We start from the raw sequence: 106396 nt of genomic DNA, 5'->3' as shown, positions 1-106396 counted from the left end.
CTCTCAGTTGAATAAGTAATTAGGATTACAGGATTACAGATGTGAACCACCAGTGCCCAGCTTGTTCTTTTTGTTTTTTTTTTCAGAGAGCATTTCAATATGAAGGTTAGACTAGTTTTAATCTCAGGGTCCTCTGTCTTTGCCTCCTGTGTGCTGAAATTACAGGTGAGTTGCACCATATCTAGCTTCAGGGATTTTTAGCATGCATTGGGATTATTCTTCAAATAATGAAATACTTAAATGGTCATTCCAAGAATTAATATCTCATATCATACATCTGAGCTACATGTCTATATAGGCATATCTTCATATATTAAGTAGGGTAAAATGCATGATCTATATCACATTAACCTTTTATATATACTATTTAACCTAAACATTACATGTCAAGGTAAAATACATATTTTGATTTTTTGTAGCACATTGATCCAAACATAAACATTAATTTTCCCTAAATACAAAGTGAAAACAAGTCCATTTATGAGAAATCCAGAAACCCCAAAGACCTTCAAGTAAATGAGTTATCTTCCAATAAAATGAAACCACCTAAAAACTTGTAAACATCCTTATACAGGCAGCCAAGAGGGTCTGTAGTAAAACTACAACTCTGTCATGAATCAAAATCAAAGAGTGTGCTATGTCATTGAGTCATCACTCACACTGTGACAATTTCCAGACAGTGACAAGGTCTCAGAGAAAAGGGGAGGTGCGGGAACCAGGCATGAAACCAAGTGGTAGAAAGGCAGGGGCAAACTTTTCCCCAGTCTCTGTCCCCATGACTCAAGAGAGAAGCACAAGATAGATGGCTGTTCAAAATTAACTTTTAACAGAACTTGGAAACACAGCTGTTGTTTTCTTTTCCAGTTATATTTTTGTCTTTTTTTTTTTTTTTTTTTTTTTTGCCAGTCCTGGGGCTTGGACTCAGGGCCTGAGCACTGTCCCTGGCTTCTTTTTGCTCAAGTCTAGCACTCTACCTCATGAGCCACAGCGCCACTTCCAGCTTTTTCATTTATGTGGTGCTGAGAAATCGAACCCAGGGCTTCATGCATGCTAAGCAAGCACTCTACCACTAAGCCACATTCTCAGCCCCTCTTCTCCAGTTATGATCCCGTGAAGGTGGCACACTGCATTTCTATATTACCTAACTTGTGTTTGAGGAAAAGGATGGTCTTGGAAAAGGAAAAGACTAGGAACCTTCAGTGTTATTGTAGGCTATGACCTGTACTTCATTTACCAGCTAGAGAGAGTTGTTATGAAAAAATGAACATGAGGGCTGGGAATATGGCCTAGTGGCAAGAGTGCTTGCCTCCTATACATGAAGCCCTGGGTTCGATTCCTCAGCACCACATATATAGGAAATGGCCAGAAGTGGCGCTGGGGCTCAAGTGGCAGAGTGCTAGCCTTGAGCAAAAAGAAGCTCAAGGACAGTGCTCAGGCCCTGAGTCCAAGCCCCAGGACTGGCCAAAAAAAAAAAAAATGAACATGACCACATCATGGACCCATGAAAACACCAACCACAAATAAGCTATTCACAGACACTGTGTATGTCCTGGGTTTCCTGAATCCTCCTTGGATTTCTTTTTCTTTTTCTGCCAGTCCTGGGACTTGAACTCAGGGCCTGAGCACTGTCCCTGGCTTCTTTTTGCTCAAGGTTAGCTCTCTATCACTTGAGCCATAGTGCTACTCCAGCATTTTCTGTTTGTGTGGTGCTGAGGAATTGAACCCAGGGCTTCATGCATGCTAGGCAAGCACTCTACCGCTAAGCCTCATTCCCAGCTGTTGAATTTCTTTAGTAAATCACTTTAGACTTTCAGTGTACTGAAATTTTTTCATAATTGTGTGCATCTGTGTGATTGGTCCAATACTGGGGCTTGAACCCAAGGCCTTGTGCTCTTGTTTTTTCACTCAAGGCTAGTGCTTTACCACATGAACCATAACTCCTCTTCTAGCTTTTTGTTGGTTAACTGGAAATAAAGGTCTCTGGATTTTTGTCTGTTTGGGATGGCTTTGAACCTTAATCCTTAGATCTAAGCCAACTGAGTAGTTGAGATTACAAATAGGAACCACATGTGCCCAGCTGTGTTCTGGAATTGTGTGTTTTATTACAGCAGACAAAACATTGTATGTTAGATAATAAGGAAAGAACTTCAAAGCTACCTGGTAACTACTATGCCTCTGTTGTTCCTTTTGCCTGACATTCTGTCCGGGATACCACAGAACTACCCAAGAATGGTTCTGAATGTGCAGCCAGGCTGGCTGGCTTTACAAATGCTTTACCTGGTCTAACAGTAGACTCAGGGACAAAGGGTGCATGATTGTCCCCTTCAGTCACAAAGTTCCCTGCAGACATATTTTACTGGTGGCAGGTCATTACAATAACAGTATCCTGGAGGGAGGTCATCGTTGCTTTTTGTTTTATAGATGGATAATTGAGACCTCAGGCAAAGAGAGAACTTGCTGAAGGTCACATTAACAGCAGAACCCAGAGAAGAAACTAGATTTCTTGATTTCTAATCCAACATCACTCCTAGCATGTGAGACTAATTCTGATCAGTAGCAAGAATAGCAATGTGATAATGTGAACTACTTAAAGATAATTTTAAAAATTATGATCTTAAAAAAGATAATGTGCTTTGACAACAAATAAGAAAAATAAGTAAATAAAAAGCAAAAAAAAAAGATGGCGTGAGAAATCTAACATCATCTCTAATACTTTAGCTATGATCTGTGGATCTCTTATAGTGTATTACATACAATCTTTTTTGAACCCCATCTAATAAAGCCCTTATTATGCTAGTGCTATAATCTTCGGAAGTTGAATATTTCTGCACTCTCAAAACACAAGAAATGGCACAGCCCAATGCTGCTACTAATGTTACCATCTCCACATATCTGTTTAGTGGTGATGGAAAGCCCAAATCTACCTGTAGCAGTCATTGGAGCCAACTTACTCTTTTACATGACTTTTTTATGAGCTGTGTTGTGAAATCCAGTCTCCTGACTGGAGTTTAATGTCTTTATTTCCCTTTGCAGAGACTACCACATGAAGAAGACTCTAATGAAGGATCACATGACCAACTCTGGCCTGTCAGATCACATAATCAAATCAGTGCCTTTGGAATGCCATGTGAAATGGCTTAAAGGAGAAGGGGAAAACAACACATCAACTATCTCTATTTTCCCCTTTCTATTCAATAGCTGAACACCATAGACATGAGCCACATGAATAAACATCTCACCAATGTAACAATAAGGAAGAAAGAAAAGAGAAACAAGGCATGGATGGAAACTGGAAGAAACAAGGCACATGTAAACATACTGATAACGTTTACTGCCTGGTCTCTTTCCTTACTCTGACTGACTCCTGTAAGTGTACAACTCTTATGATACTTGTTCAGAAAAAGTTGCACAAATCCAGTCTCTGTCTCTTCTGTTTTGCCTGCTCCTAGAACTAGAGGGAAAATGAAGCTGGCTTCTGTTGAGGGAAAGGGCAAGGCCTCCAGGGCTGGGGTATCACCCAGTTTCTTTCTCACTCCCCGGAAGGATGGAGAATTGGAAAAAGCTTGGAGCCCAGGGCTAGGAGACTTGGGTATCATCTCTGCTTCTTCTACTGCTCCTGTGTCATCATGGAAATGGATTCACATTTTAAAGCCACTTTTCTTTCCTTTAAAAATGGCAAGCAAGAGCCAGGTATGGTGGCTCACATATGTAACCCTAGCTACTCCAATTAGTCACACACACACACACACACACACACACACACACACACACACACACACACACACAAAGCCAGAAGTAGAGCTGTGGCTCAAGTAGTAGAGTTCTTGCCTTGAGCCAAAAAGCTCAGAGACAACACCAAGTGCAAGTCCCAAGACTGGTACACGCATGTGCATGCACACGTGTGCACACACACACAAGCACACTAGGTGTTGCAGTACACTCCTGTAGCCTTAATACTCTAGAAATTGAGAGGAAAAAGATCTGAAGCTCAGAAGTCCAAGACTAGGCTATGAGACCCTCATGTCAATAAAATAAATGTAAAACCAAGCACAAACACAAGCACACACACAAGAAAACACACAGAAGCACACACAGAAGAAAACAAAGGAAACAAAAACAAAAGGCTATTAAAATGAATCTCTTTTGCTACTGTCTTCATTAGTTTATTGGAGAGCTCTCCTTTGATATGCTCTATCTCTAAAGCATCCATTTGTGAAAAGTGGTTCAGCAGAGTAGAAGCACTGTCTTCGACTCTGGAAAAGCCTGGCAAGCTATCTTTGAATACTGGAAAATCCTGGCACCATTACATTGCAACACCAACCACTGTCTTTTCCTAAAGTACTATGAAACACTGAAAATAAATCAGCAACATACAGTCACATTGTTTCAAGGGTTTTCCCCAAGAATCTCATGATTATCTTAAATCTAGTTATTTCTTAGCAAACAGGTTACGAAAAAAGCAACTAAGACTAATGACCATCCCACAAAGTTTCTTATATAAATTAATAATTCAACAGAAGCTTCTGTAGTAATCACCTTTCATTGCCATCTGATATTTACACAATGCTTTCATTTCCCTGGCCCACCACACAAAATAGATGCTAAGTCACAATTCACAATGTAATAGTCTGTTCTGACTTTTTTCACAGTATAGACGATATCACTTTGCTTTGAATAGTTGGCCCATTATATAAAACATCTCTGGCCTACAGAGGAGAAATCTGCACAGTGATTAGAAAAGCTGGGAGAACCACTATTAGATCACAACTGTTCTCCATGCTTCCCTTCTTTACTAGAAATGAACCAACAAACACTTTTTCTCTTCTCTTCCTTTTTGCCAGAACTGAGGTTTGAATTCTAGGCTTCCTTCTTGTTTGGCAAATACCGTACCACTGGATCCATACCCAAAGCCTCCTTTTGCCTTAGTTGTTGTTGTTGTTGGATTTCATCTCCTCTTTTTTCCCTAGGCTGGCCTTGGAATTACAATCTTCCCACCTTCACTGAGTAGCTGGGATTATGAAAGTGAGCCACTGTGTCTGGCTCACCTAACGACCTTCTCATCTCTCCCTATATGTTGAAATGCTGTGGAAAGTGACTTAGACTCATTCACTCAGCAAACCCTGGTGCTGCCATGCTGATGCCACAAAGTGACCATGTCAAAGATGAACAATCATAAGATCCCAGAACAGCCCCTCTCAGCTCTGGCAATTCTAGCTTTGTGGCCAATGACCCTTAGCCTGGGTTTCCTCGCTTATCAAATGGGAATAAAATTAGAGCCATTTCACAAGTTACTGTGGGTGATAAATGAGATTCTCCCTGCATAATGTCCTGTACACAGCAAGAGCTCAGGAAATAACACCTACTTTATGATGATAAGACAAAGCACAATTGTCACTTATCTTTCAAGGAAGTTGTTAGAATTAGGTTAGCAGCCTTTTTCTTGAATAAGAATAGAAACTAGGTCTCATATTTCTTCAATATATTATAATGCCCAGCAAATGCATTGAGAATAGTAGATATTTGGGACATATTTGCATATGAAAAAACCCCACCAACAACAAACACTGTAACTACTAGCAAAGACTATTAGAAATTTCCCAGATAAAAGGATATTGTTTAAGGTAATCCCTGGCTTTCCTTTCAAGGAACTTTGTCTATTTATATGTAGATAGTAGAACCGTGATAAGACTACAATTATAAAAATGAGAAGTAATATTAGAGAGCACAACACAGGTGAACTAATATAAAAATAAGCATGGTACTGAGAGATGATTTGCAACACTTACTGTTCTATGAAGATTCTTCTTCCTTAAAAGTTCTACCTGTGCAAGCCTGGTGCTGGTGGCTCATTCCTGTAATCCTAGCTACTCAGGAGATTGAGATACAGAGGACTAAACTCTATCTCCAACTAAGTAGCAAACTGTCTAGAGGTGTGACTTAAGTGGGACCGCCCAAGCCACGCAAGCTCAAGAAATCCCCAGCAAAAAGGAAAAAAAAAAATTCTATGCTTTAGAAGCATTTTTTTCATACTAAAATTTATTCTAAGAATAAATACTGAGATTGAAAGCTGGAAATTTCCCATCCTGTCTAACCAGGATGACATTCAAGAACCATGACACATAATCAAGAGCCTATAGCAAACTCTTCCAAGGCCCATTGTGCTAGCTAAGGAACAGCGAAGGACTCAACATTTCACACTGAAATGGGGAAGAAAGTGTCAGCTCTTTGCCATAAAGGTCATCTCAGTTATGCGCTGGCATTGTACCACACTTTACTGATGAAGAATAAAAATCTAAGGTTCATTGGCTTCTGTGGAGCTGGATATAATATTAAAATCCAGCAATACAAACCAAAGGAACAACTCTGTAACTCATTCTCTGTGTGCACAACTTTCTATATGTGTAAAACAGAAATATTGGTAACCCCTTCACTATGTTTATAAAGAGTTTTATAGGGTAACAATAAAAACTCAATGGTCAAGTATGTGGTCAGTGTTCAACGACGAGTCTCATTCATATAGAGAACATACAATGCATTTATAACAACTACCAGAGTTAAAAGAAACAAGGAAGGAAGGAAAGAAAGAAAGAAAACTGACTCACTTTGCCCTATTCTATAAGGGGCCTTAACTCAGGCCTTGCACTTTCATTTAGCTTTTTCTCTCAAAGCTGGTGCTCTACCAATTGAGCGACAGCTACACTTCTGGCTTTGGGCTGGTTACCTGGAGATAAGAGTCAGACTTTTCTTCCTGGGGTTGACTTGCATCCTCAGATCTCAGCCTCCGGAGTAACTAGAATTACAGATATGAACCAGTGGCCTGCCTTCATTTGCCACCCCCCTTCCACCCCGCATCCTTTTTTTTTTTAAAGATTTACCAAGGAAAATCTTTATGTTTGAAAGTTACTATTTGCAAAACCCGAATCAAATTGCACCAACACAGGCGCCCTTGCAAAGCGCAAGAGGCCCTCAAGGTGGTAAGAAGGGCCTCACATTTCACATCTGAGAAAGAAACTGGGTCTGGTAACTGGCGTGGTCACAGGCCCTGCTAGTAACTGGCCCTGCCACAGGAAGGGCTGTCTGGCGGGACAGCACACCCTCATCCACGACAAAGGAAGATCTCCCAGTGTCTTAGCACACAGCAGATTCGTTGTCAAGCAAGGAACAATACCTGTGGGCCTTGACCAAAGTCTCGACCCCGAAGGGGTCCCTTGGCTCTGTCCACGTGCCAACCCTTTCCCTCTCGATCATCCACAGTTCAGCTCCGCGTCCCAGTGAACTCCAGGGAAGCTCAATCTCAGCGCCCCTCCTCTCCATCCAATCCATCAGGACTGTGAGGAGGAGAAGCCCCCATTCCAGCTATGGGGCTCAGCTCGTGTTCGGGATTCCCAGCTCCCGCCGCCCACCTGAACCACCGGTAAACTCACCGCGCGTCGCCTGCCTGCCCATGAGCTCGGATTCTCCAGCCCACGGGGACCGCACCGGGTCCCGATGCTCTGGGCCACACGTGCGTGGCCCTGTGCTCACCCGCGCTCGCCGCCAAGCACGGAGTAGTGAGTGCACCGGAAGGCAGGTGCGTGGGGCCAGGGCGAATCGCAGCGTCCGGACAGCGGTTACCCTGACCGGTGACCCGTGACCATGACCGCAGCCGCCAAGAACCGGGCTTCCCCAACAGCGTCCGGACGCAGCTCCGCCCGCGCCCGCGGTGGTCCCGGCTCCCCACAGCCAGCGTCCCCTCGGGACCGGCGGGGGTTTTGCCACCTGGGAGCGGGGCCCGTGTCGCTGTGTGCCAGGCAGTCCTCTCTCTCCTCACGCCACCCGAGTGCAGACTGACTCACCAAGAGATCCGAGAGTCCAAGATACAGGCAGGATAAAGTCATCTTCTCCCTCTGCCACATAGAAGTGGTACTTTTGTCCCTGAGCCGGAGCTTCCTCTAAGCCCTGGACCACAGCACCTACCACTCCTAGTCGCCCAAGCAGCAGTGAGGGACCATCCACCTACCTGGGCAGGAACTGCCAGAACCTTCCTTAAACGTGCCATCTAAGAGGCGAGAAAGAAATAAACCCCTAAAGGGTGCGTTGACAGAAGTGCGGTTCTGAGAGAAAGGGCAAAGACAGCCCCGATGCAGGTGCTATCCAGTGAGAAACAAAAAGAACCCCCACAGAAACTATGACACACTGCTGCTTCATCACTTGGGATCTTTTCCATTTCAATTTATTCATTTTAAGGTTCTTTTTAGACTAATACAGATCTGTGTTTATGATCGAGCATTCTTTTGCTTTCAAAAAAGGAGAAAGGGAAATTTAAGCAAAATAACATATTTTTTCGATGTTAACGGAGTCTGATAATCCGGATAGCTTTTGTATTTCACTCAGTGTCATCCTTAATGACCTGTTGACAAAGCAGCATTAAAAAAAAAAAAAAACCCACCTCCACCCCAAGTATTCTTCAGGCCCGGGGATGGGAAGTCTGGATTGGCTGAGGGTGCTTAGGTACAGGGCACACGCACGTGCAAGAAGGGAATTTTATCACTATACTGCCCAGGCAGTATAGATCTGCCTTTATATCTCTCCTACAATCCTCAATGTACATATGTGAAGATGGAACTAAATACATTGAGGGGATGGGTACGATTGGGGGAGATGAGGGAGAATAATGGAAGATGCGTTGTACTTAAACTGACATGTTGAATTGAAGCCCTCTGTACAACTACTGAAAGAGAATAAAAAATACAAATTGAACAAAGATCTCTCTCAAATTTGGTGATGTTAAATGTGAAAAATGGACATAAATGATTTGTCAGTAGATTGTTTTTTGAGACAGAAGTATTATGGTTTATGGGCTTTAGAAATTTATTTATGTGAATGCTTTGTTACAAATGAATCTTTTTCAGTTGTAGAATTGTAATACTGCTTTGTCACAAGGTGGTACCTAATTGTGAAAATCATTTGTAACAATTAGGTATCATCTTGTTACAAATGTTTTCTTGTTAAGAAAGTTATCTTAGTTTAATATGAGTTATTAGAAATATTTTTGTAAAAACAAATATCCAAGCTTTCTGAACTTCTCAGTAATTATATATATTTCTCAGGAATATATTGCTCAATACTCAAAAGGTTTTTCCACAGTAAAAAAAAAAACCCAAACCTACAGGTAATTTTGAATTTTGTCCCTTCAATGTTAACCCCAAGTGAGAAAATACTATGAAGATGTTTTAAGACAAACATTTCAAGATCTTGCCATTATGGTGTGTGTGTGTGTGTGTGTGTGTGTGTGTGTGTGTGTGTGTGTGTGTCTTGGGATTTGAACTCAGGGCCTGAGCGTTGTTCCTGAGCCTCTGTGTGCTTAAGGCTAGTGCTTTACCACTCCAGTCACAGCACCACTTCTGGTTTTTCTGAGTAGTTTGTTGGGGTCTCATGGACTTTTCTGTCCAGGCTGGCTTCAAACCATGATCCTCAGATTTCAGCCTCCTGAGTAGCTAGGTGTGAGCCTGTATGGTATAGTTTTGATAGTAAAAATTAAGTAAATTTGTCACCTACACAAACATACTTTTTAAAAAGTTGGAATCTATTTACTTTCAATCTCTTATTTTTTGCCAGATTCTATTATATTTAATAGAAAACACATTTATTAAATAATCAAAACAAGGGGAAAGAAATGCAAAAACTGTGCAAGTTCATTGGAAGAACACCTGCCAATTACAATAGTACAATGACAGTTATATCATCTAGAGTTAAGTGAAATACAATGTATTGTAACAAATGTTCTTAAATAGCACTCAAATTTCACTGTAACTATTGAGCTGATTTTTTGTTAACTTACTGACTTTGGGTTGGGTAGACAGCAGCGTAACAAGCATGCATTGATTTGTTTTGAGAATTCTCAGAGTAGAGGATAGTTTCATAGACCTCTCAAAATCCAATTGTCTGAGCACTTAAATAAATGTTATGCCTATTTATTTATAAAATATAAACATGCAGCAGCGTCTCCTTTGTTTGAAAAGAAAACTGATTGATACCAAGTATAAGATGATGGCAGTGCATGTTAGTATCAAGGTTGTGTAATTTATGAATTAGATTTAAAAATACTTTGTAGTGAGGATAAAGGCTTTCATTTTGTTTACATCTTTATTGACATATATTGAAACAATTGAACCTATTTTGAGGATATGGTTTTAAAAATCCTTTATATATTTTTTTCTGAAGAACTGTACAATTTAATGTGTTGAAATACCACTGTTCTATTAACCAGTAACTCAGCATCTTATCACATTACAAAGTCAAAGTCTGTCACAAGGTCATCTTCAAAAGCACTTGGAGCTTTTTCTCTGGGGAACAAGGACTGGAGTGTTATTGTGAAACAAACATAACAAGTTATGAAAACACAATGATACAAGTAATGTTGATAGTCTTCCCTAGATTTCTTTTCCATATTCAAGCAAACTACAAGATGAGCGATTTCGCATAGTTATAAAACGATCACCATGTTCTAAGTCCAACAATATACCATTCAACTTAGGAATTGTATGAAAACTTACACTAACGATTATTGACAACAATGTTTTCTAACTTTGCATGGTCCCCAGAATATAAGCTCCAAGCACACAATTCCACCTCATTCATTTTGGTCAACCAAAGCTAGAGAGGTTGAATCTTCAAAATTTTCAACTGAGTTAAAAAGTAGTTGGAGAACTATGCATAATTTTTCTTAGCAAATCAATAATCTTTCCAGCTGTAGAGACTTTGATATTATCCACCATCCATTTTATTCTCCCTCTTCTTACTTGTAATATCTAGGGAGTTTCAGTAGTAGAGACATGGGTATCATCTCCATGGGTGTGAAGGATTGCCTGTGTAGTAATTAGAGAAAAAATCTTGCTTCTGTGCTTCCTGAAGAGCAAGCCTTAGACGGTGGAGAAGAGCTGGAGAAGCAAGACTCTAACACAAAATGTCAGCCTCTGATTTTGCAGGTGATTAAGAGTCTTATGTCTCTGGGTCTCAGCCTTCTCTGTACAGAGAGATGCACTTGCAATTCAAAAGCTCAATTAAGCGAATAACCACAGGGACAGTGACAAAGTCTTTTCTAGGAAATATGAGTTCAGTTTCCATTTCTGGTATGTTTCTATTCCTTTAAATGTCTATTTTGGTTCATTGTTGACACTAAGCATCTTGAAAAGACTTCATCATACTGTTCTTTGAGTAACTGAAATGTACTCTGTTTGAAATATCACTTAGGGTAAATAGTAAGAGGTGTTTGCCAGTACAGAAATTTGGGGCATTAGAGGAATACTGCTACTAATTAAGCTACTAATTAACAAGATTTTAACATACTTTTAATCTTGTACTTACAATGAGGAGACTCTGATTTAAGATTGGCAGTTCATCTTTGCTGTCTCATTTTGAACAAATATTCCTTTTTACAATTTTCACTGACAGGAGTTTCATTCATCATTCCAAAGTGGAAACATACAGGATAGAAATCAATTTATTAAAAAGAAGAAAAAAAGAAAAAAAATCAATTTATTTCCTAAATATATTGGTAGTGTCATGTTTTGAAGAGCTTTATACATAAAAGTGGAATGCGGGATCCTCAGATTCTAGTAAATCCCAAAGATTCTTAAAATGCAAACCTGTAACTTCTCCTCAACAGACATTCATCTGGCATAGACACTGTGGGGATAAACAAAATGTGGGAATTCCATGTCTTAAAGAGACATGGGCTCTGATACTTATGCCTGTAATCCTAGCTCCTCATGAGGCTGACATGTGAGGATTGCCATTTGAAGCCAGCTCAGGTAGAAAGTCCCTGAGACTTTTATAACCAATAAACTACTCAGAATAAGCCAGAAGTGGTGCTGTGGCTCAAGTGGTACAGCACTAGCTTTCAACCAAGAAGCTCAGGGACAGCCCCTAGGCTCTTTCTTTTTTCTTATTTATTGTCAAAGTGATGTACAGAGAGGTTACAGTTTCATACTTTAGGCATTGGATACATTTCTTGTACTGTTTGTTACCTCTCCCGCCCCCTCCCCCTTTCCCTCTCCCCCCATGAGTTGTTCAGTTGGTGTTCACCAAATGGTTTTGCAAGTATTGCTTTTAGAGTCATTTGTCTTTTTATCCTTTGTCTCTCAATTTTGATATTCCCTTTCACTTTCCTAGTTATAATGCCAGCATATACAGTATCCAGTGTACTCAGATGAGATACAGTGATAGTGTGGATACAACCACAGGAAGGGCATACAAGAGGATCAACAATAGAAGCTAGGATTACGCATGGCATGTTGAAAGTGATTACAACAGTGATATATCACTCATTTCCATAACATGGAGTTCATTTCACTTAGCATTATCTTATGCATTCATAGGGGCATAGCTATTAGGGTCTTGTGATCCTCTGCTGTGACTAGCCTAAACCTGTGCTAATTATTGCCTATGAGGGAGACCATAGAGTCCATGTTTCTTTAGGTCTGGCTCACTTCACTTAGTATAATTTTTTTCCAAGTTCTTCCATTTCCTTACGAATGGAGCAATGCCATTCTTTCTGATAGAGGCATAAAATTCCATTTTGTATATGTACCACATTTTCCTGATCCATTTGTCTACTGAGGGGCATCTGGGTTGGTTCCATATTTTAGCTATGACAAATTGTGCTGCGATGAACATTGTTGTGCTGGTGGCTTTAGCCCCAAAAGTGGGGCTTCTGGGTCATAGGGGAGCTCTATGTTTAGCCTTCTGAGGAATCTCCATACTGCTTTCCAGCAGAGCTTCTGCAGGGCAAAGGATATAGCTCGCAAGATAAACAGAAAGCCCACAGATTGGGAAAAGATCTTTACTGGCCATACAACAGACAAAGGCCTCATATCTAAAATATATACAGCACTAAAAAAAATTAAATTCCTCCAAAACAAAACTGCAAAGAACCAATAGCCCCCTCAACAAGTGGGGTAAAGACCTAAAAAGAGACTTCTCTGATGAGGAAATGAGAATGGCCAAGAGACATATGAAAAAGTGCTCTACATCACTGGCCATAAAAGAAATGCAAATCAAAACAACATTGAGATTCCATCTCACTCCAGTAAGAATGTCCTTTACCAAGAAAATTAACAATAATAAATGTTGGAGGGGATGTGGCCAATAGGGATCCCTACTTCATTGTTGGTGGGAATGTAAACTGGTTCAGCCCCTAGGCTCTTTTCAAGCTCCAGGACCAGCAAGAGAGACAGAAAGACAAACATACATGCGTGTGTGTGCGCACACACACACACACACACACACACAGAGAAAGGGAGGGGGAGAGAGGGAGAGAGGAAGAGTGGGAGAGAGAGAGAGAGAGGTATTGTCAAGAAGTCTGAGGTGGCTAGAGGCCTAGCTAAGTGAAAAAAAAAAAGGCTAGAAGAGTAAACAGAAAGTGAAACATATTTAAAACATGGTGGACACTCGGTCCTGCGACACATAAACTTGATTCACAAATTGGCACTGCTATTCTTGGCTATTCTTAAGTGTAGACATAAGAGTTACAGGATTCCTGGTTGCCACCGCATGGTGCTAGTTACTTGTTCCTCAGCAGCAAAACTTTGGTACATTCTTACAAACTGTATTCAAAGTTTTGCTTTGTTTTGTTTTTCCTTTTTGAACCAACCATTTTTGACAGTGTAGGCACATGGAGCATTCTGGAATGTGACATTAACCATCTTTTCTTTCTTATATTCTCCAAATAGTCCTCTACATGGATTCCTGGAAAGTACTCTAATTTCCCAAGTGAGATGACTGTCTGGTCATGAATCCAGCTCAGAGGCAAGCTTTTTAAGCAATGACTGGTAGTGAGGGCTTATTGGGACATGTCTAGGTGTACAATGTTTCAACTAAAAACCCTCATGACTTGCCACCCAATCCTACATTCACTCAGCAAGTAGTAAGGTAGAACCAGGATGCTGTAGCTTCTGCTTTGAAAAAGAAAAAAATGTAAGACCACAGAAGTCACTGACCCAAGCATACCAATGACAGGGGTGTGTGCTAGCCAGTTGGGTTTGTTGTTGTTGTTGTTGTTGAGAAGCTGAGGATCCAACCCAACACCTCACAGGTTTACCACTGAGCCATACTCTCAGCCACACAGTACAGTGTTTGAGCGGCCCCCAGGTGCTGTGCTAAAACCCAGGCAGGAAGCAGCTCAATTAAGTGTCCTCTACACATCACACTCTACAGGGGAGCATTGACTTTTACAAGGCAAGCACTCTTGCCACTAGGCCATATTCCCAGCCCGAGCACTGACTTTTAATAATTTCTCCTCCCTACCTCATATCTTCCTCACATAACTGTTTTATGAGAATCTTTCCACGTATGTCTTTATGCATGTATAGATATTTAAAAAACCACAGTATTTTTTTTTTGCTGGACACTGGTGGCTTATGCCTATAATTCTAGCTATTCAGGAGACTGAGATTTGAGGATTACAGTTCAAAGCTAGCTTGGGAAGGAGCGATCATGAGACTCTTATCTCCAAATAGCAAGAGAAAAGCTGGAAGCAGAGCTGTGGCTCAAGTGGTAGAGCATCAGCCTTGAGCAAAAAAGCTTAAGGGAGTACCCAGGCTCTGAATTCAAGCCCCAGAACTGGTACAAATGAACAAAACAACAACAAAACCGAGTATTTTTCTGTATCTAAATGGAAAGGAAAATGTAAGTATTTTTTTCCTTATTTATTGTCAACGTGATGTGCAGAGAGGTTACAGGTTCATACTTTAGGCATTGGGTACATTTCTTGTACTGTTTGTTACCTCCTCCCTCATTCCTCCCTCCCCCCTCCTCCTTTCCCTCTCCTCCCATAAGTTGTTCAGTTGGTTTACACCAAATGGTTTTGCAAGTATTGCTTTTGGAGTCATTTGTCTTTTTATCCTTTGTCTCTCAATTTTGATATTCCCTTTCGCTTTCCTAGTTATAATGCCAGCATATACAGTATCCAGTGTACTCAGATGAGATACAGTGATAGTGTGGATACAACCACAGGAAGGGCATACAAGAGGATCAACAATAGAAGCTAGGGTTTCACATGGCATGTTGAAAGTGATTACAACAGTGATATATCACTCATTTCCATAACATGGAGTTCATTTCACTTAGCATTATCTTATGCATTCATAGGGGCATAGCTATTAGGGTCTTGTGATCCTCTGCTGTGACTAGCCTAAACCTGTGCTAATTATTGCCTATGAGGGAGACCATAGAGTCCATGTTTCTTTAGGTCTGGCTCACTTCACTTAGTATAATTTTTTTTCCAAGTTCTTCCATTTCCTTACGAATGGAGCAATGCCATTCTTTCTGATAGAGGCATAAAATTCCATTTTGTATATGTACCACATTTTCCTGATCCATTTGTCTACTGAGGGGCATCTGGGTTGGTTCCATATTTTAGCTATGACAAATTGTGCTGCGATGAACATTGTTGTGCTGGTGGCTTTAGTGCATTCTTGTTTGTGGTCATTTGGGTAGATGCCCAAAAGTGGGGCTTCTGGGTCATAGGGGAGCTCTATGTTTAGCCTTCTGAGGAATCTCCATACCACTTTCCAGAGTGGCTGAACCAGTTTACATTCCCACCAACAATGAAGTAGGGTTCCCTTTTGGCCACATCCCCTCCAACATTTATTTTGTTAGTTTTCTTGGTAAGGGATATTCTTACTGGGGTGAGGTGGAATCTCAATGTTGTTTTGATTTGCATTTCTTTTATGGCCAGTGATGTAGAGCACTTTTTCATATGTCTCTTGGCCATTCTCATTTCCTCATCAGAGAAGTTTCTTTTTAAGTCTTTACCCCACTTGTTGAGGGGGCTGTTGCTTCTTTGCAGTTTTGTTTTGGAGGAATTTAATTTTTTTAGTTCTGCATACATTTTAGATATGAGGCCTTTTTCCATTGTATGGCCAGTAAAGATCTTTTCCCAATCTGTGGGCTTTCTGTTTATCTTGCAAGCTATATCCTTTGCCCTCCAGAAGATCTTCAGTTTGATGCAGTCCCATTTATCCATCCTTTCCTTGATTTGTAGCATTTCTGGGTCTTTGTTAAGGAAGTTCCATCCTGTACCAAGGAGCCCAAGTGTTTCTCCTACTCCTTCTTTTAGTGTTTTCAGGGTATCTGTTTTGATTTTGAGGTCTTTGATCCATTTGGTGCGGGTGATATAAGGATCTAGTTTTAGTTTGTTGCAGGTGTTGAGCCATTTTTGCCAGCACCAGTAAGTATTCTATATATAAACAGCCATTCTAGCTATACATGACATAAGCTTCACTTGATAACTTATATATGAAATCCATTAATTTCTTTAACAGTTACAGCAGTTACAGTGTTCTATGGTATTGTGTAATTTAATGGTTTTCTAGCTTTCTTTTTCTTTTTTTTTGCCAGTCCTGGAGCTTGGACTCAGGGCCTGAGCACTGTCCCTGGCTTCTTTTTGCTCAAGGCTAGCACTCTACCACTTGAGCCACAGCCCCACTTCTGGCCATTTTCTATATATGTGGTGCTGGGGAATCGAACCCAGGGCTTCATGTATACATTGCAAGCGCTCTTGCCACTAGGCCATATTCCCAGCCAGCTTTCATTTGTTTTTGAGGGGAAATCAGTGTTAACTTTTTTCTCCTGAATATGATTTTTCTTTTTCTTTTCCTTTTGATGCCTTCAATATCTCCTTATCAGCGTTTTTCAACTATCCCACACCCCTTGGTTTGTCTTCTTTGCTGTTTATTCTGCTTGGTGTTTTTTGAGTTCCTTGAAGCTGTGGTTTTGTAGTATTTGAAAAATTTTAGGGGAAAATTCAGATGTTTCCTTAATTGTTTTCTTATGTTCCTCTTCTAGATTCCATTTGCACAACTTCAGAGTGTTTGATAGTATTTTACATATCACTGGTGCTCTGTTCACTGCTTCTCAGTCTTCTTTTTTCTTCTCTGCTTTTCTCTCAGGTTTGAAGTTTTTGATTGCCTTTCCCCCCCGACAGTATCAAATCTGTTAAAATCATCCAGTCGTGTGTGTGTGTGTGTGTGTGTGTGTGTGTGAGTGTGTGTGTGAAATCAAGGATTAGGCTCATGGCTAGGCAAGCACTCTACCAATTTCTAACTCAAGTAACACTTGAGAATTGAACATCCTTCTGTACCTCTCTTGAGCATGACTGCAGGTATATCTCTCAGGTGTGGATGCAGAAATACAAATGTTAGGTTGTAAGTGATGCACACACTTGATTGCACTAATTATGCCAAAATATCCGGCAACAGCTGATATGTGAGGATAACTGTTTTTCTTTCCATCCTTTCCAGAATTTTGTATCATTCAGCTATATGTATTTTCTAATGCTCTACAGCAAAATACTGCAAACTTAGTGGCTAAAAGTAATACAAACTTTACAGTCCTATAAATCAAAAGTCCAAAATGAGTTTTATCTAGCTAGAATAAATATGTTAGCAGTGATTCATCTTGGAAAGTCTAGGAGAGAATCTATCTTTGCTCTTTCCAGCTTCTACAGCACAAGTGTGTGACTTGGTTCATGGCTCCTTTCCATCTTCAAAGACAACCACGGTCAGAATCCTTACTTGACATCATTCTAACAGCTTTCCTCTGTCCCCTCGTTCACATAACACGGGGCCTGCCTGTGTGGTCTCTCTGTCTTAGAGTCAATTGATTAGCAACCTTAATTCCATCTTCAGCCTTATTTCTCATTTCGACGTTACTCAACATATTCACAAGTTCTTGAAGTTAGAAAATAGACATATCTGAGGGACATTTTTGTGGCTACCACAACAACTTTCCAATTTTTTTTTCCAAATTGTAAACTCAGTGTAACTAAGATATACAAAGAACTCCTGAGAACAACTGAGGAATGTACTGCACAGATATACAATGGATGATAATTCATCAATAAAGAAGAATGAGACTATTTTGTTTGCAGGAAAATAAATAGGACTGGATATTATCATGTTGAATATACCACGCTGAGAAAGACAAATAGAACATGGTTTTTATTAAAATGTGAGCTATAGACCTAAAGATGATGGTGAAGATGATGATGATGTTAATAATGATAATGAGATATGAATATAAAAGGGGGACTTTCTTGGGGGAGTGTTAAAATAAACATGAATGGGAAGGATAAAGTACCAGGAGTACAAGGATCACATAGACACACATATGAAAATATCATAATGAAATCAGCAAACACTGTTTGAAAAAGGCAAGGAGAAAGGGGGATAATTAAGGAAATACAATAGAGAGGTCAACTTTGCATTTAGGAAAATATCACAATGAAACTCCCTTGTACTATTAATGTGTCCTACTAAATTCTTTTTCAAAATGCCACCTTGGCATAAAGGTATTTGGGGCTAAACAGCCTTAAAAAGCCCCATATGGAAGGCCCCTCCCTGTTCCAGAAGGAAAGTAGCTTCCTTATCATCAAAGGTGGGAAGATGAAACAAAGAGAATTCTACAAACAGGCTTGGTCAAGATCATCCGTTTTCCCCTACCGTCTTCACACTGGGAATGACTTAGCTACAATTGGTTCTTTTTTTTTTTTCTTCATCTGAATATAAGACAATTGGATAATGCCATTTCCTTTTAGTCTTCATTTCTGTATAAAGCACTAAATTGTCATAAAATTGCATTTATAGAAGTTGTGCATTTCTCTCTGCTTACCTGTCTTGTGTTAGTCCAATTCTTAAGGTAGATGTAAGATTTTGTGTTTCCTATTAATGGTATGCTAAGTAATGGGGTAGAATGTATGTGGGTCAGATTATGAAGGACCCATTCTCACCAGTCATTTCTAAGGAGCCCTGAAAGTTCCAGCTCCCTATCCCACTAGTGACAACGTGTTAAATGACTGCTATGTGTCACAAGCATTATAAAGTGCCCATGAGAAAGTGACAATGAGACACATAAAAGAGCAATCATCAATAGAGTTTAATTTCTGTAAACACACACACACACACACACACACACACACACACACACACCACACATCCAGCTTGTGAAATAAGAAGCAGATCGAGGATGCTGTGGGTATTTTTCCACCATATCAGCATATACAAGTCAATTGCAGCTGCTAATGGAGGTACAATCAACTCAATATGTAATTATGTATTGATGTTTCCTTCTAGAATGTAACTTCCTGAGGCAGTTCACAAAATCAACAATCCTAAGAATGGAACTACTGTTTTCCCATCAGGAATATGTGCCCTACCTCCAAACAAAGTGGGCCATCCCTCCCATAGTGTTCTTTGTCTCTTTGTTGTTGTTTTGTTGCCAGTCCTGGGGCTTGACCTCAGGGCCTGAGCACTGTCCCTGGCTTCTTTTTGCTCAAGGCTAGCACTCTACCACTTGAACCACTGTGCCACTTCTGGCTTTTTTTATATATGTGGTGCTGAGGAATCGAATCCAGGGCTTCATGTGCACTTTACTACTAGGTCATATTCCCAGCCCTTCTTTGTCTCTTTGAAGAGTAGCTTATGTACCACTGTCTCAAGAAAATGATTGACCAAGCCTTTTTCTTTAGTACATTGGCACAGCATTTTTTTTCCTGTATTCCAAACAGAATACTTAGCTTCATTTGTCTCTGACTACACTTGGAAGTACTCCATGCCAAGTATAAAGAATTTCTTACTATGTATTTGAATTGCTTTTCAGTTAAGTCTCCACATGCCCATTCTATCTTACATTAGCGCTGGAAGGGCTTTGAGCAATTCTTTTGCTGATGGCTTTGTTACTGTAGATCTCTGTTATGAGTTACTATCTCTGTCTTTTTCAGAGACAAAACCTCTCTGAGATATAGCCAAAGTGTACTGTTAGTTTTTAATTGCTGTGACCAATACTTCAGTTTAAAAAACTGAAGGAGGAAGAAGTATTTAAAATATTTAAAGGACAATGTATTATATATTTCCAAAATACAATAGTGGGACAGACACAAAGTAAGCCTTCTCAGTCTGAAAAGGAAGAGTGGGGACACACACAGGACAGATGGGTCCAGGATCAAAACCCAGAAGGCCACACTTTAAATGCTACAGCTTCATGTCTGGCAATCAGGCATATGGTGGCTTGATGTAAGCTACAAGGGACTTGGACAGCCTCACTTCTATGGCCTGGCCAGTGAAGCCTCTCTCTTCTACATGACTCTGTTCCCTGCATGCTTTTCCTCAGCAGAAGTTTCACACACATTCTCCCATCTTCTATTTTGGGGTCTCCATTGCAACCTCTGCTTCCAAATCATAGGCTTGTGTGTCACCTTTTCTGGGGCTCCTTAAAGGAAATCTGGCCCCGATAACTCAGATTTTCCTTTGAAATCTAGGTGGAAGCCTCCAAAACTCTGTAATGATCTTGCATCCTGCACACATGCAGAACCATCATTTGTGGCTGGGAGCAAGGATAGGCTACCAGCAGGAACAGAAGTCTGGCCCCTTTGGAACATGGCTATAGTACTGAGTACTGAGGTGGCTGACAGACACAATAAATGAGTTCTGTCTGGAGGAACAATTTTCTTGGAGTCTTTGTGTGTGTGAGCAGAGTGCTGTAATATTGCTTTCTGAAGAGAAAGTCTTCCAAATGAGTTTACACTTTTATACCCCAGAGCTTGTGCTGGTTTGTCCAATTCAAGACATTTGTGCTCTTAGTAGGCTCACACATACTAGGCAGATAGGCTCTATTGCTTAAGCCATATCTCTACACTCAGGTCCTTTTATTTTAGTTATTATTTTCTTTTAGACAAGGCTATGTTTTTGCATGGGGCTAGCCTTGTACCACAATGATCCTACCTATAACCCCCTTATAACTGGAGCCACAGGCATTCATTCTTAGCATGCTTGGACCATTTGGCTCCTTTTTAATGGAAGCAATCTATTTAGCAGCCGCATCTTCCTTGATGCTAGGCTTTAAATGTGTTTCTTTTGTGCTAAATTACAAATGTTTCAAGTCTTTCTGCTCTGCTTTTTGCTCTCAATTCTCACTATAACTCTGGCTAAAAGTGGCTCACAATATCGGTACAACAACATGAATGTTGGGTAGCCTGGAAATCTGGGCCAGATTAATTAGTTCATCACCTTTAAACTTGACCTCATAAAAGTCTTACGACATGGAAAAAATTCTTGCCTAGAATATAATGTGTGGGGCCCGCCTGCCCGGATGCCTTGCATCATTAAGAGCCTGTTTTCCCAGCCCTGGGGCCCTGTAGCTGTTAGCCCCGCCTGCCTTCCGGGTCTGGAACCAGAAGGGCGGTTCTAACTGGCCCCGCCTCCCAGCCTTGGGACCACGTGTAGCCAAGATGGGGTGGCTGGTGGTGAACTCAGAGGCGGTCCTGTGGGCCGTGATGTAGACTTAGGCTGCCCCTTAGGGTGGTCTCTCAGCCCTCCACCCTTGACGGACAGCTCAGGCCGCCTCTCATAGTCCCCGGCTAGGTGCGCTTCACCCCTCCCCTTCCTGCTGCTCTCTGAGCCTTAAAAGTGTGATTCCTCCCTAATTAAACAGATTGCTTGAACTTTCTCCCGGTGGTCTGATTGTCTCCCGCCAAAGGGGGCCTGGGTACAGGCGGTTCGCCGACTCTTCACCTTTTCTTGGCTTGCCCGTTGGGGTGTGCTCCCCGCCTCTCCCGCTGACCAGGAGAGCGCTGGGGGCGAAGGACCCTGACATAATGTACATGGCCTCTCGTCCAGTCTCAAATAGGGCCCTTGTTGTCATCTCATGAACACAGTCTTTATTATCTACCTTCCACTCAGTCTGTTTTTCTGACTTCCCCACCAGAACTGCCCATTGGGCTCTGCTTATACCATTTGTAGCATTTTATTCTCTTTTCTCCCCTCTCTTTCTTCCTTTTTCCTCCTTCCTCTCTTCCTTCCTTCCTTCATTGTTTCAATCTCCTCTCTCTATATATGTATATGTTTATGTATCTATGTTTCTATCTAGCTAGCTATCCATCTATGTATGTATGTTTCTCTCCTTACTAGGGTTTGAATGCAGGATCTTGAATGTACCTCTGGCACATTCTAAGCATATTCAAGATCTTTCCTTCAAACCTTTTCAAACGTCTTCCTGAGCCACATGGTCAGATAGTCAAAGTAACAGCCCAAGGTACCAATTGTTTGTTTTAGGCAGTTTTTCAGTACTGTGATAAATACTTGAGAGAAATAGTTTAAAATAGGAAGAATCCCTTTGACTCATGGTTCCCGAAGTTTTGGTTCATAGTTGGCTGCCTATGTTGTCTCTGGGCCATGGTATGGCAGAAAATCATTGCTAAAGGCCATTGGAGGGAACAAAGTTGCTTGTCTCTTGGTGGCTAGGGGAAGGAGGGAGAGAGAGAGAGACAGACAGACACAGAAAGGGAAACAAAGACGGAGAGAAAGAGTCAGAGAAAGAGAGAGGAAGGAAAGATCTGGGGACAGGTATATTATTCTAGTGTAGATTCCCAGGGCTCATCCAGGTAGACCCAGCTCCTAGGGTTTCGACTACTTCACAAAGTAGTGTTACCATTTGTGGCCCAAGCCTTTGACACTTAAGTCACTGGGGAATATTTCATAGTCAGATCCTAACACCTACCCAAACCCTCTTTATTTTTCTTCCTTGCTCAGAGGTACGCTTTAAGATAATGTTGGTATATATCATCCAAGGTAAATTTGTGTATCTTTGTGATATATATTTTACTTTCTAAAAATTTCCATAAATGGAGTTACGTTAAGTATATTGTTTTAAGCAGGGTGCTGGTGGCTCAAGCCTATAATCAGCTACACAAAAGGCTAAGGTCAGAGGGTCACAGTTCAAAGGCATCCTGGGAAGGAAAGTTCATGAGGCTCTTGAATCCAACTGACCACAAGAAAAGTGGAAGTAGTGCTGTGGCTCGAAGTGGTAGACTGTTAGCCTTGAGCAAAAGAGCTCAGGGACAGCACCCAGGCCCCAAATTCAAGCCCCACAACTGATTTCTCCCCCACAAAAATATATATACTTCATATGTACATATATATTGTTTTGTGGTATTTTTTTTGCTCAGTTTCTCTTTTGTGGGCTTATCTATATGATACATGTGACAAGCTTCCTTATGATTATTAGAACATGCAAATTGCTATTTAGTGAAGAATTGCTGTTACAGGGAAAAAGTCATCCACTGTAAATAACACCTCTACTCTAACAGAAATAAGAACTAGTTATTCTGAGCTAAATGTGAGTGCTCATGGCTCAGGGACATGATTTGAGTGACCATGAAAACATGTTCGCCTGTGGAAGAGACACATGACATTTTATAGTCACAGAGCAAAACAAAGTCACTTTCCAAATTCACAGATGGGAGCAGCAAGTTGACAGACTACTACAAGTGGAGAAATCCCTTCTATAGTTTTAGAGGTTATAGCATTCCTAGCTTTAGGGTTGGTAGAGGTTAGAAGCCTGCTAAGCTTAGTGATACATCCCAAGATGTTTATATGATGGTCACCAGGGGTTGGAAGATCACAAAAGTTAAGGCAAATGACTTCTAAATGACCTGACATAGATCAAGGTCGTTTTGATTCTGGACCTATCCATAATTACAATGCTCTATGCAGCAAGGTCAGATAGTTGGATTTTTCATGTAGATGTAGCTTCTTTAGTGAACTTTGGTTTGCAGTTGAAACTATCCAATGTAGAGGAATGGATAATTTGAAGTTTATTTCTATAACAGAATACTAATCCACAGTTCAAAAAGTTCTAAAGGGCTGGGGATATAGCCTAGCGGCAAGAGTGCCTGCCTCGAATACACGAGGCCCTAGGTTCGATTCCCCAGCACCACATATACAGAAAACGGCCAGAAGCGGCGCTGTGGCTCAAGCGGCAGAGTGCTAGCCTTGAGCAGGAAGAAGCCAGGGACAGTGCTCAGGCCCTGAGTCCAAGGCCCAGGACTGGCAAAAAAAAAAAAATTAAAAAAAAAAAAAAAGTTCTAAAGTTTATGATGGGAAAGAGATGTGGTTCAAAGAGGTTATATGAAAGAACAAAAGCCACCAATGGATGGCTGAAAATCTGAACCTAAAACCAGGACTCTCAGGCCTGAGCCTCATGTTCTTGCTGAAATCATTTCTATATTTCGAAATCGTTTACTTTTCCAAAACAAACATGAAAACATATGAAGAGTGCATATATACATGCGTACATATATACATATATATCTACATATAGGTATCAGAGTGCCTTTTTTTCTGATGTTTGAACTCAGCGTCTGGGCACTGTCTCTGAGCTTTTTTTTTTTTTTTTAACTTTTTCTTTATTGTCAAAGGGTAGTACAGAGGGGTTACGGATTCATATGTAAGGCAGTGAGTACATTTCTTGTTCAACTTGTTACTTCCTCCCTCATTTTACTCCCACCCCCTGTCTCTGAGCTTTTGTGCTCAAGGCTAGTGCTGTACCACTTTGAACTACAGCTCCATTTATTTCTAGCTTTTTAGTAGTTAACTGGAGATTCTCACAGAGTTTCCTGTCTGGGCTGGCTTTGAACTGTGATCCTCATATTTCAACCTCCTGAGTAGCTAGGATTACAGACATGAGCCATTGACATCCAGTCAGACTACCTATTTTTAAACACTTGTCATGTTTGTTTTCTTATCTGTCTATTTAATTTTTTCCCAAATCCTCCAACAAAAACTGCTTGTATATAATATGGCCTTTTAACTGTGACATTCAGTGTGTTTTCATGTTATAAAAGATTTCATGCTTTAAAAAATTCACAGCATAGGTAAAAAGTGAAGGACAGGGCTGGGGATATAGCCTAGTGGCAAGAGTGCCTGCCTCGGATACACGAGGCCCTAGGTTCGATTCCCCAGCACCACATATACAGAAAATGGCCAGAAGCGGCGCTGTGGCTCAAGTGGCAGAGTGCTAGCCTTGAGCAGGAAGAAGCCAGGGACAGTGCTCAGGCCCTGAGTCCAAGGCCCAGGACTGGCCAAAAAAAAAAAAAAAAAAAAGTGAAGGACAATTAATATCAACACATTTCTTTTTATGATGTACGATATTAAGAATTTTGTTGACTATTACAAAAGTACTCTTGGGAGAAAATTTGCCACCAAACTTGCCTTAGCATAGGATACAGTCCAGGATCAGGGGTTGTGTTGGCCTAGTATTAGGTTATGTATTATGACTGAATCTGAATATATGTCAAAGGTTTGTACTTTGCATAATTCTTCCAGCTTGCATACCTAGACACAGACTCACACAGACACACACAGACACACACAGATACACACAGACACACACCCACACCTGCTGACTTTTATAACTCTTTGGTTACTGCTACACTTTTGATGCTGTACTAAGAAGCAGCCACCTGATTTGCGCGACAATTTGCACAACAACAACCCCACCCTGAGGACTTCCCAGCCCAATGAATCAGGCACATGGAAGGTATTTGGAAGGGGGCCTATGTTCTCAAGCCCCACTCTTCCAACTACAAGAAAGATGACGGGCTGGGGATATAGCCTAGTGGCAAGAGTGCCTGCCTCGGATACACGAGGCCCTAGGTTCGATTCCCCAGCACCACATATACAGAAAATGGCCAGAAGCGGCGCTGTGGCTCAAGTGGCAGAGTGCTATGCTAGCCTTGAGCGGGAAGAAGCCAGGGACAGTGCTCAGGCCCGGAGTCCAAGGCCCAGGACTGGCCAAAAAAAAAAAAAAAAAAAAAAAGATAGATGATGCACTCAAGAGGCCTCATTGCTCTGGTTCAGTTTTCTTGTCTGTAAAATGGTGGAGATAACCTACCTTGAGCATTAGGAAGATTAAATTTAATAATGTATCGGAGGAGAACAGTGGGAAGTCACAGAACCTTTTTATGCAGTCTTATTTTCTTCATTTGTGCACTGAGATTTCATTTCTGTCAAGCGAATGTGCTAATGGTTATGATACCTCACACCCATTAAGCCTAGTCACAGCAGAAGAAGTGGGAGCTGACATGCAAGTCATTTTTTCCGTAGTCATCTTGTTTCTGTGCACACACAACGCTTTCTTTTTTACATGCTACACCACATCAAACTTGGTACCGTGCAAAGGATTTTTGCTTATGTAGTCAAAAGAAAGGAAATTTGCATCACTTTTCTTGAACAAAAAAAGTATGGTTAGCCAGACTTTTGTTCACATTCTGAAACTCAATCATGAACATTAAAGGGTTTTTTTTTTTTTACCCTCTTAGATACCATGCAATGTAATGTAATGTAATGGCTTTATCCAGGAAAACTGCTGAGTCTTCACAGATGACAATTGTAATCATTTGTTGTAATTATTTATAAAAGTAAATGTATTAGAACTTTTATTTTGACTTTGAAATAGACACGACAATGAGTTGATTGTGGGATCTAATGACTCATCACAGGTTTTTTGTTTGTTTTGTAATTTAGCTTATGGTGTTTTCTTCAAGTTGAATTTCTGTTTTTTTAATTTTTGGTTTTCTAAGTCTTTCATCTGCCATTGCAAAGGAGTTGAAGAATGGAGGAGTGGTCAGGTCAGACTGAGTTAGAACCTGGAACACTTTTCTAGGAATAACTTCAAATACTTCTGTAGACAGTAGTCCCTGCTTAGTTTCAGGTAAACTAAGACAAAACAAATATTCTAAGGAGATTCATCAGGAGAATGGAGATTATATTCTAGTTGAGATTGTCAACTATAAATAATAAGCCCAAATCTATGTAGCAAAAGAAAATCACCTGACAAAGGTTTCTCATGAACCCTTAGCTGTGCATGTGATTGAATTTCATTGATAAAATGCATCTGGGGATCGATCTCATTTTTCTTTTTGCTCTCTTTTGTTTATGTATTTATTCTTCTTGCTGTCTGACTGCATATGATCTCCATCTCTCTTTTATCCTGGCCACAGGGATAAAATAATACTAAGACAGCTGAACTAGGTATCTGACATTCTGTCACTGGAGATCTGTCTCCGACCTAATACTAAAATTCCCATGGAGAGACTTTGATTAGTCCAGACTGCGCTACCAATTGTTCTTTCCAGAAGCTTGTTCTGAGAAGGTCTTTGATTGATCTAGCATGGAGCAGGTGGGTACTTCAGGCCAATCAACTGCCTAGCTAGCTAATTAAACAAGCTGAAAGAACTCATGGGTAGGAATAAGGGAGCGGTCCCTAGGAAAAGGGCAATAGGTGGGACTACAATAAATGATGGCTGTATGATTGGAAATATGTCCATCCAGTCATATATTGAATCCCCAAACTCCATTGTGAGCCAGTGTGGAGAAAGGGCCTTTAGAGAAAGATTTGATACTAAGCAAGGTAAGAGTGAGGCCCTGATCTGACAGGGCACTGGTGGTGACTTCAGCCTATAATTGTGGCTACTCAGGAGGCTGAGATCTGGAAGGTCATGATTTGAAGCTAGCCCAGGCAGAACAGTTCAACAGACTCTGTCTCCAAAATAATCAACAAAAAACAGATGGAAATGTGGCTCAAGTAGTAGAGTACTAGCTGAGCATGCAAGTCAAGTAAGTGTGAGGCTCTAAGTTAGAACCCTGGGACTGCACAGAAAGAAAAAAGGGATAAGACATCAGTTCTCTCTATGTTTCTGTCTCTGCCTCTCTTCCTGTCTTTCTGACAGAAGGTTATATAAATATATAATAATAAATATATAATAAGATGAGTATTAGGTGGGTGCCAATGGCTCATGCTTGTAATCCTAGGTACTCAGGAGGCTGAGATCTGAAGGTGGTGGTTTGAAGCCACCCTGGGCAGAAAAGTCTCTGTGAGTCTCTTATCTCCAACCACTCAAAACCAGGAAGTAGAGCCGTGGATCACAGTGATAGAGTGCTAGCCTGGAGCAGAAGAGCTCAGGGGACAGCAACCAGGCCCTGAATTCAAACTCCACAACCCATGATGACAACAATGATGATGAAGAAGGAAAAGGAGGAGGAGGAACAGGGAAGAAGGAAGAAAAAGAGGAGGAGGAGGAGGAGGAGGAGGAGGAGGAGGAGGAGGAGGAGGAGGAGGAGGAGGAGGAGGAGGAGGAGGAGGAGGAGGAGGAGGAGGAGGAGGAGGAAGAGAGGATTATCTACAAGTCAGAAAAAGAAGCTCTCCAGACATCAACTGTTCAGTCACTTTAATCTTTCACTTCCAACCTTACAATTCAGCTTCAGAATTAAAAAACAGAAGGCATTCTTGGTTTAAACCACCCTATCTGTGATATGACAACCTGAGCTGACAATACGACCATTCTCTGAAAGTATGCTTCCGGGTTTCCCAGCGTTTCCATGAGCAATAGCTCAAATACAAATGGCAAGACCTTCACCAACAGTGACTTGAAAACATCATTCTCAACCAGACATGGTGGCTTTGCCCACATAGTGACAGTAGTAGTCCTAGCTACTCAGGGGGCTGAGGCAGGAGGATCAATTGAGCCCCCAGGAGATTAAGACTAGCTTTGGTAACATAGCAAACATAGCAGTATAGAAAAAAAGAACAAAATGAAAGGCCAAATGCCCCAAGACATTAGTTTCAGATCAAAGAAATAGAGGTCAATGATCCAGGGCAACTCTTTAAATCATCAGGTATATGAGCTCCTTTGGTTTTCTGTTTCACTGTCCACACTGCATGACTGCTAACTTCCAACACTCATCATGCCTAATTCCCAGTCAGAAAGGAGGAGGCAGGAAAAAGACAGGAGGAAATAATTTATTTGTTAGTCTCCTCTTTAAAAAAAATCCTGGCAATTTCTGATAGCTTCTATACACAGGGCACTGGCTAGAACTCAATCTCAAGGCCACACTTTGCTGCAAAGGAGTCTGGGAAATGCAGCTTTTCACTGGGTACATTGCTGCCATCAGTTATAGAGGGGCTCTGTTAGTAAGTAACAATATGAAAATGGTCACTGAACAGACAACTTGGCAGATACTGCCACCATTACCATGAGCCAGACACTGTGGTAAATGCTGGTAATAAGATGAGAGTGGCATGTAAATAAACAGATAGCTGTAGCCAAAGAAAGTGCCAGATGGAGGAGAGGGTTCAGGGCCAAGCAGAATGATTAGCCTGGCAGAGGAGAGGCAGCATCTTCAGTTCTATGGAAGGAAGGAAAGAAGGTGGATCAGAGGAAGTTTGTAACATGGGCTGCTGATGAGGTGAGCAGGCTCTCATTGGTTGTCATCTATGTTCCCTGTAAGAAGAGTTAATAAAAGGATTGGGGGTAACATAAGCAAAAAGCTCTTTCTTTTTCTCACAAAAAGGAACAATGAACCTGGTAGTTGTCAACCCCAATAGTGTATAAAATGCCCTTTAAAAACTTCTTTTTTTATTGCACTGGTACTGGTCTGGAACTCACATTCTTGCCCTGCTTTCTTGATCACTGCTGGTGCTTTATCACTTGAGTCATGCCTTCATCTAGAATTTTACCAGTTGATTGAAGATGGGGTATCACAGACTTTTCTTCCCTGGCTTGCTTTGACTGCCATTATCCAGGTCTCAGCCTCTTGACTTCCCCTTAAAAATAATTTAATATTGAAATAGACTGAGCTTCAACAGCTTGGCTTTATATTGGCCTGTCTATCTGTCTGGCCCTCCCCTCTGTTTCCTCTAGCCTATGTCCAAGGGATGGAATAAATAATGATTGTGTTTCTGCCAGCACCGTACCTTATCCTAGGAGCTTGCCCTTGACCTCCAGAAACTCTTTTCTGTCGCTCCATGTCCTCTCAGGCTGTCTCTGGGGTTAGAGAATCTTAGAATTGGAAGGAATCATAAGGATTTTCTAGCTAGAGTTGTTTCCATCAGAGTTCATTAACACCAGCCTTAGGTTGTTATTGCTTTTCCCTCTGACCTCCTTTCATCTTTTTATCCTCCTCAAAACACTTGCACACTGACTCTTGTACAGGCACCATGCTCTGAGGCTGTGCTTCTGATCTCCAGCCACTGATATCCCACCATCCACCCCAGCCTTGAGTCTGGGACATAGCCGGCTCTCCTGGAGACTGGGCCACACCTCCTCCTTTACCTAGAAAGCAGGAAGGTTGGTTGACCCCAGGCTCAGTGTGGAAGCAGATGAGGGCCCTGGGTTGGGGGGAAGGAAAACAAAGTTCACTTCAGTGGAAGATTCATTTCTTTCCCCCTCATTCTGCCAATTGCTTTCCCTTTTGGTCTGATTGCAAAGAACAATATTGGTTTACGCTTATATCCTTCAAAAGTTACATAATTGTGTGGTAAGACAATTTTTTATAGTAACTATAACTGAATTGACAGATGTCCACTTAACTGATCACTTATATTTGATAAAATAAAGAGGACATTTATTTAAAAATAGTTTTTGTGGTTTCTTTTTCTTTTCTTTTTTGGCTATTCTGGAGTTTGGCATTCAAAGCCCTATGCTTGCTTGGAGGCATTTTATCACTTGGTACAGGTTCCATGCTGTTTTGACTTTACTCATTTTTTTGAAGATCTTATATTTAACCCAAGGCTGATCTGGTCTTCCCTTCTCCTTCTGTGTAGCTGGCATGATAGGAGCATAGCAGTACACTCAGCATGTATTGTATTAAAATGGAGTCTTGTGAACTTTTGCCTACATAAGCCTTGAACTGTTGTTCTCCCAATTCTTGTCTCCTGAGTAGCTAGGATTCCTGGTATGGCACCATTGTGTCTGCCCTATTGGATTATTTATTTATTTAATTTATTATCTTTAGTTGTACAAAGTGGTTATTATCTTTAGTTGTAAAAAGGAGTTGTCGGGGGCTGGGGATATGGCCTAGTGGCAAGAGTGCTTGCCTCGTATACATGAGGCCCTGGGTTCAATTCCCCAGCACCACATATACAGAAAATGGCCAGAAGTGGCGCTGTGGCTCAAGTGGCAGAGTGCTAGCTAGCCTTGAGCAAAAAGGAAGCCAGGGACAGTGCTCAGGCCTTGAGTCCAAGCCCAGGACTGGCAAAAGAAAAAAAAAAAAAGGAGTTGCCATTTAGCAAAGCAGTTTATGAATACAATGTCTCTTGATCAAAGTCACCTTTTTCAACATTCTCACCCATCCTTCCTCTACCCATGCCTTCTCTTATTCTTCTTAATTTAGTGGGATACATATTGAATTCTTGACCACATTCTCCCCTTCTTCCTTAACTGTTTACAAAGAGAGATAATTTAAACATTCGAGCAGGATGAGACCCACTGATCCACTTCCAAGCAGTTAATCTGGTGTGAGTTGTAACCAAACTCTGGACTAGGAGTTTGGGACTCAGTCTGTCCCCGGAATACCCTGCATAATTCAATATGCCATTCAGAAAATGAACAGATCAGATCAAAACAAAATAGTACATTTGTAATAAACAAAAATACTTTGGGTTATTCTTTCTTGACCATTTCAAGTAAAATTACATGTAATTTAGGGCTTGGGAGTACAGCTTGGTAGTAGGGCTCATGTTTAACATGCACAAAGGCTGAATTCAATCCCTGCTCCCCCCCCAAAAAAATCTCCTGTAGTTTATAATTGAAGCAATCTATTTATTAATATCAAACCTCATATTAACTATGAGGATGTTTGGTCTTCTAGATTTCAAGTGCTTTTTTTTTTTTTAGTAAGATAATATCCTGGAAGATGATCACACCTGTTTGTTTGCTCATTTTCTTTCACATGACAGCATTTGTCGACTCCTGATTACTAGTCAGAGCTGCCTAATTAGTGTGGCAGCTAGAAATATTTCTTCCCAAAGAAAACAGGAATATTGTTTGCACACCAAGGTGTGATTAACTCTGCCATATGAATCTATTTGAAGAAAGACTTTCAGTCAAAAGCAAAAAGAAAGAGGAGAACTGAAAATGACCACAGTGTTGGAATAATCAAAGAAAAGAAAACTGAAAAAACAAGAAAGAAAAATGCATAAGTTCACATTATAGCATTGCTTGGAGATCAATTAGCCAGTCAAAATTTAGGGGGAAATCACAACAATGCTGATCTAACAGTGTAGTTAGGAAAGATGGAGAAGGTCTGGCATCTCGTAGAATACTGTCTTCCTGCTCCTAGGAGGCAGACAGAATTAATAGGGCTGCTATCTAGTGTTCATCCATTCTGTCAACAACTATTTAGTGGATAGCTACTTCTATGCCAGGCTCTATTCAAAACATTGAAGTGAACTGGCAGACCCAAATCATGAGAAGCCATTATTTTGGCCTGATCCCTACCAGACCAGTCCAAAATGGAGTCACTTATGCTAAAGGCCATGTTTTCAAATGGAACAGACTTGTAAAGTCTGCTGAGTCTTCATTAGCCCTTCCAAAAGGCACCTGAGGTTCACCAACCAGGGTTGGTCCTGTTGTCCTATTTGCTTCTTTTTTTTTTTTTTTTTTTTTGGCCAGTCCTTGGAATTGGACTCAGGTCCTGAGCACTGTCCCTGGCTTCTTTTTGCTCAAGGTTAGCACTCTACCACTTGAGCCACAGTGCCACTTCTGGCCATTTTCTATATATGTGGTGCTGGGGAATTGAACCCAGGGCTTCATGTATACGAGGCAAGCACTCTTGGCACTGAGCCATATTCCCAGCCCCCTATTTCCTTCTTAGTACATTGCAGAATCCATTGTTCAGGGACTGCTCAGCAGAAACATGCATTTTTGTAGCCCTGGGGCTGCCCTAATTCCTGAATCATAAGTAAAAGGCACGTTGATCTGAAAACACATTTGTTGTCACTTATTTGACAGAATAAAGACAATATAATCTTTGCCTTTCTGTGCCATGTGTCATGGTAGATGAAATGAATAGTTGAATAAGGTATGTAGTAGGCTTAGTATTAGATAATGGTGGATGCTTTGAAGAAAGGAAAAGCTTGGAGGAATAGGAAAGAGGGGATGAGGATGTTTGTAATTTTAGATACGGTGGCCAGGAAAGGCCTGAGTAGGGTAGCAATGGTTATGACTGTAGTTTTTGTTCTAAAAAGCAGATATAAAGAGGAAAGTATTTCAGGAGAGGACAATACAAGCAAACTGTCTGATGTACATATAAGGTGGTCAGAGGATCCGGAGCTGCAATTATGGGGAGGACAATGGGACAGAGACTGGTAAACCAGATAGGGTCACCAGAGAAGCCATTGGAAGGTTTTGAACAGCATCATCTATTGATGGATCTTTTGGTCAATTTTGTTAATGAATTTATTTATTTGTAGTGTTGGGGTGAGTGTCAAGCATGCCAGGCAAGCATTTTATCACTTGAGCCACATCTCTTGTATTTTATATTTGTTGTAGGGTCTTGTTAACTTTCTGTCAGGTTGGCCTTGAACTCACAAACCTTTGCCATCCAAATAGCTGGGATTACAGTCATGCACTACCACTGTCCAGATTGATCAATTTATTGCAAATTGATATGTGGAGATTCGGGGTTTTTTTTGGGGGGGGGTGCATAATTCAAACAGGAAATGGTAGTGTTTGTACTAGGGTGGTTGAGTTCACGTGGTAAAAGGTGAACCAATTTCTGGGTATGTTTTGAGGGTGGGTTGGATAGATTTGAGAAGTGGAAGAAAAAAATTGCCAAGATTGTTTTTAACACGTGGACAAGTGACAATGCTGTTTATGGAGGTGGAGTTGAAGGAGGTCAGGAGGTGAAAACACGCTCCGGTGCCTGGATGACTTTGCACTTGGGAAGCGTGGGTGCAGGCAGGGGCGTCTCACAGCTTCCTTATCAGCTGAGGAACAGAGGAGCCAAGAGACACCACACCCTGTGACCCTGTCACAGGCAGTCACCTCCTCATCTCAGAGCTGTTCCCAGACTATTTTTATTACCTAAGAAGCTTCTAATCTGCATAACAAGACCATTTTTTATTAACTGTAAAATTCCTCCTCATCCCCTAACTTGGGTTGCTGTCATCTCCAGAAACAACAAACCTTATTCCTTTATGTGCCTCCAGATGATGTATAAACTTCAATCATTGGACACGTTGATTCTCCCAGCTTGTGAGACTCCCATGGGTACACATGTAATAAGATGTTTATTTTCTGAATTTGTCTTTTATCAATCTAATTCATAGCCAGACAGAAAACCTTGCAGAGGGAAAGCCTTTGTTGTTGTTCTGCCTTGGAGACATCTGTAAGAAGAGACGTTTGGGTCTCACAGGCCTCTATGGTATGCACATGGAAATGTCAAGGAGGCAGTTGAATGTATGTGCTGAGAACTCAGGGTAGAGATGGGGTAAACCATTTTTATAACATAGTTACTGTGTAAAGCCACCAGAATTAACAATGTTACCAAGAAAGAAACTGAGGCCTGGGCTGTTTCACTGACAGTGATTGGCTCTGTTTCAGTGATAGGGAGATGAAGAGAAGCCATAAAAGAAGCCTGAGAGGAGCGAGAAAGGGGTCACAGCATGCAGGATCCTTAGAGTGAAGAGTATTTGAAGGACTAAGTCTGCAACAGGGTGATACCTTCTCCATCCAGGCACACCTCCACCTGCATGCTTTTCCAGAGAGCAGAACACTCCCATGATTATCGAACATCATACACTAGATATGTGCTAAGACTGGCATTCAAAAGCTGTGTCCTCAATGCAGGCTCTTCAGGGGAAAGGCAAACAAACTAAAAAACAATCCACTTATTTGCAGTGTCAATTATGATTTTTTTTTTTTTTTGGCCAGTCCTGGGGCTTGGACTCAGGGCCTGAGCACTGTCCCTGGCTTCTTTTTACTCTAGGCTAGCACTCTGCCACTTGAGCCACAGGGCCACTTCTGGCCGTTTTCTATATATGTGGTGCTGGGGAATTGAACCCAGGGCTTCATGTATATGAGGCAAGCACTCTTGCCACTAGGCCATATTCCCAGCCAGTCAATTATGATTTTTTAACAGACAAGAATTTGAGAGTCCTTTTAAAAATTGTTCTTCTGGGGCTCAAGGGCAACCCTCAAGGTCACAACAATAGGAATAAACTGGGATTAAAATTGAGGGTCACCCATGGGCAGTGACATGCATAAATACTGAAAGGGATGCACCATGCTTTTCACTCATGTATATGCACTGCAGACCAGAAAGGGTTCCCGCCCTCACTTGTGGGTGCCTGTGCCCACTGCTGTCTATTCCTCTCATTTTCTCACCAGAGATTGGGCTTGACTGGTCCTGAATGTCATGTAAATAAAATCACACAGGATGTGCACCCTCCCCCCAACTAAAGCAATCAACCCAAACCACATTCTTTTACTTAGCACTGGTGTCTCATGCCTGTAATTCTATAGCTACTCAGGAGGCTAAGATCTGGGAATTGAGGTTCAAAGCCAGCCAGAATCAAGTATTTCTGTTTTGTGTTTGCCAGTCCTGGGCTTGAATTCAGGGCCTGGGCACCATCCCTGAGCTTCTTTTGTTCAAGACTAGCACTCTACCATTTGAGACTCAGCACCACTTCTGGCTTTTTCTGTTTATGTGGTACTGAGGAATCAAACCCAGGGCTTCATGCATACAAGGCAAGCATTCTACCAGTAAGCCACATACTCAGCCCAATTTCTAGGTTTTGTTTTTCATGTTAGAATTGCTTTTCTTTAGATCTCTGGGTTCAGCAAGCTCCTTCCCGCTACCATACAAGGTGGCTTATGATGCATCTGTCCAATTAAATGGAATCTCCAAAATGACAAATTGAACAGATCATGTAATGAGGAGGGAAGAAGGAAAATAACTCTAAAATTTCTTGGCATCTGATGGTTTCATAAAATCCTAATCTTCAATTAGTGAGCTACAAATGATTTCTGAGTTTAGCAAGAAAGATAAAATAAATCTTCCACACCAAATCCCAAAGTATAAGCAGTGCTAAACTTTTCTTAAATTCATATAATAGTTGGGGACAATTATAGTAACTATTATTATAGGAGTAGCAAATTTTCCCTATTTACTATGAACTCCTGAACATATTTAAACAAAAGATCAGGAGTAGAAGTGAAATTCAGATATGTTGCTGTTTAACAAATCAGGACAAAATCACCTTAAACTTCCTAAAGATGTGGGCTTTTAGCATTTCCTCCCCCATTTGTTGGCATTTGCCTAATATGTATTGCACATTCCACCAGAGCTGTCTTCCCTACATAATTTTGTTTCATCCTCTCAACAAATGGCCAGAGGAAAAGATTAATGTGACTGTATTAAGCATGAAGAAATCAGATTCTCAGTAGATCAAGGAGATGCTAGAAGCCACACAGCCAGGAGCTGGGAGCGTCATTCTAATCAGATCTGTTGGCTTCCTACAATCTTTCCCATTGTTTGATGGATCTGCTAAGTATTCTTGCCTGCAAACTGTATTTTCACTGGGCATGATGGCTTGCACCTGTGGTCCAAGCAACTCAGAGATGGGGACAGGAAGTTTACTTGGGCTAAGGAGTTCCAGGGTAGCCTGGGGAAAACTGAGACTCTTGTCTCAAAACAAAAACAAAAAACTGGATTAACAGCTACTCTGGAGCCCAAGAGAACCAGACCTAAGGTAATGACCAGCCAGGCCACACCTATAACTGGGATTCTTAAACCAACCATGCCTTTGTCTGTGCTTCTAATTCTTCCTCTGTTTAATGCTCATGTCTGTACCCTCGCGGTGGCTGATGATCTGGAGGACCATGTTCCCATAGCATCATGCCACCCTATCATCTCCTTTCTCTGCAATATTTGTTTTTCCTAATAAACTTTTCTATCACTTTTGTTGGCAGACTGAATATTTGTTTTTTTTTTCCTTTTATAGAACAATAATTTAATGACCTGCATTTTTCCTTATAAGAATAAAAGGTGACAGTGTATGTTTCAAAACTGGAAATCAGATAGACAAAAATCACATTTATTTCAAGAACTCAAAGTGCAAATACACGACACCAGTTCACAAATGTTCAGGTTCTAGCTTTATTTTTTTTTTAATTTAAAAAAAATTTTTATTTTTTCAAAGAAAACCGGCAATAGCCAATTGGAAACCTATGCTTCAACTCCAATTTGTTCTTTAAATTTAGAAGTGACTTACTGATTTAATATTTTAAACAAACTCCCCTTTTTCCCCTTTAGATGTTTACCATCTACTCGTGGTGAATCCTTCCAAGGAGATTGCTCCAGCGTATTATCTCCAGGTCCTCACTTTGCTCCTTTTACCAAAAAATGCAAAACACATGGGCTGGGAATATGGCCTAGTGGCAAGAGTGCTTGCCTCGTATACATGAGGCCCTGGGTTCGATTCCTCAGCACCACATATACAGAAAATGGCCAGAAGTGGCGCTGTGGCTCAAGTGGCAGAGTGCTAGCCTTGAGCAAAAAGAAGCCAGGGACATTGCTCAGGCCCTGAGTTCACGGCCTAAGACTGGCCAAAAACAAAACAAAACAAAACAAAAATGCAAAACACAATTCCATTGTGCATCTTAAGGGCTCCAATCATCAAAAATAGGAAAAAACAACAACTTTGGAATAGCCAATTAAGTTGAATAAAGAAAAAATCCACACAAATGCGGTTTGGTTGGGGCAGGAATCCACTCCTTTGTTCCTGGTAATCTGATCCTGCTCCATGAATCCTTGTTATTCATCCTCCCTATCCTATCCACATTATGATTTGAATCCAATGATCCAGCTCCAAGGACTGGGATCCAGTGAGCCCTCTCCAATCCAAACCTTTATAACCAGCAAAACCAAAAAGAGGAGGCAAAATGTTAGGTACTGTAATCAAAAAAGGTTTCTGGGGAATGATGAGTTATGTCTGTCATCATAGCTCTATGTTTTAATGAAAACCTGATATACAAAAATGAAAGGATAAATAGCAGAAAAGCGCCTCAATTACAAAAAAAAAAAAAAATTCAAGTCTTTGAAAAACCTTTGGCTAAAATATTTCATTTTCACCAAGTCAGAAATCTTGAATTTATAGATGCTGGTGGCACATTACACTTGAAAATGATTCTCCATTGAGAGGATCACCCTAGCTGTCATTCGGTCAGTTCCATATAGAGTGGAAGGTTTTGGTATTGGTTATTCCTGACCTCACAGCTCCAATCCTCCACTGTATTGGTTGATGTGGTTTAACTCATGATATTTTTGTTTTAGGCAAATTGTAAAAATGTTTGAAGTCAAATACAAGGCCAGTATCATTACTGCCAGTTTTCTGAAATCACCAGATTTAAGGACTAATGCCAACTTCTGGCAGTTTTGGGGGGAAAGAGTGAGTAATACGTTTTCCATTGCTTCAAACCTTTTCCTAAGGTTAGTAGCATGGCCTTTAAAACTCCCTCACGAAAACTGTGCTCAAAGGCACTCCTACACATACAGAACTCCGCGAAGAAGTAGGAAAAGCCCCAGGAAGAAGGTTGTTAATGTTCCCTGTCGCTTAGCAGCCAAGACACATGCTTATTTCTGGTCTCCAAAAGCAAGATTAGCTACTAGCTTCAATTCAGGGGAATGTGTGTCTTTGGGAAGGCTTGAGAAAAGAGTCCATCTTTTTCCTAGACTTCATCTTTTCATTATAGGTGTTAAACTGAGCGTCGGTTCCCAAGAGCGAATCCCACCAGGTAAACGTGGATGCGTAATTTCCAACGAAGTTCCTGTGGTGGAAATCGTGGTGGTGGGCGCCGGTGTAGAAGGGGATGAGGTGGAGGGGATTGAGAGGAATATCATAGCCACTGTGCACATCAATGGTTTCTATCAAACGCATGGTCACCCACAGCCACAGGAGAATCACATGATTACACAGCAGCACGATTCCAAGGAAGAAGCCAGTTCCGAGAATCTGCGTTTCCAGGGGGTGTACGTACTCGGCCTCCATGCCGAACGGAGCCTGAAATTCATGATAAACTTTATGAATGTATTTGTATATACTTCTGTGGTGTAGGAACCTGTGCAGGAAATAATGCCAGGTGTCTTCAGTGACGGCACAGACAAAGCACCTTGTCAAGATTATATACCATCTTGGCATTTCTTGCCAACTATAAGGAATGTTGAAGTATTCTGTAAAATAATAAGTTCCACAAATCAGAGGCAGTTGGATACAAAAGTGGTTAAAGATGATTACTTTGAGCATTTACATTGGTCTTGGAAGGTTTCTGGTTTGTCCTTTTGAATTTTGTACTTTCTCATGAAAGGTAAAAACCGAAATAAAAATCCAGGCAAAGAGAACAGGAAATAAAGGATTTCATGAACTATCAGAGGCCCCCATGTAGCAATCTGGAACTTGGTGTAATTATCCAGCATGTAATCCCATGCACTTTTAAAGGAGGCTTACAGAGGATTCTCGAGCAACATCAAATCCGTGAACTCCATAGCCAAGGCCGCAGAGCCAAAGACCGTGACACTGGCATTGGCCAACATGCTTCAAGTCTCCGAGGGGGCCTTAGGCTCTGCACAGACCCGATACCAACTCAGCCACGGTCACCCACCACGAGCCTGACTTAATATTTGTCTCAAGGAATTGTCTCAGGATCAAGGACCAAGGTAGATTACTGTGCTGACTTCCCAGTATCATATACACATACACATAGACATTTACATATGGAGAGATATCAAGAAAAAATTCTTGCTAAGCAATGACTCTATGATTAAGCTGTAAAATCACACAAGATAAAAAACAAATAGGCCAGAAAATAATTATTTGGAGTATAGAGAATAGAAAAATTATAAATAAAGCATTCCTCCAAACATCTAAGCCAATATACCCTGCAACTTTATAGAAAAAAATGGCCAAAATAAGAGGACAGAGATGGATAAAAATAACACAAAATAATAAGAATCATTTAAGAACATATTCAATTTCTCTTTAAAAAAATTGAAACAACAAATGCAGCAATGGTAATCACTGGACCACTGGACACTATGTTGAAAATGAACTCTACAACTATGGGTGAGGATGGGAGGAAAAAACTAGGAGAGAGAGAAGGGAGGGGTGACATTGTCCAAAAAGTAATGTACTCATTACCTGACCTATATCATTGTAATCCCTCTGTACATCACCTTTATAAGAATAAAACAATTAAAAATTTAAAAATGGAAACAAGTATCCACCAGACTAACAAGTATTATAAACACTGATAATATTGACAAAGTCTTTTTGGAATAATTGATAGTATTTACCAACACACTACATGATTTTACTACTTGACCAGGAATTTTCATATTAAGGCATCTCTTCTCTCTCTTTCCCTCTCTATATATAGCTAATATAATATATCCTAGTCTATCACATTAAATTATAGTGCAATTATTGTTATATAATATATAATATCCATGCTATGTTTTATAATTATTACATGTTCTATATATACATAGATATACATGAAGATTTATTACAGAAGTGAGGTGTACTAATGAAAAATTAATTGATTAGGTAAGTACATAATAATACACCTATTTCACAGAATACTATGCAACTGTTCAAAAGCATATGACCTTTGACTATTTCTAAGACACAGTGTTAGGAGAAAATAGTAATATTTTATAGTCTATTATAGTATTTTATAAAGCTATCTTTTGGACTTTTAAATAGAAAAAACAGAACACCCCCAACTTGCTGAGAGTCAGAGCCTTTGGTGATAGGTGGGGTGAGTGAAGGAAGGAGCAGGTTGGTGCTGTCATTCTTCACTCCATTCACATTTTTATGTTAGTCTAATTTTTAAAAATATATTTTCATGAAGTACTGTTAAAAATAAAAACATGCTTTCTCTTTAGTTTACCATTGCATTCTTTCTTGTGCTCATTTACTGCAATTCTCAGGCAGGATGTGACCAGAAAGAAAACGACAAGGTTTATTGACTTCCGTATCTCACAGTTGGGTTCCAGCGCTTGAGTATTTGTGATTTCCTTCCTGTGCTCTGACAAAGTCACTAATTTTAGGTTTGCCTTTATGGTTAGAAACAGTGTTTTGTTTGTTTTGAAGTTTTGAAATAACGATCTTGGGAAAGAAGTATTTCTCCAACAGTGCTGCTTAGATTATATTCTTCCCCACCCCATACAACTAGGTGACAGTGCTCTATGCCAAGTAAAAACAATCCATTGAAGATTAAGTTCTTACTTTCTTGGTGAATGCTAATTATAAGGATTAGATAATAACTTGGGTTCCTCAACAGAGCATGAAGGAAATGCATCTTCAGAAAAACTGATGGAATTTTTAGGAATAAAAGGTGAAGCTAGGCACTGCGGCTCATGCACATAATCCTAGATACTCAGGAGACTGAGATATGAAGATCTCAGATTTGAAGCTATCCCAGGCAGGAAAGTCCACGAGACTCTTCTTTCCAATTAACCATCAAAAGGCTTGAAGTGGAATTGTGGTTTAAATGGCAGACCACCAGCAAAATAGCCAAACAAGAGTTTGAATCCCTGAGTTCAAGTACCATTATGGGCACACATGCACACAAAAATGTAGAGTAGCTATCCTAAATTGACAAGTGGAATTAGCAAAATGCATGAGTGGGCCCTAAAATTAAACATTAATTGAGATGTAATGATGTAATTTTAGCAGCAGGAAAGAGATCTAATAACATTCTATTAGAGTTCTTTGTCGTTTTACTTTAAGTACAGCATCCACAAAGGTTATTTACAGTCTGTTCCATGAATCAAGAATCCAATTATTTTATATTGGTTTCATACTTTTACCCAAGAGAAATCCATAAATTATTTATTATTTTAAGTCAATAGTGTCTGCCAAGTAGATAACAATTCACATTAAAACATAGCCTCCAATAATTGGTATAATTACTTCATAAAGAGATAAACAGCAGTGGGATTGGACAACCTCTGGGCTTATAAAATCTAATTATGTTCACAACATAGTATTTCATTCTTACTGATCTCAGAAAGAACATAAAGTTGAACAAAGCCCTGTGATACAATGTCTGTGATACAATAATTGAGAGAAGCAAATTAACCATTTGTGTATGTGCTGCCTCTGTTAATAGCCTTTAATAGGAAGTCCATTTCACCAAGTCATTCAGCATGCAGGGAAATTGTGGGAATTTTGTTCTCCATAGCCTGTGTGGGCAGGGTGAATACTGAGGTTCAATCCTGAGGCACAGACTTCAGTACCCTGAATTGCCCAGGATGGGAGAGAGCTACCCAGCCCAGCCTCTTCAGGTTGTTTTAGAGGCAGCTACAGAGCAGAGAGAGGAAGAGAGGCCAACACATCATCTCCAGCCAGTTTTAATGCAAGATATGTGCTTATCTGCTTTACATTTCAAGATTCAACTTGTTACATTTGGGGAAATGGAGCTAATTGCAAAGATTTATTTATTTTTAATCTCTGCTCTATGCCACAGTCATGTGCTGTCCCTTTGTGAAAAAAGAAGACACTAAAAAATATCAGACAAGAGCCTAGAGAATGCACCAGGAATGCCTAACAATAATCAGTTTCACCAGGAGCCACATTTTGAAATTCAGAAGCTTTCCTTTATCTTCTGTGTCATTCCTAACACTGGCCAAAGAACATCCTAATTCAAACAAAGCTATCTTTAGCACACAGGCAAATACACTTCAGAAATCCTCCCATCCCCAAACTCTACTCCACGTGTTCCTTCCTGTTGTTTCTATGTTTGAAAGGGGAGTAAAGGGGGAGAAAGGTTTTGGGACAGAGGAAGCTGGATATTCCTCATCTGCTTTGAGGCTGGTCAGATGATGGTTCTCCATCTTCTTTCAGTATTAACTTGCTTCCTTGTTTGTATTTCTCTCCCCTTCCTCTTTCCCACTGGGACCTTGAGAGATTGTTTCTTTCTTTCTCTTCCTTCTTCTGCATAGCCCACACCAAAAAAGGAGGGCATGCCCAGTTAGGATTGAGTGACTTAAAGAAAGAAAAAGTTAATAGTAGGCACAAGAACAAGATGGAAAGATGAGAGGAAATATATTTGCTCCCTGGATCTACAGAAAATTCTGGCTGAAGGTGGCACAAATGGGAGGTGAGATGGCTAAGGGCAAATTATACAGGAGGGGAGAATAAGACTTTTGTGCAGAAGGGACTCATGGAGCAAGCTGCTTTTTCCCTTCCTGGCTCCTTCCTGACATTCAGATGGCAATATCGTTGTCACTTCCAGGGAGAGATCCCTCCTGAACATCCATTATTGTACTGTGGCCACCTCCTTGCTCTCTCCCACACTATACCATCTTAGTTCTCCACACCATGCTTATTATTACCTGTGTTTTCCTTTAGTTTTTCTCCTTTCCATTCCCTACCAACAGCCCATCTCCACTAAAATGCAAGTTTTTGAGGACGCTGACACATCCTGTTTGTCTCCTGGCCTTACTGGTTTGTTAACATCCCCACCCCTTCAAGTGCCTTGCACATAAGAGTGGTATCGATAATTGAATGAATCCTTGTTAAATGAAAGACCTCCAGACAGAAAACCCTTACATCTTTGCAAGGTTGCATAGTGATAAAGCAATAAAGCATTTGAAAATTTCCCCAAGAATTGAGGCAGTGGCAAGTACCTTGCCCACACTGCAGACATTGGCTCAACTTCTGGTCCATTAGGACCCAAAGGGCCAATAGGAATGGAATCAAAAGCATCTTTTGTTTGGTGAGGGGTGATGGGCTTGGAAAGCACCTTACAATGAGAACATAGGCGGGGGGGGGGGGGGGGGGGCTGACAGGGAGCAAGAGGAAGTTCTCAAGGAGATACTCACTACACTGAAAGCATTTGCAGAAGATCAAATAATGCTGTCACCTTTTAGCTGGGCAGAAGCTTTTTAGTTGTGGGCTACATTACAATTATATTCTTTACACGTTACTGATTGTCTTCCTCAGGTTGCCAAATAGCACTGATGAGTCTTAAGTTTTATTATTTTGGTCTCAAATACTTCTTACCTTTGCTACATTATGATTCTCTCTTTATAGGGAAAAATAGTGCAAATACATTCCATGATTTATATATCAGAATATTTAGCATGGATAACTCACTAAGTGACATAAAATGTGCTCTTAAATATGCGATCCATAACAAGTACATATGTAAACAGGGTAAACAATAATATTTCACACCAGGGTGAGCTTTTTTTTTTTTTTCTTCTGGTTCTAGGGCTTTACCTCAGAGCCTGGCCTCTGTCCCTAAGCTTCTCTGTGCTCAAGGTTAGTGTTCTATCACTTGAACCATAGTGCCATTCCTGGCTTTTTCTGAGTAGTTTATTGGAGATAGCCTCACAGACTTTCCTGCCCAGGCTGGATTTTAAGCCCAGTCCTCAGATCTCAGCCTTCCGAGTAGCTAGGATTACAGTTGTGAGCCACCAGCGCCTGGCTGGGTGAGTTTTTTGTTTGTTTTATATACTGTGAATAGTAATGGTCTATTTGGAACAGAATGTTGTGAGAGGATGATTTCAAAAATAACAAAGCATACAGTGATCAAGTTGTGATGTCTGCAGGAGATGTAGAATATGGGGCAATGGCAAATGTGGCAAGAGTTTGCCCTTTCAGATTTTAGCAATATCTTTCTGATATACCATATATAATTAATTTAAAATATAAACAAGTTGTATGTTGTTGAGATAATGGATTCTGTGATCATACTAATGAATTCTTCACCGTGCAAGTAATATACTAACTATGCCATAGGAGAAAGGAACTTCCAAGCTCCACACCAATTGTTTTATACTTTTGAAGTTTGAAATACACCGAGGAAAGTAAAATCTTTAATCTTTTTTGTTTTGTTTTTTTTCCCCATCCTGGGGCTTCAACTCAAGGCCTGAGCACTGTCCCTGGTTTCTTTTTGCTCAAGGCTAGCACTCAACCACTTGAGCCACAGCGCCACTTCTGACTTTTTCTATATATGTGGTGCTGAGGAATTGAACCCAGGGCTTTATGTATATAAGGTGAGCACTTTACCACTAGGCCATATTCCCAGCCCCCAAACCTTTAATATTTAAAGTATTTTAAATGATCAAACATAAATTAATCTCACTTTTCCTTTTGCAAGCAAATATTAATGCTGTGTGCGCGCATGTGTGTGTGTGCTTAGCTTTTTTTCTTCAAAGCTGGCACTCTACCACTTAAGCTACATCTCTACTTTCAGCTTTTAGCTGTTTCAGTGGTGATAGGAGTTTCATGGCCTTTTCTTTCTGAGCTAGCGTCAAACTATGATCCCCAGGTTTCATCATCCTAAAGCTATGATTTACAGGTGCCTCCAGCACCTGACCAAATATTACTGTGTTTTTTTTTAAGTATTTATTTCACTACCATCAATTTTGTCTTATTTGTCCTTTCTCTTTACAGACAGCTATTCTGGACCTTGTAAGGAAGTATGCAGAGGAAATGATTGATATTTTAAAAATACACTAGTTAGTTTTTTGTTTTGTTTTGTTTTTGGCCAGTCCTGGGGCTTGGACTCAGGGCCTGAGCACTGTCCCTGGCTTCTTTTTGCTCAAGGCTAGCACTCTGCCACTTGAGCCACAGCGCCACTTCTGGCCATTTTCTGTATATGTGGTGCTGGGGAATCGAACCCAGGGCCTCATGTATATGAGGCAGGCACTCTTTCCACTAGGCCATATCCCCAGCCTACTAGTTAGTTTTACTCAGGAGGCTGAGAACTGAGAATCACAGTTCCAAATCTCAGCTTAAGCAGGAAAGATTGTAAGACTCTTATCTCAAATTAACTAGCAAAAAAACCCCTAAAGTAGAGCTGTGGTTCAAGTGGTAGTGTGCTAGCCATAAGCAAAAAAGCTCAGGGACAGTGCCCAGGCCCAGAGGTCAAGCCCCAGGACTAATTATGTGCCCCCCCTCCAAATAAAAGACAACCAAAAATGGATTTTTAATTATGCTGGTGTGTGTGTGTGCATGTGTGTTTGTGCATGTGTGTGTGTGTATGTGTGTCCCAGAAGCATGTTCTACCTTGGGACTTGTAAGGCAGAAGTACTGTTTTAACAAAGGGATGATCCAGGTTCTGATGTCCGGCAGTGATCTGTGATTGATGATGACCACACAGCTTTATTTTCTCAGAAGTGACATCATATTGAAATGCCTTTCCAAAATATTTTGTGGAAAATAAGAGCTGATGGAGGGCAGCTCCTCATTCATGATGCCTAAACAGGAGACAAATTCATCAGGTAGTAGGGTCTGTTCTGGAATAGTTTCACTGGGTGAGTCATTTTCCAAAAACCTGCTGTCTTCTTCCTCTGTTGCATCTTGATTGGAAAGGAGGCTCAGTTCTTCCAGAATTAGTGTGTTGCTTAGGGGAATCACAGTTGAGACTGGAAAGGCAAAGGGAAGATATTCTTTTGACCTGCTGTTCTTTTCCAGTTCTACGGAATCAACTGGTAGCTTGGGGCCTGAAGAATCTATATCATGGTTGCTGAAGTGGTTTCCCCCTGGGGATAAATGTGAAGCCTGGGGTTTGTATCCAGTGTTGGGATCAGGAATATATTCAACGATCGGGCTTGGGACTAGAGGCAGGTGTTGCAAGCAGTCTCTTTTCTCCAGAGCTTCTGTCTCCTTTTTCTTTTTGTCATCTGTGCATTTGGGGTCTAGAAGACAGATTTCTCTAATCTCTGAAATTACAGGATCAACATGAAGGATTTGCTCCATGGCATAATTATTCACACATTCACTTTTTTCCTAAGGGGAGAGAAAAACGGGACATTGTTTCATTTTACAAAAGCTATCTAAAGAATCCAATAGGGTAATTGAAAAAACACTGGAATTATCTCCCCCATTCTCTGTTCCCTCTCTCTTTTCTCACATTATTTATCTTCCCAAATGATTTCCTCCTTTTGTCTTTTGTTAATTTACTGGCTTCCAAATCTTTTTTAAATTCTCGCAAGTGGAGATTGAAGGAAAAGCATAATAAAAAATAAGCACATTTCCTGATTTAAAAGTTTTAAAGAGAAAGAAGAATCTTGCATATTAACCTGAATACAATTTTACAGGCTTTTAATTATTGAACTTTACAGTATCTGGAATTTTCTTTTTTTGGGTGGCGGGAATGAGAATTGAACTCAGGGCCTCATTTGGACAGTTGGGGGGAGGATGAACTACCACTTCAGCCTTGAAATTTTTGGTTAACATTACAGAGCCTTACAACAGAAACTACTTTGTGGCTGGAATAGAAAAAGGGGAAGAGGTTTCTATTTTGTTTACAAATTGAAAGCAAGGTTGTGATGCACTTTTTGTGCTGAAACTCTAGAGGAGGACGACTGCACAATTCAGATATGTCTGTGATGGTCAGGAGGGTGTGAAGGTTTAACCTATTGGCTTTTCTGTGTAAAATTGGACTTGAGGCCTTCTAGCTGATGGCTAGCCTCACAGACCAAATAACTTCCAGCTATAGCCACCTAGTTATACAAATAAATATATATAGAGAGAGAAAAGATAGATGTGAGCTAGCTAGCTGATATTTCTACTTTCATTATTAGACTTCATGAATTCTTGGTACCTATTGCTACTCAGTCTTTTTCTTTTCTTTTTGATACAGGGCCTTGATATATGCACCAGGCTGGCTTTCAAGTTGAAATCCTCCTGCCTTATATCTTCTGAGTGCTCTTTTGTTTGATGGCATTTACTCACCTGTAGCATTTTCACAACATTGCTGTTTTCCAGATTAGGTATATCTTCATGAAGCCACTTTGGTATTAGCAGTAAAATTTTTCTCTTAATTCTAAAAATACAGAAATAATACATAAGAAAGATTTTATGTTAGGTGGTGCAGTCAACCCTGAAAGATTAGTTAGTTAAGTAGAGTGGAATGAATAATAAAAATTGTACTACCTGATTCAAGGGCTGAGATTTCTGTTTCTTACTAAAATAAGTCAGAAGGAGCATTTGCAAATCTACATTCCACCCTACACTCGGAAAGGTGTGAAAAGTTCAGCCATGTTAAATATGGCAACCTACTATGAGCAGAAGACACAAAAGGGGAAAGGTTGAAAAAATTATGGGATATTTTGTTTCCAAGGAAACAAAGGACTAGATATTGAAGAAGATACTCTTATATAATCACACCCTGTCTTTCAAGCTCCCTTCATTCTGAATTTTTCCAAATAGGGTTGTGATGGTAGTAATGCCTCCACAGTTTATGTGGATGGCAGAGGAGGCTGGGAAACTTAGCTCGTGGGAAACTTGCTGGACTGGGCTTACTATGGATCACTATAGTGAGATGACAAAGAGAGAACTATATACACCCCACTTCCTCCCTCACAGCTATTCCTTGCTGCTGCCATGTGTGGGGATTTTGTTGGTGGTGATGATGGTGGTTTGTGTGTGTGTGTGCTGACTCTAAGGCTTGACCTCAGGGCCTGGGCACTGTTCCTGAGCTGTAAAAAGCTCAAGACTAGTCCATTTCCTGCCATAGCTCCACTTTCAACTTTTGGTGGCTAATTGGAGATAAGAATCTCACAGACTTTCCTGCCTTACCTGGCTTTGAACTACAATCCTCAGAGCTCAGCCTCATGAGAAGCTAGGATTACAGGAGTGAGCCACTAACCCCTGGCTCAGTTTAAAAGTACTTTCCATACTCTGACAGTATACACGAGGAGAAGTTATACCAGGCACATAGAAGAGGCTAACTTGAACTCAGGAACAGTTTAATGTGTTAAGAGGTTGTGGACAACAGATAAGGCCTGCTCATTTAAGCAGGTTCTCAAGAATATCTACTAAATAACAACCAAATGGCTGAGTGAACTTCTCAAATTCAATTTGACCTGAGACTTAAGGTAAAAATGATTTCATTCATATTTATACATTGTTTTATGATACAGTTCCTGGTATTATAATGAAGTCTTCATATAGAATGCTCATTCTGTGATAATATATTTATTAATATTGATCCATTTTTGCTTCCTTGTATTTCAAATATTTTTACTTCCATTGTACAGCTGTTTCTGATGTAAATTTTTATAAATGATGGTATACTAGATAGACAGTAGATATATATTATATTAGATAATACTATCTACTTATATATTAAAATACATACAATAGAATTAATTCTTTTGTCTTTTTAGAAAGACTACTCATTTAAATAATTAAATTAGCCAAAATTGTCCTGTTTCCTTCAATCCAAGTTGAAGTATGACCTGTCCTTCCAGTATTTAAAACCAGGTTCATTTTTTTCCTTACTGATGGATATTCTCTTAGGTCATATTAAATAATAATTATTATTATTTTGTTTAGTATAGATCAGTTTCAGTGGGCGTCAGTGGCTCATGCCTGTAATTCTAGATATTCATGAGGCATAGATTTGAGAATTTTGGTTCTAAGCCAGGAAAGTCTGGGCAGGAAGGTCTGTGAGACTCTTATTTCCAAATACCCACCAAAGCTGGGGATATGGCCTAGTGGTAGAGTGCTTGCCTCGTATACATGAAGCCCTGGGTTCGATTCCCCAGCACCACATATACAGAAAATGGCCAGAAATGGCGCTGTGGCCCAAGTGACAGAGTGCTAGCCTTGAGTAAAAAGAAGCCAGGGACAGTGCTCAGGCCCTGAGTTCAAGCTCCAGGACTGGCAAAAAAAAAAAAAATCCTCTTCCAAATACCCACCAAAAAGAGTGGTAGAGCCTTGAACAAAAAGAAGCTCAGGTACAGTGCCTAGGCCCTGAGTTCAAGCCCTAGGACCTGCATGAAAAAAGCAAAAAACAAGAAAAAAACTTAATAGTATTTGAAATTTCAAATGAGGACATTTTTGTCTAATAACATAAACATTGATGTTTTTATAAGAAGTTAGTTTAATCATTAAGAAATTTCAAGGAACTTTATAGTCAGGTACATTTTATTTATTTTTCAATTTAAGTTAAATTAATTTTGTGCAGGTACTGGGCTTGAACTCAGGTATTGGACACTATCCCTTAGCTTTTCCCCCCTGAAGGCTGGCACTCTACCATTTGAACCATAGCTCTACTGCCTGATTTTTGGTGGTTAATTAGAGATAAGAATGTCCCAGACTTTCCTGCCCAGGCTAGCTTCAGAACTTGAGCCTCAGCTCTCAGCCTCCTGAAGAGCTAGAATTATAGGCATGAATCACCAGCACCCCGGGTGAAGCTAAACACAATTTTATATCCTACCTCATAAAGATATTAACTGTAGGCTTATTAACATGCTAAGTTGGTTTTTTTTGTTGTTGTTTTTCTTTTTCTTTTTTTTACTGTTGTTGTTTTTGCCGGTTCTGGGGCTTGGACTCAGGGCTTGAGCACTGTCCCTGGCTTCCTTTTGCTCAAGGCTAGCACTCTATCACTTGAGCCACAGCACCAGTTCTGGCTTTTTCTGTTTATGTGGTGTTGAGGAATTGAACCCAGGGCTTCATGCATGCTAAGCAAGCACTCTACCACTAAGCTACATTCCCAGCCCATAACATGCTAAGTTTTGAAGTATCACTTAAGTTGCAATTAGAAAACCTATATAGATAAGAAGTCAGTACAATTTATTAGAAGAGCTTATTTAAAATCTTTCTTCTGCATTTTGATTATTATTTAAAAGAAAGAAATGCCTTCTGAGACAAGAGCAGTTCCATTCCACTTTGGAAAAGAATGCTCCTAAGTGTAAAGTCTATATGTAATTAGACACACTGGAAAGCTGAAACGTTGAACATATGTCTATGAACATATTAGAAATAATGCAGCTAGTAGAGAAAGGCCAAAGACATTGCTTTCCTCAAAGGTTGTGTGTGTCTGTGTGTCTGTGTGTCTGTGTATGCTTGTGTGTATGTCAGTACTAGAACTTGAATTTAGGCCCTCACACTTTTTTCAATGCAGCCACCCTGCCACTTGAATCACACCTCCAAATCTGGCATTTGGCTGGCTTTAAGCCAACATCCTCAGAACTCAAACTCTTGAGTTGCTAGAATTAAAGCTATTTGAGCCACCAGTGCCTGGCTTGGTGTCATTTTTAATCACCAGGTCTAGATCTTTACAAATACCATATTAAGGGGAACTGGCTGAAGGAAGAAGGGGAGTTTTGGTCTAAATTGGATTCCTAAACACCAATGCAACTGGTAATAAAGTTGTGAGTTGAGACTTTACCACACTTATTTTTTCATTGGCTCAGTGGATTTGTTTTGGGAAATGCTAACGTGGCTTAGGACCACTCTAAAGAATGATACAGTGGAAAAGTTGAAGCACAATGCAAGGACTGTGGTGGAAGAAGAGAGCAGGTCATGGACACTGACATTGGGTGGGCCTGGATTCCTATCCTGCTTAGTGACCCAAGCTGAGGACTAAGCCTCACATAGGCCATCTGTGAAGTGAACTATAGACCTTACCTGGTAGACTCATTGTTAGGACTAAATGAATGGCCTTTGTAAAGAGCTTGGGTTAGGTAGATCCTTACTGAATCTGTCCTTTAATCTATCCTTTTAGAATGAAAGAGTTAATGAGTTTTTCTAGTAAACAAATTAATTGAATATGTTTTGATAGCACATGCACACACATATACAGTCTAAATCAGAAAATGACAACTGCACAAAAACCTACCTAATTCGGAATGATCTGTTGAATACTCCAATCAAAGAAAGAATTGACAGCAAGATGGCAAAGAAAACCATTCCTGATAGGAGTCCAATGTCTTGACTATTGGCTAAAAAATGAAAGAAACACTGTTTTAACTAAGCATTAGTATTCATATGACACAAACATTACCATTGGTCTCTACATAAAGTACAATGGCACTGATCTCAAATGAAAAGGGAGGCAAAGTTAGCTTTGAACTTGAGCTCTCAAGGGGTGCTCTTCCAAGCTGCATGACTACACCCAGGAAACCCATTGTCTGAGAACAACAGCTTGTGGCTGAGGTCAGTGGGTTTCTAGAAGTGCATCTCCAGCAAAAGTGGTCAACTTGTACACTCACAGTTTATATGACCATGTTTAGTGCTGAACCTCTTTGGGCTTATCTGACGTGGGTGAGAATTCCCAACTGCCTGTGACAATGTTTAATGTGTACCGTAGATATGATGATGTTTTTCTCTTTTTTAACTGTTTGTGTAAGACAAAATTTATATGGTGAATTTATTACTGTGTTTCAGAAGTTATTGTTCATTTTCCTGCTGAGATAGGATCCTTATTCTACTTAGAGCAATAGATGCTGTAAGAGAGCAGCCAAAATTGCCACATGGCTGGAGCTTACTTTTAACATCATTTTCTTTCTTAAGTTTTGAAGGTGAATGATCTCTTGAAGTCTTTAAATAATTAATATGTTTTATTGAACATGCATTAACCACCAGTCTTTCCTTAGTATGTGGGGAATAAAAAGCCTATTTTCTTTCTTCCTCTTTCTTCCTCTCTTTCTTTCTCCCCCCCTCCCCCACCCCCCTTCTCTCTCTGTATCTCTCTCTCTCTCTCTCTCTCGCTCGCTCGCTCGCTCTCACTCTCTCTCTTTCTCTCGCTTTCTCTCTCGCTCTCTCGCTCTCGCTCTTTCTTTTTCTTTGAATGGTACTAGGGCCTTGCACCTAATAAATAGAAATATGCCTTACTGAACTTGTTGGCAAAGTTGCTTAAACCATTCCTTAAATTCAATTTTAGGCATATTTTCATACTTTTCAGAGTACTTTTCTACAGAAAATTATTTTCTCAGCACATGACATGTCTTATTACCAAAATCTTTCACCTGACTTGATTTTTTTGGTGTGTGGAGTAACTACCCAGGAAGTCCTAGCCTGATATCCCTTTCCCTCCCTCCTTCCCTCCCTTCCTCCCTCTCTTGCTCCCTCCTTCCCTCCCTCCCTTCCTTCTTTCCTCTCTCACTCCATGTTTCCTTCCCTTTCTCCATCCCTCCCTCATACACCCCAGTCCTTTATGCTTTGCTTATTTTCAATGAACAAAAAAAGGGGATCTCCCCATTTTCCCTGGAGCCAGTGTAGAATGTAATTCTCCTTCTTATGCCTACCAAGTAAATGGAATGAAAGATGTGTGCCATCTTGCCCAACTTCTACTGTTTAAGAAACTCTTTGCCTAAACTGGACTTGAACCATGATTCTCCCAAACTCTGCATTTGGTCATTGTGATTATAGGATTGTCCAACTAGCTTTCTCAGTGAAATTTCCCTACCAGAAGTGAGGTGTTCTTTGAAGATGGAAGCAGTTGGCATCCCAGAATTCTGAGTATCATGTTGGAATAATTCCGGTGTCACCTGAAAAACTTGAACCAGGAGAAAAGAGCGTCATCCTCTTTCATTTGGCATTGAGGAGGACCAATTCCCCAGAGCCCCCCCCCCAACCTTGTATAGTAATGTGTAAAAGAAACCAGTAACGTTAGTAGAGTTGAATGATGGGATGAAAGAAATGGCCTTAAATGCAAGCCTTTTCTTTAACTGGGTACATCTCAAAGGAGGAAATTCTGCCAGAACAATTAAAATTACCAAGGGTTAGTAAAGCTTCAAGTGAGTCCATTAATTTCAGGGGGCTTCTAGGCAACAAATAGCAGGGAGCAGAAAAATGCACAATAATTGGTTTCTACTTGATTTCTTCCAACAGGGAATCCAATGCAGTTTGTTTCCTTAAGGACCCCTGTGACATGTCACCTTTGTCTCTGCAGGATCTCTAGTTTGTTATTCACCTGTCTTGGCTTGCCTGAGATACTCTGATTTTGTTTCTATGTTTGTTGTTGTTGCTTTCTTATGTCCTCATTGCTGATACTACACTGTCCCTTAGCTTTTTTTTCTCAAGGCTGGCTTTATATCACTCAAGCCACAGTTCTACTTCTAGTGTGTGTGTGTGTGTGTGTGTGTGTGTGTGTGTGTGTGTGTGTGTGTGTGTGTGTGTTGGAGATAAGAGTCTCATGGAATTTCCTGCCCAGGGTTGGCTTCAACTGCAATCCTTAGATCTCAGCCTCCTCAGTATCTAGGGGTAGAGCATGAGCCATTGGCACCTGGTTCCTCTGTTTTGATTAGCTGGCACTTGGGAGTTGTAACTCAGAGGGTGAAATGTATGGTTCTTCTCCCCTGGCTCAGGTCTTGGCAGTTCTGTCTTACAATAATCAAGTCTGCCAAGGCCCTGCTAATGAAAGCTGCTGACCAGATTGGGCTGAGCAGTCTTGGCAGTTAACTTACTTATGAAGTCATAAGATACCCAGGAGCATCCTTGCTCATCTCCTTCTTGATAATTAAAAACTCCTAGGTGACTTCAAAAACAGTTTCCCCAGTTGAGAGAGACATTTCTGAAGATGGCACTAGGTTTTGCTTCCCTGAGAAGTCCTCAAGCCCTATTGATTCAGCTGTTCTGATGTTGATACTCAAATTCATCTTTTTAAAATAGTTTATCTTGGGGCCAGTCAGAGAGAAATCACAACTTGAGGTGCCCCTTACAGGCTCATGTTAAGCTATATGGCCTGTGAGACCCTATTAGAAAAGTGGATCACACAGTTTTGTTTCCAATGAAAATGCTCATACCTGCCTTCGCCTGTCTTCTCTATAGTGAAAGCCAAGGGCTTCCTATGACTTGGGTTAACTGAAAATTCTTCCTGGCCCCTCAGTTCTTTTGTTGCCTGGCATGGAATTCTGTAAGAATCTGAGAGACTAAAGTTGTGTTCTCATGACCAGCAGCCAGGTTTGTCCAACTTAGTATTTCATAGGCCAATTCCTTCGCAGGCAGCCCCAGCAGATTCCACTTCTACATTGTTTTGAAATGTGAAGAACAGAAATGCAACATTAAAATGAAACACAATTTTTCACTTTGGCAAGAAAAATCATAGATTTGTGGGGCTGGGAATATGGCTTAGTGGTAGAGGGCTTGCCTTGCATGCATGAAGCCCTGGGTTTGATTCCTCAGCATCACATAAACAGAAAAAGCTGGAAGTGGTGCTGTAGCTCAAGTGATAGAGTGCTAGCCTTGAGCAAAAGAAGCCAGGGACAGTGTTCAGGCTCCAAATCCAAGCCACAGGACTGGCGGGAGGCAAAAGAAAATCATAGATTTGTGGCATACACTGCTATGTCACTTTTATTTTCACTTTTTTAGTATTAGGATTTTTTTATTGAAAAGTTACAGTAAGGTTAGTATTTTGTACAGGGAAACGTAATTCTTTTGCATAAACTACAAGTGGTGATTTGGCAATAAAGCTTTATCCAGCTATTAATTTGCATCATATAAAATGATTTTCATATCTGAGTAGAGCTTTATTAGCTGTAATAAAGAAGAAATCTAATCTTCCTTTAGAGTCTAGTTGTTATCCTAGTTTCAAATCAACTAGGCACGTTCACTTAAATTAGATTAAAGGCATTTTAAAGAGGCACTTAATTTATGAGAGGGTAATTTCACAAAGACAACTTATAAACAAGATTCTTGGAGGCGAAAGCAAGTCTGTGACAAAAGGCCTAAGTGTAAGTAAGGCTGAAAGGAAGCCATGTAGCCCTTATTCTTCATGGCGTACTGCCACCAAGTGGCATCATTGTTTTAAGTCATACTTAATCTTTTTCATTATAAAGCAAAAATAGTAATAGATAAAAAAAACTTTAACAGGAAAAATAAACTAGGGGGGAACACTCTAATTCCACCCCTTGAATTAGTAGCTATTACTATTTTATAGTATTTTCAAATATTTTAGAATATGAAAACCTTCATAAACAGAATGACACCCAGATTCCTTTACAACTGAAAAACACTGTTGATGTCAACTCTAATAACCAAATTGTTATCTAATAGGCTAGCATGTCCTCCTAAGATTTCAATTATTTACTTACGCCTTGTGCTGTTAGGCCCATAATGGACCAATCCTGTAGCAGAGCCTGATACTCTCACAGACGTTCCTGAGTATACTCAGAGAACACAAATAATCTCTAATTGAGGAAGGAATGTTTTATCTGGTTTACACACACTGGCATTGAAATTTAAAGTTAGCTTGACAAAAAGCAATGTGTTTGGAGGTAATTTGGAGTAGTTTCCAACAAGAAATACAGGTCAGTATACTTGAGTGAAAAAGCATAACAAAACCACATACCATGCCAAACTAAATTAATTAAACCACTCAAAAGAGCTGTTTTTTTCTAAATAGCAATAATATATTTTGTTTATTAGAAATGATGATAAGTAATGTTACCTTTGCTCTTTGTCTATGGTGAGACAAAATACATTTTCTTAGCCTTTTCAAGCAACCCTTTAAGGAATACTAGACTTCACATGTTTTCTGTCCATTAATCATCACAATAACCCAACCAAGTTAATATATGTGTAGATAGATAGATAGATAGATAGATAGATAGATAGATAGATAGATAGATAGGAATACAATCACATTATCAAGATTGAGAAAATAAAATTCTTAACTTGGCCAATATCACCTAGGCAGTGGTTCAAAAGTGGAAGATCCTATTTGATTTGGACACATTCTTAGTTCTGGACTTTAGTGCCATTGAGTAATAACCTCATTTTCTTTGGGAAAGCTCAGGATGGGGCAGCATAGCTGGCCCCACTGTCATTTCTGCCCCAGGATGAGCCTCAGCCTTGTTTCTCTGGGGCTGGTCATGGTATGTTAGCATGGCCTGACCCCACGGGACTCCAGACCCCACCGGACTCCAGACCCCACCACAATGGGCCATGGTTGGGCTAATGCTTTGAGTAGTGACTCTGAATCTATTTTCTTCTTCAAAGCAGCTATTCTTTTTGATTGCATGAGAAATACATGCTAATTACAGAATGCTTTAAAATTGTAGAAAGAGCATGGAGAAGCTTATAAAATTGTGTATTTCTTCACAAGCTAGAAACAATCCTTTCTAATGTTTGTCTTTTGTATATGTCCATACCCCAGTGGAGACCATATTCTTTAAGAAGTATTGTCCTATCCATTCAATATTGCATAAGGAACATTACCTTTTAATGAAAAGCTACTCAAAACATTATGCCCATGGCTATTTCATATTTCATCATGCACCTGTGTACTGCATAGCTTAGTGATTTCAAACACCTACTGCAGACTCAAACCAAATTCTTCCCAAGTTCTGGCTCTATCACTTGCCCTGGGCAAGTTGCTTGACCTGTGACTCAGTTTCCTCATCTGTAATACTGGATAATAACAAGTGCTGAGTTTGGATTAGATGATTTACATCAAGAACTTAAGTACCATGTTTTACATAAATCAAAACCTTAATAAGCCTTATGTACTGCTTTTGGGGAACATTGACATTGGTTCCAAATTCTTAGTACAACAATTCGTTTTTGGATAAATGTCTTTTGCCTGCTTTTCCTTTCCATAGCTCTTGAGTTCCACATCTCTGATTATTTTTTAAGGCTGCATTTCTACAAGCAGACTTACTAGGCCAAAGGACATAGTCAGCTACAAGGGTGCTTTATTCATTTCTGCCCCGCCAAGCTTTGTGTTTCAGCCTATACTATAAAGACTTGGGTCAGAACTGACATGGACCTTTCTGGATATTTCTTTTAGAAGGTTCTAAAAAGAAAGAAGACTTACATTTAGAAAGACAAATGGTCTATTTTTTAAATTATTGGAGTTTTTCTCCTCCTACCTGATTTTTTTTTCTTAAAATGCAAGCATCACCTTTTGGTTTCTCTCTTTCTAATCTCCTTTTACTTAGCTACATTATAACATGTAATTGCTATCTTCCCAGGTCAAACCAGTTTAGTTCCATGGTTGCAATACAACTTTATTAGCCATGGGCAAAGATGTTACCATAGCCAATGTTAATTAGCAAAGTGAAGACAATATACCTACACTACCAGGTGAACATCAGAAGCTCAAGGCAGAGAAAATGATATGTCAGCAATCAACTCACTACCACACCTTAAAAAACAAGTCAGGCGATGAATCCTTCAGTGGATTTGTGAATTATGTCCTCCATGTATAAGGGCAGAAAGGTGTGCACAGGCATAATTGAGGGACTATATTCATTCATACATTCCTGGGCTGTAACCACTTAGTATGTTTAGAAAAAAAGGTAAGAAATGTAGATGTAAAAAAAAAAAGAAATGTAGATGTAGCAGTTATATTGCAAAGGCAAAGAATAAGAGGAGAAACGATGAAAAGCAGCAGCCATCCAGGAAATTTTCCTGAGTTAGATGGGCCCTTCAGAATGAGGGTCTATATGCAAGAATGTACATGTACAGTCTGTGTGCAAGAATGTGCAACTTCCCATTTACCAATGGCCAAAATATTCTTCAAAAGCATAGCCTTCCTTTCAGGAATAACCTGTACTTTTGCCTGAGTCCCAATAGTCTAGCAGATACTTGCCAAGTTTTAGTTGCCTAACACCGGGACATAATTCCTTGTGGGCATGCTATGGGTAAGTGGCAAGTAGGGTTTTACAGTCATTCTTTTTCTTTATACCTAACAAGTATCGATAAGCAGATGTCCTAACCTTAGCCCATCAGATGCCCCCTCCCTCAATCCCCAGACTTTGAGGGTAGACAGATGACAAACAGCTTCAGAAAAAAAAAGAAAAACTATCAGTATTCAACATGGTGTGGTAACCATAGCTATAGCCATGGTCTGGAACAGCTGTACCAGAGAGCTGTCCAGGGCTCAAGCAGGCATTGACAGTGTGGCCACTATGCTAGCTAGAGGGTTCCTACCAGCTTCTTCCTAAGCTGTGATTTGGGCACTGGATCCTGTTCTTACATGTTTTGTTAGAATTTCTAGTGATTTTTAACTATCTTCTAAAAGATCTCCCTTCTGCTGAAGATAACCCGATTTGATTCCCTTTGTCACATTTCATCACAATGACTGGTACAAATAGCAATTATAGGAGGGGGATTTTTATTTTTTAGGAGATGTGACAGACTCAATAATGGCCTCCTGACGAGGTCCACATGTGAGTCCCTGGAATCTGTAGAAATTATTTTATATGGCACAAGACATCTTGAGACGGGGCCACTACCTTAGATCACAGATATGAATTGAAGGAACTAACAAGGGTCCTGGTAAGAAGGGTGTGGGAGGATGAGTCAGACAAATCTACTGGAGGATAATCTTTGCTTTGGGTGGAGCCATGGTTCAAAAATTCCAGAAGCTTCTAGAATTTGGGAAAAGTAACAATAATGATTCTGTTCTGGAGACTCTATAAGGAACAGCTCTGCCCATACCTTGAATTCGACTTCTGACAGTGATTTGTGACTCCTAGAACTACAAGTTAAGACATTTATGTTGTTTAGTGATACCAAGTTCATAATATAATATAAATTCAGTATAATCTTTATTTTCCATTAGTGGATGCAAACCTTGAGAGCTGAGCTTTTTTGAGCTGTTTTTTTTTTCTTACAGGAATTTAGTGGTGTATTAGTGGCAAAACTCAAATCAGATTGAATCAATTCAAGCCAAATTTAAATGATTAGAATTTCAGCAACTGTGGTCTATTCAGTACAGTTTACACATCACAAATATATGTTTATAATCCATCTTTCTATGAAAGAATAAAAAAATCTCTAATTACAAATAACATTTTGAAAGATATTCTCTCTGCTACCATCAACTTTGCATTCTATTTCATATCACCTATATTTGTCTCCACTGGGAGAATATTTGTTTTCTCTGCTAGCCACTGGAAGTCTTGAAAAATTAATGAGAGCTTTCAAGAAGTCATTGGTAATGACACAAAGACCCATCATGTTATAAGAACAAAGTAAAATGTTCAGAAGCTTGCTCACACTTGCCTTGCTCTGAAAAGCTGTCCAGAAAAGTATATGGTTTCTCTGGGAAACTTCTACAAGTTGCAAGTCAAGCAAGTTAATTAGTCATTACGAAATATGACTGCCTTTCCCTCAGGGCTCTAACTTATTAAGAAGATTATAAAGCCTTCTTTATAAAGTGCTTCTCAACTGGGGAAGGGAGAGGGAATACCAAAATTGAGAGACAAAGAACAAAAAGACAAACCATTCAAAAAGCAACACTTACAAAACCATTTGGTGTACAAAACCAACTGCACAACTCTTGGGAGGAGAGGAGAAGGGGGAGGGGGAGGGAGGGAAAATAAGGGTAACAAGTAGAACAAGAAATGTACTCACTGCCTTTCATATGAATCTGTAAACCCTCTGTACCACACTTTGGCAATAAAGAAAAAAAAAACATAATAAAGTCCCCCCTCCCTACTACCCATTACAAAGGGATGTTATTACAGTGCCTAAGCAGCTACCTTGTCTTACTTGGGTAGTGGTGAACTGAGAGGATTGACTCTCAGCTTTTGATGTTTGCTTTCTACACTGACCAGGAAATTTTTACAGTGGCCATCAAGTTTAATGGGTTAGAAGTGGAATCTTAGCAGACAGATGGAGGGCAGGACCAGGCAGAGGAGGCTCCTGTATGATTTGCTGGCTTACTGGAGCAGCAGATCCTCACCCTGTGCTGTGAACAGGAGTGGTCAGAAACCTCAAGAGAAAGAGGAAGGAGAAGGGTCAGCTAGCATTACAGATAGTGCCTGAGATTTTCTCATGCCCACTTGTTTCTGTTCCCACCCCCAAACCCACTACTACTAAGGTGATGGATTGGACAATCAGGTCTCCCCTAATTTTCTGTCCACAATTCCTGATTCATACATTATCCTGAATTATTCTTTCTATAAGACAGAGCAGGAGGGCCCTGGTTCCCACAACTAGATTTCTTGCTGAATGCAGGCTTCTTTCAAAAATGTTTCCACCAATAACCAGGTTAAGATGTTGTTGACTCTCCAAGCATTCTTGAATACCAACTTCTCTTTCCCTATTCCACTTTCCTGGAGTGACAACAATGAGGTCCTCCACCATCTTGTGCAAGCTCAGCACACAAGGAGCTAACCTCTGGAAACAGATCTCCCTGTGAAGTACAAATTCCAGTCCCCAAAGAGCAATATAAATAGAAATCTTGGGATTGCCTATAAAGCTGGACTGTGTGGCTGCAAAGCCTGCCTTTAAAGAGAAGTATGTAAGCTTTAATTCCCTGAATTCTCAGGAAGATCATCTTGTGACTCTATGCTCCATGCTGTCTCCATTTGAGTTGAGTATAAGCCCCAATAAAGAAAGCCTTGTTCACAGATGGAATTGCTTGCCTGTCATTGCGATAAGTTGAACAGATGAGTCCAAGGCCAATTTGTTAACACTAAAAGCTGAGCACTGGTGATTCAAAGTTGGCAGGACTGGTGTCATCCATGGCAGTGGATTCTCTTGAAGGCCATGTATAATTTCTAGAGTAGTGGCTCTTATAGTTCACTGCAGAAGTATCACTGAGCAAGATGCTTGGAAACTTGCATTTAAAGTGTTCAGGAATTTCTAATGCACAGGGCCCCAAATGCTTCTTCTAAGAAACATAGCTTCTAGGTATTTTTCTGGACCCAGCTGAGCTGGACAAACATGCTAGGCATTGCTTGTGGTAAGTCTTGTCTTGGGCAAGGTCACCTTTTCCAACTGTACTATAGCCTCATCCCAGACTGCCGCTTCCTACCTATGTCAGGGATCCTAGAAGTCAGGTCTTCATGTTAATGCCTTTATGCTTGCCTGCTTCCTTGAATTCATGAAAGAGTAGAAAGTGGATCTTTAGGACTGGGACAGTGGCTCAGTGGTAGAATGCATACCTAGCTTGCAAAAGGCCCTGGATTCCTTCCCCAGCACCACAAGAATATACAAACAAACAACAAATAAAGTTCTGGTGCTTGGGGGGGGGGGTTGTTATTGTTGTCTGTTTTGTGGTTGTTGCTATTGTTTTTTTGTTGTTGTTTTTTGCTTCTGTTTTGCTGGCACTGGGGTTTGAATTTACTACTGGTGTTCTACTACTTGTGCTATGCTTCTAGCTGACTTTTTGCTGGTCAGCTGGAGATGGATTCTGGTAGATTTTTCTGCCAGGGATGGCTTTGAACCATGATCCTCCAGATCTTAGCTCCTGAGTAGCTAGGACTAGAGTTGTGAACCACCAGTTCCTGATGCATAGTTACATTATGAGCTAACATGATTCACCCTGTAGCTGAGGTAGGATTGACACAGCACTGTCCCAGCTTTCCTAGGAAGGTGACTAGCAGAGCCATAAATGACATATGTACTGGAATCCCACAGCCTGAGTTAGGCCCTGCTCTGCTCTTCACCAGTGTTAGAGCATTCAGCAATACTTCTTGGGGCTCACACACTTTATGTGTGCAATGGAATAAATGGTGATAAATAAAAGACGGTTGGAATGTAAAGTGCTTCTCAGGATGTCTGACACACTATGAGCATCCAATAAATGTTAGTGGCTATTATTTATTATGCCAAGGGCTCCAGCTTCAGTCACATAAAGTGGCTTCTTGATAGTTTGTCAAGAGAAGATAAAACGGTTCTCTAACCCAGAGAAACTTCCTCGCGTTTTTGCTACAACCTGATATTATATTCTGAGCGATTGATTTCCTTTTTCTTTTTTAGCTTAGGGCTTTCCTTTCCAGGAAAGTCAAGGACTGGAGAAAGGAAAAGAGGTTCAGGGTTTTACTTATTTATTAAGGTTTTTGTTTGCCCACATTAGCTTGGAACCACGATCCTCAGCTCTCAGCCTCCTGCCTGAATAGCTAGGATTACAGGCATGAATCATTGGTTATGGCTGATTTTTATTTCCTGTCCTCTTTTAAATAAAACTTCACCAAGGCCAGTGTCTTTATCCCATTTGTCACTGGGAGGCTCATGTACTCAGCAAGTGGCTGGCATGTGGTAGAGCTAAATGAATATTTCATGAGTGAGTAACTTTTTCTCTTTTTAAAAAGCAATCAATAATAAAGATTTGCTAAAAAGCAATTTAACCACTTGCATCAGCATCTTAAAATGTGCTTGACTCTAGATCCAATAGTGTCTTTTCAGACCAAAAGAGATAAGGAGAGTTTTTATTCAAATCTATTCAAAGAACTGCACTGATAATAAAAAAAAAGGGGGGGATAGGCTAATATAGTCTAAGTAAGAAAACAAATTATAGTATGTTTATAAACTGGAATGCTCTGCAGTCACTAAATTAGATTTCTTCGGAATGTACCAAGGTAGGTTAAGTAAGCAAATTAGAATCCAAATCAGTAATAGAGCATACCACCAATCATTAAAAAAAAAGGTGTATAAGAAAAATTAGTGTTCATTTCATTAAAGTCTGAACAGCAGTGGTTTCTAGGTTCTATACTACAATAAACTTGCCTTATTTTTGAAAACAGAAAAATGAGATAATTTTTTAAAGATTTCATATTTATATTTTCCCCTAACACACTTCCACTGTTATTTATTTATATATTTATTTTTATTCTGATTCCTGGGCTTGAACTCAGGGCCTGAGCACAGTCTCTTGGCTATTTCACTCAAGACTAGCAGTCTACCACTTGAACTACATCTCCACTTTCTGCTTTTGGTTAATTGAAGATGAGTCTCTCCTGCCCAGGCTGACTTTGAACAGAGATCCTCAAAGCTTAGCTTCCTGAATAGCTGGAACTATAGGAGTGAGCCACTGACACCTGGCTCCTGTTTTTATTTGTGCCCCAGAAAAGGATTTGTACCAGAAAAAAAATTATCCTATACCAGCTCATGCACATTTTCGGGCATATTTAATTTTGGCTGATAGTTTTTCCCCTTCCCACACCTTAGGAAACAAAATGTACTGGGTTTTAGACTTTCGTGGGGCACCTTTGGTGCTCTTCTTCCCTGTTCCTCATAACGAAGAACTTCATCCTGAAAGGACATTTGTAGTCTTTACCCAACAAATAGTGCATTTACATTAGCTGTCTCTCCACTTAGATGTAAGTGCTGAAAACAACTGATGAGACTGCTGGGAAGGCAGGGGAAGCCCAGGATTTGTTTGATTGGCTGCTATGACCTACTACTAGCAATGTGTTCATGTAACAAGTCTGACCCCAGTTTTTGCATTAGTAAAATAGTGCTACTTGCATTATCAAATATAGCTGATATAAAAATCAAGTTTATGTACACTAACTTGTCATGGTAAGGAAAGGATAGATATTAATTTGAATAATTTTGCCAGATAACTCTAGTGTTCACTAAAAAAAAAAAATAGTGGGTTACCAAAAAATCCAATTGAAAATTGGTGTGTAAGGCCCTAAGAATTCTTAATTGGAGATAAATTGATAAATAAACTTCAAACCAGAGAACTGATACTTATTCTTGAAAATGACATCCTTCATAATATACTTCTAAGATTTGGGCATCAGAGGATGCCAACAGAACTTTCTGAATTAGTCTGGCTCTTAGAGCCATTAATATTTATAATTTATGTCAAAGAACTTTGAAAACATAAACCACAATTCCAAGATGTTATAATAAGGATAGCATGGAGAATGCTGTGATTATAGTCAAATCCTTCATTTCTGAAAAGAAAAACTTGAGCACTAGCATAGAAACTATACATGGTAAGGAGACATCTTCAGGCTCACAGGACCAGTATGGAGTATTAAAACAATCACAATAGATCTGCTTTATAATTTGCATGCAACTGAAGTCTATTTAGCTAAGAAACATAATGAGTAATATGAGTAAATGTGTATAAGATTAAACTAATAATATCAGGAATAGGGTCATTTCTAAAGATTTATAGAAGACCTTATTGATTTACAGCTAGACATTATTGAGAGCTAATTAATCCCATGTCTAAGTGGCTTTAACTCGCTTTGACTGCTTCACATGACTAGGTAATCAATACTCATTGATAGAATTTAATTTGTGCTTTCTCTAGAAGAGATATAAATTCTTAATAATGGTTTTCCAAAATAAGGTCTAAGATAACAGAAATTGAGGTGTGGCTCAAGTAGCAGAGCACCAGCTTTGAGTGAAAAAGTCAAGCAAGAGTATGAGGCACTGAGTTCTAGTCCCAGTACCATGTCAACTTTTGAGATCCACTACATGTGGAATTAGATCTTCTGGGAGCAGGGCAGTGAACATTCATCTAATCAAGCACCTCAAGTGATTTTAAGCTCAGAGATCACAGCCTTAACAAACAAAAGCAGGGTCCATTTTGGTAGTAGTAACAGAAATTATAAGTAGAATAAAGTCAGAGGTCAAAAGTAAAGCTGCAGGGCTGGGAATATGGCCAAGTGGCTAGAGTGCTTGCCTCCTACACATGAAGTTCTTGGTTCGATTCCCCAGCACCACATATATGGAAAACGGCCAGAAGGGGCGCTGTGGCTCGCCTTGAGCGGGGAAGAAGCCAGGGACCGTGCTCAGGCCCAGAGTCCAAGGCCCAGGACTGGCAAAAAAAAAAAAAAAAAAAAAGTAAAGCTGCAGAGAACAAAATACATATACACACTTACTTGTTTCAGGTGTTTTGTGAACAAAGGGTGAACTCCAGGGCTGCCAGTACCTTTTACCTGTCTCTTGACATCTCACTTGAAATATATACTTGACATTGGGCTCCAGGTAGAATTCTGACTGTTGCACATATGTAAAATTAGCATCAAATTCTTCAACCTAAAATTAGATACACAATAATAAAAAAAAGTTATTCTAATACTTAGCAGAAATGTATACAGCACCCTTTATTCTGGGTACTCTCCTAGACTTCAAGGAAACAGAAATATAATATCTGCATAAAACATATATAATCATATATAGGTTTTAAGCATGGAAAGTGAAATACACCTTGCTTTGTGTTTGACAAATTTCAAGAAAATCCACAAGGTAATATATTTTAAATTATGGAATAGATTATCTTAATGGGGGTGGAGAAATGGAGGATTAAATAAAATTGTCTCTCTCTCCTTCTCTCTCACTTTTCTCTCTGTAATTGGATATTTAGATCAATAATTTTTCCAGAATGATGAAATAGTTCCATTTGCTCTTGATTACTTTTGGAAAAATTACTAATAAACTCAGTTGTTAAATTGGTCCGTTCTGCAGATTCATGCAAGCCCTACAAGGTAGTGTGCGTGTGTGTGTGTGTGTGTGTGTGTGTGTGTGTGTAAAACAAAGCATTTAAGAATGATGAAGTTGGCATAAGATGATGCTAAGTAAAATGAACTCCAAGTTATGGAGATAAGTGGCTTGTTGTTGTTGATATTTTCAACATGCTATGTGAAATAATGCCTTTTTCCTTTGTTGTTCTTCCCTATCATTTTACCCCTGATGTCACTGTAACTGATTTTGGTTCCCTGGGTATTGTATATACATTTATCGGAACTAGGGAAGGGAAGGGGAACATCAAAATGGAGAGATAAAGGGTAAAAGGATAACCAGTACAACAGCAATACTTAGAAGACAATATGTTATAAACCAACTGTACAACTCAGGGTGGGAGGAGGGAACTGAAGAAGGGGCAGGTGGGAGAAAAATGAGGGAGGAGGTAACAATTTTGATAAGAAATGTACTCACTGCCTTATCTATGAAACTGTAACCCTTTGGTACTTCACTTTGACAATGAATTTTTAAAAAATGATGACATTGGGGGCTGGTGACTTGTGCCTATAACCCTACTCAAGAAGCAGAATATCAATCCAAAGGCTTGCTGCTCTAAGCCAGCCCAGGCAGATAGTCCTCAAGACTGCAGGTCAAAAATAATCAGTAAAAAACTGGGCTGGAGGCATGGCTCAAGTGGGAGAGCTTCAGACAAGCAACCGATCAGAACAAGCAGGAGTCTATGACTTCAAGCCTAGTACCAGAAAGAAAACAAAAAGATAAACAATAACAATGCAATAAAAATAGAAAAGAACAGCTGAGGGATAACTTTACAAGTGTTTTTTCCTGTCACTCTGACCAGAAATAAACATAGTGGAGCCTGTCCTCACAGTAGCTGGGTCAGTCGTGATAGAGGTGTCCTCAGCATGCCTAGTAAGTGATTTGCTCATGTAAAACAACTATCTACAAGTGCATTTATGCGTTGACTGGAAAATACCTGCCAGGCACTCATGAAAGAGAAAGTTAAAACTATGCAGGTTGAAAAGAACAAGGTTTCAACCTATTCATGGATGCTTCCATTAAAATTCAACATTAACATCAACCTTTAGAACTTAGAAAGCCTTGGAAATATAAATTCATGGGAAAAAAACACCACAACAGATTATATGCTACGGTCCTTGAAAGATATTCCAAATTTCCATTACCTTCCAGTCCACTGAATACTGTGCTTGTACACATGACCATTGGGCCCTCAAGGTACTCTGCCATCCAGCAGACATTTTGTGCATTATGCCTAAGATGTAGCTTTTAAATGCCTACTTTTTGTAAGAGAGTTGTTGGGAGTGTAGCTCCTCTCTCACATGTGGGGGGGCCTTGGAGTTCAAATCCTAGTACCATAAGATAACAGAGCAGGCTGGGGACTGGCATGGCAGTTGGCCATTGTTGTTTGCAGAATTATTTAGTGGTGTTCTGGCAGAAGCAGGTTCCAGCAGATGGCAGAGAACTTGGACGACCTCTTGAGGTAGATTCCAATAATAGACAAGGGTTTTCCTGCCCTTTATTCTTTATCCCTGCCTTTGCCATAGGGCTTGGGGTGCTTTCCATTATGACCCTAGGTTTGGCCTGCTGGCAAGCATAACAGATTGAAACACACTGGAGTGACTGATTTACATACTCTTGCCCTCTGCCATCATCACCAGGGCATGCCCAGGCGAGCCCCTTGGTTCCAGGAAGGGGAGTCAGAGATGTGTACCGGGAAGTTCATGCTCAGACATGTAATAAGCCGGCTGAGCTACAAAACACGCCCAGTCTCAGCTAAGCTCAGGCTAGCCCTACTGGATCCTGACCATGCAGAATAAATGCTGACTGTCTGATGTCACTTCCGTTTTTGTGGCAGTTTATTACCCTTGATCGTAGCAGTTGCTGGTTTGCAACTGAAGGATGTGATGAAAGCCCAGCAGAAGACATTTGAGAACCAAACCTTTTGTCTTTCATTGGTAAAAGGCAATTTCTACTAAAATTTTGTTGTTTCGATTGGATCCTGTATGACTGTGCCTTATTAATGAATTTCAGTACAGCTTTGTTTAACTATTACTTTATATGATGCTTTTTGGTTATGAATGATGATGTAATTGCTCTTGTGCCTGCATTTACGTATTTGCTTGCTTGTAAATGATTTGTTAGTTTGTTCTTTGAGATTGAATCTTTCTATGTAGCCAAAGCTAGTCTTGAACTTGCAATCCTACCTCTTTTTTTTCCAAGTGCTGGAGTACAGGCATGTGCCATCACACTAGACTATACAGATATTCCTTTTAGAAGGGGCTTCGGGTGCTGTTTTCTAATATAATTGTCCTTTAAGGCACAACAGTAAGGACTACTAATAGTATTTTTTTTTTACCATGTGTATGTAAAGTGTACAACATTATTTATATATCTTAAGAGAGAAGCTGTTCTCTTGATCCTAGAAGAATTCATATAGAGGTAGCTCCTTGCTAAGAGGGTGCCTGCTATTTGGAAGGAAAGCATAAGCTAGATTGGATGCATCCCACCTACTTTAATGAGCTGGTCCTATTTTGTAAGCTAGATTGCAGAGTAGCTGATTTTTCTTATGGATGTTTATTTTCCATTTGCTATTTCTGAGACTTTGCTTAAAACTTCCAACTTTATTCTGCGTGACACTACTTGGGAATGCAAATTCCATGAAGAATCTGCATCCATGTCAAAGATCTTGTAGACAGCTTGATCTTGGCTGACCAGGACATTGTGATTGTGGAGAGCTGGAATGCGGTAGATCAAGAGGTAAAATTGTCTTGACTATCTTAAGCGCTCCCCCCACACCCTGCTCTTTTTGTAGGTCATGGATCCTGAATTTAGTGCCTACGTGCTGTCCTTGAGCTCTTGGTCCTTAAAACTAGCACTCTACGTCTTTAAACTACAGTGCCTCTTCATTTTCAGGTGGTTCATTGGAGATAAGAGTCTCACAGACTTTCTTGCCTGGGTTGGGCTTTAAACCCTGATCCTCAAATCTCAGCCTCCTGAGTAAATCATGAGCCACCAGCTCACCATCTTAGGCCATTTACTTTTGTATCTGACCTAAATCATCTTATGACAACTGTGTAAACTTCTCCGATTCTTATCACTAAATTCAGCAGACTTCTAGCCTCCACCAGCCCTTAAGAATGCTGTGAAATGACATCTGAAACCTGTGACAGATTTCCTTGCTTTGCTCCAGCACCACCTGGTGGATGCCACCATCAAAGTAATTGGTAAATGTATTGATTTACGATTTACTACTGGGACTATAAAAAATTGTAACTTCTTCCACAGTGCAACCATTCCGATAACTTGAATCCATGTCCCCATAGTCATTCCTATCTAGCACATTCGTGTTTTACTTACACTAATGGGACATGGCTGAGGAACATGTTTTTGACTGCTCTCCACATGCAATTTAATCTCTGGGGCACAATCTGAAGTTTGAACTTGAAATCATTTCACAATAGACAAAAATACTGCTTTGCAGTGTTACTGTGACAGGATTACAGGGCAGTCTTTCTGGCTCCCTAGGAACCCAAAGTCTCTAATCGCCTTAGCTACAAGGGCTAAAAAACCAAGTTCCTTCATAGATCATACCTAATGCATGGCTTCTTGGAGACTAAGATGAAGGGTGGAAGTAATTACTATGATACACTGAATACTAAGCTTGTTCCTGACTTGGAGCTGGTTTCTTACACCATCTGATCTCTTTTCCTATTCCACATTGCCCCCATCCCTCCACCAACCATATGAAATAGCTGCTTATATTATCCCATTTTACCCATGGGAATAATGACACACAAGAAGGTAAGCAGCTTGCTCAAGCTTATACAACTAGAAAACTCTGAACTCTAGAGCTTGTCATCTCATCCACAAGGCCATCCTGAGAGAGATGTTTGTCACTTTGAAGTGAAGAATCACCTGCCAGCAATTCCTTCTGATGGAGGCAAAGTTATCACAGAGTTGGGTTGAAAGGCAAATCTCTAGTCATTCCTCTATTTCTCTCTCTCTCTCTCCCTCTCCCTCTCTCTGTCTGATGGTACTGGGGTCAGAACTCAGGGCCTCTATTTGGTAGGCAGATGTTGTACTACTTGAGCCACATGTTCAGTCCTTTGCGCTTTATTTATTTATTGAATAGGTTGTATTTTTGCCTAGGGCAAGCCTCAGATCTCAGTCTTCCCACTTGAACTTCCCATGTAACTGGGATCACAGGCATGCACCAGTACTCCCGGCTTGTCAGAATGGGGTCTCACTAATTTTTCTTCTGGGCCAACTTCTGCCTCATAATCTCTGCCTCATAATCATTTTCTGGAATTATAGGCAAAGACAACATTTCATATATGATCCAGATGAAGTTGAAGTTTATATTAACAAACATAAACCAAAGATTTAGCCTAAGTTCTACTGATCTGATTTGGAAAATATACTTCAACAAATTCAACTGGTATTTATTCTTTCTTTTTTCCTTTTCTTTTTCCACTTGAGCCACACCTCTAGCCCTTGTCTTTGGAAATCTGGAAAGAAATGACAATTCACCTTTTTTTTTTTCTGTGTTAGTGATTGTAGAAGGGAGAACAAGTGGACTTTGGTTTGAAACCTATTCTTTCTTTCTCTTTTCTTTCTCACTCTCTTTTTCAGCACTGGAGGGTGCTCTACCACTTGAGCTATTTCAACAGCCTTTTTGTGTTGGTTATTCTCAAGATAGGATCTTGCTTTATGCTTTGGTTGGCCTGGACTGTAATTCACCTATTTGTGCTTCCTTAAATGGCTGGGGATGACAGATGTGTACCACCATGCCCAGTCATTGGGTTAGATGCAAGCATTTTTGCCAGAGCTGGTGGCCTTGACTTTGGTCCCTTGATCTCTACCTCCCAATTGGTAGGATTACAGACTTGAGTCACCACTCCTGGCTTGCTCTTTCATTTTCTACAGCGATGTGACATCTCTAAGGGACAGTTACCATGTGTATAAGTTTAGAGAAGCCTGGCTTGACCTCTGGGCTCTATCTCATCTAATAGAGTTGATACTGTCGCAAGGGACTTTTAGGAGGATTATATGAAAAAAAGAATATTCTTCCAGCGTTTTCATTTACTGCTGATGATGAGAAAGTTTTCGAAAGTTAAGTCAAAGCATAGTGGCTCACGCCTGCTTATCCCAGCATTCAGAGGACGAGGCAGGAATCCTGAGCAGGGCCAAGTAAGTATTACCAAACTTCTCCAGTTACCAAGCCTCACCATGGCACAGTCAGAGCCACCAGGGGGAGCAAAAGACAAGACTTTCAACCAGAAAATAGATGGTTTCTGAAAACTATTCCTACATGCTGGTAGTTTTTTTTTTCTGTTCACTAGACATTCTCATGGACCATTATCTCGTCCTATTTATACTAGATAAGGGGGTTTAATGTTCTCAGCATCACCAGGCATGGTGGCTCACACTGGCAATCCTAACTATGCAGGAGGCTGAGACGTGAGGATCATGGTTGAAAGCCAGCCTCAGCAGAAAAATTCATGTGACTCTTATCTCTAATGAAGCAGCAAAAAGTCAGAAGTGGAAGTGTGGCTTGAGGGGTAGAGTGTAAGCCTTGAGCAGAAAAAGCCAAGCAAGAGCGAGAGGCCCTGAGTTCAAGCCCCAGCACTGGCACAAAGTATGTGGATATGTATATTGATATGTAAATGTACACATATATATTCTCAGCATCATCCCATGACTGTATTCCCTGAGAGGTACTAATAAAGTAAAACCTTTTAACTCAAAATCTAAGACTCAAGAATTTCATCTGAGTTGCTTTGAAATTTACCGAACCTTCTGTATGTGCAAAAAGAGTCCAGCTAGATCTGTGGCTGGTTATTAATGAAATGATTCAGGCCATGCACTCTCCACAGAATGTGGTGACGCACGCAACTACAAAATTCACATCTGTGGTTTTAGTGAACTTGGTTAAACAAATGAGTTTTCAATTACAAGTTTATTCATAAAAACAGTGATATTTAGAACAGATCATCAAATCAATGTATTTTACCCTTTTGACACTATTTTTCTCTGGGGCTTGAGCTCAGAACCTTGCTTTTTCACTCACTGTTGGTGTTCTACCACTTAAGCCTTACCTCCATCCACACTTTTTATGCTAGTCAATTAGAAATAGAGCCTTGTGATTTTACTGCCCTGGCTGACTTAAAACTGTGATTCTCAGGTCTCAGCTTCCTGACTAGCTAGAAATGCAGGGTGAGCTACCTACACCAGCTTCTTGATACTTTTAAAGTGTATTACTCTACAGTAAAACTAATACTCAAAATGGTAAGGCTTAGCAGTAGAGAGCTTTGAGGTCATGCCAATCATAAAAATATTATGTTTAATGTATGTCTTAGTATTATTTTTTTCAAACACTATTTAGCTGAATGAAAACTGGTTATCCAATAAAGGACTCTTGATTAAACAAAGCCAGAAACTTCCATCCTCAACTATTTAGACTAAGCATTATGCTTGAAAATACAAAAATGATATATTTTTCAAATACAAAATTGGAACTTTTTTCTAATCAGGCTAGTTCAAAATCAAGAATTTTTATTATACTATACTGCATTGTCATGTGATGAGATTTATTCATGCATGTTCTAACCATATTCTTCCTAAGAAACTTAATAATTTACTTTTGGTATTTAAGGATAGTTAGTTTGTCTAGACATTCCCCTTTTCACTTTAAGGCTAAAGTTTATATTAATGACAACTGTCTTGAACTTTGTAGTTTTTATTTTAAAAGAGAGATCTATTAGTTCAAGATCTCCACTTGAAAATTGTCTTACTTCCCTGGATACTTGTTTAAATTCAGCATAGAATATTTAAATTTTATAACCAGCATTACGATACAAATTTCTCTGATAAGAAACTGAAAATTGCTAGATCTCTCTGAGTTGATTTGATTAGTTTAGCAATTTACTGATGAAAAGAGGATTTTCCTCAAGCAACAGCTGTCTAGAAGCATGCGTAGTCATTTTTAAACTAAATTGGTTTGAATATTACACCAACAATCAGATAAACACATGTCAAATGAATCCTTCACAAGTCATCTGTGAACACTGAGAACACTTGTCTTTTACACCATTCACTCATGTGCTACAGAATAATGGAAGTTTGGCTTACGTTCCAAATCTGGCTTGTGGTAGCCCTGTGTCTGATTTCACAGGAAATGTTTTCAATGGCTGTCTCACTACTCCAGTAGATTATGGTCTTGCCCACTGTAGCATTTATAGTCTCAGCTCTGGAAATGATGGATGCAGAAGGTATCACTAGAAAAAAATGATGCAAAAAACATGGCACTTTAGCAACTTGTCTAGAGAGACATTCATATCTTTCCATCAATATATAGACATGTTAAAATTCAATTTTATAGGCCTCCATTCATTTCATGATTGGATTAACAATGAATGAACCTTCCCTAGTTTTCTAATCTATTATGTAGGAGAGAACTGCTACTTTAAAGTCCATTATTAACTGCTATTAGCTGTTATTAAATGCTGTTAATAAGTCTGTTCTTCATTCTTTTAAACTGACGCTAAACTCGTGTCTTTCCCCTCACCTCCCTCAATCTTATAATCCTAATATAATTCCAGAGCTTGGCTTTATTAATGAAAGAATATACAAACAGATAAAGGAGAAATCTCCCCCTTCCCTGTGTCTGCTTAGGGGGAGGTGATACTTTGCTTCTGTTGTGGCTTAAATATTAAATGTGCCCCAAAGACCCACGTGTTAAGGGCTTACTCTTAACCCCCAGCATGGTGCTATTTGCAGGTAGCAGAAATGCTGGTGGAAGTCTTAGAACGTTGAGGTAGTGAGGGCTTAGAAGGGCACATGGGGACCTAGACCCCTCTTTCTTTCTTTTACCTTCTAATCCACTGTGAATGAGATGAGAAGCTTTCATCTTCTATGTGCTCTGCCATGATTTTTCTGCCTCACTACACCCCCAAAGCTGTGGGGACAACCAACCACGGACTGAAATCTGGGACCCAAGATACTTTTCTTCTTACAAATCGATTATCTCAGGTCTCACAGTAAACCAATGTAACATGCACATTTATTTCACAGCTTCTGATTTGATAAGAGGTTCAGGATTTATTCAAATACTTACATTTACATCTACTACTTGTTTTGATCTACATTAAAATAAATGTATCTTTGAAAGTATGATTTTAATCATGGTGGGCCTCAGATCTGAAGAGAGTTAATCATACGCATGATGGGACAGTGCAAACCTCCATCTTTGTTAGATGTGTTATTTAACAAACAAAAAGAAATCTGCATATAGGCTGTAAGAGACTATTGTTACAGTATTGTTACAAATTAATATAGTGTATTGCTGAATTAATATTCTGCTATATCTTTTTGTGTGGTTGTTCCGATAATGGGCTTAAACACAAAGTCTTGCATTCTTGTTTAGCTTTTTCACTCATAGCTGCTACTCTACCACTTGAGGCATGCTGAATTAAAACTCTCTAATGCTCCAAATAAGTTTATTTTAATTTACCATGTGATCATGAAATATCCTTTGGGCAGTAATTGTTTTATTAACAATTATTTAAAACTATATGCATAAATAGGTGATGTATAAAGAAATACAACCATTAAAGATTTGCTTTTCAGTAGCAGTCTGTGTCTTTTGTGTGTGTGGGTGAAGGCTTGAACTGGGGCTTGAACTCAGGGACTGGATATTGTCACTTAGCTTTTCTTTTCTTTCGTTTTCTCTTCTTCTCAAGGCTATTACAGTGCTCTTCCACTTGAGCCACAGCCCCACTTCTGGGTTTTTGTTAGTTTATTGGAAATAAGAGACTCACAGACTTTCCTGCCTGGCTGGCTTCAAACTGAGATCCTTAGATCTCAGCCTCATGTAGCAGTCTTTTAAAAGGACCAAATGTAACCTATAAGTGGGACAAAGTTAGTTTAACTAAAGTGCTAATTAAAATTGCATTCTCAACTTTTATACTTTTTGTGTGGATGTGCCAGTCCTAGAGCTTAAACTCAGGGCCTTTTGTACTCAAGGCTAGTGCTCTACTCCTTGAGCCATAGTTCTACTTGCTACTTTCTGGTGGTTAACTAGAGATTAAGCGTCTCAAGGACTTTACTGCTCAAGCTGAATTTTAACCATGATCATCATATCTCAGCCTCCTGAATAACTAGGATTATAAGGCTTGAGCCACCAACACCCAGCTAAATTCATACATTTGTTAATGAACATACACTGGGTAAGAACATACTTGGCCATGAAGCTTGTTATACCAGACTCAGCTATTCAATTCATGCTTGTGTTTCAAAATTTCTGTCAGATCTCACATTTAAAAAGGCACAACTAACAATCCATTGTAGATATTACATGTTTATATTCCACTTGTGTTGAAATAAATAATCAGATTATGGTTATGTGTTATCTTTCCAAGATGTGTTTCTCCATATTTATGCAATGGGGAGAATTAATGTTCGCAGTGGCTGGCAGAAGGCACTGCTCTTTCTCTACTGAAATTTATTTTCCAGCCATATATTTCAGCATAGCTTCCCTAAGGTAATTAAAGCCCAACCTTGTGGCAATTACATGGAAATTACTCCCAGAAGAGTTTTCTGTTCTCTCAGTTTCAGAAAACAGCTCATTTATCTAACTTGCACTTTCATTCCTGAAATGTCACCAATGGAAACAGTTCTGTTAATGATCTCATAGCTCTGTTACTGGGAGTTTCCCACACAGCGGGTATGTATTTTCAATCAGAGTTTCTCAGTCCATATTTTAATAAAGACTAGGTAAAGATGGAGTAGGGATCAGCACAGGAGGAAGAGAAAGGGACAGGATGGAGGTGAAGGAGAAGAAAAAGGGGAAGAGGGAAGGAGAGAGTGAGGGATAGGAAGAGGGAGGAGATGGAAAAGGGATGGGGAGGAAGAAGAGGAAGAAAAGCAAGTAGGTGGGAGAGTGGGAGGAGGGGAGGAAAGGAAGGGGAAGGGGGAGGGGGAGAGAGAAAGGAAGTGGGGAGAAAGAAGAAGAAGAAACACTTCAGTTTACACACATGAGCAACAAAGCCTTGGAGATGGAGGCTAGCTAGGGTTTTCTCGTTAGGGGTGATGGGAGAGTGGTTAACTAGATAACAACTCAGAAAGTCTGGACTCAATCTGTGTTTCCTAATTTATGAGCTAAGTGATTTGGGGCAAATTGTTTTATCATTTTCCTCAGTTGTAAAGTGTGGACAGTAGTGCCATGTATGTTTGTGTCCAAAATGAAATGTGATGTGTGTTAGCTGAGACACAGTAGATTTCTAATAAATGGATGTGATGACTAAGGTCATATTGAAAACGAATTAGAAGCTAGTTTCTAACAGTGACTCTGCTGCCATGATTCTGGACATGAGAACTTTTACATAGCATTAATCCATTCAAAGGAGTCTGTTTTAAGAAGAGGGTATATTATTGCATTCTACTTTAAAATGAAGATTCATAAAAAAAGAGTGCCAATCATGTCATTAAGAGAACTGTAGTTCTTAGCTATTGTTCATCCCTATAGTCAACAGTGTGCATTTTCAAATATGAATCTAACACTCAGAGCATTGGACATATTTTTCAACCATTTCATTACTTAAGATGGTTATGATTAATAAGAAGTTATTAATTGTGATTATTGTATCTAGTGATCCCCTAAGGGTAAAGGGAAGGTTTCATATACCCTAAATTATTAAACAGCAGGAAAGTTGTCAGACACATAGGTGTGTGTGTGTGTGTGTGTGTGTGTGTGTGTGTGTGTGTGTGTGTACCAGAAATGGGGCTTGAGCTCAAGGCCTGGGCACTGTCTTTGAGTTTTTGTGCTTAAGGCTACTGCTCTACTGCTTGAGCCACTGCTCCACTTCTGGCTTTTTTGCTAGTTAATTGGAGATAAGAGTCTTATGAAAGTTTGCAATATGTAAGTTTGAGTATTTGGAAACTGTTGCTCTGAATCCTTACCTGTCTAGACATTATTCATCATGTTTATCATCAAATACACATTTAATCCTGATTTCACAAAGAAGGAAACATTAACTTTTGGAGCTCAAAATCAAACCTAGCTTGTTGATAGTTGAACATTTGATATTCAATTAAGGAGAGTCAGTGGTCATTGCTACATCATTATCTTTTTATTCTTTCAGTTATATGGTTTAACCAACAACATCTATGTGGAGTAGCTTTATTTCTTCCTCCAATATTCCTCTTTCTACCGAAAAATGAGTTACATTTGCTGCTCTTAAAGGCAAATGAATAGATATTTATTTGTTGTTTTGCATGCATTAATTGTCCACTTCCATACCTGTATAGAAGGTATCCCAGTCAAGCCAACCTATTTGTCATTCTCCCTTACCTAAGATCCTCTTCTGAAAACAATTTCAACTATTTTCATTGCTCTGGTTTTTTTTTTTGTGTGTGTGTGTGTGTTTTTTTTTTTTTGCCAGTCCTGGGCCTTGGACTCGGCCTGAGCACCATCCCTGGCTTCTTCCCGCTCAAGGCTAGCAGCTACTCTGCCACCTGAACCACAGCGCCCCTTCTGGCCATTTTTCATATATGTGGTGCTGGGGAATCAAACCAAGAGCTTCATGTGTAGGAGGCAAGCACTCTTGCCACTAGGCCATATTCCCAGCCCCATTGCTCTGTTTTTTGTTTGTTTTTCTTTTAAGAGTCTGGCTGGCTTCAATAGAGAGATGAATTCAGACATGGCACTCTCTGGCTGAGTCCTGAATTTATGGCTTAGAAATAGTTGTGAAAGGCTCAACAGTAATTACTGTTTTGGAATTTATTAAAATGAAACAATGAGGAACTAAGTGAGAACATGGGGCCAGGGACTCACACCTGTAATCCTAGGTAGTCAGGAGGCTGAGATCTAAGGATCCTGGTTTAAAGCCACCCTGGTAGTAAAGTCTGTGAGACGTTTATCTCCAATTAACTACCAAAAAGCCAGGAGTGGAGCTATGGCTCAAGGGGTAGAATGCTAAGAACAAAAAGCTCAAAAACAGTGCACAGGCCTTGAGTTCAAACTCACTGGCAAAAAGAAACAAAAGAGGAAAAATTAAAAGGACTAGATGCGGTAACAAACAGTACAAGAAATGTATCCAATGCCTAACATATGAAACTGTAACCTCTCTTTACATCACTTTGACAGTAAATAAGAAAAAAAATCATGAAAAAATAAAGGACTAGATGGGGATTTAACTACAGGATTCTTCATGGTCATATAGTTTCTAATGTAATCCCCCAGCATTATAGGGCTAAACTACTAAATACTCAGATAACACAAAAAATAGATTAAGTTATTTGTACATATTGTAAGTTAAAGAGACAGGATCTAAAAAAAATATCTGAAGCAAAAGATGTTAACATTTGCTAATCTGGCTGATGAATGCAGAGATGTCTCTACAATAATTGATGTATTTTGTAAAGTTCATTGAAATGAGAATAAAAACCTCCTACATAATTCCCCAAATAGTATATAGAATATAACTTGGTATTCTGTCCTTACAACATAAGACTTATCGCTCATTATCATAACCTGGGTTTTTGTTTGCATCTTCCTTGTACACAGCACTAGTGTAGGACAAGTTCTCTGTCTGGATTGTTTTCCCTGGCCCTTGGAATATAAGCTCCCAGTAAATATTTATACAAACACATAAAGCCACATGGAAAGAAGACAGGGATGATACACAACACAATGTTACTAGTCTTTATCTCTGAGTTGCCTAGAGTGGGAAAAATTATGAATAATTTTTGTTCTACTCATCATAATCTACAGGAATTTTATGAGAACATTTTTTAGAGACTTGAATAATCTAAGCACAAATTACTTGCTTAAAAGACATCATAGGTATTTTTAATTGCCCTTTTACCTATATCATCCAAGTGGATTTGCAGTTGTTTTGACTCCACTATGCCTAGTGCATTTTCAGCTTGAACCCAAACCAAATACTCTCTGCCATCTTGCAGTGTGTCAGTGGAGATGTTAACGTAGCTTGAGGTGAAATATCGGTGCTCTTCTTTTGTCTCTAAACTTATAAAAAGAGAAAGAGAAAGGACCATAAGTTAGTTTGAATAAATTATTCCAGAAATGCCTTTTAAAGCTTGCTTTCAGAATGCAATCTTGTACTGGGAGAAAAAGAAGAAGAATCAAATCTCACTTTATTTTCTAAATTTTTTTTGGAGGATGAGGGTTGAGAAAGGGTATTGCTATGTATCCCAGGCTGGCCTCAAACTTATGCTCTTCTGGTCTCAGCTCTCCTAGCACTGAGATTACAGGTGTGAGCTGCCATACATGCCTTATTTTCTGATTTTTTAAAGACAAAGTAAAATCCAGCTAGGGCTCATTTAGTGGGTTCTAAAATCATTTGCCTTTGTAGATCCTTTTCTCTATTAAAATGGTATACACACAGACATGCAAAATGCACATATATATAAACACATACATATATGCTCATTGATATATGTTGTTTTACAATTATATTCATATAAAGATTGATGAATTAATATGATTTGTTACAACATTTTCTTTAACCAAGTCATTTCATTTTCTCTTCTGATTTTAAGTCAAATAAAACATTTTCAGAGGCTTCTCAACCATTGTGGGTGCGTGGCACCATGCTTTCTGCGACCATGGGTTAATAAATAATCCACCTCTGGGAACAAGCATTGGGAAGGATCCAGTACAAAGGGCTTGAAGTTCGACATTTCTTCCAAGACATAAGGTAAAGGTAAGGATAGAAGAGGGTCAAGATGGATTAAGAGATGGGGATTGGGTGGAGAAGGATGAACCTATAGGCAGAACAAACCAAAAACCTAGCAAGTTATAACCCAAGCAGATACAATGATATTTGAGAAAGTTCAGGATCAATCCTCTGGAGCATGCAAGTGCAAAGACAACTTGAAGTATAGTAGGCTAAATCACAAAAGACCTTCTATGAGCATCTGATGGATGGGGATTTGTCACTCACGTGATAAGAAATGAGCGTGTATGGGCTGGGAATATGGCCTAGTGGCAAGAGTGTTTGCCTCATATACATGAAGCCCAGAGTTCGGTTCCCCAGCACCATATATACAGAAAATGGCCAGAAGTGGCGCTGTGGCTCAAGTGGCAGGGTGCTAGCCTTGAGCAAAAAGAAGCCAGGGACAGTGCTCAGGCCCTGAGTCCAAGGCCCAGGACTGGCAAAAAAAAAAAAAAAAAAAAAGAAAGAAAGAAACGAGTGTGTAATCAGATGTACTCTATTTGAAGTGTTCTGGACTGTCTGGCATCTTAGAGGGTAGATGAGTGGAAAGTGAGTGTGTTGGAAGGAAAAAGCATTAAAGGCTGTAAGCCGCCATGTTCTGGTGGCTCACACATGTAATCCTAGCTACTCAGTAGGCTGAGATCTGAGGATTAAAATTCAAAGCCTGCCCTGCAGAAAAGTTCACGAGAATCCTATCTCCAATAAACTACTCAGAAAAAGTCAGAAGTGGAGCTGTGGCTCAAGTGGTAGAGTGCTAACCTTGAGCCAAAAGAAGCTAAGGGACAGAGCCCAGGCCCTGAGTTCATCCCCAGGACAGACACAAAAGAAAACAAAAAAGGCTGTGAACTTATCCAGACCTGGATCATGAGTCTGAGGAAAGGGAAGGTCTTTGGAGACAAACATGAAGTGCTTTGAAAGTAGAACTCATTGGACGTGGGAACTGAACACATGAGAGGAAAGGAATCATCTATTACTCAAGCAATGGAAGATATAGAAGAGGAAGGGGAGCTCCAGTGGCGCAATCGGTTAGCGCGGTACTTATAAGATATAGAAGAGGAAGGCCTGTTTAGAATAGAGGAGAGAACTAGTAAATATTTAAAATTATATTTAAGTTGTATTCACTTCAGGGTTTAAAGTTCCAGTGCACTATTTCCTCACACCAACAGTACCGTCACTGGGATACTGTGAGAGGTAAATCAGGCTCCTGGTGGTTACTACATGCACAGGGCTTGGGTGTTAGGGACTGACTTGTGTGCACATCTCAGCTAGGCCCACAGAGACATTGTGAAACTTGGGGGAAGATATACAATCTCCATATCCTTTAAGTTACTCATTTGTGAAACAGAGATGATAAGAATTGTGTTATCATCGCTAAATGAGACAAGAGATAAGATGAGACATGATAAAGATAAAATGAGACATGAGATAAGAAAAAAAGGAACAGATGACTTCTCCCATAATGAAGGACTCATGACACAAACATTATTATGGATTCAAATTTATGACATATTTGCTTTTATGAATACAAATAAAATTTTAAAAAATTGTGTGTATGTACACACACACACACACACACACACACACACAGTCTCTCTACATAGCTCAGAGTTGGCCTAGAACCTCCTATGTATCCAGGCTGGCTTCAAACTCTTGATCCTGCTGTCTCAGTTCCTGTGCACTAACATTACAGGCATGCACTACCATAACCAATTGTTAAAGTTCTTTAAAACTGCTTCTATCTAGAGTTAAGTTATATGCTTAAGCTTAAATGTTTATATACGTGTTGCAGACAGCTGTGCCTTTAAGAGGGGATGGCCCAGTTAGCCCGTCCCCCCACCTTCCGGCTTCAACCGGAAGAGAAGCAAAGCAGCCCCCGCCTCTCGGCTCGGCCATGTGTGTAATGGCAGAGACTCGGTCCTTGGGGGGTTGTGGTCTCCGCCCATAGAGGAAGTTGCGTGACATCACCTGATGGACAGTCCTTTAGCCAATCGTTAAAATCCAGTAGCCCCTCTCCTGCACGCACCTCTGGGGGTATAAACTGTTATCTCCTCCCTTGAATAAACCAGAATGCCCCTGAGGCTTTCTCCGGGACTCCCACGTGCCCGTGTCTTCCTTGGGTATGGGGGTCTCATGACTACGCGCCACCCGAGGCTACCCATGGACTCCGCTCCGGCAGTTATTTCCTTATTGGCCAGGAGGATGTGAGAGGGCGGTAGAGGACCACACACAAACGATACAGAGAAGCCCAAGACCCCCCACGTGGATGGGGGGCAGAGCAAAGCCTGGAAAATGGCGACCCAGATGGATGCCCACGGAAAGCAAGTCTGGAGCTGTCAGGTAGCCCTCGGGAAATGGGAGTGAGTTCTCTGGAGCGCATGTCACCCCACTGGGCAAAAGAGAAGGTGGGGCAGAATCGATCCGTGTTCCAAGAGACTGGATTGGATTTTTGGGACACTTGGGCCAAGGGCCGAGGGATTTCTAAAGCCCACAGGGATGGGCGTGCAGCTTTGTGCATCTCCCAGCGCCGGGCGGCGGAGGTGGCTGTGTGCTTGGGGCCTGGGACGAGTGGCTCAAATTCCACACCTGCCGTGGGAGATCACGGCCCCGGCAATGTTGGGACATGGCGGGTGCAAAGCACAGAGTCTCGCGGGGCACCTGGAGTGGCTTGCCTTCACACCAGCCCCTTTTTTTCTTTCCGCTTCTGGGGCTGCCACAGCCCGGCAGGGGCGGAGGCTCACCGAGCGCCTGGAGCGAGAATTTTTGGGCTGGCGCGCCGGAGCACAGCCCGGTGGCTGTGGGCAACGCTGAGTGCGGCGGCCGGCAGCGGCCCAGGGCACGGAGCTTTGTGTGCGCGGCCTTAGAGCCGGCCTGCGCTCTCTCCACCCCCAAAGCCGGCCCCAAACCTACTGGATTGGACTGTGTGGCTGCTAGAAAAAGAGACTGGATCTTAGATTTTTGTTACCAGTGCTTGGTAAGGCAGGACAGCCCCATCCCGCCCCCACCCTTGCTGTTGGGCACACTAAATTCCTGGAAGCTGGGTGGGGACTCAGACTGGCAGACCTCCGGTGACTTTGCGCAGCTGGGCAGGGCTAGCGCCTGCTGCTGGTCTATGAGATCAACCCCCGTTGTGGCCCTGTGCGGCACCCTGCACGCTTTCTCTCTGTTAAACTTACAGCTGCAGGTGGGGTTAAAACAAGAGAAAGCCCCAGATTTCCAACAAAAAAAACGGAGTAATTGGAGATATTTTAAAAAGGCGAACAAATGGTTCTGATGCAACAATAAGTAATTTGGCTGGATTTCCTATAATTACCAGTTCAAAGATACTAGAAATTAAAAGAGTTTTTCTGGATGGTTAAAAAGTTTGCTTGTCTGATGTGATCTGATCCTGTGATACTCTCGTAATTTGGAGATATTGGAAAAAACAAAATGCTGAGGCCAAAATCCCTTTTGTTTAAATTCTGGTAAACAAGGTTAAAGGTACATTTATCACGATTGTCTTGGATATTAGTCTAATGATTCGGATACGAATTTCTGTGTGAGAATTCTAATTATCTTAAGTTACATATAATCAGGCAAGCATTTAAAGTATGTTTAATTAACTAATGGGGATAAGAGTAAATTCTCGTTTGCCCTATATATATACAAAATATGGCAAAGCAAGCTAATGATTCTCACTAATTTATTAAAACGCTAAATAAATAAGTGTTTCTAAATTTGTAATTGCGATTCCTGTATTAAAAAAATTGTCATTTGAGTTCAAGGTCTTTTGGATACAAAAAAGGCTGAGACAAAGGCCTGGAAGTACATTCCTAAATGGAAATTTAAACAACCAGAGTGCCAACATTTTGCCAGGTCAAAGGCACCATAGCTGTTAAAAGCCACAGAGTTACCTTGGGATTTTGTGACTAGGAAAATTTCTTAAAATCATCACCCTTCTTAAGCCAAAAGGTCATCTGCCTACAAAGGCCAGGAAATACTCAGGAACCAACCAAAATATGCTGGGGGATTTAAATGTCCTTAACCAGTCTACTTTTCTGGCTTATGCCCAGGGTATATTTTATGTCATTCACGCCAACTAGCTCTGAGAACTTGTCATGCTGGATCTTTTCAAAAGTCTCTTTAACAGAGTAACATCCCTCCCTAAAGTCACCACCTGGAAACTTGCGGTTCAAGGCCATTATCTTTTCCATACTGCTGTGCCAAGCTACAGGGTGGCCAGAGGAGACCAGGACACCCATTGGCCCAGATGGCCATTCCATTCTCGTGGTAATGATGGGAACTTTTGCCAGCCACACTGGACGGTGCCAGGCTGACCAGGGGCCCTTGACTACCTCACCCCCTTTCAGCAGGAAGCAGCTCCAGAAGAAAAGACCTTCGCCCATATTCCCAGCCTGGTGCCCACCTATGTCATAAGAAAAAATAATAATAATAAAAAAAGAGAGGGGGGAGAAGCCCCCATGATTAGTAAGGATAGCTATGCTTACATTAAATATCTTAAGAAATATCTTAAGAAATTTTAAATCTTACCAAAACAGTGGGAAAGAGCCTTGTATATGCTTTTCCAGATTGGAAAACTAAACCCACAGCACCCGCTCTGGAAAAATGTCTCTTCTTGCTTTCTCTAGGAAAACAAGGACCATACTGGATTTCTTCTGCTCTTCCAAGAGAATATAGAAAGCCTGCCTGCATACAACAGCGGTAGTGGTAGGAGGCAACCAGCTTCCCTTCCTTGTTTGCTTTCTAAACTCTTCCTTGAGCATTTCTCGTGGTGCAATATTTCGCTGTGGCAATGTCGCTTGCAGTTTTGTACAAAAACTAAAGAAATTTTGCACTGTGTTTCTTCCTTTGCTCTCCCCCTGCTGTTTGGTTTAGGGAGTCCTGTTGGAGGGAAATAGGAGCTGAGGGTTTTGACACTCAACTTCAATGTTTCATGATAAAAATGTTTTAAAAAGTAAGCGCAAAGGTTTAGCACCTTCGCCTCAATGTTTACGAAAAAAAGTATGCTTTACTAACTACATGTGTTAAATTACTAGTGCCTTGGCTGCAGTGGACTACCAGAGTTGCCAGAGCTTAAACCTGCTTCTACCTCACTGCCAAAAGAGGAATGATTCTGCACTTATCCTGAGTGGCACGGAAACAGGCTAAGGACTCCAACTTCTCTGGACTGAGCCAAATGGATGGCCCCTTTACCTACCCCTTCCTTTTGTGGAAGAGGCCATATATATATATATGTCAGCATTTGCCTCATGCCTATATATGCCATATGTTTACAGCATCCCCTGCTAATTAAAAAACAAAACAAAAAAAAAAAAACAAAAAGGGGCAGATGTTGGGGACAGCTGTGCCTTTAAGAGGGGATGGCCCAGTTAGCCCATCCCCCCACCTTCCGGCTTCAACCGGAAGAGAAGCAAAGCAGCCCCCGCCTCTCGGCTCGGCCACGTTTGTAATGGCGGAGACCCGGTCCTTGGGGGGGCTGTGGTCTCTACCCATAGAGGAAGTTGCATGATATCACCTGATGGACAGTCCTTTAGCCAATCATTAAAATCCAGTGGCCCCTCTCCTGTGTGCACCTCTGGGGGTATAAACTGTTATCTCCTCCCTTGAATAAACCAGAATGCCCCTGAGGCTTTCTCCAGGACTCCCACGTGCCCGTGTCTTCCTTGGGTATGGGGGTCTCGCGACTACGCGCCACCCGAGGCTACCCGTGGACTCCGCTTCCGCAGGTATTTCCCTACTAGCCACGGGGATGTGAGAGGGCGGTAGAGGACCACACACGGAAGAGGCAGAGAAGCCCAAGACCCCCCCCACTTGGATGGGGGCAGAGTGAAGCCCGGCATATGAGAACCTTGTGTTTTTTCTGAAATGTGAGGGAACAGAATTTGTTGGAAGATATGCGAACTTTACACTAAGTAGGAATTCAAATATGAAAACAAGAAAACAGCATTATGGGTAAGTGGGGCATCTTTGACTATTTTCCAGTTAGAGAAAACCACACAAACACATTCTCAACTGGTTTGTGGCTAATCCTTTTACCACACATATTGAGATCTCAAGTCAAAATGGAAATGCATTCTTTTTTTTTTTTTTTTACAACAGAACACTTTAAAGTTTATTTAAAATCCCTATAATATATGCATTTGTTAAAGATACAGGTTAAAAATAGCTCATTCAACATTTATGTTTCAACATTTTTAAAGATTAATCAGCTAATTCATGTTTGCACATAGGGCTTAGTGCATGCTAGGTGACTGCTCTGTACAGAGTCACACTTTTAACTTTAAATATGAGGTTTCAATATGCATAAACATTACAAAATTATTACCATGGTTAGCTAACAAATGTATTCATTACATGTGTTTAGTGAAAACATTTAAAATATACTTGCAGAAAATTTATACAATACACTATTATTAACTATTGTCACCATGCTATACCTGATATAGATGTATAGATGATTAAGCATATCCATCCTCTGTCTCAGAAATTTTGCAACTTTGACTAATCTCATCTAATGGAAATGTATTTTTAAAATGACAGTAACCCTAGTCACTAGGTATTTTGTTTCTGCTTTTTAATATCTACGTCATATCAGCATCTAGACCACAGAACTATTTTAGTTGAAAAAGTCAATAATAATGGCTGATTGTATCTTAAAACTATTTTTACATAGACATTGAGGTGACGTGATAAAATAAATACTGTATATATTTAGTTTCTTTGTGGTCCCTGGCTCCCACAACCCTTGAGATCTCCAAGGTGGTAAGGCTCTTTCCAAAGAGATAGCCGATAGGGGTGTTCAGAATGAAGGCTGGTTGCTAGAGGAACCCACCAAGTCCCTCAGGACTGGCTTGGTGACCTGGCTGTCACCCATCCTATTAACTTTTATCTTTCAGGACAGGATGTCTGTAGACTGGAAGTCCCTCTCAGACATACTAGCAAACTTTGGCCAGATCTAAGATGGCTACCAGAGAGACCACTAGACAACCTCTAATTTCATTATAACCCCATCTCCAGGTTACCTGCCACACTCTCCAATGCCAAGAACAATCAGCATGATGATGAATGGAAAGAAGGAAGGAAAAGCAGCAGTGCCTGAGTTCTTGGGAAATCAGAAAACACATGAATCTTTCTCTCCTCTATGAGCTCCACTGCCAGGCTAGATTTACCTCCCCTGGTGCGGGGATGGTAAGCTTACTCCCTTATCTGTGCTCCCCTTTTCACCCTCTCCCCTGGGTGCCTGACCTGTGGGCGGCCAAGGTGGAGTGAAGGGACACGGGTAAACCTCAGGTGCAAATGGCCGAGCGAGACCCTTTCCTCCCTCCTCATACCCTCCAAGGAGGCCAGGCACATACGGATCTCGGAGACGCTTCAGAGAGCAATCTGGCTTAATAAGGGAGGAGCTAACAGTCTTTTACCAGCAGAGACGTGCAAAGGAGAGGAGCTAACTGGGTATTAACGATTGGCTAATGGACTGCGCATCAAGGTGATGTCATGGGACGTCCTCTATGGGCGGAGACCATAGCTCCCCAAGGACCAGGTCTCTGGGGTCGCCGGCCGCCATGGTGGCACACGTGCTCGCTCCCAGGGGTGGGGGCTTCTCTTCCGGTTGAAGCAGGAAGTAGGGGGGGATGGGTTAACTGGGCCGTCCCCTCTTAAAGGCACAGCCATCCCCCACACTCCACCTTCACCCATTTCCTTTACTATGTGTATCTAACCTTCCAAGTATTGAGAAGTTGATTTGTGCGTTTACTTTCCAGTCCTCCTATCTTGTCTAAAAATAAAATCTCGACCATTGGTTCTCCAACTGGCCCCACAATTCCAAGAAGGAAAAAGGACCCAGTTTGGGGGCAACACATTGGTAACAGGAATACCAAGCAATGAGAGGTCTGACATGTTCCACACTGTGTACCCCACACCACTAGGGAACATAAAAGGGATATAGGCTAAGTAAATAACCAATAGTCAATGATGAAAGCACCAAGTGAGTGCACTATCCTTTATAACAAATAAGTAAATGTAAGTAAAGCCTGTCCTGAGTTCTGAGTCAGTCTAGTAAATTAATTGAACCTGGCATCAGGGTTCTCAGAATGCAACTTCTAGCCAGTGGAAAGCATAGGTCAGCCAGGCATCAGTGGTTCATACCTGTAATTCTAGCAACTGAGGAGACTGAGATCTGAGGATCGTGATTCAAAGCCAGCCCAGGTAGGAAAGTCTGTGAGACTCTTATCTCCAATTAACCACTAGAAAACTGGAAGTGGTGCTGTGGCTCAAGTGGTAGAGTACTAGCCTTGAGCTGAAGAGCTTGAGACAGTGCCCAAGCCTGGAGTTCAAGTCCAGGACTGATCAAAAAAACAAAAAAACAAAAAAAACCCCACAAAATTTAGGTTACAATCTTGGGCTTTTGATTGGCATCAGACATCTAAGGGGGCAAGGATATCCATTGTCTTGAGGGACTAAGCTCTTAACCTACAAGATCTAGTGCTGTCCTTGGGAGATAGTGTCAGAATGGAACTGGAGGATGTGTGTGTGTGTGTGTGTGTGTGTGTGTGTGTATGTGTGTGAATTAATACCTAGCAGATTACTCTCATGTGAAGGAGTTGCTTTCTAGATATACACATGCACCTAGCACTGGTTCTAACAAACAGGTTTTCAATAAATGCAGGTGACTAGTGGTGATAATGATGAACAATAGCATGTGGTTATTTAAACACCTAATCTAACAAATACTTACTTAACACCAGCTATGTTCCAGGACTATCTTTAGTTATTGGGGCTGCAGACAAAACAGATGAAGTTGAGCTGTCATGCAGCACATGTACATGCAGATACAAACATGTACATGATGTTTTGTGTGACAAGTGCTCAGAAGAAGAAGCAGAATAAAGAAGTAAGAATGTTCTGGAGTGAGGGAAGGCTTCCTAAGAAGAAGCAAAAAGGAATGGTGCCCTGGAAGACAAAAGGAAGAATTAAAGATCTGTGCTAAGCTAAGAGCTCTTCATGGTAAATGTGCCTGGTATAACAGACAAATGTGAGAGTATACCACTTGGCTTCAACTTCGGGTCTGGATGCTGTCTTTGACTTCTTTGTTGCTCAAGGCTAATGCATTACTTGAGCCATAGCTCCACTTCCAGAGATTAATAGCTTTGATCTCTACTGATTGGTGGACAGCGAAATATAAGAGGAAGAGGGAGGTAGGTGAATAGTCATACAACTCCATCAGATGGGACCATCACAAAGAAGCTAGGGAGGAAGAAAGCTCTAGGAGATATAATTCTTCCATTTAGCAAGTTCAATCCAGCATGAGAGGGCCTCTGATGACCTCAGGGCAGCCAGAGAGGACTTGGTGTCTTTGTGCCAAGCAGTTGGGTTGAGGTGACAAGCTGCTCTGTCTCTGTGAACTTCCCAGAACACAAAACCTTACTGGAACACAGAACCATGTGAGCTGGAAGGGAAACTTGCCAGTGCTGAAATCTCCCTCTCCGCCAGTGGAAATACTCTGATAAGCTAGGATCTAAAGGGCTTGCCACCTGACACTGTACTTTCTATCCAACCACAGCATTCATTATTATTTATTTTTATTTTTATTTTTTTGCCAGTCTTGGGCCTTGGACTCAGGGCCTGAGCACTGTCCCTGGCTTCTTTCTGCTCAAGGCTAGCACTCTGCCACTTGAGCCACATCACCACTTCTGGCCATTTTCTGTATATGTGGTGCTGGGGAATTGAACCCAGGGCTTCATGTGTTCAAGGCAAGCACTCATGCCACTAGGCCATATCCCCAGCCCCTTCATTATAAACATATATATCCACATAAACATATATCCACAGCCTTCATTATAAACCAACTTTTTCCTGGATGGAAAAGACTTATTGGATAGTTTGTTAGAGAAATAACTTTTTGCTCCCTAATATTTTTCAATTCATAAAGTCTCTTTCTTGGGCTGAGAATATGGCCTAGTGGCAAGAGTGCTTGCCTCCTACACATGAAGCTCTCGGTTCGATTCCCCAGCACCACATATATGGAAAACGGCCAGAAGGGGCGCTGTGGCTCAGGTGGCAGAGTGCTAGCCTTGAGCAGGAAGAAGCCAGGGATGGTGCTCAGGCTCTGAGCCCAAGGCCCAGTACTGGCCAAAAATAAATAAATAAATAAATAAATAAATAAATAAATAAATAAATAAATAAATAAATAAATAAATAAAATAAAGTCTCTTTCTTCCTTTTCTTCCTTCCTTCCCTCCTTTCTTCCTCTCTCCCTCCCTCTTTCCCTTCCCCTTCTCTCTCCTTTCCTTTTCCTTTCCTTTCCTTTCCTTCCCTTCCCTTCCCTTCCTTTCCCTTCCCTTCTCTTTCCTTTCCTTTTTCCTTCTTCCTTGTCCTTTCCTGGTGCTGGTACTAGGGCTTGAGCTCAGTGCATCTTAGCTTTGCTACTCAAAGCTAGTGCTCCACCACCTGAACCACAGCTTCATTTCTGTCTTTTTGGATATGGAACCCAAGTCTGAACACCAAATTCATTTATACTTCATAAACACATTTATACTTTATAAAACCTAAAAGTAACTTTATACCACATTTTACTAATGTTGGGCATAATAAAAAGTTTTACATCATTGAATTTTCCACTTGTGCTGTGGTATTAGAACACAAGAAGTTTTGGGTGATTTTTCCTCTCTGTCTCTCTCTCTCTGTCTCTCTCTCTCCCCCCTTCCTTCTTTCTTTTATTCTTTCTTCTTTCATTTCCTGTAGTACTGTGACTTAAACTCAGGGTTTCATGCTTTGTGTTTTCTAGGCAGGAACTCTACTACTTGAGCCATGCCTTAAGTCCTTTTACCTTTAGTTATTTGGGGGATAGTGTCTTTAGTTTTCACCCTGACAGCCTGGGCCATGTTCTTCCTACTCAGAGCTTCCCACATAGCTGGGATGACAGGTGTGCTCCACTATGCCTGGCTCATGTTGCCCTGGCTGGCATCAAATCACAATTGTCCAGATTTCCCTCTGTCAAGTAATAGAGATTACAGACCTGAGCCACCATACCTGGCCCAACTTTTAATTTTGGATTTTTCGCTTAGGGATGTTAACCTCTACCATTAGATTTTAGACAGGACTGCAATAAATATATTTTTCTATATTTTTTCTTCCTCTATAAAAATTTCTATTATTAATTTTTTTTTGCAGTGGTGGAGTTTGGACTCAAGGTCTTAGGCTTCCTGGGAAGATGCTCTTCCACCTGAAACATGTCCCAGGTCCTTTTTGTTTTAGGTTATTCTTCATGTAGGGTCTTGTGTGTTTGCCTAGGGGTGATCTGGGCTTTGGCCTCCAGCATAGCTGGGATGGAATCTCCTTGAATTTCTGCCCCAGATGGCTCTGGATTTGTATCCTCACAATCTCTATCTTCAGAGCAGCTGTGATTACAGACACAAACCATGCTTGTGGCTTGTGTTGTTATGAGTTAAATAGATTATGAAGAAACAAATAACTCTACAAGTATTTATTAGCATTTAGATATTAGGCATCATTTGAACCTCGATGGGTACCACCATGGTCCAAACAGAACAAAGCTGTTACCATTTGAACTTCAATTCTAGCCTGAATGAATGTGTATATTTACTATTGACACATGTCAATAATGAATTAGAATACATGTAGAATCACTTTCTACATACGCCCAAAATGCCTGTAATGTGTGAAAATAACTTAAAGTTCATTATTGCTGATAATATTCTATAGATTCTCATTTCATGACTTTACATTAATCTTGCCTCCCATATCAAATCAGTTTGATGTAAGGAACATTTCTAGGGAGGTAGTTCTGCTGATGGCAGGACCCAGCTGGTCAGGTGGGACTGTGTGTGTGAGGCCACTAGAAGAACACTTACCTCTTCACGTGTACCACATACTTCGTGTCTATGTAGGTAAGTGTCCCAGGGTTCCACGTACAAGTCATGCTGCCTGAGAATTCATGGATGACACAGGTTACCTGGTCAGGAGCATCCGGGGGATCTGCAATAAAATGTATCGCTTAGAAGCTCCCATAAAAAACCACAACGTTCTTCTGGACTCTGGTGGCTCTGACCGATAATACTAGTTACTCATGAGGTGAGATCTGAGGACTGTGATTCAAAGTCAGTCCATGCAGGAAAGTCTATGAGATGCTTATCTCCAATTAACACCAAGGGGAAAAAAAGGCAGAAGTAGAACTGTGATTCAAGTGGTAAAGTGTGGTAGGATACTATGTTTCAGCAAAAAAAATTTAGGGTCAATGCCCATGTCCTGGATTCAAGCTCTGGGACTGGCACAGGAAGAAAGAAAGAAAGAAAGAAAGAAAGAAAGAAAGAAAGAAAGAAAGAAAGAAAGAAAGAAAGAAAGAAAGAAAGAAAGAAAGAAAGAAGAAAGAAAGAAAGAAAGAAAGAAAGAAAGAAAGAAAGAAAGAAGAAAGAAAGAAAGAAAGAAAGAAAGGGAGAGAGAGAGAGAGAAAAGAAGGAAGGGAGGTAGGGAGGGATGGACGGGAGGGAGGGAGGGAAAAAGTGAGAAAGTGAGAAAAAAATGTTCTTTATAAAATATTTTAATCTGTCAGGTTTGTGTGAGAAAGCAGGCCAATGAGCAGTGAGCATCTCTGGACTCCTTTCTGCATCCCCACTACCTCCCTTCCAACACTGCCAAACATCCTCTCCCTCCTGTACTTTACTATATTCTCTACTCATTTGAGGAACCTATTATCCATCCAAATAATCCAACTCAATACTATCACGTATGCAGATTAAAAAAAAATCTCCCTTCCTCAGCTACCTACTAGGTCTTTCTCCTTTTCTTAACACAAAAACATCGTGTGTGTGTGTGTGTGTGTGTGTGTGTGTGTGTGTGTGTGTGTGTGTGTGTTCTGAGACAGGGTCTCCTTATGTACAATAGGTTGGCACTGAGTTTGGGATCTTCTTGTCTCCATTTCTCAAGTATTGGGATTACAAGCACATACCACTACTCTCAGCAATAATAAAACACCTTGAAAGAGTCTATTACTCTTCTCTCATTTATTTACTCATGAGACAAAGCAATCAGAATTTAGTTTTCACAATTACATCAGAACTATGGTTGCCAAGGTCATTAATAATACTTCAACAATATAAAATGACATTCTACACTTTCTTGTTGGCTGTTTTTTGTTTGTTTTTGTTAGTTTTATTTTTGTGTTGGCCAACTCAGGACCTGGACTCTGTCTCTGAGTTTGTTCAAAGTTAGCACTCTATCACTTGAGCCATAGCTCTCGCCTCTGGCTTTTTGGTGGTTAATTGGAAATAAGAGCCTCACAGATTTTTCTGTTCAGGCTGACTTCAAACTGCTCTCCTCATATCTCAGCCTTCTGTGTAGCTAGGATTACAGGCATGAGCCACTGGCACCCAGCTTCGTTGGCTGTTAGTGAGCTCTTGAGCTCTGCAGCAAAACTTCTCATGTTTTTAGGCTTATGTTGAAGGGTTTGTCAGGTTTTTGTTTTATTTTGTTTCATTTGTTCTGATTTTTTGCAGCTTTGGACAACTATCTCCTCCTCTGGAACATAATTCACTCCTCTCTTTAAAAGTTTCATGTTCATCTATTCAAAGGAATATCATTCAGTGGTAAGAAGAAGAAAACTTCAAAACATGTCACAACATGGATCAAACTTGAAATAAGGCACACACACACAAACACACACACACACACACACACACACACACACGTCTGATTCCCTTGTATAAGGAATCCACAATATCAAAACTCGCCAGATACCAATGGCTCATGCCTGTAATCCTAGCTACTCAGGAGGCTAAGATGTGAGGATTGAGGTTCAAAGCCAGCATAGGTAGAAAAGTCTATGAGACTCTTAACTTCAGTTAACCAGCCAAAAGCCTGAAGTAGAGTTGTGGCTCAAGGGGTAGAGCACCAGTCTTGAGAGAGAAAGTGAAATGAGAACGTGAGGCCCTGAGTTCAAGCCTTAGTACCTTCATAGACATACACAAAAACAGTAGAATAGTGGTCTTCAGGGGCAAGGGGAAAGAGAAATGTGGATTTTTTTTCTCACTGGATATAGTGCTTTAGCTTTCAACATGATTCTAGAGAGAGAAAGTGCTGATAGCTGCACAGTGTGAATGTTCTGAATGTCATTGAACTGTGAATGGAAGCATAGTAAAAACCAATGTATACTCATGTCATGTGTACTTACCACCAGCAGCAGCATCACATCAAAAAGTTGTGGGGTTTTTTTTGTGTGTGTTTGGGTTGTTTTTTTTTTTTGTTTTTTTTTTTTTTTGTAGTTTGGTATTTACAGAACTCTTATTTCAAGGCTAGCCTTCTTTCTCTCCCACACATCCTCCTTCCCTCACTCCTGACTCCTTCCTCCTTTGGTCTGTTATGGGAAATAAAGTTAATTTTTGTGTCAATATATTTCCTCTTTGAGAATGGACAAACGGACACCCCTCAGTCCCTTATCCCCCCACCCCCACTCTACCCTACTCTACCCCAAGGTTGTCATTAACTGGGCCCTACACAGAAGTGTGCCTTTGACCCCTGCTGACTAGTCGGAGAATTTCCATTGGATCAAACATATGACCCAAGTTAAATCAATTAGAGTTCTCCAAGGGACTTTTTTTTCTGAGCTTTTGTAAATGAAACTCCTCCCCACTAAAATTTCTGTTAGTAGCAGGTAAGCTCTGAGCTGCTGGTGGCCATCTTGTCAGAGTGAACTTCTCCTGTTAGAAATCTTTAGTCCCCAGATGGGAAAAGAGGAAAAAGTTCTAATGACACTACTCAAATTCCTGCAGCCTCTGGGTTCTTTGAAACCCCAGCAACTATACAACAAATGGAATATGGAATTTTCAGTTATCTATCCAGTAGGATAAAGCCAAAGCCAATAATTAAAAAAAAAATAAGTAGAGCTAGATACCAGTGGCTCAAATCCTAGTTACTCAGGAGGCTAAGATCTGAGGAGCATCCATTTTATCATCCTTCCTGATCCCTCCCAAACCCACCCCTCCTCAATTAGAAGCAGACACTTAGTTCCAAATAACCAACAAAAAGCTAGAAGTGGGGGCATGATTCAGGTTGTAGAAAATCAACTAAAAGCAATAGTTAAGAGAGAGCAAGGAGACCTGAGTTCAAGCCCCAGTATTGGCACACATACACATAAAAAAATATGACATGTTCAGTGTTTAACATATACTTACTTTGCAAGTGTGGCTTTCCCACCTCATTCTTACATGTGAAATACTGCTTGGGGTATGTAACTCTTTAGTGAATCACAAGAGATTTGCAAGAAAGGTTGTAGTAGTGGTACGTGTGTGAAGGGTTACAAAAATACAGGCATAGCTGGGTGCTGGTGGCTCATGCCGATAATCTTAGCTACTTGGGAGACTGAGAGCTAAGGATCATAATTTGAAGCCAGCCTTCGCAGGAAAGTCCATGAGACTCTTATTTCCAATTAAACTCCAAAACAGCTGGAAATGGAGTTTAAGTGGTAGGGAATTAGTCTTGAGCACAAAAGCTCATAGGCAGTACCCAAACCCTGCTTGCATTGAAGCTTCAGGACTGGCACATACACTCACACACACACAATACAGATAGACATTTTTGCACCTAAATGTACACTCAAAGATTTATCTTAATCTCAATATACTCTTTTCATTTACCTGCCAATTGTCTACTAAGAATATTACTTGTAAAGTAATAAAATCATATAAAAATTTTATACTCATTGCAAATTGGAATAATAATGAATGACATATTGATTGAAGGAATGACAAGGATTTTGAAGAATGGTGATACACAGCATTGAAATAGATTCAAGGGGATTCTCTAACCTACTGGTGCCTGAGGTACCTGTCAATACAACCTTTATGAGCAGCACTTACAGAGCACAAGCAAAAGTGAGAGTGCTATCATAGGAATGCATCCTCAATGAAATATACACAAGCATATATAATATTTGGCTAAAAGAATGCACCCTCAAGAGCTGGGTGTGGTGACATACACTGGTGATACCAGCACTCCGGTTAACACAGGTGGATCGAAAGTCCCAGGCCAGCTTAAGCAATATAACAAGTCCAAGTTCAAGACTAGGGGGTACATGGTGAAACTCTGAAAAAAACAAACAAAACAAAAAACCAACCTATCAAACAAATAACCAATCAAAGAAAAGCACCCTTAAAGTGTTGATACTAAGGAAAACATTGGAATAAAATAGAAAGCACCCTACTGTCCAATCAGAACTAGAGAATAGCCTAAAATATACGAGGAGGCTTAAGTTTTTGTTCCTTCCTACCAATCCCACTCTTCTCTATTACAGGGAAACTCACTGATCATAGACCAGGACTCTGGTTAGTTCAGTCCAGACAAGATCGTTTTCTAACAAGAGTTTCTAGAAAACAGGGTCTGTGATTCCTCTTTGCATTTCTGTAGTTAGCACATTTTTACTTATAGCAACCACTCAGTGAAGATTATCCCATGAATTCAGTGTCTTTATAAGATGATAATGAGGATTGAAGATCATACTGCCATTCTTTTCCCAAGGAAAGCTTGGACCAGCCAAATCGTGCATTGATACCTATTGTATAGCTTTAGCAATATTAATGGGGAATATGAAGGGGCTTTAGGGGAACAATTCTGCTTTCATTACTATAAATAGAGGTAAAAGATGGTTAAAATTTAAGTCAAGGAAGCTTAAAAATTTAAATATACAATTAAATGGAAATAGACTTTTCTGGCTTACTTTAATTTGGCATTTAAAAAAGTTGTCATGCAGTGATTCAATCTCATTATTAGTGTGTCCCCGTTAAACAAACTTCCCCTAGTATGTGTGCAATTAATCACACAGTTGATCATAATGAAAAAAGTCTTAGAAGTGTTTAAGATTATGGCTCAAAATGGAAACTATGATAAGTTATATTTCACCAAGTTATACATTAGAGGAGAGAAATTTTTAGATAATTGGATATCTTTTCAGGGAAAGCAATGACTCGTTTATCTTCTACCTTTCATGTCTTATTCTCTAGTCTAAAAATGCCTGTAATCTTTTTGTTCGCAACAGTGATGATCAGTTGATGTAGTTAAGTTCACAGGACAAATATCCTGTGATCAAAGTGGTCAAGTGAAAGCAATCTGATTTCTAGAATGCCACAAAACCCTTCAAAACCTTCCTTGTGACCTATTTCAATAGAAAGTTCTGTTTGCTAAGAACATAGAGCTGAAGAGTGTGCTCGGCTCAGATGCAGGGTTTTGAGTAAATTCTTACCTAGTAGTTATGCTTTTGTACTTATAAGTGGAGTTCTGTATACGGAGTTACAACCTTCCTGTTACATAAATGGAAAGAGTGATGTTCTTTCTACGTGGCCATTGACAGAAAATGGAAGGTTTCTCTTAAGTTGTTCTGGAAGTGGAGCCCTCTGTCAACTGAAACATGGCCTGGTGTAAGGGCTTGGCCCTTACAGCTCAGCCAACACCAGGAGGGCTGTCACACCAATGGTAATATGTCTAATAAATTTATAGAAAAAAAATAGTTGTTTGGAGCTGAGCTTTGGGATTAGGCACCAACAGACCCAACCAAAATGGAGTGACTTACGCCAAGTGCTACAAAATCAAACTAAAACTATACAGAAGCAGTCATCACCTCCTCCCCAAAAACCAGTTTTTCCTGAAAATCAGAGACTCATCATATCCTATCTGAAAAGGCTCAGTTACTCTTAGCATGGTGAGAAGTTTTACAAGAAAAGCAACATCCCTTACCCTCCTTTATTATTCTGTCTCCTTGTTTCCACCTTACAAAATCCAACTTGTTCTGACCTGCCCCTATGAACCACCAGTACAGCCAACTATATCTACAAACTTCAATTTGTAGCCAGTACCAATAGTTCAAACTTGTAATCCTAGCTACCCAAGAGGCTGAGATCCGAGCATCTAGGTTTGAAGCCAGCCTGTGCAGACAGATGTGAGAAGCTCTTATCTCCAGTTAACTAACAAAAAGCCTGATAAGGAAGTGTGAATCAAGAAGTACATCACCAGCCTTGATTAAAAAAGCTAAAGGAGAAAGCAAGGCCCTGAGGGTAAGCCTTAATTTCAGCATGAAAATAAATAAACAGAAATTAAATTTGTTGAAATTTGTCTTTTAACAGAAGTGATACATATTTTACATCCTTTGCTCCTCTAACAGCTAATCTGCTCCTCTAACTGTGGAAGTTTCTTATTAGCCCTCTAAAGAGAATGTAAATCCTCGCCACTCTTACCCTCATCCCTCAGAGGATAAATGGTAAAGCCTTTAAGCAGTGTGGGTTGGTTATGTTTCCTGAGGATGTGGACAAGCTAAGATTTCCTGCATCAGATAAGGTGCTTGCCTCTGTTAATTTCCACGATTTAGGGCAAGTTCCACTGCTTGAGGCCTGCATATACTAATTTTTTTTTTTACTCCAAAATTTTACCTATTTCCTTTTCTCAGCTCACTGGTCCCTCTTCTAAGTTTTCTGTTTTGAAGACATGCATCATTAGCTACCCAGAAGTATATGGGGTGATGGCCTCATTATATAACAAAGACTGTCAGGCGTCTAAGGTGGAGGCCTGCTGGTAGTGGTGTCTGGTCTGGTTCTTGTAACTGAAGTCTAGAAGTGAGGAAGAAACAAGAACTAATTTTTGGTTGCCTAAACAATGGAAGAAGAACACAGGCCAAGACCAAAAGCCCCTCATTTTTTGCTGAAAATGAACAAAGCCATCATACAGAATGGATCTCTGGATTAAACCAGTCTTGAAGTGATTGATCTGTCCTTCCTAATATCAGAACCAAGATCTATGTCCAAATATAATTACTTAATACTTAAAATTACTCAACTCACTTTACTGCAGTAAAATTAAATACTTTCAGCATGTTATTGACAAAATTGAATTTAGGATCCATTTTCAAAATTAACCATTAATTTAAAAAATCATTTTAATAATGAACACGGGGCTGGGAATATGGCCTAGTGGTAGAGTGCTTGCCTCGTATACACGAAGCCCTGGGTTCGATTCCTCAGTACCACATATATTGAAAAAGCCAGAAGGGGCACTGTGGCTCCAGTGGTAGAGTGCTAGCCTTGAGCAAAAAGGAGCCAGGGACAGTGTTCAGGCCCTGAGTTCAAGCCCCAGGACTGGCAAAAACAAAACAAAAGTAGGAATAATGAACAGAGTAAGTAAGGTGCAATGGTTTTAGAAGCAACTGATTGTTGCAGAATCACCTTATGTTTTACCAAAAATGATGCATATCTTAGGATTTAGACAGTGAAGCTCCGATTTAAAGAGTTTATAGCATTGAAATTCAATGCTTGATGAAGCCAGCATAATTAGCCTCATTTTACAGACAAACAATTGAGACTCTGACTGTTTTAAGCAAATTGCCAATGGTATAAAACTATCCAGGAGTAGTGTGAAAACCAAAGCTAGTTTTGCAACTTTTCCTAAATGTTGATCTTAAATCTTTCAATAGAATCTACTTCAGGTTATGGATATTAGTTTGAAAAAGAAAAGTAAGTGAAAAAGCAAGGGAAAGAGTAGTAGTTTAATTTGTTCTTCTTGTTCTTAAGAGAAGGTCTTAGTGTAGGACTCAGATTGGCCTCAAATCTTCAATTCTCCTGCCTCCTTTTCCCAAGTGCTAGAGTTACAGGTGTGAACAACCACACTAGGCTAAATGGCATAATTTTAATCTGAAGGCATTTTTTTTTCTGTTTGGCCAGACTAGTGGCACAAGATTGTTTTCCCAAAGGCACCAGCAATATTTTAAAATCTAGAAAGTCCTCATTAAGCATTTCATTTGTATTTCTGTATTCCTCAAGGGAAGAGTTAAAAGATCTGGACCCTCGTGAACTGAGTGTGAACAGTCTCTGCATCCAGGAAACCATACATTTCTTTCTTCTGTGAACAGGGGGCATCAGCCCCTTAATCCCCTGGTAAACAATTTGGGGACATTTGAAAATTAGCAGCAACTATCTTACACCAATCTCAGAGGGGAGCTATGTCAATTTGCCTCTAGTTTTAGATAAGATGGGTGGTCATCAGTGAACTGTGTGTATTTCAAATGTACTTCAATACTTACATCCAGAAGAAATGTCTTTTCCACATATCAGAGTCTCTTGAAAACGTCCAGGACATTCCGCAGTGCAGTACACAGAGGCATGTGGCTCCAGAAAGTTTTTATACCAAAGCCAAGCTGTTGTTTGGTTAATCCTTGTGATGTGAGTGCTTTCTTTGATGCCATTCTTATAAAAGTTAAGTTTCTTTGGTTGACAGTTCTTAATGTCTGCTTGGCAATAAACAGAAAGATTCATACCCATTCTAACAAGGGCAGCTGGTTCTACCCATAGGTTGCCAGAGCAGTTTATATTCACAATTCCTGGAAACAAACATATAGCTTAATAAATTCTATGGAAAACGTTACTAAAGAGTCAGAAGAATATGGTACTGCACTTCATTCTTTTCTATTAATTACATGATTTCTATTGAAAAAGATTCTCTACCAGCAGCCCCACTTTTGGGCATCTACCCAAAAGATTATAAGCAAGACGACACTAAAGCCACCAGCACAACTATGTTCATCACAGCACAATTTGTCATTGCGAAAATATGGAACCAACACAATTGCCCCTCAGTAGATGAGTAGATCAAGAAAATGTGATACATATACAAAGTGGAGTTCTATGCCTGTATCAGAAAGAATGACACTGTCCCATTCGTAAGGAAATGGTAGGACTTGGAAAAAATCATACTAAGTAAAGCGAGCCAGACCCAAAGAAACAGGGACTGTATGGTTTCCCTCATAAGGAATAATTAATACATGTCTAGGATAGTCGTAGCAGAAGATCACAATAGCTATGTCCATATGATCACATAAGATGATGCTAAGTGAAATGAACTTCAAGTTATGGAAACAAGTGGTACATCACTTTGTAGTTATTTTCAATATTTCTTGTGATACTGTGCTTTTTCTTCTTTTTTTTTCATACTCCCTTCCCATGGTTTTACCCCTGATATCACTGTAACTGATTTTAATACCTTGGATATTGTATATACATGTATTGGAACTAGGGAAGGGAAAAGGAATACCAAAATTGAGAGACAAAGAATAAAAAGACAAACCAATGCAACAGCAATACTTATAAAACTATATGGTATAAACCAACTGTACAACTCAGGGGGGAGAAGGAAATGGTGAGGGAGGAGCAGGGAAAAAATGAGGGAAGATGTAACAAAATGAATAAGAAATGTACTCACTGCCTTATGTATGAAACTGTAACCCCTCTGTACTTCACTTTGACAATAAAGAAAAAATACCGGGGCTGGGAATATGGCCTAGTGGCAAGAGTGCTTGCCTCGTATACATGAGGCCCTGGGTTCGATTCCTCAGTACCACATATACAGAAAACGGCCAGAAGTGGCGCTGTGGCTCAAGTGGCAGAGTGCTAGCCTTGAGCAAAAAAAGAAGCCAGGGACAGTGCTCAGGCCCTGAGTTCACAGCCTAGGACTGGCCAAAAAAAAAAAAAAAAAAAAAAAAAAAAAAAAGAAAAGAAAGAAAGAAAGAAAGAAAAAAATACCAAAAAAGGAAAAAAGATTATCTATGTTTTTATTGATTAATTTTTTATAGTGTGCTTTTTATCCTGCATCTAGTAGTGTTCAACAGAATTACATTAAACTCTATGTTTTCCCTCATTGGTAATAATCAGCAAATAGTCCTAGCAGATGATTACAATAGCTCAGTGACTATGTACATAGGATCACATAAGATGCTGCTAAGAGAAATGAACTCCAAATATGGAAATAGGTGGTTTATCATTGTTGTTGTTATTTTCAATGTACTATGTGAAATTATGCCTTTTTCTTTCCTATAGTTTAGCCCATGTTGTGATTGTATTTGATTTTGGTACCCTTGGTATTTCATATACGTTTATTTTAATTAGGGAAGGGAAGAGGAACATCAAAATGGTGAGACAAAGGGTAAAAGGTGAACCAATGTAACCACAATACTTACAAGACAATATGTTGTAAACCAACTGTACAACTCGGGGTTGGAGGGAATTGGGGAGGAGGAAGGTGGGAGAAAAATGAAGGAGGCAGTAACAAGTTTGACAGGAAATGTACTCACTACCTTGCATATGTAACTGTAACCCCTCTGTACATCACCTTGACAATAAAAATAAAATAAAGAATTACATTAAACTAGAGCCAACCTGTAAGCTTCTTAAATTTTCTAGAGAGCAAATTTAATTAGCTTTCCTACTTTAATGTGAGAACAGAAGCATCACGAAGCTGCATAATTTCTTGGCGATCAATTAGAAATAATAGCAGCACTACAGAATCTAAACTCCATTCTCTAGATACCCAATCACTCTTTTGTTCTTTCATTTTAGATAAAAGCTACTTTATCAGCAAATCTTGAATATAATGAATAAATGAAGATATATAAATGAAAACTATACTCCTGCAGTAACATAAATCCAATGCTTAATAATTGCATAAAGTTTATCATTAATGTAATCTGAGAAAATATTCTCATTATATTGCTAAATTAAAAAGCAAGTTTCAAAACAACATACTTAATATAGGCTCAATGTTAGAAATAAGTGAATTAAAGAGAAATACACTAAGTTATTAACAACAGTAATTCCTGTATTAATATTGTCATTTTAAACTTGTACATTAGATGATTTAAAATACATGATGAATGTATTACTTCCATAACCAAAACCTTCTACTTCAAAATTATTGGTCTGAGAGGTATAACCCAATGGTAGAATGCTTTCCCTGGGTTAAATCTTCAGCACTGAAAAGAAATAAATAAGCCATTTTTGCAAAGCCAAATGACTATGAAATAGAATATTGATGAAATGCAATGCACACCCAAGAAAATATACCATAGTTATACAAAATTTATTATTATTGTTTTTCTGGAAATACTCCCATTAAAGTACTTCTAAATCTTATCAAAATATTGCTCGAGGTCATTTCTTATTTTAATTTTTAAAGGGCTTTTGGCCTTGGAACACAGTTTAAAGAATTAACTTGTTATATAATATAACATAATTGAGAATTTCCTTTTTTTTCAATGAACATTTACATCTAAGTTATAAATATTTAAATGTTGAACTAGTAAAAATATTTTGTCATCACAGGGAATTGAAATCAAGGTTATGAAAAAGGTAGGGGGGTTGAGGCAGTACTGGGGATTGAACTTGGGGCATTGAGCTTGTTAGGTAGGTACTCTATCCCTTGAGCCATACATTTTTTTCATTGAGTATTTTTGAGGTAGGGTCTGACTTCATGCCAGGTCTGTGATTCCTTTGTCACTGGAATGACAAGCATGAGCTACTGTGTCCAGTCATGGTCCTCCTTCAATAGCACCTTGCCCAGCCACTGACTGATAGGGAGTCTTGTGATCAGCCTAGCTGATCTCCACCTCTCAAGTAGCGATTGGACAATCTCCTTGGATTCCTCAAAGCTAGCTATACCTGACCCACAGGAATCTGGTCTTCTGAGCAGGGTCAGGTGTTTATGTGAACAATTACATAGGAATAATGACAGCACATAGTAGGACTGTGCAAGGCTGTTGTGGGAAGTAAGAGGTTAGGGCAAAGCCTGGCACATAGCAACCATCAACAAAAGGTTTGTAGAACTGGATTAAACTCTAATATGCCAGAGCAAAGCAATAAGCTTCTTCCTGGAAATAGTCATGTGATTTCAAGGGCTGCCCATAAGGATTATTTAAGAAACTACCCCTGTGTTTGGACAGAGGTTGGAGCATTTTTAATTTATTCCACATAAATTTTGGTACATTTATTTTCCCCACCTGATAAATTTTGTATTTTCCAGAGATCCTGGCATAATGCTTTGAAAAGAATGATTACTTAATATTCTCTTTGTGGAATAAAAGATACAGATAGATATATAAAGTACCTTACCTCCATGGCACCAGCTGAAGAAAATGTAAAGAGCTATTACCACATTCAGTTGAATCCTGATCTGATTCATGCTCCAGAGCAGTATAAAGCCCTTTGTTTCTCTCTGGAAGAAGAAAAATTAAGTTCAAATTGCAATATTTTAATAAAATAATGAAAAGTGTGTGTGTGTGTGTGTGTGTGTGTGTGTGTGTGTGTGCATGTGTGCGTGCTGGTACTGGGGCTTAAACTCACAGCTCGGGCACTATTTCTTGCTCAAGGCTACCATTTTACCAAATGAGCCACAGCTTCACTTCCGGCTTTCTGGTGGTTGAGTTTCCATCCAGGCTGGCTTTGAACTACAATCACCAGATCTTAGTCTCCTAAGCAGCTAGGATTACAGGTGTGAACCAGCAATGCTTGGCTAAAGGAAGTTTTGATTAGGAAGCAAAGAAATAGGGAAGAAAGAAAGACAGGAAAGAAGGGAGGGAAAGAGGTAAGAAGAGAAGAAGAAAACAAAAGAGGAAGACAGAAACGGAGGAAAGAGGGCACATAGATGTCACTGAAGATGTACTGTTAAGGAGATTAAAAAACAACAACAGGGGCTGGGAATATGGCCTAGTGGCAAGAGTGCTTGCCTCCTACACATGAAGCTCTCAGTTCGATTCCCCAGCACCACATATATGGAAAACGGCCAGAAGGGGCGCTGTGGCCCAGGTGGCAGAGTGCTAGCCTTGAGCGGGAAGAAGCCAGGGATGGTGCTCAGGCCCTGATTCCAAGGCCCAGGACTGGCTACAAAAAACAAAAAACAGAAGAATGGAATTGTATAGCCTTAAAAATTGCTGAGTTACCTTAGAAGTTCATTTAATGTATTGAAGTGTTAATTCCATCTATATACTCTCTGACACCATCATTAGATTCTGTTTCAGTGCTAATTTACTATGATGAGTTCAGAGTTGTAATTCTGAACAGAGCCAGAATTGTGACCAAAATACTTGAGAAATACCATTGTGATGAGCAAAATTTGAAGGAAAAAAAAAAAAAAACACCCGAATTTAGAAACTCCTAGAGGATAAAGGACACAAAATGAAAAAAACAAAGAAGTGAGACAAGGGTTGTTCACTTTCACCACTTAAACTAAGAGTTCTTGTCATGGAGCTTAGAAGAAACCTGGTACAGTGATTGTGAATAACACTTTCATTAGTTGACAAGTAGAGTTGGGTGATTTACTTCATCAGTCACATTATACAACAGTTGACTTACCTAATAATAAACATTCTCCAGTTGCTGTATTTTTAATCTATTTAGTAAATTCTGAGTCTTTCATATAAAACCACTTCAACACAATTCACAGCTCAGCAAATAGCATAAAGTATATGATGACATTTAAAACAACAACAAACACAGAAAACAGGGGTGCTGTGGCATAGAAAGATAGAGAGAGATCTCTAGAAGTAAAAGGCAACAGAAGCCCTAAAGCTCCGTTGTGTGTTTAGAAGTTTGATACTCACCTGTATAATATACCATCAGTACTTATTACAAGTAACGAGGTATGGAACAATGTTACAGGTTGAGATTTCAGCAGCAACCACCATGTGAAGGAACCCTGGAAAGGAGAAGAAGCCTTGTGGCCCATGGGTTTCCAGAAGAAAACAAAGCAGTTGGTAAGCACATGGATGATGGGTGTCCCTTTACCTTTCAGCCTGTTGGAGGCACCTGTGGCCCTCGATGGCTGGGCTGCTGCTTCTTTCTCCACTGCCCATCTGTCAATCATACCTTTACATTTCTGGGGCAAATGGAAACATTAGCAGAGCCCTGACCTACATTTCCTATTCTTGAAGAGGAACTAAAAGTTGTCCATTTCAAAATGACTGTCATGTCACTCTTTGGGAAAACACAGACTACTGAAAGTGAACTGCTTTGTCAGGGTTTTTCTATCACATTCATTTCTAATTACTTGTCTAGTCCAAGAAGTACACATCTGCATGCTTGATCTGATCAAAGTTTCCCCACCTAAAGTAGTGACTTGGTTTTCATTTGTAACCAATTTTGATATTAATTATAAAGCTGTTTCCTTATGAGAGTTTTCCACCTTCGAGATACTGTTGATAAAGATTGCAATTTGATACTTTGTAACATGTTGTTTGATATGTATTTTGTGAAGTGATTTCTGCTATCTAGTTAGATACCTAACACATCACCTGTCATCACTTTTGTTTTGTGTTGAGAACACTTAAATGAATTTTAGTTTTATACTTAAGTTTTGGTGAGGATTTGTCTTAGCATAACAGGATTAAATTAGGGAGAAATGGGAAAATAGAACCATTTCCTGCTCCCCATGCAGAAAATGGGAGTTAAAGTTTCCTTAGGTTGTTTGGAGATAAGGTCTCACCACATAATCCAGACTGGCCTGGATCTCACTATGAAGCTTAGTTTGACCTTGAAGTCTCCATTCTCACTCTTTAGCCTCCTGAATGCTGGGATTACAGGTATGCATCACCATGTCTGGCCATAGAAGCAAACCTTAAGTATATATTTCAGTATTATTAACTACAGTAAACATGATACATATTTGATCCCCTGAACTTACTCAGTTTGTTACTGAAAGTCTGCACACTGTGATCAGTGGCTCCTACCTACTCCCTGCCTCTAGCAGCCACCATTTGACTCTGTTTCTATACATTCTATTCAACTTTTTTCTTTTTCTTTTTTTAGATATAAGTGTGATTGTACAATATTTACCATTTTTGGCTGAGTCATTCCACTTAGCATGTGTTCAGAGTTCAACCATGTTCATTGCAAATGTCAAACTTTCTTTCTTCAAAGCTGAATAACATTTTCCAGCATACACACACACACACACACACACACACACACACACACACACACACACACCTTATTGAGAATTTGTGTGGAGATTTTAGCAGATGAACATAGCTACGCATACAGTCTAACGGAAAAACAGTCTTCCTCTGTGGGGGATGGTCATTCTCCCTGAGCACACACAAGCACACAGCTTTGAATGGGAAGCATATGGAGCATATGGAGCAGGATGAAGGGAGCACTGATCTAGTGAGCCAGATCAGCAGAATCAATGCTGGTAACCAATGGGGTGACAGGAATTGTATTACCCTCACATCCCAAACCACAATTTCTTTATCCATTCCTCTGTTAATGGACCATGTCTTGACTGTTGAGAATAACATGGCC

General features: G+C 40.1%; 1 protein-coding gene and 1 pseudogene across 1 annotated transcript; both read right to left on the bottom strand.

Annotated features, from left to right (window-relative positions):
• Positions 1 to 38274: 38274 nt before the first annotated feature.
• LOC125355700 lies at positions 38275 to 39252 on the bottom strand (annotated as a pseudogene).
• Positions 39253 to 45774: 6522 nt separating this feature from the next.
• Positions 45775 to 103280, bottom strand: Il23r (interleukin 23 receptor). Its single transcript, XM_048349934.1, has 10 exons — positions 103211 to 103280; positions 99355 to 99651; positions 91154 to 91277; positions 78417 to 78577; positions 72682 to 72827; positions 64929 to 65085; positions 52814 to 52903; positions 51245 to 51347; positions 47350 to 47440; positions 45775 to 46401 (listed from the first exon to the last, which is right to left on the bottom strand). Exons 1-10 carry the CDS (start codon positions 103278 to 103280, stop codon positions 45775 to 45777), a joined length of 1866 nt encoding a protein of 621 aa, XP_048205891.1.
• Between the last annotated feature and the right edge of the window lie 3116 nt (positions 103281 to 106396).

This window comes from Perognathus longimembris, chromosome 7 (assembly GCF_023159225.1).
Source record: "Perognathus longimembris pacificus isolate PPM17 chromosome 7, ASM2315922v1, whole genome shotgun sequence".
Lineage (NCBI taxonomy): Eukaryota > Metazoa > Chordata > Mammalia > Rodentia > Heteromyidae > Perognathus > Perognathus longimembris.
This window is presented reverse-complemented; position numbering and strand designations above follow the sequence as displayed.

Excerpts from the sequence above, each read along its gene's own strand:
- Il23r (XM_048349934.1), bottom strand. The coding sequence starts at position 103,280 with ATGAATCAGATCAGGATTCAACTGAATGTGGTAATAGCTCTTTACATT. Across the intron at positions 91,278-99,354 it reads AAAAGACATTTCTTCTGGAT|ATCCCCCGGATGCTCCTGAC; the intron begins GTAAGTATTGAA and ends ATTTTATTGCAG. Across the intron at positions 72,828-78,416 it reads AATCCACTTGGATGATATAG|TGATACCTTCTGCATCCATC; the intron begins GTAAAAGGGCAA and ends ATTTTTTTCTAG.